Here is a 144,179-nt window from a genome sequence, read left to right on the forward strand (position 1 = left end):
AGTATTTTGGAAAATGTTGATTAAATACAAAAGTGAGCAATATTAGAAAGTAAAGATTTTAAATGTGTACTTATTTCATGTGAAAATACTTGAGCACCACAGATTTTTCTAGATGGGGATATACAGGACAAAAATTGTCCTTGCATTCTGCCTTTCTCATTGGCAGTGATAACCCTGAAACTACCTAAACAGGGTAAAACTAACATACCCACATAGGCTGATCAATTTGGGCAATTAACAGGTACCCTAAATTTTTTAGAAAAGCATACTGTGACAGCAAGTGCTGCCTGCCAACCTTCATTCTTCACAGAGAATTCTCAACCCCAGCCATTTTCCTTATGATGGATATGTGCAGTAAAATGTTCTATTAGTAACACAGAACATCATTTCAAGTGTTTCCTGCCTATACCTGTCCTAAAAATTAGAACCTGGCTGGACATCAAGGCATCATCTTAACCAAAAATACGAGAATATCAGTCCCATTGAAGCCAGGACATAGTCCCCAACCCCTGTGACTCACACGGTCGTGCTCTTCAGTTCCTGCTGGTCCATCTCCCCAAGCTGATCACATTAGAAGAAGCATCTTGCTTCTCATTGGCTTATTTACTCCTAAAATGTGCTCACAGGAAACTCTTTAATTACTGGTTCAGTTGATTAATCTTGCCATAATGCTAACAAAACATTTGCAGTTAGGTTTTGGTAACCAATAGTAAATCGCAACAATTTCTTACAAGGAACGAAAAAGCTAGTTGTTTTTCCTATCTCCTAAGGTGAAGAACAAAATCAGTATTTGAAGAAAAATTTTTCTGTAACCTTTGTAAATTTTCTTCAATCTGTCTTTAGCTCTTCAGGATTCGTAATTCATTCAATAAGTATTTATGGAATACTCTGTATCACACTGTTCTTTTGAGGAAACCAGTGAACAATAGAGATGGCAGAGAAAGGCCTCTGAGCTGAACTTTAAGACTTTGACTGAATGGGCAGCAAAAGTGTACAAGTCTTGAAAAACAAACTCCCCAGGGCAGGGAAAATGCAAACCCTAGAGATGGTAATGCAGTGAGCAAGGGAGAAACCAGTTGATGAGACTGAGGTGACATTTAGGGGTTTAAACATGTAAATAACAGGAGCTTAGGCTTTCGTTCACACATGCGATTGGACCATGAACAGAACGTGTGGTTTCTATCCCACTCTGGTGGCTGCATGGAGAATAGACTGTGTGACAGCAGTGTTAAGATAGGCGCGAAGAGAAGGGTAAGGAGACTGTGGTAGCGTTCTGGTTCAAAGATGACTGTGGACTGGAGTGGTAAACATGGTGAGAAGCCACAGATCTAAGTACACCGTGAAGGCAGAGCCTGTGGATCTTGATGGCTTGAATAGAGGATGAGGGTGTTGAAAATGGGCACCCTAGAGAAGAGTCAGAAGCACAAGAGCTTTCTTAGAGAATCTGCAATATTAAATCAAACATCTGAGTTATGGTTGAGTGCAAAGAGATCAGGTTAACTTGGGTGAAACTGACCTTGAAGTGGTTCTTAAAGACAGGGGCTTAGATGAGATTTAACCAGGACGACCGTACTTCAAGGCATTCCCAAAATTCAGACATAAGAAAAAATGGGGTGGGGGGCTGTGGTTTACAATAAATTAGAACAGGATCTAAAGAATCTCAACTTTTAAGCCAAAATTTTTTATTGAAATACTGCAACTAGGAAATTATATTACAACTGACATGACACCTGCTATTAAAATTAAAGCAGTAATCTAATATTTGGTTTTTTAAAATGCAAATTATGCATTCTAAGACTTTCAAAACAGACTGTTCTGAAATAACTGCACAGTATAGTCAAAACATATTTATTACTTTTTAGTGTCATTTTGTACACTTCAGTACAAATACAAGAATATAGTCATAATTACATGTATTGAAACGAATTTCCGTATATTCAAACCCCACATCTAAGTACAGTAGCATTAAGTCCTGATTTAAGCCCAAATCAGAACCATAATAGTTTCGATTTGCAGAGTAACTTATTTCACTTCACGCCTACCTTCCTCCCCTGGGCAATAACTCCTTAAAGCTAAGGCTATTTAAACATAACAATAGATTATTTTTGAAATGGGTAACAATTCATTCTTTGCAAAGTTTTAAGCACCTCCTTTCCAAGATTTTACAAGTGTGAAACATATATAAAATTAGAAGATAAAACGGTTTGTTTGGGCTATTAAAAGCATGATGTCTTTCAAAAGACTGAAGCATGAAATTTTCAGTGTTAAAAATCTGGAGATATATAGTCCAAGTTTTAAAATTAAAAATTAGTTCAACTAGTTACACAGAAAAAAGAAATAGGGATGCTGGTTCTTCAGGGTAAAGAATTTCTAACAGACCCACCTTCACAAAATATTTTATTACAATATAGTATGAATATGTCCCTTTTAAAACAAACACCCTGAGGTTTCCTAGGGGCTATTTTTATATCCCTTTTCAAATTATTTGAACTAAGTTCTCCATCTAAACCAAAATGAGATACATATTCAAAACCATGGCAATAAGCCACCTAGATAAAGAATGTTCTCTGGTAGTATTCCTATTTTAATAAACAGTCCCTGGTTACCTCAAGAAGGTTAGTAGCTGGACACCGTATCTGTATTAAAGTGCAATATTTAAAATAATTTACTGTAGAATAATTCAAGTATTGTAAAAATAGTTACAAAAACTTTTAATTTTGTGTTTAAAAATTCACCAGGAAATTTCAAATCAGGCATCTTCTCTCTATATATATATCTTTGTGAGCAATTCATTTAGGGATGCAAACTTTTTTAAGCAAAGAAATAAGGTGATGTAAATCTATGATAAACTATTAGCAAGTCAAATTTACCATCTGATCAGGAAAACTTTGCCACCCAGGACTGTGCCCATAAGGGTTCTAGCTTAACACAGCTCTTTGGAGTTTCATTTACATGTACTAATCAAGTCCAGCAACTGTTAACAATCTCAAAATATAAACATTTCATGACAATATGATGTACATTTGTTTCTTCCTACATTTTAGAAGTATGCTCATTACAATAAAAAAAATCAGTTTCCAGTATAAGATTCTAATTCCTCTTAATTATACTGGAACATTTTTGTACTTTAGAAAATATCTACACTATTGTTACAGTTTATTTTTTAAAATTTATTTAAAAATCTGAACATTTTCCTCTATACTTTATGCTTAAAGCACAAGAGCAATTTCAAAATTTCATTATCCCAGACTGCAGTGAACATTAATGTCTGACATCACAGAATAAGCCCTTGGTGCTGGCAGTTCTCTAAAAGCACATGAACACATCTGCCTTGACAGGAAGAAAAAGACTCTAAATTTAAGTTGAGATTCTAAAATTAAGATTTTTCTGCATAAAGAAACCCTTGTGATTTGATAGATTACTGGCAATGTCATGCTAAGGCCACGTGATCAATATTTTAGCAAAGAAAAAAAAAGCCAAGGTAATTTTATAGTAGCAATAGTTTCTTTTTTTATTTTAATATACTTTAGGAAAACAATATACAAAGCTGAGCTTCTCCACCATTTCCAGCTAACAGTAGGAAGCTCCAATTACACAAATTTAGCGTTTTGTGATGGCTAAGAACAGCAGTCAGCACCAGACTTGAACAGTTAGCTACAACACAAACATCCTTCAAAATGAAATGTCATAATAGCAAGACAGGTAAACCAGGGTTTAACAAATGACAACCACTTGGGAAGTGACTTAGTCATTCTTGTTGAATTTCATAGTTCATTAAATTATCTTATACACATTTCCTGTTAATATGCTTTAAATGAAACCTCCCTTCAGGACTTATTTCAGTTAAGTATAAATATTCAACAAGAATAGTTCTAATAAAGAATCCCCAGGTAGTTCTTCTAATATGCATTTGACCAAAGGAAAAGAAAAATAACAATTCATTTATTTTAACATGTTTATTACAACAGATACAATTCACATGTGACTAGCTTTGTTTCCTCTTTCCCCTCACCCAACCATGTTCATTGGGCCATTTCTTCACATTTGAGCAATCAATGTACTTTCAGCACATGCGCCCAGCAGTACTTTTAGGTCCATTCCATTCTTACAGGGTGCAAATGGATTTCAATAATTTATACAAACAAGTGAATTATGCTCAATCACTGCAACTTTAAGCTACTGTACACAGGAATGAAAAGGTTAGAAAAAAGTGCCATAGCAACAGTGCCTTAAGAAAGGAGAAAAAAGAGGAGCCTTAAAAAATGGATAAAATCAGATCAAGTATTTCAGAGGGAAATGAAACACACGGGAAATGAAAAAACATTTCTCTGCAAAACAAATGGAGAAGCACTGCTCTTGATCAGGTGCAAGTGTAGACACGGTTGTCCCATGATATTGTACACTGCCCGTATGGTTCAGAATTGTATTCTCCTCAGACACAGATCGCTGGCGCTTGCACTGAATTTTTGAAAATGCAAGATTTCTGAATGATAAATTAAACCCTCCCCCATCCGGTTTTTTTTTTTTTTTCTTAAAAAAGCTAATTTTGCAGACAGGTTTACATGTAAAAGGCTAGGTATTTAGCCACCTCAGCATTGATTAGTTTTGGATGTCTAAGCTCATTACACATGGCTTCCCATGGCTTCACTCTACAAAACATATTTACAACGTGAAGAATACATCTACATTAAATCTACATTTCAAGGGTTTTACAAATCAATCTGTCTCTTTCCCTTGAATTAACTCTCACAGACCCCCTTCCCCTTGTCATTTCCTTTGCCCAGCTTAACGGTCCAAAGTCTACGTAACTGCAGCTCAAAAATGTTAAGATTGGGCAAGAGATTTATAGTTCCTGTACTCAAAACCATGTGTGGTTATTCACATCTTCACACCATGAAGGAATTCTGATTTTTTAGCTTTTCGAGTTCCTTAATTTGTTGTCTCAAAAATAGTATCCTGAAAAAAATAAGAAGGCATTAGAACTGTGTGGTCATATAAATATTACAGAAGAATCAAACTTTTAACAACAAAAATCTCTTAAAGAAAATGAGTACTAGTAAGACAAAATAATAAACTGACTAGTGTACAGTTAAGACAAAATAACTACTAAATATATGATATACAGTACCTCAGGAAGTTAGAATGTTTTCTAACAACTTCTCAATAATTAATTTGAATTAAAGATTTATTTAAAATGTAGTGTTCACTGTATCATCACACACAATGGCAGTAGATATTAAACATAAGATAAACTTCTATTGCTCATTTTCTGCACTACCAGATAGTAAGTCTGGAATTAACCAGGTGCAAGAGGCTCATCATTTTGACTAATTGTTCTTAATACAAATGCAGGTTCATAAAAATGGAGCCAAGTCAAAGTCCCACAGACATGTCTTTTTAAAACAAAAAATAAAACACAAACTCCACAGCTAAGTATATTCCCATGAACTTCATACAAATCTTTCCCACTGATTCCTCTTTCTGGTGAACCATAACTTTTATGGCCTATACCAGGGAATTAGGCAAAATAATGTATTGGCTCGAGATTTGACTATGTACACTGTTTTAACAAAATACAATAAAAAACAGTATACTTTTTAAGAAATTAAATCATCTATCCAGCAGGCCAAAATGTAGTTAAGTTTTACGTATGTTCAGAGCAATCCTAGAGTAAAGAAATCCCAGGTGATATTCAAAACATACCTCCAAATATTTTAGTAATTGAAACATTAGATAAAAATTCAATTTTTCTGAGTTTACTATAAATCCCAAGTTGGTACTCTGCCAAAAAGTAGTGTTTTCATGACAAGATTAACACCACTTTATATAGACAGGATATAAAGCAATTTTTACACTAATGCTCACAAGAATTAGGGAATCAGGGAACGTGCAGATACTCCAGTACTTTCAGCCTTCTGTATAGTGCATTTTCTCCAATAAAAGTTGCTTTTGCATTTCATTTGCATAATCGAGCAACTTTCTTTGTTGTTTGCTTTTCTGATGTTCTAATTAATCAAATGCTTATTTTTTTATCACTTCATATTCATTTTGAAATATCCTCTAATTTTTGTGAGCAGTAGATGTAGCTATCCTACTTGAAGATACCAGATTAAGAAGAGACAATAAGTTTATTTAGGTGGAAACAATTATAAAAACAGGTATGTATCACTGAACTTGCTGAACAACTAAATTCTTATTGTAATTTCTAAAGATCTATTGGTTATACAAGCGTGATGCAGTGATTTAAAATTTCAACTCAGGAAGTCTCTTCAATTCAATATACCTCTCAATTCAAGAGTGACCCTTTATAATTAGTTGCTAATTTCACTTTTTAAATAATACACTACTATACCGTTTAGTTATAGCACAAGAAAAAACATCTAATGAAGCATTTCCATAGGTTAAGAAAAATGAAATAGTTATTACATTATACAAATGAGTTACATTTTTATGAAACATGATACAATACCAAAGAAACATTAAATTTCCTTGCTGATACTTAGTTATGTTCTTCAGTCCTATTTGAAAAAAATTATTTCAGTGAAAAACTTACCTTTGCTCTCTCAATGTCGCTTGAATTTCACATACTCTGACTAAAGATCTTAAATTTTTTAATTCAGTACAGATTTCTGACATATGAACGCTCCCCATGTTATGAGCTTCTTCCCTCAATCTTGATGCCTATATTAAAGAGAAACACATAAAATATAAGTCACATTCACATATAAAAAATAAAACATTGAATCTTTAAGAAGTTTATACCAAGATTACAAAATACTCCTTCTCCTTTAAATACACAAAAATGCTGGTCAATCTAAGGGGGAAAATAATTTCCTTTTAAAAAAATTGTCTCATGGTGAAAGACACTTATTTTAAAATTTGCACATCAGGCTTTGAGAAGACAATATTGCCCATCTCAGAATAGTATAGGATAGGATGACTCATGACTTATTATTAATAAAAGATGCTGGGTTGGACTAGGCAAAGTTCAGGTGTAACACCGATAAAAGGGCCTCACTGTATTACTATATCATGAGATACACAATGACTCCGTGAGCTTACGGAACAATTCAGATGGTAAGTTATATGGTATAAGGGAGAAACCAATGGCAATAATTGCAATGTCCTAAGGTCCCTTGTCCCAAAACAAAAATGTTTAACTTCTCGTAGCTTAGTCTAGTGGGGGAGAGGTAAGATTAACAGTACTAAGTTTCTAAAACTATCAAAATGGCTGCATGAAAAAGCACACTGGCTTTGAGACACATTACTGTATTAACAGGGTGACCTTGTTATAATCCATTTAGTCTTCAGGGCTTCTTTGATAAAAAGAAAACTCATCATCTGCACTGGTTAGAAGTTTTAAGTGCAGAAAATGAAGCACTTGGTACAGAATTGAATGCCAAGTACTTGATAATAACATAATATATAATGATAATTATATTAAAACATTTTATGTGAAACCACAGATATTTATAAATATCCTACAGGTAAGTATATATCAAATATTTTATAAAATAGCTAGATAACCTACTTAGAAATTAGTTGTTTTAAATATAGCTTGAATTTAGCAGTCCAGGTTAGAGTTTCTAAAAGTAGAAGTTATATGTTTTAGTCATCCAAAGGTAATCATCTGCTCTGAATCATGTAACGTACCTGCTTCTCTGCATGGTCTGCAGGCCATCCTTGAACATGTTTTATGAGATTTTCATTGAAGTGTGCTGCTAGTGAAGGTGTTAATGAACATGGAGTTCGGGTAGATGAATTCTGTGGTACAACTGCTGCATTTGATGCATTACTACCAGAAGTATGATTTGGACCAGGTGATGGACTTCTCTGGCTACTGGAAAAGAAAACACAATTGATATGTCAAGTAGTTTCTAGGTATCCCAGATATTGTCTGCTGCAAATACTTTTTCTACTAAAGATACCCAAATACCTAAGAAAAATGTTATTCTAACATTAGGTAAACAGAATTTAAAATTCAAAGTACATTTATATCATGTACTCTTCAATACACTTTCTGGGGGAAAAAGCTCTTTAAACACTAATGTCAGAGTCCTTTAAAATAACAGTACTCTCCAAGTGTTACAACAGAATCTGACGACCGTACACTACAAACATTAATAAGAATGTCAGTAAGAAATGATCACATTGTAACAGCGGTAAGATAAAAGGTTCACCTGAATATATCTCTGGTACAAGTGAATAAGGAAGGGACAATGAACACTGTTGTCGTTTAACCTCAGAACAGAGTGTTGGATCAGAGGGTGAAATAATGAGGAGCAGATTACAGGCAATTTATTGGACAGCAATGAATGAGTTTAGTGGCAAAATAAGACCAAATAACACTATGAGATTAGTTATCTTTTTTTATTTTATTTTATTTTTTGTATTTTTCCAAAGCTAAAAACGGGGAGAGACAGTCAGACAGACTCCCACATGCGCCCGACCGGGATCCACCCAGCACGCCCACCAGGGGCCACGCTATGCCCACCAGGGGGCGATGCTCTGCCCCTCTGGGGCGTCACTCTTCCGCGACCAGAGCCACTCTAGTGCCTGGGGCAGAGGCCAAGGAGCCATCCCCAGCGCCCGGGCCATCTTTGCTCCAATGGAGCCTCAGCTGTGGGAGGGGAAGAGAGAGAGAGTGAAGAAGGAGAGGGGGAGGGGTGGAGAAGCAGATGGGTGCTTCTCCTGGGTGCCCTGGCCGGGAATCGTACCCGGGACTTCTACATGCCAGGCCGACGCTCTACCACTGAGCCAACTGGCCAGGGCCATTAGTTATCTTTTTTAAAAGCTGTATGGTTTAGGCGAGGGTTTGGGGAAATGGTTGTGAGAACCAAAAACTTAATCACTCAAATTAATTTCCTACTTGTTTCACCAAACTCAGCTCTGAATGAATTTCAATTATTTCCAAAAACTAAATCTCCCAAAGGATGAAGAGTTTTAATCACTTGAGAATACCTAAAATAAAACTGTAGCCCTAAAGAGAATTTAAAAGAATTTTCCAATACTGTTCTGAGCAATGGGAACACTGCTGGAGTAAGCAGACAGCTTCCCAAGGTGATTATTGTCAAGCGAACAACTCTCATTTGGATGTGTAATTTCTGAAATGCTTGTTTAGAAAACAACAATAAGAAACAACACAAATTATTTTGCCACCTCATAGAAAGAAATATAGGAAAATCAATTAAATGAAAATCATTTAAGTTGTATTTGTTCATTAACAAAGCAAAGTGACAACACACACTGGAGCGCTTTCTGAGAAGCAGTCCTGTGGGGCAGCTGAAGGGAACAGGAATGTTAACACACCGGCTGGCAACACTGACCCAGCTTCTGATGTGAGAGTTCTGGGTACATCAATACACTCAAATTAAACACTGCTACACGGAGGTTAAAAATGACGTTTCATTTCTAACAAATAAAAGTATTATAAAACTATATACCCTTTTTGTACAAGTTATCACATATTGTTACTCTCTCATCATAGTCTATTAAGTGAAATTCTAAAGAAAGAGCCACTTTCCTCAGAATAACCCAGGCTTCACTACTAGAGACAAAAATCAACTTGTTGCTTCCTGCAGATTTGCCTTTGTGGATTCTGTAATATATAAAACTATGGCTATTCATGGATTCTTCCAAGATGAAGTTCTAGTATACACATATTTATAATATGTGAACAATGCAGAATGGCATATTAAGGAAAAATTAATGATGTGTCAACATATAACATCAACTTACTTTGAGCGCTGAAGGCTTCTAGGAGAGACAGGTTCATGACCTTGTGGTTTGTCAGCAGTTATAGGCTGCTGCTGTGTGGCCGATTGTGAAACTGGTCCTTGCTTAACCACTGGAGTTGTAACCTGAAATGTCAAAATCTGGTAAGACAGGCTTCTATTACATTGGCAAACGGCATAGAAACTAGAAAAAAAGCAAAAGTTCTATCAATAAAACTTCCCAATTATCTTTATTCAGTGATTTTTAAGATAAAAAAATTGTCCTAAATTGTTTCATAAGATTAATATTAGTGATACAGACAGACAATAGTTCCCCCACCTATTCTGAGGGGATACATTTCAAAACTTCAAGAGGCCTGAAATTAGTACCGAATCATATATATATATAACATAATTTTGTTCAATGCAGTTTCATTATAAAATTGATAGAAATCTACCCTCTGTTTATAACAATTAGCCTTCAGTAAAGGTGGTTTCATTATACATTGCTTTGCTTAAAGTTACGGAACTTATTGATGGTATTAAAGAGTCAGTTACTGTATATATTGTTTTCCTCCTATACATACATATCTGTGATAATGTTTATGAATTAGTCACAGGAACAAATTAACAAGTAATAACAGAATAATTATAACAATATACTGTAATAAAAGCTGTATGAATGTACTCTCTCTGATAACTGAAGTGGCTACTCAGTGACTTATATAGTGTGGATACATTGGACAAAGGGATCTCAAGTGGGGGGGGGGATGAAACAGGGTACTGTGAGATCTCCTCACGGCACTCAGAACAGTATGCAATTTAACTTAGGAATTCTTCATCCTTGGAATTTTCAATTGAATATTTTTAAAAGCAGTTGACCACAGATAACTGAAATTGTGGATAAGGGAGGGGAGACTAACTACTTAACTATGTATTGTCATTCAGACCCCAAATTCACATATCTCTCCAAATCTAGTTAATAATCTTAAATACCATAAAATCTAGAGGTTCAAAAAAGTAGAATGAGTTTCCAAAGGTCATAGAAGCGAGTCACGGTTTGAGACTTGGATCTAATTTCTTTTTAAAATGGCACAAAGCCATAAAATGACTTTCTTTGCACACTAACATAAGAAATAAGTTCTCCTGATTCCGAGCCCAGTTTTCTTTCCAAGACACTAACAGTGCTGACGGTCACATGCTACACAGCCTTTTGGTGAAGGAAGGTGCATAAACAACAGAGGTCCCGATGTAAGATTAACAGCTGGATATTCCTAATGCCTAGTGACATCTTAGCCCCTCAGTGATATCCTGGCTATTTTCAAGGCACAGCATAACAAATCATATAAATATTTATATTGTGATACCACTGCCTACAGCATTCTGTACATTAACATGCTGTCCGGGTTTTGTAGCTTAGGAGCTGGAAAGGAACAATACTTATCACCACAAAATATATCTATATGGCATAAGGCTTGCTTTAGGCTAATTAATTTTAAGAAACAGAAGACATGGGAGAAGCTCTGAAGACCAAGTTCTCCCCCTTTGTAAAAGACATTTATATTTGCAAGGAAAACTTCCATTTGTAAGGCTGTCTCCCTCAGTGTTCAGGTGCAGGGGAACGACCACATCTACAGAAATGCTAATCAATGCTCAAGACAAGAACTTCGATATGCATACCAACCTTACCCTCTTCTTGGCTTTTAACCTCCCCTGATTCCCCTTACCCCCAACATCTTCTTTAATCTTCAGCTGAAGATGGTATTTAAGGTAGTGGCTTCAGCCATTGTGGTGAGCTACTTAGTTTTTCTGAATCTTTCCCATGTGACCAGGAGGGTGTATATTACCATTAAACTTTTGTTTGTTTACCTCTTGTTAATCTGTTGGGGACCGAATAAATAAACAGGGTATTTCTGCAATCTGGACAGAGGTGCTGGGCCCAAACCCCACCTCATTTGCCTGGTTGACAGGGAGCTACACCTGATTCTCATTTGTCTCACCCATGTTCTCCAGAGGAGGCTGGAAGCTAGTTTCTTATTAGTGTAAAGTAGATTTGGATGGTATGGTGGGGGTTGTCTTTGAGTTGCCTTGGAAACTTAATTGAATTGGTGATGGACCACAATTTTTCTATGAATAAAAGTGGATGTGCTTCTGGGAGCACTAACATTATGGCTAAGGAACAGCAGAGACTGTGTGCCGTGGCGTCCTCCTGAACCCGTGTGTGTGTGTGTGTGTGTGTGTGTGTGTGTGTGTGTGTGTATCTTTAAGTCCCTGTCTATCATTCATTTCAATTCCATACCTTTTCCCGTTCAAGACCCCATAATAGACTCGTCATGGCTGGACCGCAACATTAATTTGTTTTATTACAGGATGTCTCAGTCAAGCCAGACAGGTGCAGGGATAATTACCTTTTCTCCCCTACAGAGCAAAAGACACCACCACATAGCCTAGGTGAGCAGCAGGCTGTACCACTGAGGTTTTGTGCACCTGCACTCCATGATGTTCGCACAACGAAAAAGCTGCCTAATGAAGCATCTCTGAGAACGTATCCCCATCGTTAATGTTACTCCATCATATAAATACAGCTGCTTAAATTTCAACCACATATAGAGACAAAGTACAGACTGGTTATCAGAGAATAAGCAATGGCCCACATAAAATTCAACTGGAGTGATCATCAAAGAGATGTCACCCTACACAGATAGACCAAGAGGTCCATGGCTGCCAGTGGGGATACATTTACTATTCATATACAGGTGTCAGAGAGGACAAATACAGGCAGTTTTAAATATAATCCCCAAATAAAGGTACAAAGGTAGATGCAGCCTTTGCGATTAAGTCACATCCCCTAGGCAGCAGAGTTTTTCATTTGAGGTTGTTTTTTTTTTAATGATTATTCTCCCAAATAAATCTATATGGCTCAGTTACTTCTGAATATAAAAGAACTTGTTCTTTTATTACAAACATTTTATAAGATCACATGTCCACTTATTTTTAAAAACTTGAAAAAGTTTTTGAATGCAAAAATTTATAGCCATCTGCTTAAGAGATTGGAAGTACTAATTTTGATAATTGACTAAAATAAATACTACCATTTGTTTCACTTTTAGTCATCATTTGCTGTACTCTTAAGATACTGTCTTGGGATAAGTTTTAAGCATTAAGATCTATTTTACTGAATCTCATATTTTAACTCATCTCCCATCAAAATATAAACAATAAGGAATCATGTAAACTAACAATTATAACTCAGGATTTTAAAAATCAAACTACACTGACCCTAAACACATGCAGGTAAATGGCTGAAACAGGTGGAGATGAACCAACAGAAGACCTGAGGGCTGGCCCACCACCCATGTCAAACTACGTCTCAATGCATTTTTTATGTTTAGACTTCTGCTTATGATTTTGTTTGAAGAATTCTTTGGGTTTGAAACAGCTCATTGCTTTTACAACAACTAAAAAGAATCTTCTCCTACATTTACCATTAAGAGTAAACAAGTCCAATATATATATACCAACTTCCAGATCTCGGTGTTTTACTGGTGGCATGCTTCAAAGCAAAGCTTGAATGTGACTGGGATTGGGGGTTATGAATTTGGGGGCAAGCTCCAAATGATGTAGTATAAAATTTGACTAAAGCACTTTAGAGTACTATTCATAGTCCAATAAGAAAAGAACAACAATTTTCTAAAAGCTCTGAAGAGAGCCATCCATGTAAGATTTTGCTTGGACCAACACAGGCACACAGCTTAGTATCAAAGACTTAAGTCTCAAATTGACACTACCAGAAAAACTAGATTTAACTAAAGGTTTAATTTTCTCATCTACTAATTGAGTCAAATATTTGAGTCTCATGATGTGAATGTTAAACATAATACATTTAAAGCTCTTAGCACAGAAACTGACTTATGTCTAAAATAAAAGTATGGGGGAAAAGACATGGAAAACATGTTTTCTCATCTCTTTTAGATTTTGATAATTCTACAAATATTAAGATTCAATTAGTATACTCTGCTTTATCCTGCTTTCCATGTCACAAATCCCAAACTGGCAAAGAGAAGAATCAGTGCATAAACACAGCACAGGTCCAATTCCCTCCTTCATCCTTCAATTAACTGAGAGGTTCTAACCTGCATCTATTCACACTCACCTGTTATTCACGCCACCCCTTCCTTCTTCCTGGCTTTTTTTATAATACAGATTCTAAAACATCATTAAACTTAACTAAATCATTTCTTTTCTCAAGTTTCCCTGAAGGCAACATACCTTTGGTTGTGATGAAACAGGAGGAGTACTAATCAAAGGTTTGATAGGGACTGTATTAGTTTGAGGTGTGCTTATTCTTGGAGACACATAGGATCTTGGGGACGATGCATCAGATGTTAAAGACATTGGAGACTGATTAGATGGCTGGGCTGCAGAAGAATGAAGGAGTTAATTTCTAGTGAACAATCTCTGTAATACATTTGAGAATCTTTGCATCTCTGCACATGCATCCCCCGCCCCCAAGAAAATACTACCTAAAAGTCGGGATGTGAGATACTCATCAGGGCCACCCTGGCTATATGAGCTGTGTGCTACAGATAAGTAACACCCAGTGTGGCGTACTCACTTCTAAGGCTAGGCAAGAAGGTAAGTCTGAACCCATTCTAACATGGAAGGCCTCTTCACCATCCATTATTTCTTCGTCTACATTGAGGCTCAGGTTCCACCTTAGTCTATTGCCTCATGAGGCTATCTAGAGAATTGATAAAGTCTTTTCACTATTATGCAGTGGTACCTTGAGATATAAGTTTAATTCGTTCAGTAACCGAACTTGTAAGTCAGTCAACTCATACATCAAACAAATTTCTCCCATTTAAAATAACTGAAATAGATTTAATCCGTTCCAGCCCTGTGAAACATCCTCTAACCACCCTAAATTATGAAAAAAGACAAGTTTTTAATTAAGAAACACACATGTATACTTTAACAATGCATAACAAAATATATGAAGTAAAAGAAAAAAGTGTTAGTACTGTATTCCTACCTTGGAGACAGACGAGTGGGGCTAACAAAGGTGAATGGCGGAGGGGGGATGGAGGGAGGAGGGATGCAGGCACTGTAGACACGTAAACTAAAACTGCACTTTCTTAACACTAAATGTAAACTAAAACTTCATTTTCTTTAAACAAAACTAAAACTGCACTTTCTTTACTTAAAATGAAACCACAAAAACTTAATTGTAAAAAAAAAATGCATTTTCTTAACTTTAAACTTCACCTAAGCTTAACATTATGTATTTTTCATTTAATCATCACCTGTTTTTGCCTTTTTGGCTGCACTTTTGGCACTTTCACTTGCAGGGCTTTTGAATAAAAATCTATCCAAAGAGGTTTGCTGTTGCCTGCTTTTAAAATGTTACGGAAATGTGACAAACAAGTGTCATTAAAAAGTGCTGAAGCATGAACAGTTGAAACTTTTTCTGGGTGTTTCTTTTCAATGAAACTTGAAAGCTTCTCCCACATTGCCAGCATGTCTTTAATTTCACTTGTAGAAATCACTTCCTCCGACGCTACCTCCTCCTCACTACTAATCTCTTGCAGAAGCTCCGTATGTTGCATCACTTGTAGCTCCTTCGACTCCTCAGTTGAGAGTTCCTCCTCATGTTCCTCAACGAGTTCCTTTATGTCACCCTCATCTACCTCCAGACCCAAGGACTTTCTGAGGGACACAATCTCCTCCAATGCTTCTACCTCGGTCTTGGTCTCTGGTCTGAATCCTTTAAAGTCCCTGTCTGCAACAACATCAGGCCATAACTTTTTCCATGCTGAGTTCAAGGTTCTTGTAACCTCTTGCCATGCCAAGTCAATAATCTGTAAACATATCATGATGTTGTAGTGATCTTTCCAAAACTCTTGAAGGGTTAGATTTGTATTCTCAGTCACCTCAAAGCAGCGGCAGAACAAGTGCTTTGTGTAAAGCTCTTTAAAGTTGGAAATGACCTGCTGATCCATAGGTTGCAAGATTGAAGTCGTGTTGGGTGGGAGGTAGAGGACTTTCACAAATTTGAACTCATCGAGAATGTCATCTTCAAGACCAGGTGGGTGGGCTGGAGTATTTTCAAGGATTAGTAATGCTTTCATCGGGAGTTTATTTTCTTGAAGATATTTCTTCACTGCAGGACCAAAGACGAGATTTACCCATTCAGTAAAAAAATGCCGCATAACCCATGCCCTAGCATTGGTGTGCCACATAACCTGCAGTTTTTCTTTAAGAATCTTGTGAGTCTTACAGGCTCAAGGATTTTTGGAATGATACACTAGCAGTGGCTTTACTTTACAGTCACCACTAGCATTTGCACACAATGCAAGTATCAGACTGTCCTTCATGGGTTTATGGCCTGGCAGCTTCTTCTCCTCTGCGGTGATGAAAGTCCTCTGGGGCATTTTTTCCCAAAACTATCCTGTTTTGTCACAGTTGAACACTTGCTGGGGGATGTAGCCTTCCTTTGCGATAAGCACAGCAAAAAGTGTGATGTAATCCTCAGCTGCCATAACGTCAGCACTTGCAGCTTCACCATGCCTCACCACCGAGTGGATACCAGATCTCTTCTTGAAATTTTCAAACCAGCTGTGACGTGCCTTAAACGTATCTTCTGCCTCTTTTGAGGTTGATGGTTCTTCTTTCTTCTTCAAGTCGCTGTAAATAATATGTGCCTTTTCGCATATTACAGTCTCCGTCACTGTATCTCCTGCCAGCTCTTTCTCTTTCACCCACACCAGCAGAAGCTTCTCCATTTCTTCATGGATATTTGTCCTTAATTGGGACAGAATTGTAGTTCCTTTAGCTGAATTTGCACTTTTGATGGCATCCTTTTGTTTAAGGATGGTAGAAATTGTAGATGTATTGTGGTCGTACAGCTTTGCCAGTTCAATCACTCAAACCATGCTCATGTTTTTCTATTATTTCTTGCTTTACTCCTGTCGGTATCATTCTGTTCTTCTTCTCACCACTGTCCTTTATACTCACTTTCTTCGGCCCCATGTTAGCACACACAAAAGTTAGTAAAAAATTCAAAAATGATGCAAGAACGAGTAGAGTGCACGAGATTCAACTTGATTCTGTGGGTAACAGTGAGAAAGAATGAGATGCTGGTACTGTGCTGCCGATACTGGACTCATGCGCCAATGCATCAACTAGCAGCAGTTTCCTGAATCATGACTCGTATCTCGGAATTTTGCTCAGATCTTAAGAATTCATATGTTAGTCTGCTTGTATCTCAAGGTATCACTGTACTTCAGTTTTAGATCAGTTATTCCTGTTCAATTTACCAGCTTTCTGAATTGGGGCTTGGGTAAGAGTCAAAGCGACCCTTTCATTTCTCCTTTATCCCTGTGTCTCTCTCCACTGAATAACATCACAGAAGAGGAAGATGGCTATTTCAAGGCAAGACTTGTGCTTTTCTGTATCCATATCTTCTAGTCAAAAACCATCTAACATCAACCTGATCCAAACTTCAACTCTTAAAATGTACTCAACTCTTCACAACGATTGAGGGCGTATCATCATTTATTTTCAGCTCTAAAGTAAACTATCTCAACAATAACTTAATTTCAGCATAAAATATATATTGCATTGCAGATTTGATGGCAATTATTTTAAGATGGTAAAGCCTCTTTCACCCAAAAAGTATATAAAGGGAGACCTGACTTGGGGCAGTGGACACATAATGCAATAGATAGCTACTGTATTGCAGAATCATGCACCTAAAACCTGTACACTTCTATTAACCAAGGTCACCCTCAATAAATCCAATAAAAAAAATAAACAAGATGAGGTATATAAAAACACTACTCTATAGTGACGGTAAAAAAAAAATCAAACATAAAATAAAACCATTACTATAGCAAAAAAGCTCAAAGATGAAATGATTTGCTAGAAATCCCCCCAAATCAAGATACAATGCTGAAGATATCTAAGAATATGAATACCTTGTGTAGAGAGTTGAGCAGCCTGAGAAATCAGAGAGGTTATGTTGAAAGCTGATGGTCCAGCAGTAAGAAACTTATGAATTATAGACTGCAACGAGGCTTGTGTCACAGCTGCTGTAAGAACTAAAAATATATCTTAAATTAAAATAAAACAGAGGCATATGTGGCATTAATAACAACTTAAAAATTCAGAAAGAACATAGAAAAAACTAGAGTTGTATCGAACTAGAACTGTCAAAATAAAGATCTTGATGACAGGAGTCATAGAATGGGTCTAGAGACGTGAAATAACCAGAGGCAGAGGACAAGAAATTTAATGGGATTATGATCAAGAAAAAGAGTAGTTTCCTTTACAGTAAAATTCTCCTCTCTGAGACTTAAAAAACAGTAACATGAGCATTCACTGGAACTCCTGATTATACCATGAATCTATTCCCATATAGATAAAATGCTCAGTTTCTTAACTATATAAATGGTAGCTATTTAAACAGATTGCTTTTTTAGACAAGCCGACCACTCAAACCCCTACATCAAGACCCACTCCAACAATCTTTTAAGAATGAGTATTAAGAGGAAAAAAGCTGGGCACTTAGGAAAGCCATAAGAGCTTTTGTTACTAGCATTTTCTTATGCTATCATTTCTTGAAACTGTATACCAGTTCCATTTCGCCTAATAAAGAGCTAACCTATCAAACAAGACAATGGCATGGTTACCTTAGACCAGAGGTCGCAAACCACGGCCTGTGAGCCATATGCGGCTCAATCATATAGAGGACGTTTTTAGCAAAGGCTAGCTTAGGAGTACCCTAATTAAGTTAATAACAATGTACCTACCTATATAGTTTAAGCTTAAAAAATCTGGCTCTTAAAAGAAATTTCAATCGTTGTACTGTTGATATTTGGCTCTGTTGACTAATGAGTTTGCCGACCACTGCCTTAAACAATAAAATCAAAATACAGAAAAGCTGAGGACAGTAAGAACAAAAGATTAATGACCAACTAGCCTGCAATAGCTCCATTTTTTTTGTGTGTGTATTTTTCTGAAGTGAGAAGCAGGAGGCAGAGAAACAGACTCCTGCATGTGCCTGACTGGGATTCATCAGGCATGCCCACTAGGGGGTGATGCTCTGTCCATCTGGGGCGTTGCTCTGTTGCAACTGGAGCCATTCTAGCACCTAAGGCAGAGGCCATGGAGCCATCCTCAGTGCCCGGGCCAACTTTGCTCCAGTGGAGCCTTGGCTGCAGGAGGGGAAGAAAGAAATAGAAAGGAGAGAGGGAAGGGTGGAGAAGCAAATGGGTGCTTCTCTGTGTGCCTTGGCTGGGAATCGAACCTAGAATTTCCACAAGCCAGACCGATGCTCTACCACTGAACCATCTGGCCAGGGCATAGCTCCATTTTTTTTTTTAAATTTTTCTGAAGTGAGAAGCAGGGCGGGGGCAGGGGGGAGGCAGACAGACTCCCATATGTGCCCCACCAGGATCCACCCAGCATGCCCACCAGGGTGTGATGCTCGGCCCCTTTGGGGCGTTGCTCCACTGCAATTAGAGCCATTCTAGTCTTCAGCGCCCGGGCCAACTTTGCTCTTCCCCTCCTTGGCTGTGGGAGGGGAAGAGAGAGACTGAGAGAGAGAGAGAAGAGGGGAAGGAGTGGAGAAGCAAATGGGCACTTCTCCTGTGTGCCCTGGCTGGGAATCAAACCTGGGACTTCCACACACTGGGCTGATGCTCTAACGCTGAGCCAACTGGCCAGGGCCGGGCATAGCTTCATTTTTAAGATAAAGAATTCAACCATATAAAAATGTAAGAAAATAAAAATTTTTGCAATGCTCTTAGGACTTAATGTTTGAATCTAAATGGTTTACAAATTAAGAGTACAGTATATACTTTTATTCAGACTTCCTTGCAATCACTGCCTGAAAGTTTTCACGTACTGAAAAGTGAAGCTGGAATTAACACAATAAACTATGAAAAAGAGCCAAATGCTATGTTATCCATTACCTCCCTTCACAAAATATTTTCAAGTATTAATTACCTGAGTTCCTACCATTCTAGTAATCAGCATATTAAACATTCCAAATAATTGCCCATAGACAGGATTTTTTTAAAAAAGCTAAAAAATCAAGTGTTTTTATATCAAGTTTAGCAAATGCTTTTTACTTGCAAAACAGCTTATTTCCAGTTAACTACCAGTATATACCAGTAGTTATGGTATATATGATATATATGATGAGTTCTGAAAAATACACAGAAAACCCAATATTAACTCAACTATAATAATACGACATTATGGGAGATATAAATTCCAAATAATAAAGTACAAATATAAATTTCAAAATGAAACAAAGACCACTCCTAAAAATGGAGATTTTACTAATTACATAATTTTATACACAAGTTAGTTTTTAAAAATTATTAGCATGAAAATTTACCTTCGTTTATTTTGGATATGTCCACATTAGAATTATTGAGTTGCAGTGTAGCTTGCAAAGCAGGAAGCAATTGTCTAAGAAGATTTGGATCCTGAAGTAATGGAGGTATTGGTGACTGCGGAACAGGAGAAACAGGGATAGCTGAAGCAGATGTTGGAGGTGCAGATGTAGGGTTCAGTCCGGAGGAAGAGGACGTGGAAGGAGTTGTGCAAGAATGTGATACAGATTTGTCTCCTGGTGTCGATTCTAAATAAACAGGAGATAATAAGGCTGAAAAAAAAATTACTCAAATAGAGGAAACTGGAACCAATATCTAACAAGTTACTTCCACATGCCAGGCACCCAACCTAAGTAATGTCATTTAAACTTTGCAAGTTAGCACACAGAAGAGACTCTGTAAACATGACTGACTAGAATGATGAGGTAGGCATTATTATGCCCTGATTTTACTGGTGAGACACCTGGAAGACTGCATACTTGCTTTATGTCACAAAACCTGGTAAATACCTGGGTATTCAAACCACACTCATATCTGATTCTGAAAATACTGCAATATTTATTAGTAATGCTGTTTTAACCATATTTGCATGTTAACTACACATTCAAGTAGTTCCACTAGGATAAAGGAACAATATTATTCTCCAGGACTAAATGCTATATCTTATAAAATAACTTAAGGTGAAAATATCTATGAGTAAAATAACAAGCTGCCTAAACATAACACATCATGCACATCAGGACAGGCAGCGGCGTGGGCAGTCCTGGCCTAGGCTAAAGGTATGATAGACAACTAGTGTGTACCTTGCCAAATATAAAAACTTACATTTAAAACAAGACAAAATTAAGGTAACTGTAACTTCTGTATATATATTTAAATCTTTAAAACTAGGAGACGGAAATATAAAAAGATACCTCTGACAGAAAGATACAGAAATTCACAAAAAGCAAACCAATTACATCAAAAGTACTGGTAACCAAAATATTTTAAGGAACTCCTATAAATCAAAAAGGACAAATTACACAATAGAAAAATAAAAGATATGAAAAGATTTCACAAAATAAACCTGAACGGCTTAAAAAACTGCAAAAGATGGTCAACTTCATTGATAAGAAAACACAACAGGGTATCTTTTTATGGTCACCAGTTTAACAAAAACTTAAAAGCCTAACAGTATCAATGTTGGCAAGGAATAATTGGAATACTTCACATTTCCGGTGGAGGCTAGACTGATATAACCACAGTGGAAAATAATAATTAGGCATTATCTAGAAAAACTGGAGCTGCACACACTTCATGGCCCAGTAACTTCCCTTTGGTATGTACCCTTACAGAAACTCTGATGTACATCAGGAGAAACAGTCAACAATTTTTATCACATTATTATGTTTGCTTTATTTTAGCACAAAACTAGAAACAAATCAAATACCCACCAACAGAAAAATGAACACAGACTGGTATTTTCATACCATGAAATTTTACTAATACAGTGACTTTCATGGAGGACAAGAGAGCATTAGAAACAGAGACCTTACTATGGGTAACAACATTAAGAATGGGGACTATTCAAGATATTCATACATATTATCTTACAATATTGGTCTAAAGCAGGGGTCCCCAAACTTTTTACACAGGGGGCCAGTTCACACTGTACATATCTTATTTTAAAGTAAAAAAACAAAATGGGAACAAATACAATATTTAAAATAAAGAACAAGTAAATTTAAATCAACAAACTGACCAGTATTTCAATGGGAACTATGCTCCTCTCACTGACCACCAATGAAAGAGGTGCCCCTTCTGGAAGTGCGGTAGGGTCCGGATAAATGGCCTCAGGGGGCCGCATGCAGCCCGCGGGCCGTAGTTTGAGGACCCCTGGTCTAAAGACTAAGAAAGTTTGCTGCCTTCTGCTACTTGCATGTAAGTTCCTGGGAAAGGCCTGTCCCAGTTGGCTCTGCCCCAAGGCCATAGCATCCCAACCTGGCTGAAGTTGATGGTTGACGGCTTACAAACTGGCCAAGAAGGGCATGACTCCTTTGCAAATTGGTATGATCCTGAGAGACTCACATGGCATTGCCCAAGTAAGTTTTGTGACAGCCAATAAAACCCTGAGAATTCTTTTAAGTCCAAAGAACTTGCTCCTGATCTTCCTGTGGTTCCCTACCAATTAATTAAGAAAACTGCTGCCATCTAAAAGCATCTTAAGAGGAACAGAAAGAATAAGAATGCTATATTTCATCTGATTCTGATCAAGAGCCGTATTCACTGGTTGGCTCAATATTGTAAGACCAAGAGTCCTCCCTCCCAATTAGATATATGAAATCATCCACATCCTCTGGGCTGATTGCATAAAATGTCTATGTATTCAAGCAATAAAATCATTATTTAACTAGAAAAAAAGTTATGCTAAAGCATCTTTAATACTGCATTTCTCGAAAATTTTAAGCTCATGTGCATATACAATAACTGATTTACGACTGCTATTATGATGTATGTTTCAAGCACACTGTATTTGAATATTACCCTGCTACCTAGTAACTGTAAACCTTCATTTCCAATTCTAGGAACTAAACATTCATTAACAGTCATGGCCCCAGAGAAGCTGGGTATTACTAGCAAGCTTACTGAAAATGAACTCCTATCAGTCATTATACCACTAAGGTAATGGTCAAAAGAACTAGGGGCAATAGCTCTCTAAAAATACGAACCTCAGGATGTCCTGATCCATTACGATCAAGTCAGAAAGCCTAAGACACTTTAATTTTTTACTGCAAATATTTTAAAGGAGGATTTATAAGCATGCAAAATACAGTTTATCATTGCATTATTTTGTATATGAACTGTAAGCCCACTTTTACCCTCGTCTGAAGATAAGTACACAGAAACTTGAATTAAACAAAATTTTCCTTTTGAAAGCCAGATGAAAGTTACATTTAATGGGGCAATTATAGACCATAGTAGCAGTCTCCTACAAATCATCTCCGAAGGTTCAATTTAGGAAATACACAGCTTATAGGCAGTTTAATTAATGATAAGACTGAAACAAGTTCTGTATTTTAATACTCTGCATAAACTAATAATCACATCTCTCTGGAATGACCCTTCACTCTTTTGGTTACTTTTACTGTGGTTTTCTTCTGCTTTTAATGGCAGGAGTTGGAAAAGAAGGTGTGAGTTGTTTTCAAATTTGTTTTGGTGCTTCTAAATCTACCCAGGGATCTGAAATATTAACAGTAGCTTGAAGATTCTTCAGTGTTGTGCTTCAATCCAAGAAAATACATAGGATACCATAAAAAAATTAATACCCCCAAACAGAAAAATAATCACACCATAAAAAAACAAAACAAAAACATCCTTAACTTCTAATTTTTAATGTTTATTTATCCTGAGGACAGATACCTTTTACAGTTTCGTAAGAAAGAATTATTGATAAATAATATGGAAACCAGTTGATACTGCTCCATGCTTATGGAACCATCAAGCAAGTGAGAACTCTAAAGTCAAGAATTTCACTACAGAAAAGTTGTACTTCGAATACCAATTTTCAATAGAATTGTAATTAAAATCACCTATAAAGTTAAAAAAAGAAACCCAAAACAAAAAACACCCACAGAGAGCAGGGCTCCACCCCTGTCCTCATGAACCTGGTGAATCAATCACAAGCATATGCTGAACTTGTAAAAGTTCTATGGGTGATTCTGGCATCCTTTGCAGGTTAGGTTATGGGGGGGGGGGGGGGAAGATTAGAGAACTTCCAAGGTTCTTAACTTTAAAAACAAAAGGAATCAAAACCAAAACAGAAAAACACAGCACAGACACAGAGGACAGAGTGTACAAATGGGTTACAATAAAAAACAGGAAAGCTGAACCCCATTTCTGGGCAGGCCTTCAGCACGCTATTTTCACACTCTTTAAAAAATAGCAGCACTCACCCCCATATAAAGGCCCTTCCAAATCATGTTACATTTAAACATTTTAAATATTACATATTTGCCTCAGTCTGTAAGTATAATTGTGAATAATGTATTGAGTTTAATAATAAATATGGATTAAAAAGCTATACTGAAAGGTAGTCTTAGTTTTACCATTAAAATGTGAAAGAAACGTGTTGGCTGTGTGCCCCTCCTGTGTGCAGAATGCCTTGACACAGATCTTTTATCTTACCCAGTATCTTCTAATACACAGTTTATCATTCCTCCCTTCTATTAGAACGTGAACTTCTTCAGGAGAGAAATTCTGTTGAATTTATCTCTGTGGCCGTCTTACACACAGAAGTCTGGCACCAAGATAGCATCAGCATGTATTTGTTGACTGGATGCCTGAAATCGGCAATAAAGAGCGACCTAGGTGCATGCGGATGTGGTCTCCATAGGTTTAAAATTTGTGAGAATGGGGAGGAAAGCCTAAGGTCTCCATAAACAACTGAGACAACAGCTCACTTTATGCTATTTTCATAAAGCTGAGTTAACACTATATAGTTCTGACACAAATTTAACTTAGATGTATTTTTAAAAATATTATAAAATGTACAACCACTTCTTTTAATAACACAAAGGCAAAAGAACTACAGTTCAGAACAAGTAAACTCTGTATTTTTTCTATATATAGTAGTAAAAGGTACGAATTACTTTTCTAATCATTAATTTCCTACAATGTTCTGACAGTTGCTATACAAGTACTGAATAGGGCCCTGGTTGGTTGCTCAATGGATAGAGTCAATCTGGCATATAGACATCCCAGGTTCAATTCCTGGTCAAGGCACACAGGATAAGTGACCATCTGCTTCTCCTCCCTCCTCCTCCCCCTCCCCCAGCCAGAGGCTCCATTGGAGCACATCAGCCTCAGGCATTAGAAATAGCTTGGTACTCGACCATTGGCCCAAGATGGGATTGCTGGGTGGATCCTGGTCAGGGTGCATGTAGGAATCTGCCTATCTCCCCACCTTTCACCTTAAAAAAAAAAAAAATACTGAACAGGACATGTGAACAAAGCTCAAACTAGTAGTGCACTAAGGTGTGGAACTGCCTGTTCTATTTTCTAGTAATGGTGTTACACAGCGGAGTACAACACGGGAAATTTTAAAGGGAAAAAATGTATACCAGTAGAAAAAAAAATGTAAGATAGCTAGGTAACAACACCTGGTATATAATTTGTGACTTTTATTTTTAATTTTATAACTCATGAATACACACACACACTCGTTCTTTGCCATATCACCATTCACTTTTCAGGGTCTCACTGTATTGTGGATTTTTAAATTATATATATCTAATTTTGTATCATGTATTTTTGCTATATCACGGAATTTTGCGGTATTTTTAAGTAAAATAAGCATTTTCTAGCCTAAAAAATTGAAAACAATTTAAAATATTAATTAAAATATATTAAAAGAATATTACTGTATATTCACTGGTGAGTACTCAGAGAATTTTATATGTTGTTAAAATTACGTAGGTTTAAGAGTATAGAAAGTGTTTAAGAGCACAGAAAGTTTATAAGAGTGTGGGGCAAGATTTATAAGAGTGTGGGAGGGTTTATAAAGCCTTAAAATATATATAAATAATAAAATAAATATAAGGTTGTGACTTAGCAAATTTTCGCCTACTGTGGAGGGTTCTGGAACCTAATCCCTGTGATAGGCGAAGGACCACTGTGTATACTTATACTTTTTTTTTTTTTTTCATTTTTCTGAAGCTGGAAACAGGGAGAGACAGTCAGACAGACTCCTGCATGCGCCCGACCGGGATCCACCCGGCCCGCCCACCAGGGGCGGTGCTCTGCCCCCCGGGGGCGATGCTCTGCCCATCCTGGGCGTCGCCATATTGCGACCAGAGCCACTCTAGCGCCTGAGGCAGAGGCCACAGAGCCATGCCCAGCGCCCGGGCCATCTCTGCTCCAATGGAGCCTTGGCTGCGGGAGGGGAAGAGAGAGACAGAGAGGAAAGCACGGCGGAGGGGTGGAGAAGCAAATGGGCGCTTCTCCTGTGTGCCCTGGCCGGGAATCGAACCCGGGTCCTCCGCACGCTAGGCCGACGCTCTACCGCTGAGCCAACCGGCCAGGGCCTATACTTATACTTTTTAAGTGAGAGGAGGAGAGATAAAGAGACTCCTGCATGCTCCCCAACTGGGATCTACCTGGCCACCCCTGTCTGTGGCTGATGCTTGAATCAACTGAGTTATCCTCAGCACCTGGGGCCGATGCACAGACTAATCAAGCCACTGGCTACGAGAGGGGAAAAGAGAGAAGGGGGAGAGGGAGGGGAAAAGAAGCAGATGGTTACTTCTCATGGGTGCCCTGACTTGGGATTGAACCCAGGACATCTGCACACAGGGCCGATGCTCTATCCACTGAGCAAACCAGCCAGGGCCTAATATTTTAAATAATGTATCCATTCAGAATATTTCCTATGCATTCAAAAATGTACATAAATACAGTGCTGATGTTTTATAATATAAAGATACATTTTTGCAACTTGATTTTTTTATTCAACTGAGAAAATCTATGCTAATAAAAAGGATGAGCATATTTCAAAACATTTGATTTTGTTATACTAAGGTGATCTCAGCAATAACCAACCTAATACACCAACTGTGTTTCCTCACATTTTGTTGTCACTAATCTTTTTTTTTCTTTAATTCAGTGAGAGCAGGAGGGCAAGAAAGAGAGAAAGAGAAAGAGAAAGAGAGAGAGAGAGAGAGAGAGAGAGAAATAAGAGGGGGAGGGTGGAGAAGCAGATGGGAGCTTCTCCTGTGTGCCCTGAGTGGGAATTGAACCCAAGACATCCACATGCCAGGCTGACGCTCTACCACTGAGCAAACTGGCCAGGGCCAGTTGTCACTAATCTTAAGGATGAAAAATCTCGTTTAAATTATTTTAATTTTAATTTCTAATATGTATTGGTAATAGTTCTCTTGAAACTTTTTATACTAAAAAAATATATATGCCATACAATTTTCCCCTTTAACAATGTCTAGGTTTGTAACTCAGGGGTATTAAGGACATACACACTGTTGTGCAACCATCACCACTATAATCATCTCCAGAACCTCTTCATCGTTCCAAATAGACACTTCCTACCCAATTAATTAAACAGTAGCTCCCCAACTCCTAGTAACCACTATTTTACTTTCTGCCTCTCTGAATTTGTCCATTCTAGGTACATCACATAAATAAAAAATATTTGACCTTTTGTGTCAGGCTTATTTCACTCAGTATAAGGTTTTCAGGGTTCATCCATGTTCCAACACGTCAGAATTTCACTCCTTTTAAGATTGAGTAATATAATATGTGTGTCACAATCTGGTACCCCTTTATCCACTGATTGGACACCTGAATTGTTTCCACTTTTTGGCTATAGTGAATGCTGCTGCTGTGAACATGGTATAGAAATCCTGTGTAATTTCCTGGCTTTCAATTTTTTTGGTTCTATATGTAGGTGGGGAATTGCTGGATCCTATGATAAAATTTCACTTTATGATGAACTGCCAAACTGTTTTCCACAGCAGCTATTGTCATTTTACATTCCTACTTGCAACACAGAAAAGTCCGCCATCTCTCTATCCTCAAAAACACTTATTTTCCTTTGCTGTTTCTGTAACAGCCATCCTAATGGATGTGAAGTGGTGTTTCCTTATGGCTTTCATTTGCTTTCTCTGATGACTAATGGTGCTGAGCACCTTTTCATGTGCTTATTGGCCATTAAAGTCTCTTCTTTAGAAAAATGTCTATTCAAGTCCTTAGCCCATTTTAAACTGGGTTGTTTCATTTTGTTAGAGTTATAGGATTTTATACACTGTATTTTGGATTTTAATCTCATCCCATTTTGTGGGTGTTTTCACTGGGGAGCGTTCTCTGATGGACAAAATTTTACATTTTAATGAAATCCAATTCAACTATTTTCTTTTGCTGCTTGTACTTTTGGTGCCACATCTAAGAAATCAGGTCCATTGATCCAGTTTGAGTTAATTTTAGTAACTGTAAGGTCAGTCTGGCATTTTAAAATTCCTTTTCTGTAACTGCCTATTCATAGCCTTTGCTCACTTTTCTACTGGATTACCTTTTTCATACTGCTTTTATTTTTAATGTATTGTCAATGTACTATTACATATATTGCAAATATTTTATCCCAATTTTATATTCACCATTTAACCTTTGTTTATTGTATGTCACAGATAAGCTTTAATTAATTAATTTGTTTATTTAAGTGACAGGAAGGGCCAGTGATGAGAAGCATCAACTCATAGTTGTGGCACTTTAGTTGTTCATTGATTGGTTTCTTGTATGTGCCTTGATTGGCAGGTTCCAGCCAAGCCACTGACCCCTTGGTTCAAGCTGATGAGCCTGCACTCAAGCTGGTGACCTCAGGGTTTCAAACCTGGGTGCTCTGCATCCAGGACACTGAGCTACCACCTGGTCAAGCAAGTTTTAAATGTCTTATGTGGTCAAATATATACGTCAACTTTCTCTTTTAAGGCAATGTCGTGGCCCTGGCCGGTTGGCTAAGTGGTAGAGCGTTGGCCTGGTGTACAGGAGTCCCGGGTTCGATTCCCGGTCAGGGCACACAGGAGAAGCGCCCATCTGCTTCTCTACCCACCCCTCCCCTTCTCCTTCCTCTCTGTCTCTCTCTTCCCCTCCCGCAGCCAGGGCTCCATTGGAGCGAAGTTGGCCCGGGCACTGAGGATGGCTCTGTGGTCTCTGCCTCAGGCACTAGAATGGCTCTAGTTGCAACAGAGCAACACCCCAGATGGGCAGAGCACCGCCCCCTGGAGGGCATGCCAGGTGGATCCGGGTCAGGCACATGCGGGAGTCTGTCTGACTGCCTCCCGTTTCCAACTTCAGAAAAATACAAAAAGAGGAGAAAAAAGAAGGGCAAATGCCTTTTTGGGTCTTGAGTAGAGAGATCCTTCCTAACCCTCAAGTTATAAAACATAATTTTAAAGTTATTGACTAAAAGAGACTAAATTCCTCCATTTACACAATCAGTTATTTAACAATATTTAAGTAACTTTATGGCCAATCTAATTTTTCATGAGTACATAGTGAAACAAAAAATTATTTTAAAGCAAAGATGTAGAGTGCTAAATGTAACCCATTACAGGCAGTTAATGGCCTTCTATAGGTCAGCTATAAAGGACTTACTGCTGATACACAGTGAAAAGTTTTAGGTTAATTAGAATTTTACCCTGTCTACAAATATCATCAAAATACAAAAGGAAAGCTTATTTCAGTGACTAACCCTAACCTCACAATATATGAATAATCATCCCTCCCATTAGATGACAACTAGAATAGCACGTAACTATTGACTATCAGACATATTAATCTTCTGAAGCTAGCTTGAGATCATTGCATAGGTCTATTTCTGTGGCCATTCTGCTTACTTTTCAAATTTATCTGTGCTAATAAATCACCAGAAACTTGTTAATTAAGACTGTTAAACTCTTCTAACGTGGCACTTATTTGGCCAAAGCAAAGGAAAATGGACTCATGTCTCCTATTTTGTAATTTCACAAATCTGGAAGAGAGAGTGGAGTTAGGGCCAATTTATAGAATAGACTAAGGGGGAGCCAACTGATGAAATATCAGATTTAGATATTTTAGCACATCAGAGTTTGTTACTTTATTAGATGTTTGGCCAATAAATTAACCTTGCCAATAGATGTTCTAATGTTACCCTAATAGATAAAATCTACAAGGAGGTAGCCGACTTTCCCCTTGTTTTACACTACCCAACATAAGAACTGTGCTCTGCAAAATCTAAGAGTTTCAAAGCTGCTTCACATTTGCATCCCTTCCCTTCAAGCAAGGATAGATTTTGATTTATCTTAGGTTTTCCTCCTCAAAAGGCATACCAGTGGTCCCTCATCTATCACGGGGGTACATTCCAGAACTCCCCCCCATACAAAATAGATGAAAATTCACAAAGCAGCGTCCTTATATTTCTTTTATTTTATATATATATATATATTTTAAATTATTTATTTATTCATTTTAGAGAGGAGAGGGAGAGACAGAGAGAGACAGAGAGAGAGAGGAGAGACAGAGAGAGAGAAGGGGGAAGGAGCTAGAAGCATAAACTCCCATATGTGCCTTGACCAGGCAAGCCCAGGGTTTCGAACCTCAGCATTTCCAGGTCGACGCTTTATCCACTGCGCCACCACAGGTCAGGCTATATATTTTTTTTTTAAGGCTTCATTTCGATTTAATATTCTTTTAATGTTTTAATTCATATTTTTATATTGTTTTAAATTTTTAGGCTAGAATATGCTTATTTTACCGCAAAAATAATTAATATATAAAAATACCTATATACTACAAATCCTGCTACATAGCAAAAAATCCACGATACAAACTTAGATATATACAATTTAAAAATCCGTGATGCAGTGAGACCACAAAAAGTGAACCGCGATATGGCGAGGGACCACTGTACAGATCTAATCTATTGCTGGTATCCTTTAATTAGATGCATATAACCTCTTTCTTTTTCTCCAAATACATTTTCGTAAACCATGACCAATGCCGGTGTTTCCCCAACCCTTAACACACCCATTACAATTCTTTCAGTTACACTGCTAACAAAAATTAGGGATCAGGGAACATGCAGATACTCTAGTACTTTGAGCCTTTGTATAGTGCATTTTCACCAATGAAATAAAAGTTGATTTTGCATCTCATTTGCATAATCATACTTTCTTTGACTTGTTCACTTTTCTGATGTTCTTGTTTAATAAATGAAATCAAACACTTTTTTTATTGCTTCATATTCATTTTGAAATATCCCCTAATTTTTGTGAGTATATTTATCCATCTACATCAAATATTTGTCAAAGCACTATGGCTAGATCAGTGGTTAAGAAAGATCCTGCTCTTATATTATTTAATGCAGTACCCTACTGATAACATCCTTAGAACTACTTACCCTACTAGCACTGAAGACCAAGAGACCAATTTTATTTGAACTATCAAATGCTTCAAATAAATTGTTAAGGAAAATCCAAACAAGGAAATCACTACACTGGTAAGAAGAATCCATAGGAAGCACAATTTAAATAATAACATTAATATCTCCGAGGAAAATATACATATTTCAAATTAATGGGTGCTTTACAAATTTAGACTAACTAGAAAGTAATCTGAAAAAATCCAAATTCTTATTTAAGGAAACAATATTATTTTCAGTTCACATTCGAGAAGTACTTGGAAACTGTAGAATTTTTAAATAGGCAATTTCAAGGTAACTGAATTTCTTCCTAAAGGTTTTATGTAAAGTTTGATTAACAAGCATTTTGTAGAATTTCAAGTTAAATCACCTAAGATTTGTCAGAAATTTCTGGAGTCTAAATTAATATAGATTTGCTGGGTCTTTCATTATGGTTTTATAAAAAGAATATGGATTTTGGGAAAGCTGCCTCTTAACACCATGTTTTTAGACTGCAGCAATGTGCAGGGTCTTTTTCATATCTAAGAGATAATACATTCTCCCTCAGGATGTTGCTTTACAGAATAAATTAAAATGTACATTAAACCCTTTGCACCAAACATGGTACACTGTTAATTTTTAATTACTAGGTTTGTCAGGAATGGTACCTGAAGAAGCATGGAGAGGGCAGAAGGTAAAAAAAGTACAAACGCAAAAGTGTAACATCTAATTCTAAACAGGACACAGTCTAATTGAAGGAATTAAAATTATAATGTGATAAATGCTGTAATAAACAAAAGCACAAAGTGTATGGGAAAAAATGGAAGAGGTTAACTAATGCTGAGAACCAAAGGACATTAGAGCTGGCTCTTAAACAAAGGGTAGTGAAGAGTTTAACAGACGGAATGGAAGAAATGTCTTTCTTTTAAGCAAAGGCTTAAAACATTAAAGAACATAACATGTCCTAAGAAATGTATAAATTTGCAACAGATGAATTATAGGAAATGTCTTATATTGGACTGCTGGAGCTCAATCCAGGAAGACAGGTTGCAACCAGACTGTCAAATCCTTGCTTTTTAACCTTACTACAAAGTATGAACTTTATCCTTTGGATAATGAAATCCATTAGAAAATTTAGAACAAGGAAGTAATAAATCCAAAAAAATTTTTATAACGAAGCCACCACAAGTGAATGGACTGGGTGAAAAGAAAGCAGAGCAGTAGTCAGTTTAGTTCAGGAGAGATAACCTGAGTTTCAATAATGGCAGTTACATAAACAAGAGAAAGAACACACACAGAGAAGAAGCCAAGATTTGTAGTCGGCTGGGTAGGGCAGGTGGGCAAGAATGTTGAAGAACAAAGAATAGTTGGGGGAAATAGTGTTGTCACTTACTGAGAAGCTCAGAATAAACTGTGAAAAAAAGAGGAATTTGGGACATATTGCATTCTGCAGAGATGAAACAAATATCAAGTGCTTATGGAAGGAAAGTATGTATGTGAGCCAGAAATAAAAGACCCGGGAGCCACTCATAAGAATGCCCAGCAACAGAGAACATGACGAGCAAGAAAACAAAACAACACAGTCAAACACAGAACTCTGCTGGTCTTGAAGGGGCAAGAAGATAAGTGAACTAGAAAATTTAAGAGTAGCAGTATCCCAGAAGACAGAAAAGAAAGAATTTCAAAAAGGAGGTAAAAGCTAAAAAGTGTTAAAATAAACAAGGTAAAATAAGAACTGGAAAACCTAACATCCTTTAGAAAGTACCATCACATTAAAGATTCAATTGTCATCTCTCAAGAATTCTCTTTGTAAATTTAATTCTGCATCAGGGTGAACATGACTTACATACCTATCCTTGGCCCTCAAGTTGGACTTTAGGAGGCGAAAGGGAGACACCAGCTCAGACATGGCCTGAGGTCCATGTGTGGATGAACCTCATGTCCACACAGCATTCTCAAAACCCATTAAGACATCTGAAGGTTCCTTGACATTTACTAACGCCAACCTGCTAATTACCCTGCTTATGGGCCTACTCACAGTAATTTATTTATTGCATTTTCATTTCCTTAGTTCCTTAAAACACTCTAAAGCAGCGGTTCTCAACCTGTGGGTCGTGACCCCGGTGGGGGTTGAACGACCAAAACACAGGGGTTGCCTAGCCATCGGAAAATGCATATTTTATTTAAAAATGTATAATAAATATGTATTTTCTGATGGCTTTAGAACCGCTGCTCTAAAGCATACGTTTAGGATTGTGAGTGGTCTAGGCAAATACACTTATGCCATCACTGTGCTTCTGTTTATGTGCCACCTCCCAAGCAGTGGCTGCCACAATTTTTCTCTAACCTTTTTGAACTTGGTATGGTTATTAGCACTAAGTTGGATAAATATAGTTTTGGTTGCAAAGTATAACTTCTACTTTTCAGACATTAAGACTCTATATCCTTAAAAAAAAAAAAAAAGACTTATCTTGTGGCCCACGACTCAGTTTTCTAATTCACAAACTAAAACCAATAGTTGAATAATTATATAAAAATGACAAGTTTTAAAAATGTCTCTTCATACTGAATTTTAATTAATAGAAAATTGAGACAATTTCTAAATTAAACCAACAAGACAATCATCACAAAAATTACACAAACTTCTAGGGACAGTCATTTGGCTTTGCTAAGTTATTCAAGCCATTATTAAGTGTTATAAATACTGGACTTCAAAATGTCAGGCAAAACAGTTATGAGGCTTCATAATTTCAAGTTAAAAGAAAAAGCCAAATATGGCTAACGGTAGACCTATATCTACACAGTAACATTCTAAAAAACTTAAAAAAGGAATTTATAATTAAGTTAATTTAAGCTAATGGAAATAATGTAATATAATTAGAAACTCAGAAACTATATAGTTCAACGTGCAGCATATCTAGTAATAATGCATACCTTTTCTTTCTGTTTTCTGTGCAGGGACAGAAGATGTGGGTGTAGGCAGTTTTGATAAAGTAGATGCTCCATTAGCATCAAATGATTTCTTTGGCTGGTGATCAGACTGTAGCATAAATTGACTAGAAGGAACAGTGCTGGGGGTAGCAGTTGGATGCACCACAGGTTTGATGGGGTGCTGTACTGGCGCAGAACTACTGTGAGTCTCTGCTCTTGGCAGTCTGTAGTCTCTGTCATTGTGTCTGCTTGTCTGAGACAAAATATTCTGTGGGAGCAAACTACTGGCATCACTGGAATGCTTGTCTTCCACTTTAGTTCACAGTTCGAAAAAAGATGTTGGAATGACGGAAAGGGGAAGAAAAAAGATTACGTTAGAATCCTATCTTGAACATCAGCTAATTGAGCAACAAAACTGTACTTTTAATGAAACTGCAAGCTCAGTTAGTGTCTGCAGTTTTACTACTACCATATAAATATCTAATACTGGAAGAATTTTACCTCAACTTTATTAATTGATCTATAGTACTCAGATTTCAAGTAGGCTACCACTTCCTGGAGATTTTTTAAAACCACACCGTTGTTCAAACAGAACATTAAAAATCAGTGTATGGAGTTACATTTTACTCAGATAAAATTATTTTTAAAAAAGCAGCCCTGGCCGGTTGGCTCAGTGGTAGAGCGTCGGCCCAGCATTTGGAAGTCCCGGGTTCGATTCCCAGCCAGGGCACACAGGAGAAGCACCCATCTTCTGTTTCTCCACCCTTCCCACTCTCCTTCCTCTCTCTCTCTCTCTCTTCCCCTCCCGCAGGCAAGGCTCCATTGGAGCAAAGGTGACCCCGGCGCTGAGGATGGCTCCGTGGCCTCTGCCTCAGACACTAGAATGGCTCCAGTTGCAATGGAGCAATGGCCCAGATGGGCAAAGCATTGCCCGATGGGCTTGCCGGGTGGATATCGGTTGGGCACATGTGAAAGTCTCTTTGCCTCCCCTCTTCTCATTTTAGGTAAAAAAAAAGAATTAAAAAAGTAAACCATTCTTCTAAAATATAGATCTTAGATTCTAATAATTAACTGAATTATCCACAATGATTCTACTGTGAAAGAGTATTAGCTTTGTTAGCTTAATCTTTTTGAATACTGAAATAGTTCATTTGTGGGCTCTGAAAGTGTTTGTGCTAGGGCTTAACTGACCTCATTTTGGAATGACTGAATTAATCAGTTAATATTTTAATAATGCTGACAAAAACCAGAATTAGTTACAAAATAAAGGTATAGATAATGCTATGTAAAAAAGATCCTCTTCCAATTTAAAGCACAAAAACTATTTTAAATTCAGGAGTTAAGTACTTTTGCCTCCACAAAGAATACAAAAGTATGGAAAACTCAACAATCATTGTAACAAAACTTGTGTTTATCAAAAAACTCTAGTTTAAACAACAAGTCTAATCAGTAACTAAAGAATTAAAACAGTAGGTTTCATGTGTTTCCAAGTAGAAAAATATTTTAAGATTAAAGCACATTCTATGTAATAATATACTGCTCATTTGAAGTGATCAAATATCCCCTAATTTTTGTGAGCAGTATAGTACCAAAGGATGCCCTTCCTGTTGAACACTGTATTGTTTCTTCCTAGTTCCTCCAAATCTAGAAACCAGGACAGCACAAAGAAGGAAGCATGCTCAAACTACTTGTCAGTTTTTAACTCATCAGTGCACAACGCCTACATATGTTACATCAAAGCAAAAGGTACAGTCAAAAAACTTCAATCAGATCAAAAGATAGTCTTCTGACTTAATGACTTAGCATATTTCCCCATATATAAGACGTACCATTTTTCGAAAAATCTGGGGTCTAAAACTGGTTGTGTTTTATACAGTGGTTTTTGTAGATTTTTTAACTTGCATATCCTGGGGGTTTTTTGCACTTGTTTTTGCACTCATTGTTGATGACACTGATTCAGACACAGATGAAAGACACGCTAATGGATGGGAGTTTTGACAGTGATGAGGAGTGTATGAATTTTATGATGAATAAAACTTGAGTTCAATAACTTTATGTGTTTTTGTTTTTGTTTTCAAATTTCCAGCCCCCAAATTAAGGTGCATCTTATACATGGGAGCATCTTATACATGGGAAATACAGTGATAAATGACATTCAGTGTTATATATTACCTATCAGGAAAATGAACAACGCATTTATCTGTTGTTGTATATTAATTCATTGGTCAACTATCAACCTGCATGCACAGAAAACTTATTAAAAGTTTTATACTATACTACACTAGTTTCTTCCTGAAAATATATATTGCCACTATGATAGAAACTTTTAGGGACAGACATAACAGAAATAACACCATACCCAATTCCCACCAATCCTGTCACTTGATTACCTAGAAGTTTTCTTTCTTTCACCAAGAAAACTCCCATTTAGTTCTTTATGATTATAACCGTCTAAATGCATAAAGTAAAAGTACTCCAATGAAAAATTAGATAGTATTTCTTTTAACACTTATAAACTTTAGGGAAAAAAACAGCAGCAGCAATACAGGAACTAAGAAAGATATACCTGCCAGTTTCCTATTTCAACTCTACAGAACGATTAAAGCACTGACTCTATTTGTACATCACCCACAACAAAGACATTTAGCAAACGTCTGGAGACATTTTCTGTTGTCACAACTGGGAGGTGTAATACATCGTACAACACACACAGGACAGCATTCCACAGCAAAGAATTACCTGACTCCAAATGTCATTTGTGTTATTACTGAGAACCCCAAGTTAGGGTTTCTCTAACCATCAAGCAATCACTCTAAAACGCATATATTAAAGATGACAAAAATAATCTAGTAGCAGTAATATCAAATTAAAAATTTTATCCATATAATTTTCAATGACAGATTGTGGAGAACATTATTTGGTACACTGCAAAAGACCCCAAAATCTCTCTAAAATCTATTTCTCCACACAACACATACACACACACTTCTTTATTGGCAGACAGAATTACAGAGCGTTAAGCCTTACCCTACATGAATACCAATGGACTGGTCATATGGGATAACTCGCAATTAATTTTTGGCTAAAGTCAAACACTTAAATGGCTTAGGGATTTTATTACTACACCACACCACATAAACCTCAGTTGACAAATTAAGAACAAACAAAAAACCCCCAATATAACCAAGGTCCTTTCTCAAGCATTACTTAAAACTCAAAAAGTGTAACACTCAACTACATTTCAACACAGACACACTGACTCACTCTTTGCACTTCTAGAAATTTAGCTAAGGAAGCAGACAGGTAAGTGGGCAAAAATATGAATTAAAGTACTGTTTACAATAGGAAAAGGCTAAAAGCCACCTAAAATATCCACAGATTATTCCATAAATGAGGACACATCCAAAACACATGGTGTTCTGCACAGAACACCATGCAGTCAATATATATACCAAACAGAAATATAAACTGACATTGAAATATATCTTTGAAACATTATTGAAAAAAGAATTAAAAACTGTAATATATAATTACATTTTTGTTGGAAAAGATGTATGAACACATTTATATGCAGATAAAAAAGTACGTATCTCCAAACGTCTCTGAGTCACAGAATTAATGAAACTGATTAGATTTCTTTAAAAAATGGTTTATTAAAAAGAGAAAACTATATCTTCACTTACATCAATATATCTTTTAGATCTCAAATTATCCCCTTCACTTACTCTACCCCAGCAGAGGAGGAATGACTCAAATGACAGGTTATTTTGGAAAGAATAAGTAGATGTATAAGGCTTTGATCTTTTTCCTCTGGAAACCCATCAGTCACTAAGTGGAGAAGCCTAGCCAGGTAACTAAAAAAATAAAATAAAATAAATTTCTTTTTTTTTTTTTTTTTGCATATTTCTGAAGCTGGAAACAGGGAAAGTCAGACAGACTCCCGCATGCGCCCGACCGGGATCCACCCGGCACGCCCACCAGGGGGCGACGCTCTGCCCACCAGGGGGCGATGCTCTGCCCATCCTGAACGTCGCCATGTTGCGACCCTCCTGGGTGTCGCCATGTTGCAACCAGAGCCACTCTAGCGCCTGGGGCAGAGGCCACAGAGCCATCCCTAGCGCCCGGGCCATCTTTGCTCCAATGGAGCCTTGGCTGCGGGAGGGGAAGAGAGAGACAGAGAGGAAGGCGCGGCGGAGGGGTGGAGAAGCAAATGGGCGCTTCTCCTATGTGCCCTGGCCGGGAATCGAACCCGGGTCCTCCGCACGCTAGGCCGACGCTCTACCGCTGAGCCAACCGGCCAGGGCATAAATTTCTTTTTATACCCATTTACTGTTCTTCCTCCATACCCACCCACACCTTCCCACAACACTGGTCAGAAAGTCCAGAAGGTGGGTGCTATTTTTACTTTAACCTAAGGAGGAAAGCCTTTAGCTCTCATTTTTAATGATTTATCAAAAGTCAGTTACTTAAAATATTAAGTGAAATGGGACTAAAACCTAAGTCCTCCATCTCAAAATGCAAAATTCTCAATTTCCTAACTTTAGTACTTTAAATCATTTTTGCTTTCTAAAAATTAAGTACAATTTTACTTATAAAATTAAGTTCCAAGAAATATAGCTTAAATATCCAGTCCCACAGAACTACGATGTTTCACCTAAAATAATTATTTCCATCAAAATATTGATATCCTCTGCTGAGACTACCTAGGTCTCCTATTTTTTTATTTTAAAATACAGGAGGAAGATTCAAATGCTTCAGTCTAAGAATTCCTAGAAAACAATTTAATTTCAAAATTTGATAAAGAGCCCTGTGTCATTTAAAGATTTTATTTATTGATTTTACAAGGGTGTGGGGGAGAGTGAGAAAGAAGTATCAACTCATAGTTGCTTCGCTTCAGTTGTTTATTGCTTGCTTGTCCTATGTGCCTTGACCAGGCAAGCCCAGAGGGTTTGGAACTGGTGACCTCAGCGTTCCAAGTCGACATTCTATCCACTGCACCACCACAGGCCAGGCATCTCTGTGGTATTTAAATTTTACTCTAGATGAGGGAAGCCACTGGGAACATATGTTTTGTATAGGCTTCAAACTTAAAACAAATGTACATTACTAATTATATTGTCCCATTTGGACAAAATCTTACCTCCAAAGAACATTAAGGTATGCCCATGATATGGAAATGTTATATGTACCTATGATCGTGTTGAAATCAATTTCCAAATATACAGTAAGGATATAAATAAGGTTTTCACTGAAAACATAAAACACCAATAGTTACCTTTATGAAACTATCTGTGTGTGGCTCTGATTCAGTTATTAGACTGAAACCCAGGGAGTTTTGGAAGAGATTTCAGTGTCCAGTTTAATAGTACATAATTCAGGGTGTAGGGGGGGTATACAGGAGAAACTCCTGATTTAAAAAGAAGTCAATCTACAAAATAAAGTTTTATTTTCTTACCAGTAAGGATGGTAATGAATACATGTGTGTATTGCATTTCACTGTGCATACCTTCCTTTTTCAGCCAACACAATGGTGAAAGTCAGAGGAACAAGATCCAACATAATGAAAACCTTATACAATGTCTCTGTATTTTAGTTTACATACATAAGTGGTTATGCATTTAGATTTGTAGCATACATGAACTACAGGAATAAATCAAACATCATTACTGTTTGAAAGAAAAAAATACTTACTTCCACTGGCAAATGCACTAGTGGCTGTCGCTTGCATCACCTCTCTTCTGTAATCCCTATCTTTTGGGAAGCTATTAACTGCCATCTTGTTTGCTTCTTTCTGTCTCTGTTCTCTAAAAATAAACAAACCCATAATAATTATATCAGGTACAATGCGTCTACAGAACACTTCTGGCCAGATGCTCAACAAAATGGTATATGCAAAATAAAAGAACCAAACATAGCTAGATTATTATGTATTTAATAATATTTAACTGGTTTGGCAGATGGGATGCAGCAAATGAAACATTAATGTTTTTAACTGGTGGCAATATTATATCCATTATTTATATGCCATTAACCCTACAACCAAAACTGCAATTTTAATTCTATATATATGATGGAAATACAGTCCTAAAAGAAAAATAAACATTCTATTACAAATTATAAGGAAGATGCATAAATGTAGATTAATGTAAATTTTTAAATTAATTACACTGTTTCCCAAGGCCCTTGTGGACAGTTAATATGTCCTGGTTTTCTTTAGGGTAAAGAGAAATCACGAAAAACACAGATGATGGGGGTCAATCATTGCAATTAAAAAGGAGAATAAATGCCACTATAAGAAACCTAAACTTATAATGTTTAATGTTCTACAATGTTAACTTGTAGAATTAAGAATAAGAAATACTGTTCAATGAGATTTAGAGCAGATACCTTTCAAGCCATTCTTTTGGTTTTTCCCATTGTGAAACTTCTGTTCGACAATTGTAGTAGTACTTCTTCCCAGAAGAGCTAATATGCTCAGACCAGTCATCTGCAGAATCATAAGGCTTAAAAATATTTTTAAATTAGAAAGTGTTAACACTATTTAATCACTTGATATGAAATATCAAGAATGTCAATGGTTTTCAAAGTATACATTTGGGGAAAAACTTGTAAGAGAAAGGTGTCCTGATCTAGAATGTAATTATCTACATATATATCTTAAGAGATCTTAGCCTATGAAAACTTTCAAAGATAATGTAAAACCCTATAAACACCAAATTAAGTTGATTAATATAGTTTATTGGACACAGGAAGAGAAATGCTAATTTCACATCTTGACTTTAGAAAAAAGCATTACAAAAATTCTGCATTACCATAATTTTAATTGCTGAAATTCAGTCACACTGGGAAAGTGGGGTGGGTGAAGGTTAAAGTACTCACTCTCAACTGACTTGATGACATGAGAGCATGTCAGTTACAAGCTCACAAGGCATAGCAGTAATCACATATAGTGTAATATATCTACTACTACCTAGTGGGAAAAAAACCAAGATTTAAAAATGTAAACATAGCACTGTTTAAGGGGCTGTGAACTTGTTTCACCTTCAAAATCCATGAGATGGGTCAAGTATGTACTAAACCTTGTGTCACATAATATAATGGGCAGCATCAGTCATTTTCTTGTAACTAAAACTGGTCTGTCTTTAGGAAAGTTCTTAGATACAGTCTCTTCCAAGTATTTTATTAGGCACTATAAAACTAGAACGACATTAGAAAATATCTGAAAGGCCCACCTTTTATGGAACTGATCTCAAAAAGTGAATGTTGGAAGTGCCTGCACTGGCCTCAGGAAATCTGGTAGAATCTCAAGTATACTTCAGATGAATTTAACTATTTTTTCAAAAGAGTGTTTTTTAAAAATTTTGTGACAGAGACCAAGAGAGGGACAGACAAGAAGAGAGAGAGATGAGAAGCATAAATTCATTGTTGCGGCACCTTAGTTATTCAGTGATTGCTTTCTCTTATGTGCCTGGGGGAACCGAGTGACTTCTTGCTCAAGCCAGCGACCTTGCGCTCAAGCTAGTGACACTCAAGCTGGTGACCTCAGGGTTTTGAACCTGAGTCCTCCGTGTTCCACTCCAATGCTCTATCCATTGCTCCACCACCTGGTCAGGCTCAAAAGAACTTTGAGAGTAAAATGAAATAATATTATACTTTGGTAGCCTGTCCTTCTGGATACACGGTATAGAGTGGCACAACTAGAAAGCTTGAGAAAAGCAATTTTTATGGTCTGCCTACTCAGCTTAATTTTACCAAATAAGGAACAAGCTGAGATGACTTATGAATTGAATTGTCCATGGGTCCCAAAACTAAATGATAAAAAAAAAAAAAGGGATCAAAAATCAGGTTTGCCGATTCCATTATTTCCACAAAATCAACACTAATTCTAAAAATGTCATAACAATTTTCATGGCAGTTGAAGAAATACTACAGATTCTACAATATGTTTACACTCTCAAGTTTACATCTCAAAATAATGAAACTACTGGGAACAAGTCCCGTACCTCCAAATCTATCCCATTAATGGAGAGTTAATGCTTAATCCCCCAAGCTTCTAGAATTAGGCTTCACCAACCTGCAGCAATCACAGAAGGCAAAATTCAAAAAAGTTCTTCACCACCCACTGCTCCCTATATCTAAATTATTATGCAAACTGAGCCCTTCTCTGGCTATATCTGGAAGATTTTGGTTTGCTGGGCAAATGGTTACATCAGACTACTGGTCTGGTCTGAAGAAGCACAGTAAGATTTGAAGCAGGTGGACAGGAGTGCTCTTCAAAGTGATGGTCTGTGAATGGTTGTCTTTCCTAGAGTAGATAAGGAGTTTGCATCACAGTTATGTATCGACATATGGCTTCCCTCACCAAGTCTTGCTTTCAGGGGGGGAAAAAAATCAACTGAACAGTTTATTTAAAGATAATTAATTTAGATCTTGGCACAACTTTAGAACAGTGAAAAGTTCAAAGACCAGAAATCTTGAGGAGCATGGGTATATGACACTGCACTGATTTTACCTATAAATCTTAATTAGTACAGATATGTGTTCCAAGGTACAGGATTATAATCACATATCAGTAACTTTAGCTTTCTTTACCCCACTTCCACCCTCAAAAAAAGATTAAAGTGGTGGGAGGAAAACTTTAAATAATGGTGTAATTTTAAAATGCTCAATGTGCGGCAAACAGCAGATGTTGTTTCTTTTTTGTTGCATTGTATTTCTTTTCCACTTTATTGGGGTATAACTGACAAATACAATTGTAATTTATTTAAAGTGTACACAGGGATGTTCTGACACATATATAGAATGTGACAGGGTTCTTTGCCCATCTGGTTAACACATCCATCACCTAACATACTTACCTTTCCAATGATAATAACATTTAAATACTATTACTCTCTTAGCAAATTTCAAGTACATGATACATTTATCAATACTGTCACCATGTTACACATTAGCATTTCAATTATTAAATTTCTTATTTAAAAAAATATCTAACATTAAGAACAAAAAAAAAAAGCCTGAAAACATTACAAATTTTCTAAATCAGGATTGTTGAAGTAGCCAACTTATAACTCAAAGCAGCAGCAGTTCTGCAAGTGCTGCCCAGGAACCTCTGAGGGGCTGCCAGATCATTTCACAGGATCAAAACTATTTTCTTAAGAAAACTAAAATGACTGCTTTCTTCCCTCTATCATAAGAACACAGTGTTTTCACAGAGGCTGAACAGATTTGAGACTGCAAAAAGTTGACTGCACAGGCCCTGGCCGATTGGCTCAGTGGTAGAGCGTAGGCCTGGCGTGCAGAAGTCCCGGGTTCGATTCCTGGCCAGGGCACATAGGAGAAGCGCCCATCTGCTTCTCCACCCCTCCCCCTCTCCTTCCTCTGTTTCTCTCTTCCCCTCCCGCAGCTGAGGCTCCACTGGAGCAAAGATGGCCCGGGCGCTGGGGATGGCTCCTTGGCCTCTGCCCCAGGCGCTAGAGTGGCTCTGGTCACAACAGAGAGACGCCCCGGAGGGGCAGAGCATCGCCCCCTGGTGGGCGTGCCGGGTGGATCCCGGTGGGGCGCATGCGGGAGTCTGTCTGACTGCCTCTCCGTTTCCAGCTTCAGAAAAATACAAAAAAACAAAAAAAAATACAAAAAAAAAAAAAAAAGAAAAGAAAAAAAAAGGGGGGGGGGAGAAAAAAGTTGACTGCAGGGCATATATGATATTCTAGGCATCTTCTATTAAGTTAGGCATTAAAGAAATGGGTTTTTTTTAAGCGAGAAAGAGAGACAGGGACAAACAGGAAAAGTAAGAGAAGCATCAATTCATAGCTGGAGCACTTCAGTTGTATATTGATTGCTTTCTCGTATGTGCCTTAATTGGGACATTGTAGCTGAGCCAGTGACCCCTTGCTGAAGCCACCAACCTTGGGTTTCAAGTCAGTGACCTTTGGGCTCAAGTCAGCAACCATGGGGTTATGTCTATGATCCCATGCTCAAGCCAGAAACCTTGGGGTTTTGAACTGGGTCCTCAGCATCCCAAGCCAGTATTTTAATTACTGTGCCATTGCCTGGTTAGGCTGATGTGTTTTCTTAGTTTTAGAACTATTTTTCATAAAAATATATTATAAGCTAACATGTAGTGAGTTTATAATTAATTTTAAATTAGTAAAGTATGTTTCAAATTTATTGGTTTTAATTTTTAATATGGTAAATACTGATAATAAAATCCACATAACAAAAGTTCTCAATATTCATAAATGTCGTGAGGTCTTAAAACTAAAAGTTCAAAAATGGCTGCTCTAAAAAACTAGCAGTGAACAGTGACTTAGCCATCTGTCTACTCTCCTTCAACTCAAAATGTCTTCTGGGGGGGCCACGGCGGCATAGCTTAGTTGGTTATAGCATCGAACTGACACACCAAGGTCAAGGGATCAATACCCAGTCAGGGAATATATTAGTATCAACCAACTAATACATAAATAAGTGGAATAACAAATCAATGGTTCTCTAAAATAAAGGAGAAATTAAAAAACAAACATAAAAATGTCTTTTAGTACACTTATATGGATGTTGCTGTTCTCAAGGAAAAAAAAAGCATCTCCCCTCTGAAACACGTCCCTACCACTAATTACAAGTTAAATGATGGAAATCAATCCTGAAATTATTTTATGAATTGATAATAAAATAGTTCATAAAATAACATCACAGATGGCATTCACTGTAACAAAGAATTTCATTGAGTCCTAAGAATTCTCTATGACAAATTTCTATTTTTTGAAATAAAGTAAAAGAGTATCTTTAAGCAAGATTGATTTCAGAGAATAGATCTTGAGAGTCGAGTTTCAAACTGAAAAGCTCCAAAATATGAAGATATTTAGTTGATAACAAGAAGTTGAAGATAATGCAAAGTACTCTAAGACAGAACTTGAAACTTTTCCCAACAAATCAAAGTCGAAGGACACCTAGAGATTTCATTTATGTCTCCATATATATATATATAATATATAATATATAATATATAATATATATTATATATATATATAATATATATATATGGACGGAGGGAGAGGGGAGGGGGGGCAGAGGGAAGAGGAGGAGGATAGGAAGCATCAACTCCCATTTGTGCCTTGACCAGGCAAATCGAGGGTTTCGAACCAGTGACCTCAGCGTTTTAGGTCGACGCTTTATCCACTGCGCCAACATGGGTCAGGCTCATTTATGTCTTTATAAATGAGAATTAAAAAAATTCTATATGAAAATGTCCAAGGTCTCTTTATAAAGAAAACCCCACAAATACACATAAAACAATCTATATCAGGGGTAGTCAACCCTTTTATACCTACCACCCACTTTTGTATCTCTGTTAGTAGTAAAATTTTCTGACCGCCCACCAGTTCCACAGTAATGGTGATTTATAAAGTAGGGATTAACTTTACTTTATGAAATTAATAAAGCAGAGAGTTACAGCAAGTTACAGCATATAACAATAATCACACCAAGTACTTTATGTTGGATTTTTGCTAAGTTTGGCAGAATAAATCTATAAAACAACTTACTATAGTTAAATCTTTTTATTTATACTTTGGTTGCTCCACTACTGCCCACCATGAAAGCTAGAACGCCCACTAGTGGGTGGTAGGGACCAGGTTGACTACCACTGGTCTATATGATACCTGTAAGTCCTATCATGATTTAGATTAGAAAGGAGAAGGTATTCAACAAACTTTTCCTAATTTACCACGGGCTAGGTAGGCTCTGTGTTAAACACACCACAATAAATGTTCATCATAGGACCCAGCAGAGAACTACATGTAAATATGTTAATTTAATACTAATAAGGTAATTTCAACTTGACTTTCAACAGTTTAACTCAGTAAATATACGGCAAATCACCATATAACTGTCTATGTAGTAATCTAGATAATATTGTTACTGATTTTCAAAGACAGATTTAAAATCTGAAAACCTCAGTGGCATAAAAAAGGGCTACTTCTTACTTAACCTAGGTTAGAATAATATTCATTCACTTACTCTTTCATTATGAAAATATTAGATGAGAGGTAATTTTGTGTTTTACTCACTACTCAAAAACTTCCAACAGAAGTGATTTTAAGAGAAAGTCAGTGTTTAATAAACCTTCAGAAATGTTCAAAGCCTACTTCTCGGACAAGATGAAACTGATGGTTTGTAAATGCTATGTGTCATAACCACTGGGCACAATATACACTATAATTAAAATCTATGGTAAGGGGGACCCTTGTTCTGAAAACATGTTAACATTAAATCCATTCTGGTAAAAGTCTTCAGTTTCCACTCATATAATGAAATTCCCTGACACCCTTTATGATTTGGGTCTTTCAAGCCCGTTATTTGTTCTGATTTCACTGTTAATCCATTTCTTAAAAATCAAAATAATCAGAATGTTTTCACTGAATAAGGATTAAAAAAAACCAATGTCAACATGTTCTGCCTCTGTCCTAACAGCACACAACTACCAAATCTGAGTTGTCAACAATACATAGATAGAGGCTAGTGTCACTTTGTAAATTAATGGGGCCATTTTACACACACACACACACACACACACACACACACACACAGCTATTCATTCTGAAATCCTGAGTATGCACGTCTTATTGAAAATGAGTCATCCCTGTGGTGGCGCAGTGGATAAAGCGTCAACCTGGAAACACTGAGGTTGCCGGTTCAAAACCCTGGGCTTGCCTGGTCAAGGCACATATGGGAGTTGATGCTTCCTGCTCCTCCCCCTTCTCTCAATCTCTCTCTCTCTCTCTCTCTATCTCCCCCCTCCTCTCTAAAATGAATAAATAAATAAAAATTAAAAAAAAAAAAAAAAAAAAAAAAGAAAATGAGTCATCACAAGCAGTTTGGTAACACTTACGAAAGTTTATCAAGCTGTGCCCTGCCCTCTACCCACCCTTTTATGTTCTATTCTGTAATGCTAGGCCTGGAATAATGCAAATATCACTCTACTTAGCCAGCTAGCTTCCTGTTAGAGTCTGCCAATAGTGGGCATTACAAGACTGAAAGGCACGAGAAAGGAGAAGCCTGGCACGCAGTTCCCGTTTCGAGCTCTCTCCTGTCTGCCCCAAACCAGAGCTAGCTTCATCAAACCACTGAGAGAAATGTAGCATCACCAGTTCTGCAGGGCTCCTCTAAGCTCCTCAGTTCTGATAACCCCAATCTCTTCCTGTTGTTCCTCAGCCCTAAGGGATGGTCACTACATACATGGTCCCTTACTGTCCCTTCTTCTTTTTTCAATTCCTCAATAACTTGCATATCTGGTTAATCAATCCTGTATATGAAATTGTGTTGTTTATGCTAAAACTAGCTAGTATGATTTCTCATTTCCCAAGCAGACCCTGATTAACACAATATTTAAAACTATTCTACATTTACTTTTATGAAATTATCATTGAAGTCTCAATTTTCTATGAAAATGTACCACCCACATTGCTTCAAGAGGCAAATAATAAACCCTGAGGGTCTTTCAATTCAGATTAACGTCTAATGATCACCAGACAAAAACCTGCTGGATTCAACCTACACTTCTATTGCCTTCTTGTTGTTCTTTCCCTTCTATAATGTATTTTCCACAGTTATTTGGTATATTTTAAAATGCAAATATGTTTTCTGATTATATCCTTCACTAGAGTTCTCCACTGCCTTTATAGAAAATTAATATTCCTTGGCAAGATATATAACTCTTTGTGCTCTGACCCTCACTTATCTCTGTAACATGAACTGCTCCCATTTTACCATATCAAAATCCTGTACTTTTCCAAACATGTTATACTATTTTATATTTTACACCTCTATATCTTTGTATTGTTTTTGCATGTTACTCAAATTCCAGACCTGGCTATGTTATATTCAGTCTGTTGGGTAGCACTACATGTACTCCAATACCTCCCTCATCCAAGCTAGGAGTCCCCATCTTGAGTGCTCCCAAAGCAACTTTAACATGCACTTTTTTGTTTGTTTGTTTGTTTTTTAGTGTTTTTATCTTTGTGATAGAGACAGAGAGACAGAGAGAGGGACAGAAAGACAAGAAGGGAGAGGGATAAGAAGCATCAATTCTTTTGTTATGGCACCTTAGTTGTTCATTGATTGCTTTCTTGTATGTGCCTTGCCAGAGGGGCTACAGCAGAGTGAGTGACCCCTTGCTCAAGCTGGTGAGCCTGTGCTCAAGCTGGATGAGCCTGCACTCAAGCCACCGACCTTGGGGTTTTGAACCTGAATCCTCTGTGTCCCAGTCCAATGCTCTATCCACTGCACAACCACCTGGTCAGGCTAACATGCACAGTTTTGTTTATTTTTGGTCTCCACTGCAGACCTGAAAGAGTTACTCTAAGATAAGCCACATTTTCTTAGTCCTACATATCTACAACACATACTTCGCAAAGTGAAACCTTATTAAATTTTTGCTATTAAATTTTTGCTGAATCAATGTATTAGAACTCTTAGGACAGTGACCTTTAGTCACTAGTGTCTACAAGAGTATATAATACACAGTAGAGTCATAATAAATATATATAAGTTTATGTATTGTGGGAGAGGTGCTCAAATTAAACCACTTTAACTTCACAAGTTTCAGAATATGAGGTTCTTTGTATCTCAGATATCTCAATAGTAAAAGTTGGCTCTGTACAGGAATACTGATGAAATAGTATCAAGATGATATCTTCAGACTCTCCTCAAGTTTAATAAGGTTAGTTCAGTAGTTAAAACACATAAAGAAAATGTTAAAACAGCTGTAACAACACTTGGTGTGAGGGTTTGTTTTTTTGCAATAAATACTAAAAAAAGAAAATTGGGCATGTTTATATACTTACTGCATCTGAAGTTTTACTTGGATTATTGCTTGGATTAGAAGAATGTGAATTTGAACTATGAAGACCACTGTGGTTGTGCGAATTTTCTTGTGGAGAGTAACTGGTCCCTTAAAAAATAAAAAGTAAAAGTAAAATAATAAGTTTTATTTCATGTTTAACTTAAATTGGTTTCTATCATATCATATATCTGATATACATCATTGTATATCCCTAAATCATCATTTTACATAAGCCTCAAGAATACATATATACTCATACTTACTTTATCTATACTATTTCTAGCAAGTTTCAGGTTTATTTTAAATAATAGTTTTTTAGGGAAAAACATCAACAACATATGTAGAAAAAACACAGAAATTCAACTGATATAGACTTGAAGTTCATAATTATACCATATTTTTGCAATTATTTTTCAGTTTTTTTCGTTTCATCAAATATTCCAATTAAAACAGCATCAAATTTTCAAAATGTCTCATGGAAAGTTCCTGCTTTGAAATTAAAAAACATCATCAAGATTTCTAATAACAGAATGAACTCTACCGCCCAAAAAATGCTGAAATGTAACTCCTAAGTTTTATAAATAATCAACATACTACAGAGATCAAAGACAGAATTTTTTTAAAAAATTTACTTTATTGATTTGAGAGAGAGAGAGAGAGAGAGGGAGAGGGAGACAGGAACACCGATCTATTCCTGTATGTGCCCTGACCTGGGAATAGAACCAGCAACCTCTGTGCTTTGGAAAAATGCTCTAACCAAATGAGCTATCCAACCAGGGTGGTAGCTTTTATTGTCTTAACAATAGAAAAGTATAAAAATCCAGACTAGAAAAAACACTAATGATACACAAAAAGGTTCCCCATAAGTCTAATTGTTAGTACTTCAATTCATCCCACATATTTATTATTCAGAATCAAGGTAAGATAAATTTAACTGTTTTTTTTAAACTTAGAAGGTAATGATATAAAAGCTAAACTATAATAAATAGTGGGACAATTTTAATGGTCCAGAAATTAGTAGTCATAACCAGCTATTATGAGTAAGAATGCATTCAATCAACAGGAATAACTAAAAGAATAAAAAAGGTGACTGGGACAGACAAAAGATGACTGTAAGGTTTTAGATATCCAAGTAGAAATGGCCAGCAGATTCATGGACTAGGAATTCCAAAGTGGATCTGAATTCTCTTCCATTAGAAGTGAAAAGTAGGGGACTCTAACTTTGCCTTGCATACAGTAAGCAAGCACTGAGTTCAAAATGAGATAAACAGTATGGCAAGAGAAGGGAGTGGCCAAGATTTAACCTTGGATAGGGGACAGCTAAAAGCAGAGTTAGAGACCCAATAAAGCTAGTGATATAAAAAATACAAAAGAGGGTTAGCTAAAAGTACTGAACACAATTTAGGTGGTACAAAAGAGGAAATTTTGCAACAACCCTGCAGCCTGAGAAGGCTGATGGTTTCTTCACCTACTTGTTTTTAATTTTATCTTGCTGTACAGTATGTATTTATGTAAAACACTAAACTACTTTAACAGAGTGGACTATAAATACTTCAATAAACATTGTGAGAATGAATAACAATCAAGAAGAAATTGGTCGGCCGGGCTCCGCAAGAGCCCCCCTCTTCTTATTCCCAACCCCCAAACCCCTATCCGGAACCTGTGAACACGGCATTTAAAGTTTTTAACGGTCCCAACTAGTAGAAACAGGCCTGTTCGCCAGGCCCCCATGCAGCAGAAGGTAACGCTCCAAACCCCGACTCTTGTGGCAATTCTGAGACCAGCAGAGCCACCAGCAGCTTGCTTTAAGTGTGGCAAACAGGACCACTGGTCCTGGCAGGGCCCCTGCCTGCGGCTGCCCACTGAGCCCTGCCCTGACTGCAAGCAGCCCAGTCACCAGCAGAGAGAGTGCCCCTTTGGGCAACAGGTTTTGTCCTCAGCGCCTCTACATGGAGGACAAGCCGCCCAAATGGAAGGGCAATCCAGCCAGGTGGGTGCATCGCTCAAACTCCTAGGACATGGCCTGGACTCGGAGAACCCAAGGTTCTGCAACAAGTGGCTCTTGAATGTGTTGGACATTTTCCCTGGCTTTCATCACCATTGCCCAAGGATAAGAACAAGGAGACAAAGGACCAGATCCAGACGGTAGCACGGGCTCATGCAGATAAGGTCCACCTCTCAAACCCTCAAATGCCAATGGGCCCAGAGGCAGTCCCTGACATGGACCCCAACTGGGATACCAGATGGGACAAACAGATTCTTACAAGGCTGCATCCACGAGGTTTCTCCAGTCACGGTCACCCAGATACTCCTATACCCGTATATGCGATTTCCCTCAGAGCCACCACCTTCTGACCTCCCTTCTCCATGACACCCCTAACCAGCAGGAAGTAGCCAGATGACTAGCGGTGCCACTATCTAACATAAAAGGAAAAGGCTGATCTGCAGAAGAAGAGAGGCAAAGCCGGAGCCTGGAGACACTGCAGCTGGCGAAGGAGAAGTGGGGGGAGGGGAGAGAAGAGCTACAACCGTCGAGAGGCAAGGAACCTTGTGACAGCCACACACCCAGGATTCAGGTTCCCAGACCTTCTCCAAGTCTGCAGTCTAATTAGAATACATTAATGAACCCACCCCCATCTGCCCCATTCCATAGCCATGCTAACTTGCTTCCTGTTAAAAAGTAGGGGAAACAACCGGGAGAGCTGCAAAAGGAATCTCTCTCGAGGGAGAAAAACAAACTGAAGACACAACACCAAATAGGAGATAAAACCAAGCTATCACTAGAGGAATGGAAAATTTGTGGTCCCCATAACAACAAGTTTTAATTCCAGTAACTAGAGCAACACAAACTTTACAACCAACCCAAATCCTGGCCAGATGAAAATAAACCCCATACTAAAAGGCATGGCAGAAGGAAAATACTAAATACTCCCTTCAGTATCTACCGTCATATACAGTATATCCAGCTTTTAATACAAAATCACAAGGCATACCAAAAGGCAAAGAAAATAGCCTAAAGAATTAATCATTACAACCAAACCAGTTATGAAATAGATGTTGAAGCCATCAGATGGGGAATATAAAAATAATTCCAATTAATATGTTAAAACCTATAATTAAGAAAGTAATTTCAGTCCCTGACTGGATAACTTGGTTGCCCATTCGATCCCAGGTCAGGACACATACAGGAACAGATGGATGTTTCTGTCTCTCATTCTGTCCTTTTCTCTCTATAAAATAAATATTAAAAAAAAAAAAAGTAATTTCAGCAGAGATAGATACAATCTCTAACAGTCGAATAAAAATAATAGAAATTAAAAGGTAAAAAATAAAATGTTAGAAATTAAAAAAAAATTAATCACAGCTTGACCAGGCAGTGGCGCAGTGGATAGAGTGTCGAACTGGCATGTAGAAGATCCAGTTTAGAAACCTCACAGTTACCGGCTTTTAAGCACAGGCTTACCAGCTTGAGCACAGGATTGCTGGTTTGAGCATGGGATCACAGAGATAACCCCATGGTTGCTGGCTTGAGTCCAAGGTCACTGGCTTGAGCAAGGGGTCACTCATTCTACTGTAGCCCCTCGGTCAAGACATATGAGAAAGCAATCAATGAACAACTAAAAAAAAATAAAAGAGCTGCAGCAAAGAATTGATGCTTCTCATCTCTCTCCTTTCCTGCCTGTCTGTCTCTATCTATCCCTCTCTCTGTCTCTCTCTCAGTCTCTGTCACAAAAACAAAACAAAACAATCACAGAAACTGTACAGGTCAGCACAGTTGTATCAGACTTAATACAAAAAGGACATAATGAAAAATAAGAAACTTGGGTCTAAACAAAAAAATGAAGAGTGTTGGAAATGAAACAAGTAATGTTTTATCATTTTTTGAAATGATAAAAAATAAATTATTGTTAAAAAAAAAAAAAGAAAAGAAGAAATTGGTCAAAAATAAGCTTAGTGGGCGGGAAAGTTAACATACCAGGTTTAAGACTGTTATCCTTAGAAAGGCTTGCTTGTGCAGCTTACATAGCCAAAAGGCAAGTGGAAACCAGGATTCAGAATTCCCACAATAACTGTTAAGAGCTGCTCGCACTGTGCCAATATGATTTATGCTGAACACCTGCTTTCCCACTGAGAATCCAGACTTTTGATACATGCTAGGCAGAGGTGCCTACTAATAAGCCTTGGATACTAAATTTCTAATAAGCCTCCTGTATACATTTTGCAATTGTTACAATTCGTGCTGGAGGAACTAAGTGTGTCCTATGTAGCCCTACAAGAAGATTCTTGTAAACTATCCAGATTTTGCCCCACATGCATCCTCTCACAATATCTTCCAGCTGTGATAATGGCTACAGGATGAGTCCTCTTAGACAATCACAAAACCCGGGGGTGGTCGGGGGTACCAAAACACCCAGTTACAAAGAAAGAGTAATACTCCAAGTTTTAAAGGAAACATCACGAATCATGTGAAAATTTGTACTTTCCAGATGTAACATAAAATTTTTAAAAACAGGGTTTATAGTTGAATGCAAATTAGAGAACTACAGTGGTACCGTGAGATACGAGCAGACCAACACGCGAATTTCTTAAGATATGAGCTGCAACTCGGTCTGTACTTTTGTTCGATATCTGAACAAAATTCCGAGATACAAGTCATGATTCCGGAAGCTGCTGCTAGTTGGCGCGTTGGCGCACGGGTCCAGTATCGGCAGCACAACACCAGCATCTCGTTCTTTCTTATGAGTTACCCACAGAATCAAGTTGAATCTCGTGCACTCTACTCGTTCTTGCATCATTTTTGAATTTTTTACTAACTTTTGTGTGTGCTAACATGGGGCCGAAGAAAGTGAGTATAAAGGACAGTGGTGAGAAGAAGAACAGAATGATACCGACAGGAGTAAAGCAAGAAATAATAGAAAAACATGAGCATGGTTTGAGTGATTGAACTGGCAAAGCTGTACGACCACAATACATCTACAATTTCTACCATCCTTAAACAAAAGGATGCCATCAAAAGTGCAAATTCAGCTAAAGGAACTACAATTCTGTCCCAATTAAGGACAAATATCCATGAAGAAATGGAGAAGCTTCTGCTGGTGTGGGTGAAAGAGAAAGAGCTGGCAGGAGATACAGTGACGGAGACTGTAATATGCGAAAAGGCACATATTATTTACAGCGACTTGAAGAAGAAAAGAAGAACCATCAACCTCAAAAGAGGCAGAAGATACGTTTAAGGCACGTCACAGCTGGTTTGAAAATTTCAAGAAGAGATCTGGTATCCACTCGGTGGTGAGGCATGGTGAAGCTGCAAGTGCTGACGTTATGGCAGCTGAGGATTACATCGCACTTTTTGCTGTGCTTATCGCAAAGGAAGGCTACATCCCCCAACAAGTGTTCAACTGTGACAAAACAGGATAGTTTTGGGAAAAAATGCCCCAGAGGACTTTCATCACCGCAGAGGAGAAGAAGCTGCCAGGCCATAAACCCATGAAGGACAGTCTGATACTTGCATTGTGTGCAAATGCTAGTGGTGACTGTAAAGTAAAGCCACTGCTAGTGTATCATTCCAAAAATCCTTGAGCCTGTAAGACTCACAAGATTCTTAAAGAAAAACTGCAGGTTATGTGGCACACCAATGCTAGGGCATGGGTTATGCGGCATTTTTTTACTGAATGGGTAAATCTCGTCTTTGGTCCTGCAGTGAAGAAATATCTTCAAGAAAATAAACTCCCGATGAAAGCATTACTAATCCTTGAAAATACTCCAGCCCACCCACCTGGTCTTGAAGATGACATTCTCGATGAGTTCAAATTTGTGAAAGTCCTCTACCTCCCACCCAACACGACTTCAATCTTGCAACCTATGGATCAGCAGGTCATTTCCAACTTTAAAGAGCTTTACACAAAGCACTTGTTCTGCCGCTGCTTTGAGGTGACTGAGAATACAAATCTAACCCTTCAAGAGTTTTGGAAAGATCACTACAACATCATGATATGTTTACAGATTATTGACTTGGCATGGCAAGAGGTTACAAGAACCTTGAACTCAGCATGGAAAAAGTTATGGCCTGATGTTGTTGCAGACAGGGACTTTAAAGGATTCAGACCAGAGACCAAGACCGAGGTAGAAGCATTGGAGGAGATTGTGTCCCTCAGAAAGTCCTTGGGTCTGGAGGTAGATGAGGGTGACATAAAGGAACTCGTTGAGGAACATGAGGAGGAACTCTCAACTGAGGAGTCGAAGGAGCTACAAGTGATGCAACATACGGAGCTTCTGCAAGAGATTAGTAGTGAGGAGGAGGTAGCGTCGGAGGAAGTGATTTCTACAAGTGAAATTAAAGACATGCTGGCAATGTGGGAGAAGCTTTCAAGTTTCATTGAAAAGAAACACCCAGAAAAAGTTTCAACTGTTCATGCTTCAGCACTTTTTAATGACACTTGTTTGTCACATTTCCGTAACATTTTAAAAGCAGGCAACAGCAAACCTCTTTGGATAGATTTTTATTCAAAAGCCCTGCAAGTGAAAGTGCCAAAAGTGCAGCCAAAAAGGCAAAAACAGGTGATGATTAAATGAAAAATACATAATGTTAAGCTTAGGTGAAGTTTAAAGTTAAGAAAATGCATTTTTTTTTTTACAATTAAGTTTTTGTGGTTTCATTTTAAGTAAAGAAAGTGCAGTTTTAGTTTTGTTTAAAGAAAATGAAGTTTTAGTTTACATTTAGTGTTAAGAAAGTGCAGTTTTAGTTTACGTGTCTACAGTGCCTGCATCCCTCCTCCCTCCATCCCCCCTCCGCCATTCACCTTTGTTAGCCCCACTCGTCTGTCTCCAAGGTAGGAATACAGTACTAACACTTTTTTCTTTTACTTCATATATTTTGTTATGCATTGTTAAAGTATACATGTGTGTTTCTTAATTAAAAACTTGTCTTTTTTCATAATTTAGGGTGGTTTGAGGATGTTTCACAGGGCTGGAACGGATTAAATCTATTTCAGTTATTTTAAATGGGAGAAATTTGTTTGATATACAAGTTGACTTACAAGCTCAGTTACAGAACGAATTAAACTCGTATCTCAAGGCACCACTGTAGTAATATGAACTACTAGAATACCATATTTATACAGTACTAGGAGAGTTGAGATTGCCAGAAAAATTTCCATAAATAAGACAGCAATAATGAAGGAAAAAAGGCCAATTTTACTGACTAAAATGAATCCCAGAGTGATCCATTAAGAAGTCTAGGTTAGATGCCCTGACATTTATTTGTACACATTTTTGAGTAAAATGTTCTACAAAATAATTAAATCTATGAAATAAAAGTACCACATTGCAGATTTGTTTAAAAGACATGATTGGTAGAGTACCCTATAAATGTAAGGTTATGTTAGGAATGAGGTCTGTTGATCTCTTGTGAGGTTAAGATCCAGGAATTCACTCAATTTTTGTGTCATGAATATTCAAAATTTGACAAGCACTCAATCAAGTTCTTACCTCTGAAGAAATGGCATGTCTTCCACCAGCCTAATAAACATTCATTAGATAGCTTTTAGCTCTAGTTTCTAGAGTAGACAATATAATAATCAAATACCATAAGCATCAGGGCATACTAGCCTAACACTGCAGAGTCAAGAGAAAATTGAATCTGCTGTTTAGAAGAAATTCATTTTCAGATATAGGAGCTTTCTGAATAGAGACTAGATTCCACATTCTATGAAATAGATTTTATATAAACCACTTAGCAAAACAAATAACCAAACCTTTAAAAAGGAGCAAGATTAATAAACAAATATTTTAGTAAGAGTAAGAATAAAGTAACATTTTTAAACAGAACCCAAAACTAAGTAAAAGAAGTTTTAAAGAAAGCATAATATAATAACAGAGGCAACAGACCTTTGACTCCAGCCAGAAGGATGTGCTTAAGAGCTAAAGGCAGGCAGATTTCCCCCTGAATAACATGACTACACTTAGCTAAACAAAGCTAACTCTCTATAATAAAAGCTACAATTTATAATATTTTCCAGAGCACTTTTGGTGTGTATCATTAGAGCCTTTTAATTTCTCCATTCAGTTCTTTCCAAACTGAAGTGACATACAAGTGAAGTAATTATGCACAGCCTTCCCGGGGTCAGAACAATGATGATGGTATTTATGATCTTTCAGACCATACCTATAAATTGCTACAACAGTAATTCTTTGAAATGACCTGTTTTAAAACTCATATTTTTTCTTGCATCCTACCCCACAATGTACAGTATTTCTTTATTCCAGGATAAGAACACAAGCTTTAAAAAAAAAATTAGTAGTATAATGTAGAATCTAAAGCTGAAAGAAAAAAATAAGTAATTTGTAGTATAGAGTCACGGATAAAACCTTAACTCAGAATTTTAATACTAAATCCAGTGATTACTCAAGTACACAAATGAAGATTAATACATATGCCACTGAGAGAGTCTCATGGATGCCGTTCAGCCCAACAAAGTAATGGAAGCAAAAGCTAGTCGTTCATATAGCCAAGTACCCTTTTATGCTCTCTGTATGTTAAAAGAAAAAAAAAAAGCTCACTACTTAAACACAACAAAAATCTTGAGGAGCCTCATGAGGTATTGGCACAGTGGATAGAGTGTTGGCCTGGGACACTAAGGACCCAGGTTCTAAATCCCATGGTTGGTGTCTTGAGCGTGGGCTTGAGAGTAGGATCAACATGACTTCATGGCTTGAGCCCAAAGGTGGCTGACTCAGCTAGAGCCCCCAGTCAAGGCACATATGAGGAAGAAATCAATGAACTAAGGTGCCACTACTATGACAGTTGATACTTCAGACCTCTCTCCCTTCTGTCATGTCGTCTTTACCCCAACTGCTAAAAAAATAAAATCTTGAGAAAAGTATTATTTGCAGATAAGTGGAATAAAGTTGGCTTTAAATGATACACATTTAAACTAAATTTAAGAAATTAGTAGAACTGAAGAAGCAAGTCTTAAAGGCTTCCAAGAAAGAAATACTATGATCTTTTCCCTAACAGTATCTTCAATATAAATAGACAGAGTCATTTCTACTTGGCATCCTCTAAAACGGGTCCCCAAACTACAGCCCGCGGGCCACATGCGGCCCCCTGAGACCATTTATCTGGCTCCCACCGCACTTCCGGAAGGGGTACCTCTTTCATTGGTGGTCAGTGAGACGCAAAGCATGGCATCGCTCACATGCAGTACTACTTCCAGTGACGTGGGACGCATGCCTCACGGCTCAGGAAGCACGTCACATCACTTGTTACATCTAGCAGTGACAAATATGGAACCGGACATTGACCATCTCATTAGCCAAAAGCAGGCCCGTAGTTCCCATTGAAATACTGGTCAGTTTATTGATTTAAATGTACTTGTATTTGTTCCTGTTTTGTTTTTTTACTTTAAGATATGTGCAGTGTGCACAGGGATTTGTTCATAGTTTTTTTTATAGTCTGGCCCTCCAATGGTCTGAGGGACAGTGAACTGGCCCCCTGTGTAAAAAGTTTGGGGACCCCTGCTCTAAAACTTCAAAAGCTCAATCTTAAGAGTGAGGATATAACCCATAGTCTGAGTAAAATGGAGCCCTAGAGTACTCTGGGAAACTAGCCAAAAAATGTAGCAACACACCTGACTCAGCAAGAAAGGGGAATGAATCAATTAGAAGACCCTCCCATTTAGAAAAGGAAACTTGAAAAAGAGAGGGAAAATGACAAGTGTACACAATTCTAAGTGATCAAACAAGGCCTAGGAAATACTTTTCAAAAGGTGAAGCAATAGTTTTCACTCAACTAGGGCCAAAATATTAAGGCATTTGTGTCCTTATTTAAAACATGACAATCGATAGAATTTATTACCAGATCCTCAGACTTAAAAATTAAATCTTACTGCCTTCTACTAATAACTGTAATATATACTGAATAATTCTAAATAAAAGATTTTAAGGACCACTCCCAGAAAACAGAAGTCCTGGACTGGATGGAGGGGAATTTTACAAAACATTCAAAGAATTAACACCTATCCTCAAACTATTCCCAAAAATTCAAGAGGAGGGAATACTCATGAGGTCAATTTTACAAGGCCAACATTATCCCAGGTCCAAAACCAAATAAAGACTACAAAGAAAGAAAACTATAGGTCAATATCCCTACAGAATAAAGATGCTAAAATCCTCACAAAGTATCAGCAAATCAAATCCAGCAATTTAATAAAAAGATCATACACAAAGACCAAGTGGGAATTATTCTGGGGATGCAAGATTGGTACAGTATCTGTAACCCAAAATTGTGGATTCAATGCTAAGTAAGGGAATATACAGAAATAAACCAATGAATGCATAAATAAGTGGGACAACATAGCGATGTTTCTCTCTCTGTCAAAACAAAAAATAAATCAATAAAAATTATTTTAAGAAACTCCATGATTACCCTGGTCTGGCCAGTGGCTCAGTGGACAGAGTGTTGGCCTGATGTATGGACATGCCAGGTTTGATTCCTGGTCAGGACACACATGAGAAGTGACCATCTGCTTCTCTGCCCATCCATCTATCCCATCTTTCCCTCCTGCATCCCATGGCTCTATTGGTTTGAGTGTGGTGCTGGGTGCCGAGTGCTGAGGATAGTTCTGTTGGAGCGCATCAGCCTTAGACACTAAAAATATCTCAGTACTTGAGCACAGGCCCTGAGCACAGGCCCTTGACGGGGTTGCTGGGTGGATTCCAGTTGGGGGTACATGTGGGACTCTGCATCACTATCTCCCTTCCTCTCACCTAAAACAAACACACACAAACAAACAACCCACATGATCATATTAATAAATATGGAAAAAGCATTTGCTAAAAATCCAGCACCCATTTATGATAAAACTATCAGCAAAGTGCAAATAGAAAGAATATTTTATTCATTATTATAAAGGCCATATATGACAAACCCACAGCCAACATCATACTCAATGGGCAAAAACTACAAGCATTTCCCTTAAGATGTGGAGTAAGACAGGGATGTCTGCTTTCACCACTCTAATTTTAAATACACTGCTCACAAATATTAGGGGATCAGGGAATATGTAGATACTCCACTACTTTCAGCCTTATATATAGTGCATTTTCACCAATGAAATAAGCTGGTTTTGCATCTCATTTGCATAACCAAACTTTCTTTGATTTGTTTGCTTTTCTGATGTTCTTGTTTAATAATAAAAAAAATCAAATGCCTTTTTTTCTTTTCTTTTTTTTTTTTTTTGTATTTTTCTGAAGCTGGAAACGGAGAGGCAGTCAGACTCCTGCATGCGCCCGACCAGGATCCACCTGGCACGCCCACCAGGGGGCGATGCTCTGCCCATCCGGGGCGTCGCTCTGTCGCGACCAGAGCCACTCTAGCGCCTGGGGCAGAGGCCAAGGAGCCATCCCCAGCGCGCCAGGGCCATCTTTTGCTCCAATGGAGCCTCGGCTGCGGGAGGGGAAGAGAGAGACAGAGAGGAAAGAGAGGGGGAGGGTAGAGAAGCAGATGAGCGCCTCTCCTGTGTGCCCTGGCCGGGAATCGAACCTGGGACTTCCACACGCCAGGCCGTTGCTCTACCACTGAACCAACCGGCCAGGGCCCAAATGCCTTTTTTATCGCTTCATATTCATTTGGAAATATCCCCTAATTTTTGTGAGCGGTATAGTACTAGAACTCCTAGACACAGCAGTGAGAGAAGAGAAATAAAAGGCATTTAAATTGGAAAGGAAGAAGTAAAACTGTCATTATTTGCAGATGACAAAGTACTGTATATAGAGAACCCTAAAGATTCCACCAAAATAAACTACTAGAATTGATAAATGAATTCAGAAAAGCAAGATACAAAATATCCAGAAATCAGCGGCATTTTTATACACTGATAATGAACTATCATTAGAAAAAAAAAAATCCCATTCACAATTGGATTGTGAATACTTAGGAATGAAATTTAATCAAGGATGTAATAGACCTGTACTCAGAGAATGATAAAACAGCGAAGGGAAAAAAAACCCCACTAAAGATAGAACTTGAAGAAGATACAAGTAAGAGGAAGCATATACCATGTTTACGGATAAGAAAAGTTAATATCATTAAAATGTCCACATTATACCCAAAACATACAGATTCAATTCAATTCCTATCAAGATACCAATGGCGTATTTCACAGAAATAGAAGAAATAATCCAAAAATTTACATGGAAACAAAAAAGGTCCCGAACAGCCACAGCAATCTTGCGAAAAAAGAACCAAGTTGTAGGTACCACATTACTGATATGAAATATTATGCTACAAGGCTATAGTAATTAAAACAGCATGGTACTGGCACAAAAGCAGAAATACAGAACAATGGAACAGAAGAGAGATCCGAGAAATAAACCCATGCCTTTATGGCCAATTAATATTTGACGAAGGAGGCAAAAACATACAATGAAGGTAGGGGGGTTAAAAATAGTCTATTCAATAAATGGTGTTAGAAAAATTGGAAAGATGTGCAAAAAATAAAAAATAATAAGGAAACCAGACCACCTGTTTACACCATAGACAAGAATAAACTCAAATGAATTAAAAACTTAAATTAAGATTCATAACCATAAAAATCCTAGAATAAAACACAGGCAGTAAAATCTTGGACATTTCTCATAGCAATATTTGTTTTTCTACTCTCTCTCTTGTGGCAAGGAAAACAAAAGAAAAAAATAAATGAGACTACCTCAAACTAAAGTTTTCACACAGCAAAGGATATCATCAGTAAAGTAAAAAGACAACTGAATGAATGGGAGAACATATTCAGCAATGATAGACCTGATAAGGGTCAATATACAAAATTTACAAAGAACTTATACAACTCAAACCCCCCCCCCAAATGAACAACCCAATTAAAAAATGGGTAAAAAACCTGAATAGACAGACACTTCTCCAAAGAGAACATGCAGATAGTCAATAGTCATATGAAAAACCGCTCTATGTCACTAGTTATCAGAGAAATGCAAATTAAAACCACAATGAGGTATCAATCACCTCATACCTGTCAGAATGGCTAGCATCAACTAATTAGCAAACAAGTGTTGGAGAGGATGTGAAGAAAAGGGAACCCTTATACACGGTGGGAATGCAGATTGGTGCATCCTTTGTGGACAGCAATATGGAATTACTTCAAAAAATTAAAATTACAACTGTCAGGGATTTCATTTCTGAGACTATACCGTTATTTCCCCATATATAAGATGTACCCTCCTTTCCTGAAAAATTTGGGGTCTAGAACCTAGGTGCATCTTATACAGTGGTTGCAAACTTTTTACTTGCATTTGACAGTGATAAGAAGCTGTATGAATTTTATGATGAATAAAACTTGAGTTCAGTAACTCTGTGTAACACATTTTCCCCACCAAATTTCGGGCCCCCAAATCAAGGTGTGTCTGATACATGGGGGAAATACAGTATGGGGGGGCACAAATTCAAAAGATTATAATACACCCCTATGTGTACTGCAGCATTCATTACAATAGCTAATATTTGAAAGCAGCCCTGTGTCCATCAGTAAATGAGTGGATAAAAAAGCTGTGGTACATTTTACACAATGGAGTACTACCCAGCTGTAAAAATAGAAGGGAATCTTATCCTTTGCCCTGGAGAGCATTATTCTAAGTGAAATAAGCTAGCCAGAGAAAGACAAGTGCCCTATGATTTCACCCATATGAGCAATCTAATAAACACAATATACTGGGGACAAAAAAGAAATGGGACTCATAGATACATCACAGAACAGGCTTAAAGCTGTCAGAATGGAGGGCGATTTGCAGGGCTCAGTGATAAAAGATGAAGGGACCAAGGGGGGGAAACTCACAGAAAACAGCATGGTAACTACAGAGTAAAAGAGGGGTGGGGGAGATACAAGGTATAGGGGGAGATACATGGTGATTGATGAAAGGAGATTTGCCTTGGGGTAGTAAACCACAATACAATATATGGAAGATATATATACTATAGAATTGTATACCTGAAACCTAAATAATTTTATTAACCAATGTTACCCTAATAAATTCAATTAAAAAATATCTCATGGCCCTGGATGGCTGGCTGGCTCAGCGAATAGAGCATCAGCCCAGAGTATGGATGTCCCAGGTTGGATCCCCACTTTGATCTCAACAGGGCACACAGTAGAAGCAATCATCTGCTTCTCTTACCCTCCCCTCTCTCCTTTTCTCCTTTTGCAGTCAGTGGTTGCGTTGGTCCAAGCATCAGCCTAAGGTGGTCTAACTCGATGGATTCAAGCACTGGCCCCAAACAGGGGTTGCAGGGTGGATCCCAGTCAGGCATATGTAGGAGTATGTCCCTCTATATCAGGGGTCGAGAACCTTTTTGGCTGAGAGAGCCATGAATGCCACATATTTTAAAATGTAATTCCATGAGAGCCATACAACGACCTGTGTACGTTACTCATTATCCAATAAAAATTTGGTGTTGTCCCAGAGGAGAGCTGCGATTGGCTCCAGCCACCCGTAACCATGAACATGAGCGGTAGGAAATGAATGTATTGTAATACATGAGAATGTTTTATATTTTTAACGTTATTGTTTTTTTTTTTTATTTAAGATTTGTCTGTGAGCCAGATGCAGCCATCAAGAGCCACATCTGGCTCGTGAGCCATAGGTTCCCGATCCCTGCTCTATATCCTCTTCCCTCACTTAAAAATAATATATATTCCAAGGACCTCTACCACCCCAAACAGCTTTTCAAATTAATAAAAGCAGGTAAAAGGTAAGGCAGAATGAGTAAGGTTCAGCAATTAATTTCAAACTCCAGGCTATTAACAAAATATATATCAAGGTTAAATCTCAGAGATTCTAATTCACAGTACATGGGATTTGACCCCAAGACCTGAGTCATACTTCATTCTAAGTAATATACTGCCTTCCACTGTCTTTGGTCCTCCTCTCCAAAGCCAGAGACCACAAACATTTAAAAATAAGAAGATTTCACAAAGAAAGCCATATGTCTGTGATGGGTATTTCTGCCATAACATGATAAATGTTTTCTTGAAAACCTTGAATTCTGCAAAACTGTAAACTAAAAACAAAGCCTTATGGGCAAAACAGAGAAAAAAATAGAGGAAAAAAAATCAATCAAAATCACAAAAAATCAACCAAAACACTAGAGCATGAACAGCAGAGGCAGGCAGCTCAGCCTGGCTGTACATTGGCTCAGGAAATATTAAAAATGCAAAAAGCATTAAGACAGAAATGCAGTTTGCTGGGGCTGAGAACATAGAAGTGAAGTTCTGAGCCAGATGTGGCTCTTTTGATGGTTGCATCTGGCTCGCAGACAAATCTTTAATAAAAAAAAAAATGTTAAAAATATAAAATATTCTCATGTATTACAATACATTCATTTCCAACTGCTCATGTTCATGGTTGCGGGTAGCTGGAGCCAATCACAGCTGTCCTCCGGGACAACACCAAATTTTTACTGGATAATACGTAACATGCATGGGTCCTTATATGACTCTTATGAAATTATATTTTAAAATATGTGGTGTTCATGGCTCTCTCAGCCAAAAAGGTTCCTGACCCCTGTTCTGAGCACTGATGGAGCCAAAGTTAGAATGAACAGAGAAAGTGCAGCTTGCCAGACAGCCAAGCTAGGCTAGGGAGCAGGTTTTAAATTTTTTTAGGCACCCTGCCTATGCAGGTAGTTGGTTGAGGCTATTTTCTATCTAAAGGTTTAACACTACTCTCCTGTTATTCTGATTCACCTTCCCTAGAAAAAAATTTCACGTAATGAACCAAAACAACTTCAGTTTATACTGATGTCACTCTCCAATTTACCAGTTGTATGAGCTACTGGTGGTGAAAAGCAAAGCTGCGGTAACCAGAATATGTCTCTTAGGGAGAGAGGGAAATGGATTAGATGACGTGTCAATAACCAGCTTTCATTTACTGTATTTCCCCATGTATAAGACTCATCGTAATATTGGGGCCTGTTATTTATTAAAAAATATATATATATAGGGGCCTGAAATTTGAAAAAAAAAAGTATTACATAAAGTTATTGAACTCCAGTTTTATTCATCATAAAATTCATACAACTCCTCATCACTACCAAAACTCTCATCCATTAGCTTGTCCTCATCTGTGTCTGATGATGAATCACTGTCTTCATTATATTGCCTCGTCCTCAGTTCCACCTATGGCATTTGAAATGGAACACTTGCTTGACAATGATCTCAATATTGATACTATTCCAGGACCTTTTCACCCAGGTACAAACTTCTCCTATAGTTGGTTTCTTCACTCTTCCTGCTGGTGTCAAATTGTCCCCAAGAGACTTTATCCATTGGTTCCATTCATCTCTCATGGCAGCTTTGAAGGGTTTGTTAATGCTGGCATTAAATGGTTGGAGCTGGGATGTCAAGCCTCCAGGTATGATGGTAAGTTTTGTTTCTTGCTCTGCAGCAATCTTTGTGTTTGTTGTTATGTGTGCCCGGAACTGATCAAGCACCAATAGGGCAGGTTTGTGTAACAGCCCACCCAGTCTCCTTCTCCAAACTTTCTCAAACCAGATCTTCATCCCATCCTGACCCATCCAACCCTTATCATGAACGTGGACAATCACTCCTTGAGGAATGTCTTCTTTTGGCATTGTTTTGCGTTTGAAAATCAGCATACGAGGCAGCTTGGTTCTGTCGGCACAACAAGCTAGAACAACTGTATAATGGCTCTTTTCATGTCCACTTGTCTTCATCGTTACAGTTTTCACCTTCTTCTTATCAACAGTTGTTACTTGGGACATCAGGGGACTTCATCCATATTTGCAATCTGTCCCAACTCAAACTGATGTGTCATTCAACACTGAATGACAAAATGACGAAATTCAAAGACCTTCTGCTCACAGCTCTCAGGCATCTTTTGGGCAAGTCTGATGTGTGTATGCATGCTTAGTCCATTCTGTTTCATGAAACTGAAGTACCAATTGTGTCCTCTGTTGAAATCAGTAACTTCTTTTTCATCAGCAATTCTTCTTACCTCATGCTGAACCATCTTTGTGGACAAAAGAATTCTAACTGCCCTTTGCTCTTCCAATTCCCTCTCTAAATCAGGCCATTTTGCTTTGCTGACTTGCCTCTCATGGCCTTCTTCTGCCATGGCATTTTCAGTGGGGTTTCCTCTTCCCGTAGCCAGTCTTAGATTGATCTCTCAGTTGGAGGAGGACCAAACTTACGTTCAGCAGCATGATTTCCATTCACTTTTGCAAACTGGATCACTTTTAAAATGAATTCAGCACGGTACAAAAATCTTATCTGAGACATTTCTGGGCAGAATGCGGCAAAACGTAACCTACTGTAATATACCGGTAACAAGTGTGTGAAACAATGAACGCAAAGACAACAAGCGCTAAAAAGCGAGAAATGCAAGTAAAAAAAAAAAAAAAAAAGAATCTACAAACCACTGTATAAGACGCACCCAGTTTTTAGACACCAAACTTTTTTTTGGGGGGGGGATATGCATCTTATATATGGGGAAATATGGTAACAGTCTCCTATAGTTGAGTTACTCCTTCTTGGTCTGTGCTCTTCAAATGAACACCATGCACACGTAGCTTACACAATTGAAATGTGGCTACTATAAATTAAGATTTGCTTTATGGCCCAATCCCAGCCAGATAGCTCCATTCGTTGGTTAGAACATCATCCTAGATATACAAAGGTTGTGGGTTCAATTCCTGGTTAAGGCACATACAGGAACAAATCAATGTTCCTGTCTCTGTCTCTCTCCCTTCCTATCTCTAAAGTCAACAACAAAAATTTGGTAGGTATGCAAAATACACACTGGATTCAAACCTTAGCATGAAAAGAATGTAATACAGCACATTAATTATAAAATATTACATAATGAACTATTTTTGATACAATGGGTTAAACAGCATATATTATTAAATTTATTCCAGGTATTAGCTACTAGAAAATTTAAAATTGTATACACAGCTCACTGGACAAGTATTCAGAGAACTCAGAGAGAATACTTCCATGCAGTGAGCAAGGTGATGAGTGCTACAAATGAGGCTGGAAAGGTAAGAGTTTCCAGAGGACATTGAGTGGCTTCCCTCTGCACTCACTGAAATTCAAATCACATGCCATGATCTGACACAGGTTTCAGGTACACAATTCTATAATACATCATCTGTATATTGCATTGTGTGTTCACCACCCCAAGTCAAGTCTCCTTCTATCACCATCTTTGCCACAGACTTCTTTCCTTTATATGGCCGGCTACTAATCTTTCAGGTCTCAATTCACAAGTTACACCCTAAAGAGCCTTCCCCCTGACCACCTTCCACACCTACCTACCTCCCTGCCATCACTACTTTATTTATAGCACAAATTATAGTATGAAGTCATCCTGTTTATTTACTTTATATTGTCTGTCTTCTCCTTGAGGAGAAAAACTCAACTGATCAAAGGGACTTTACCTGTTATGCTGACTATAATCCTGGTAATTACAACAGTGCCTGAATCTGTTAGAAGACACTAAAATAAAATACGTGAATAAAAGGAGATCCAATATTGAAAACAGGAGCTCTTATTGCAGTGTGGGTAGTGTGGAATTAAGGACCCAGTAGCCCAGTCACAGTCCTGGAACGTACTGGCCCCATATAGCTTCATGTAGATCACCTCTAGAGCAGTGTTTTTATCTGCCAGTCCATGGACTGGTCCGCCAGAAATTCTGTGCTGGTCCATGAAAGAGTTAACCACCCTAATGTTGTATGATTATAGACCCAGTGATCTTAGTCAAATTCATTTATGCTCGGGGATTTCTGCCTTAGCGGTACCTGAAATAACTCTATTTTCATCAGTCCCCAAGTGTGAAACGGTTGAAAACGATTGCTCTATGTTAGTTGTCAAAAGGCCAGCAGCAGTAAGAAATCCTGTGTGTCATATGCAGTTCACCTGTTTAAATAACTAATATAACAGCAAAAAAAAGTTTTAAGGCACTCATTACCTCCCACTCCCACTGAAAATATTTACTAATAAGAAAAATTGCTATATCCTATTAGCTGTACAACATAATATAAACTAAAAAAGTGCTTTGTCCCAAAATTATGAAGTTAGAAACAAAAAAAGGCAGCATATTACAATAGTCATCACAGGGAGAACACTTAGTAAGTTTTCTCTTACAAAGATATTTTTCATATTGCTCTATGTCTCTTAATATACACACAACATTAACTCAAAGCTCCATCTGTTTCTGCGGTTTAGTCATCCTGTTTTTGTGTTGAGACAGGGCTGCAGTTTTAGATACAGCTAGTGGTCATCTAACATTGGACATTCCCTCCACGTGTTTAACTGTGAAATGGTGGTCTATTAAAGGAAAAGTAAACATTGCAACATTGCCTAAGCCAATTTCATAAAAATTAAGTGGCAGATGCAAATGTTACTTACTACCAGGTATTTGAAAAATAAAAACAGTGGCTCAGAATGATTAAGGGAGAAGTGCCAACAGATCGTATTAGCAAAAATGTTTAACCTACATACCAATTTCAGGGCAACATGCCTTAGACAAATATTACACATTTCACTCTCCCTTCAGTTCCAATCTTCTAATGACTTCACAACCCTTCTTATCCAACCACAGCTCTAGCCAGATTTAGATTATGTCTCTTGAGGAACTGCTTCAAACTCTCAAGGAAAAAGTAATTCCTGTAGTGTGTAATCTTTTTCAGAAATAGACTCAATCATGAAAGTAACCAACTGCAAAATCCTGACACAGATGACAAGAATCACAAAGCAGTAAAAAAATTAAGGGAATTCACAACTATATAAATACCTCACTCTAGAAATGCACAATGGCTGAGTACTGAAAGACCTGTATGAATATAACTTTTTTAAAATACGCTATCAACAGATATTAAGGGGGCATCTGATAAAACTTAGACTTCTAACAGCATTAAAAAGTGAATGTAGAAAGTCATGGATGGCTGGAAGGTAGTAAAGAGACAAATATATGGTGACAGAAAATGATTTAACTTTGGGTGATGGGCATACAACAACAATTCAAATGCTATAGAAATGTTTACCTAAAACCTATGTACTCCTATTGATCAATGCCACCTCTTTAATTTTCTAAATAAAAATTAAAGAAAAACAAAACTATAGTGTAATATTTAAAAAAAAAGGAAAGTCACAGATGTTTCCTGATTATGAAAAAAGATAAACTTCAAACAGGGATGATCTATATAAACACATAATGATCATTTATCATCAAGCAATACCTTTTAATACCAAGATTCCCAATTAAGAGCCTTCACCAATTTTTAACAATTGCAATAATTGTTACGATTTTCTAAAATAAAGAACAAGTATTATTACTATAATCAGAAGCTTCAGAAAAATATTAAGAAAGTTAACTCTGTCTTCAGTGGCTTTTTCCCACATGTACATATAATATCCAAAGATAGAATTATACTACTTTATACATGGATTTTTCTACCTTAATATCTTCAGTCACCAACAAATATGATTCCAATTATCATTTCTAATGGCAACATTATATTCCCTGTTGCACACATACATCATAATATGTAATCAGAGAACATTTATGTTCTCTATTTACCACTTATCCAGATGTTGGAAGTCCCAACCCACATAAAAATGGAATTAGCAATATCTAACTCTGAAAAGAACCATGCAAAAGTCATCTTAAGAGACTACTTCTGAATTGATTTTAAAAGCCATTCAATAGGCCCTGGCTCTACCACTGGCTCAGTGGTAGAGCATTGGCCCAGCATGTAGATATCCCAGGTTCGATTCCCAGTCAGGGCACACAACAGAAGCAATCACCTGCTTCTCCACCCCTCCCTTCCCACCTCCCACAGCCATGGATTGACTGGCAGGAGTGAGATGATCCTGGGAACTGAGGATGGCTCCTTGGCCTCTGCCTCAGGTGCTAAAAATAGCTCGAATGCTGAGCAAAAAACCAATGCCTCAGATGGGCAGAGCATCCCCCACAGGGGGTTTGGTGGGTGGAGCCCAGTCAGGGCACATGCAGGAGACTGTCTCTTTGTCTCCTCTACTCTCATTAAGAATAAAGGGGGGAGCCATTCAATGATTGGAATGATAACTATGTATTAAATAAATCTGAGCAAAACATTTGATAATGAAAATCACATTAAAAGCAGCTTTTCCCAAAATATGACAGCATAACAATAGGATTTATAAAGGGCAAAAATAGAAACATCAAAAGTAACTAAAACAATTTAACCAAATCCAGTAAGGGAATAGTCATCACAACCAAACTTGCTCGAACAAATGGTTTCGAGAGACAACTAAATCCATACTCAAGGACAGAATAATACTGAAGGCCAACATTTAATTTCTCCACAGTCTGTTAGGATGCATATTTTGTAAACTATGGCAGGCAGAAAAGGTGGAAGGAAAGGGTCAACTGGCCTAATAAGTTGACTTTTTTGAACCCAAGTAAGTAGAAAACTACCTGAATCAGGAGAACCCTGATAGTTTAAAACCTCTTGTGTGAACTCCTAGATGAGAAAATTAGTCAAATATAGAGGAAGTTCACAGAAAGCAAAATGACCTGCTACTTTTCAGTATTATCATTCCTCTATACCTCCCAACTTCTTTCCTTGATCTAGACTCAGGTTATGAATCACCAACTTCTAAGGATACTATCAAAATAATGTACAGGAGAATAAAGAAAATCTAAGAGAATCTAATCAGACTATACAGGATTAACCAAGAGTAGGTTTATGGTTGTACAATAAATAATAATATAAGAATAAACTGTTTCATGTACTCAAAACTGTAAACCTATTTTTTGCCCACTCCTGTTATATATCTCAAGAGTAACTTTACTCAAGACAGTTACACAAAAACCATCACACTGAGTCTGTGCAGAGACCAAAGTGGGAGTATATAACAAGTGGGTGTAGAAAACACTTTGAAAGAAGTCTCAGAAAACCAGTAACTTTTTTATTACTGACTTTACAGATAAGGAGGGGAAAAGCAAGAAGTTTCAACTCAATGGTTGCTTCACTTTACTTGTTCATTGCTTGCTTGTTGTATGTGCCTTGACCAGGCAAGCCCAGACATTCGAACCAGTGACCTTAGCGTTCCAGGTTGATGTTCTATCTACTGAGCCACCACAGGTCAGGTAGAAAATGAGTAACTTTTTTAAACAAATGCTGTTCTATGTCAAAGAATAGAGAGAACATGGATTCTATGAAAGAGTACACAACAAGAGGATACAAAAAGGAGGAAACTAGGATAAATAGGAAGAGAAATCTAGAGAAGATATTAAACCATTAAAGACAAAAACCACATCTGAAATAATAAAAGAATCAACATTGCTGAAAGCAACGTAAACCATCAAGAACACAGATATGAGAAATATCACAAAGTATACAGGACAAAAGCACAAAGATAATATAACACTTAGAGAAAGATGGCAGATATAAAAGATGGAGCCAACATATGTAAAATTGGAGGTCCTGAAGAGAAAACAGGGAGGGCACTCGTGAGTATAATAAAAGCAAGCTTTCTTGAAATAAAGGAAGATCTCAATCGGGAGACTGAAGGGAGCTTACCATGAGACAGGAAAAAGTCATGAAAAATCAACAAAAACCACCATGTCCTCATATCCCAGTGAAGTTGCTAAATTTTAAGCATAAAGAAGAATTCTAAAATCCAGGTAGATGACTTGCAAAATTAAAAAATGGCTGCCCTCAGTCTTCTCCACAGAATGCCAAAAGACAAAGTAATGTTTTGTGCTAGAAAAAAAAAATGGATGACCCAAAGAATTATTTTTCCAGTCAAGATATCATTCATGAGCAACAAAAGGACTAACACAATCACAAGAAAAATAAAAACAGACAAACGAAAAAGGCTGGTAGTCTTTTCAGATAGAATGCAGCTAAACACATCTGCTTAATATCTGAAATCAACAGCCACTAACATTTGCCAAGTGTTTATTTTGATAACTGTTTTGTGCCAAATGACTGACATTATACAGTAAATGTTAATTTACTCAAACTAAACTCAAAACTTTTCCTTCATTGCAATTTTATTTTATAAAATGTCAGTAGTACTCCCCTACCATCATGCACACAGTACTCACACAGCAAATACTTAATTTACTAAACATTTACTGTATGCCAAAGATGGTGCAAGACACTAACAGAATTAGAAATTATTCTTCCCTGGAACTTAAGTTTCCCAAACTTAACCATGTGGCAAAGAAACTGAGGTGCTTTATTTATTTTTTAATTCAGCTGAGAGAGAGAGAGAGAGAGAGAGAGAGAGAGAGAGAGAGAGAGAAAAGGTGGGGAGGAGCAGGAAACATCAACTCCCATACTTGCCTTGACTGGGCAAGCCCAGGGTTTCAAACCGCAGACCTCAATGTTCCAGGTCAATGCTTTATCACTGCGCCACCACAGGTCAGGCCTAAACTGAGGTGCTTTTTAAACAGTTAAGAGCCCTAGTCCTGGGAGTTAAGGGGTGGGGGAAGGTGGAGGTGGGCTCAGGAGGAATAAATGGTGATGGAAGGAGACCTGACTTGGAGTAATAAACACACAACTGTGTACAGATGATGCGTTGTGGAACTGTGTACCTGAAAGCTGTATAATTTTAGTAACTGATGTCACCCCAATAAATTCAATAAAAAGAAAAAGATTCTGAGTCCCATACCACCACTATTAATAATCTGAGAATTTTCAAGTTTGTTTGAATTTCCCAGGTAATTCTGCTAGCCAGGTTTAGAAATAGAGCCTCTTCCAGTCCTCTATATTTTCAAAGGTAGATCAAATAATATCCAGTAATTTACTGCTGTGTTTTATTCTATTGTAAAATTTTTGACAATGGCAATATAGTACATATGCTGCTTTGCTATAAATATCAGATCCTAGATTGCACTCCTTTTGAAAACATTACTTTTTAAATGTAAAAAAATAAAAAAATAGAATAGCAAAATGTACCTCTGAAAACGTAACAGCTCGAGTTTGATAGGTTAAAAATAAATTGCCGTAATATACTGAACAAACCATACATTTGTTCCACTGAATATAATGACCATTTATGAAAATACAGATTATCTAGAAGAGTTGTTTATATACTGCTCACAAAAATTAGGGGATATTTCAAAATTGATATGAAGCGATAAAATATTCCCTAATTTTTGTGAGCAGTGTATTACTTTCTGAGCAAAATGAAAAGCAAATCTGATACATCTATTATGTCACATTAGATACAAGTATTGAAACATTAAATTAGTATCCAGTAAAACTCCTTTCCTTAAAAAATTCAGGTATTTGTGTAATGACTTACAGAAAAAAGTGATCAGAGAGAGAACCACTGATGAAGATTAAATTCTGGCAATAATATAGTTTGATGATTGATGGCATTAAGTGGAGATTTTCCTGTTTGCAACTGTCACTAGAAAGTTAAGCAGCTCACCTACTATATAATCCAGCAATCATACTCTTAGATATTTGTAACAGAGATATGAAAAGTTCTTTCATACAAACATCTGCACATGAATGCACAGCTATACTGGTTGGTAATAGCCAACAAATGGAAACAGCCCACCTGTTGTTCCTCATGGCGAATGGTTCAACAAACTTACATACATCATACCACAGAACACCAGTCAGCAATAAAGCAGAAATGCATGCATTAAATATACACATTTCCTTGGTTTCTCAGGGGAAATATACTGAAGTTACTTACTGTGATTCCATTTATATAACATTCTTGAAATGACAAAATTATAGACTAAGAACAGATTAGAGGCTGCTAAGGGTTGGGGAAGAATGGAAGGAGGAAGGGGCCTGTAGCTGTAAGAGATAAGCACAAGAAACTGAGGAGCTGTTCTGTTATCTTGACTGTGGCGGCATTTACTTGTTATCTACTCCTGTGATAAAGTTACACTGAACTAAATACACACACACACACATGATATTGGTGAAATCAGAATAGGGCCAGTAGATCTGATCAATATTGATTTCCTGGTTGTAATAATATAATTTTGCAAAATGGTACCAATGCAGCAAACTGAAGAAAGAATACACTGGAAAGCTATACATTACACTACCGTTCTTTTAACTCTGACATCTATCATTTCACATTTGCAGAGTATAAGTTAAAATATTTTTAAAAGTAGTTTTCAACAAAAACTTTAAAAAAGAAATTCAAATGAAATCTTACCCAGATATACATAAACTAGATAAAAATGGTACTGATTTTGCTGCTCTGTCCAGCTCCTAACAGTGCACGGCACTTTGCAGAACCTGCATGGCACTGAAACTGCATTTTGAAAGCATTAGGGAGACAAATTTATCAACTAGAGAAGCCCCCACTCAGTGTTGTAGATAGGCTCAGAGACTTTAAGTAAAACAAATAGTTAAACCAATTTTATGTCAGGCTATAAATATCAGAAGTTTATGTCAATTAAGTTCCTATGGCATCTCATCAACTTAATAACAAAGCAAAGTGTAATAAAACATGTCATTTGAAAAGTGCTGTGCTGTATTATTTCAATAAACCGTCCCATGTTTAATTTAAAAATTGGTGCTACAGGGATTTCCACAGGTATAATTTAGTAAACAGCAAATAATCAGTATAAACACTATAACAGTAAAAAGCTGCCTTCTTATCAATGAACTGTTATGTTAATAATGCTCCAATCTAAGGCCAATCCTTTAGCTTGCACACTAAAATCTCAACAACGCTCCACAACTGCCCCTCTAGTTTTTTCATCCACTGAACTGGATCCATCAGCATACAATAAGGTTCAGTGGACCCTATCCTCTAAAAAGAAAGAAAAAGAACCCTTTCCTTTAAGCCACATCCTACACCAACCAGTTTTGTTCTCTCCCTTTTATAGAAAAATTCCTTTAATAAAGTTTGTTAGGTCTTCACTTTCCCAAATCCACTAAAACTGCTCACAACACTGGCAAATAATCCTTTTCAATCTCCTTTGCTAGTCCCTCCCCAAATTCCTGATTTCTAAACACAGAATACCTCAGGATCAATCCAAAGCCATCCCTTTCAGTCTTATAGCAGGGCAAACTTCCTGGTGGTACACTATGACCAAACCCATTCCTTTACATAATGCACGTGGCTGCAAAAATTAAAATATGTATTTGTGTATGCCTTATCAATCTCCCATGCTTCCCTTAATGTGTTCTTACTTTACACATTCCATTTTTTTATATAGAAAAATTCATCTTGGTTGATGCACTACTACAGATTCTTCATTCTATGATTTTCTGATATTTTTCTAATCTTTCCCTACTAATCAACCTTTGACTTTTAGGTGTCTGCCAATTACAACAACTAAAAAGTCCAGTGTGTAAAATTATGTTCTACTCTTTGCAAAGTGTCTTTATTCCCCAGGACAGTCCCACCTTGGAATTCCTTCAGATCTTGAGTATAGCACATTTTATTAATTCTGAAGCAAACTCAGTATTATTTTACTGGATCTCATTAATATCAGTAATTGTAATCTTTGACACAGTGAACAATAAGGACCAAAGAGAAAATGAAGAACTGTGAACTGAACATAGGTTGGTTTGCTTACATAAAACTGAAGAAAGCCTGACCAGGCGGTGGTGCAGTGGATAGAGCGTCGGACTGGGATGCGGAAGACCCAGGTTCGAGACTCAGAGGTCGCCAGCTTGAATGTGGGCTCATCTGGTTTGAACAAGGCTCACCAGCTTGAGCCCAGAGTTGCTGGCTTGAGCAAGGAGTCACTCAGTCTGCTGTGGGCCCTCGGTCAAGTCACATATAAGAAAGCAATTAATGAACAACTAGGGTGCCGCAATGAAGAACTGGTACTTCTCATCTCTCTCCCTTCCTGTCTGTCCCTATCTGTCCCTTTCTCAAAAAACAAACAAACAAACAAAAAACTGAAGAAAAATAATTTCACAGAAGTAAACTTTTATCTCTAAGGACAAAATGTTCAAAATCTCACATGCTTTATATAGATAGTAATACTGTATGACATTAATACTGTTGTTACACTGCTTTGATAGGCAATTTTTACTGGCATTGAAAATTCATTAAATATACAGGAGTGAGGTCAAGAAGAACAATGGTGTGGGTGATCCCCTTGGTCTCTCCCCTTGCTATAATTCAACAAAGGATTACACGTCTGAGATCTCTATGCATGCAAACATCTAAAGCTGGGCAAGTGGAAGTGAACCAGTGAGGCGAGAAGGAAGAAGAGCTCCAAGAGCTGCGAATGCAACCCTGTAGCCCAGAGCTCACCATTTGGCTAAGAGGGGGAGGAATCAGGTTGTGGATGGCAATCCCTTCAGCTGTCAGGAAAAAGAAGTTCAGTGAGCATTCTTGTAGGAGTGGGCAATACAAGCTGCAGCTAAGGCCAGTAAATGAAGCACAGAGGTGTGGCCACCACTGTCTGGCAACCAGACAGAGAAGCAAAGCCACAGTCAGCCTTCCAGAGCTTCCCTCCCTCACCCTTCATGTCAAGTTGCAGAGCAGATAGTGTGCAAACCCAAAAGGTGGTACTACAGAAACACTTTTTACCTGAGCACTCACACTCTGCAACTAATCCTAGGTTTGGGTGGAAGTGCAGTGGTGGTGGTGGAGGTGGGAGATGCTGCAGAGGTTTGCTGGCTACAAATGCTGGGAGGACTGAGCAACAATGGACGCAGCCCGATCCCCTCAGCTATCCTACCACCACCACCAAGGCTGCACTGCCCGTGCTATCTGGCTGCAGAGGACAGCCCTGGGATTTGGAGCCCCAACACCCACCGCATTCCCCTACAGAGTGGGTGCACTGGAACCAGAATAACCAGATCACAAGAGGAGGCACCTACCTTCCCAGGGAACACAGAACATTTCCAACCAGCCTGCAGATATTAGAAAAGCCAGAGAAGTGAAAAAATTTAAAAAAACTTGTGATTCAGTGCCACTTACTAGAAACAACAGAAAGACATCAATCTGCTAGAGAAGTGCCACTCATACACAGATACCTAAACAGAGAAGGAATCCAACAGAGACCATGAATAATCAAAGTAGTGAGACAGCTCAGAAAGAAAATAAAAAATTTCCAGAAAATTTAACTTAAAGACACGGAAATATGTAATTTAAGTGACAGAAAATTCAAGATAGCAGTTCTGAAAAAACAAAACGATTACATCTGTAAAACAGAACCAAATAAAAATTCTAGAGATGAAGAACTCAAAAAGATCAAGATTGAACTATTGAGCCTGACAGGTAGGAGTACAGTGGATAGATACAACATTGACCTGGAACAGTAACGTTGCTGGCTCAAAAATTTGAGGTCATAGGCTTGAGCATGGGAACGCTGACAATTCCAAGGTTATTGGCTCTGCTTTAGCCCTTTGGTCAAGGCATACAAGAATCAGTCAATGAACAACTAAAGTAAAGCAATTATGAATTGATCTGTTTCACCATCTCCTCCCTTTTTCTCCCTTCCTTTCACTCTCAAATCAGTAAAAAAAAATTTCCAAAAAAGAAAGATAAACTAGTGAGCATAGGAAATACAGCTGATCACATGAAAAGAAAAAGAATTAGTGTTACTGAAGATGCAGAAGGAAGAGGAAAGTCTTAAGCATAAAAATAAAAAATAAATCTACGAGAAGTATCTGACTCCATCAAAAAAAGAAATATAAGAAAAATAAGCATACCAGAGAAGTGAAGGAATGACAAGCCAGTTCAAATAAATAGTTGATGAGATCTTCCCAAACCTAAGTAAAGAGCTAGATCCTCATATCCAAGAAGCAAACAGAACGTCAATCTACCTCAACCTAAAAGGCCTTCTCAAAGGCACACTGTATCAAAACCATCAAAAATTATTGACAAAGGAAGAATTCTCAAGGCTGCTGGGGAAAACAAGAAAATAACCTACTAAGGAAAGCCTGTTAGGCCCATCATAGATTTCTGAGCAGAAAATCTACAAGCTAGGAGAGTGGAATCAATATTTAAACTATTGAAAGAAAGAAATTACCTGCCAAAAATAATATATCCAGCAAAGTTATCCATTAGATATGGAGAAATAAACTTCCAAACATACAGAAACTGAGAGAATTTATCACCAGAAGACCTCCATTGCAATAAATATTCAAGATTATTCTATCTGAAACAAAGAACAAAGGATCACAAAACTATGAGTAAGATCTCCAACAAACTTACAGTATAAACAGGGATAACTTATCACAATAAAAATACAAAAGGAGAGGAGGGGAAAGGCCTGAATATGCAAAGGAGGATGGAATTCAAAAGAAAAAGGACTACTGTATATATGAAACGTTCACAACCCTATGGTAACCACACACACAAATATCCCAAACTGAGACAGATAACTTAAGAATAAACAGAAAAAAAGTATGGAATACCACCAAACAAAAATAACAGAAACAAAAAAGAAAACCAATGGAGACACAGAGCTACCAGACAACAAATGATAAAATGGCTATAGGTTGGGGTAGTTAGCCTTTTTATACCTATTGCCCACTTTTGTATCTCTGTTAGTAGTAAAATTTTCTAACCGCCCACCGGTTCCACAGTAATGGTGATTTATAAAGTAGGGAAGTAACTTTACTTTATAAAATTTATAAAGCAGAGTTACAGCAAGATAAAGCATACAATAATAATTACTTATCAAGTACTTTATGTCCGATTTTTGCTACGTTTGGCAGGATAAATCTTTATAAAACAACTTACTATAGTTAAATCTATCTTTTTATTTATACTTTGGTTGCTCCACTACTGCCCACCATGAAAGCTGGAACGCCCACTAGTGGGCAGTAGGGACCAGGTTGACTACCACTGCATTAGACCAAATGGACACAACTGACAGTCACAGAGCCTTTCATCCCAGAACATCAGATTATACTTTCTTCTCCAGTGCACACAGAATGCTCAAGGACAGATCATATGTTGGGTATTAAAACTAGCCTCAAAAAATTTAAGAAGTTACCATGTAACCCAGTATTGGAAAAACAAGTGATTTTTTTTTAGGTTTGCTCGCTTATATTGGGGCAGTGCCAGGTGTCTATAGTCTATGAAAGGCTGCTGGTGCTTGCCTTCAGGGCAGCAGATTACAAACTGCAAACTGCCTTCCTGCTTGGGAGGGGACATTGTTTGCTACTGTTTGCTGGAAAAGGAGCCCCCCCCCCCCGTTTTGCTGGAGTGAGGGGGGAGAGAGAGAGAGAGAGAGAGAGAGAGAGAGCGCGCGCGCGCGCGCGCGCACACACACTGAGGGGCTTGGGAGCTCTGAGATTTTGGCCCGGTCTGTTTGGCTGAGCATTGCTGAGGCAGGTGGGGGGCCTGTGAGTCCAGGTGAATCCGGAAAGCTGAGGAGCTTGGGGGCCCTGCCTGTTCAGCTTATCCACTATTACGAGACTTTAATTAATGGAATGCCCCACCATGTTCTGGCTCCACAGTTCCTTTACCATCTGCCTGAGTTCAATGAGAATCTGCACAATGATGGCAGCGGCCACTGGCATTACACCCAGTAATCATTCTTCTGATTATCAACCCAAAATATTTGAGAGCATTTATTTGCAAAGATATATAAGGTCTACTGGAAAGTTCTGTCCGTTTCTATCACAAGTTTCAACACGTAAGCACATGTTTATTTGGCGCATGTGTGCCTATTTTTGTCACTTAATGTATACATACTGACATAGCAAATTAATTAAAACAAAGTTGATTCACGTTAGTCTTATGTGTGAAGCGATAGTGTACCCATGGCTACTGATAAAGTTCATTTACGCCACTGTAATTTTTACGAATTTCAACAAGAAAGAAATGCTACAGAAGCATGTCTGTCGCATCCACCACATTCCCTGGACTTAGCACCCTCCGACTATCGCTTGTTTTTGTCCTTACAAAATTTTTTGAAGGGCAAAAAAATTCAAAAATGAAGAAGGTATCAAACAAGCACTGGTTCAATTTTTCGCATCAAAAGATAAAACATTTTTCAAAAATGGGATATACAAATTGCCCTCACACTGGCAAGAAATCATTAATAATAATGGCAATTATATTATTTAATAAAGTTTATTGACGGTAAGAGAAATTTGTATTTTGTTTTATTCCAAAAACGGACAGAACTTTCCGGTAGACCTTATATTTACCCTATGTTCATTCTTCACAGTGGCCAAGATATGGAAACAACCAAAGTGTTCTTCAACAGAGAACTGAATAAAAAAGATGTGGTATACAGACACAATGGAAGACCATTCAGCCATCAGAAAAAATGTACTACCATTTGCAACAACATTGATGAACCTTGAGAATATCATGCTAAGCAAAATAAGTCGGTCAGAAAAAGCTAAGATCTATATATTTCATTGATATGTGGGATATAAAACTGAAACTCAGACACAGAGAACAGTATGGTGGTTACCAGAGAGAAGAGGGATGGGGGAGTAGTACGGGTAAAGGGGGACAAAAACATGGTGATAGAAGATGATATGATCTTAATAATAGGTGGGCACACAAAGCAATACAGATCAAGTATAACAGAAATGTACACTTGAAACTATATAATCTTGTTAACCAATGTCACCCAAATATATTTAATTAAAAAAATAAAACACATTAAATTATGCCTGATGTTTTATTAATCAATTACACAAGTACTGAAGTTAATTTCTTAACACCTCAGGGTATAACACATATTTTTCTAAGAAAAAGACTGCTTCACATTAAACAATCTTAACTTACACAACCTTTTCAGAAGATGCAAAGTATGCAACAATTTCTAGTGCCAAGTACTGTATTTAGAATACTCTTATCTTAACACTTACACAATAAACAGCCTGACCTGTGGTGGTGCAGTGGATAAAGCGTCGACCTGGAAATGCTGAGATCGCCGGTTCGAAACCCTGGGCTTGCCTGGTCAAGGCACATATGGGAGTTGATGCTTCCAGCTCCTCCCCCCGTGTGTCTCTCTCTCTCTCTCTCTCTCTCTCTCTCTCTCTCCCCCTCTCCCTCTCCCCTCTCTAAAATGAATAAAAAATAAAAACTTATACAATAAACAGATTAAGCTGGCAAAGTTCTCACTAGTAGGAAGGAAAAGCAGTCTTCTTCAACCCAAAGTAACCCATTCATATCTGGTCTAAAAAGTGAGTGGTAATGTAGAACAGTTCACAATTATTTAACAAATACCTAGAATTTTTTGATGGAACCAAAGCACTAAGATAAGAGAGACATTTCCTTAGAAAGCAAGGCTTTGTAAAAAACCTTTACAGTATTTTGGTTTTTGGTTTGAACCAAAGGATATTCCTAACATTCCTAGTGTACTCCCCAAGTGACAAACCATCACTAAGAGACCGCTTGAGTACCAAGAACTCCAAATATATATCCTATTTAAACCTCAAATATGTCATATTTGCTTCCACAAAAAAATGAAGGATACTTCTGCAGATATAAAGTTATCTTAGCATCTAGGTGTTAAGTTTTAGGTTTTGTTTTAAAATTTTAAATTTAAGTTTAACCCAGATTTTCTGCTACTCAACATGCCACAGGCTTCTTTGTTCCCCTACTCCATTATAGGTATCATTCATATAGCACAAAGCAGTGGCTGTCAAACTTTTATGTCCATCAACAAGACTTGCGATCATGTTAAATGTGACTTTCTGATTTAGTTGATCTTAATTGGACTGAGTGGTATTTGTTAACACCAAAATGATTCTGGGACAGGAGGTCCATGAATCACAGTTTGAGAAACAATGGTACGTTTCTGACCATAAAAAAAATAGCCAGAATATTCCTCTAAAATATAACAAAAATATAGAGCACGTTCTGAAGAACACTGAAAAATTTACAAGACTTAAGATTACTGGCAGTACAAAACATGGAAGCAACTCAGAGCCCATAAGTAGACAAATGGGTAAAACGCTGTTGTACATTTGCACAATGGAATACTACACTCAGCTGTACCCTCAGCGACTGCATGGATGATCCTGGAGATTATTATGCTACATAAATAAGACAGAGAAAGATAAGTATCATATGATTTCAGTTATATATGGAATTTAATGAACTAACAAAACAGAAACAGACTCATAGATGCAGAGAACAGACTGACAGCTATCAGAGGGGAATAGGGGTTGCGTGAAAAAGGTGAAGGGGGCCCTGGCTGGTTGGCTCAGTGGTAGAGCGTTGGCCTGGCGTGTGGAAGTCCCGGGTTCGATTTCCAGCCAGGGCACACAGGAGAAGTGCCCATCTGCTTCTCCACCCTTCCCACTCTCCTTCCTCCCTCCCTCTCTCTCTCTCTCTCCCGCAGCCAAGGCTCCATTGAAGCAAAGTTGGCCCAGCACAGAGGATGGCTCCATGGCCTCCGCCGCTAGAATGGCTCCTATTACAGTGAGGCAACATATAGGCCGAACATCACCCCCTGGTGGGCATGCTGGGTGGAACCCAGTCGGATGCATGCAGGAGTCTGACTGCCTGCTCTCTGCTTCTAACTTTGGAAAAATACAAAAAAATAAAAATAAAAAGGTAAAGGGATTTAGCAGTATAAATTGGTTTTTCAAAACAGACACGAAAATGTAAATTATAGCATAGGGAATATAGTCAATAATATCTTGATAAACATGATAAACATATATGGGCCCAGGTGAGTACTTGAAGCAGAGGGGAGACCATTCTATAAAGTACATGATTTTTTCACCACTTTGCTGTACACCTAAAATGAAATCAGAATAATACTGGATGTAAACTCTATTATAAATCTTTTTAAATTAATAAGAAAAAGATTACTGGCAGTACATTTTATAGTATATTTTCACTTTTTGTTAAAATAAAACAAAACAAAAAAACCCACCCTTCTATAAACCCTAAAAATAACTATAAGATTTAGTCTTTATGATTAGACATTTAGTCCTCTGGCAGGAGACAAGATTTATCAGAATCTATGCAATTAATCTGTTGCTACCCCAAGTAAGAACCATAGTGCCACAGATGTCACTGTAATCTTATTGTTTATACCGTTTCAATTCAATGTTATTACTCTCTAATTATTATTCTTAATCGCCACCATTTTATAAGTCATTTTCAAACTACCTAAATAACAAATATCTGAGATATTCACTAAGAAGGAAGAACAAAGAGACTTGAGGAAAGAATGTGCCTGAAATGCTCAAGGAAGTATAAGGAGGTCACAGTGGTTAAAGTTCAAGAGAAGAATCTAGATCAGTGGTTGTCAAACTTCTGAAGTCAGGGCGCTTGAAGCCCAAGATTGCTGGCTTGAGCCCAAGGTTTCTGGCTTGAGCAAGGGGTCACTTGACCCCTGGTCAAGGCACATATGAGAAAGCAATCAATGAACAACTAAACTAAGGTGATGCAACAAAGAATTGATGCTTCTCATCTCTCTCCTTTCCTGACTCTCTCTCTCTCTCTCTCTGTTCCTCTTTTTGTCTCTCTAGCAAAAAAAGAAAAAAAAAGTGTTTACCCCAAAAACCCACAAGGCAGCCAAAGTGGACAGAGATCATACATTATACAATTTTTAATTTTAACAGAATGTGCTTCCCTTTATCTAACATCAGGGTTATGAAATTCTTTCTTACCATAATGCTTCTGTGTGCCTGCATTTTGAACCTAGGGTATATGAGAATGTATTTACTTCTGATTTCCTTTCTTTTAAATTAAGGCTTCAGAGGAAGTTATGTTCTAGTTGCTACAAGCATGCAAAGTCTACTTATTAGAATAAGAAGTATAATATGTTGGCATTCTCCACTCTCCTCGGTACATTTTCCAAAACTCTAGGACAGTGGTTCTCAAAGTTTTTGATGTCTAGGTGCATTTAAAATCCTATGAATAATTGTAGGTGCAGTATATTCAAATTTCTGAGATATATGTTATAATAATTAAGTCAAATATTAAAGAAAAAAAAGTCCAAGAGTACTTTTATGGTAATTAAATGAAATAAATATGATAAAGTTAAATTTATTCTGATATTAAAAATATTTTTATGTTACATATTTTGTTATGCTTTTTAGAATTAGTAAAAAAGGGGTTAAGAAATTAAAAAAACAAAAAGTTATCTTTTTATATACATAGATACATGCTTAGTAAGATTTAGTAAATTCGGCAGGACCCGGAGCAAATGTGTTAAGTTTTTTCATTCTTGTGTTTGTGAGAAACATGAACCTGATGTGTCCTAGTGATTTCTTCAATGTTTGGGCACATATTTGAAAGGCAAACTCTCATTTCCTCGTCAATACATTAAAGAATTCCTCTCTTTTTACTCTAAATTGTGTTGAGGGTAGAAAATCCTAATTCACATAAATAGGATGTTGGAAATTGTAGTAAAATGTTCAAAGCTTTTTTAGATATTGCCACATATTCTTCTTTTATAGAAATCCAAAAGGCTTCAAGAGATAATTCCTTATGTTTAATCATCAATCCACGATCAGTAGATATAGCTGCCACTATATCTTGTTAATGTTAAACCAAAATCACTTGAAGCTTCCATGAATGGGTTTCTAATCCAGTCGTATTGTTCAGTGTTAAGTAAGGAAAAATAAGAAACCAATGTTTCTTCTAAGCTTATTAAGTGTTCATTATTGGAAGTGTTTCATTTATGTAACTGTTATTTACCAATGGAAACATTTCCAAATTACCTTCCACAGCCTCTCTTTTCCAAATCTGTAGTTTTCTTTGAAACACTTTCATTTTGTCAGTGGATGTGAGAATATTTTCTTTCCCTTGCATGCCAGTATTCAAAATATTGAGCTGCTGAAATATATAAGACAAATACTGTAACCTGGCGATCCAATACACCCACTGAAGGAGGTTACAAAAACGTAACTGTTTCATCTCTTCAAGAAATGCAAGTTCTTGTCGTAGCTCCCGTACATGGGTAAGTACTTTTCCCCTTGACAACCACCTCATCTCAGGGTGTAAAAGCAGCCATCTGTGTTGTGAATCCATATCGATACAAAGCTTTTCAAATAAACATGATTTGATAGGTCTTGTTTTAATAGTTTACCATCTGAACAACTTGATCTAAAACTTCTCTTAATTTTTCTCCCAATGTTTTTGCCATCAAGGCCTCCTATGAAGAAAGCAGTGAGTTATGATGACATTCTCATTTTGTTTTTTTACAAAAGATGTAAGACCCTTAACACAGCCTACCATGGAAGGGGCGCCATCTGTACAAATGCCTACACATGACTTCTATGTTAACTGATATTTATCAAGATAGTTATTCAAAATGTTAAAAACATCTTCATCTTTTGTACATACACCTAATTCTTTGCAAAACAGAAACTGATTTACTATTTGATCTTTAATAAAACAGACAAATGCTAAGAGTTGCATCATGTTGGTAATGTCTGTTAACTTGCAATGCAAAATTTGAATACGGAAGCTTATTACTGTATACATTTTTCTCGATATCAGCAGATATTTCTATAATATGCCTGTGAACTGTATTGTTGGACAGAGGAATCTTGCTTATTTTCAGTTTTTTTTTGTTTTTTTTTTTTTTTTAATTCATTTTAGAGAGGAGAGAGAGAGAGGCAGAGAGAGAGAGAGAGGGAGGAGAGAGAGGAGAGAGAGACAGGGGGGAGGAGCTGGAAGCATCAACTCCCATATGTGCCTTGACCAGGCAAGCCCAGGGTTTCGAACCGGCGACCTCAGCATTTCCAGGTCGACGCTTTATCCACTGCGCCACCACAGGTCAAATCTTGCTTATTTTCATTGCTGCTTCATTTCCTAGCACTGTCATGACCATTTTTTTTGCATGCAGGCAAAATAAGTGACTCACCTACAGTATGAGCTTTCCTATATTTTGCTATCAGTTCTGAGACTTGATAACAAGCGATTTGAGCTTACTCAGCAAGTCATTATACTTTTAAAAGAATGTGCTGCTTTTGTTTGTTCAGACAATCTCTTGAAAAAATGTACATATTTATCTTGTAAATTAGAGTGTATAGTTTTAAAATGTTTACTCAATTTACTAGGAAGCAATGATTCATTTGCCATTTTACATCCACATACTGAACAGCAGTAAAGGATGATCTTCACTTCCAGTCCAAGTGAAACCAAAGCTTAAATAACTTTCACTATGTTTGCGAGGAGGCCACGATTTTGCTTTCTTACTTGAACTCAACTTTTGCTCACTTCCAGAATCGAATTCTTCAATATCACACTCTTTTTGACAAATCTACCCATTTTATTTGGGTATATTTATCTAAAAATAATATAATGATGTGTTAATAATAAATATAATAATGATGTGTTAACAAAAAGAGCAGTATTTCCATAATGAAATGATATAATAGAGTAAACTATATTTATTTTTATATCTGGGCACATACTGTGAACCTGAACAGTTAGTAATTCCAGGTCCCTAATGAGAACGGTGCGGAATTAAGAAAATATGCAGAATTAAGAAAATACGGGTGGGGAGGGCCCTGTAATTGCTTCTGGCAAGAACAAAGCAGGCCCCAAAACTGCATCTTGCTTTATAGGGCAAAGTGAGGCCATTAGCAAATCTTAACTTTACACCAAACAAAGGATAGATGAAACTTGCCTCCAGTCTTTCCCGGGAACATGGAGAGTAGTGTAAACAATTCAGCACCACAGCCTAACAGCCTTTTGCAACCTAATCAGGCAAGTGAGGTGGGGGGTTGGGCAGACTGTCAACTTACAACCAATTCTGCACACCTCTGTTCTCAAAAAATCTAAACTCCAAAACCCTGTTGATTTTTTGGTCCCCAACAGGCACATATTTCTCTGGAATACCCTAGGGCACACCTAGAAATCTTCTAGGGCACACCATTGTGCTCTGGCACACACTTTGAGAACCACTAGTCTAGATGCATAAAGTCAGAGTGAAAACAGCAGAATGAGGAAGAAACCACATAGGGTCTGTGGGTCATTAATAACTTTCTAGAAGGTTTTAAGCAAATAAGTGACTGATATGATTGCTGGACTGAGAATAAACTGCAGCACTGGCAAGCAAGAAAGCAGGAAAACCTGTTAGGAGACTCAACATTATTGGCCTGAGCAAATGGGAGGCTGTAGTTTCTACATAACAAAATGGGAAGTTTGAGAGAAAAACAAGAAGCTCAGTTTTGGACACTACCCGATAATCACCACAAAGGGTTATATGTGGTAACAGATGTGCTAACTAAACTAGACTGGGATTTGGGAAGTTAGTGGTGGTTGGAAAGCTATTATCACCTTTGTTCCTGTTCTTTAACTGGAATCTTTCCAGAAAATCAAAGTCCAGTGAATTGCAGAAAAAGCTGAGTGGAAAGCAATGTCTTCATTACTCAGTAGAATTGTGCCAAGCCAACTCGAACAAGCCATACAAAAAAATAAGCAAAGGCCTCGCTGGAGCTGCACTCTGGTAACCGTGCATGATACAATACGGGAGGACTTGGTTTTCCCAAGTGAAACTGTGAGCAAGACAACCTGCATAGAACGGCATGGCATGGCAGCCAGCTCATAAAGGTTCATCTGGATAAAGCCCAGAACAGCAAAGCCATGGAACATGAGGTTGAAACATTTCCTGCTGTTTGTGAGAAGCTCACAGGCAAGGATATTCATTTTGAATTCCCAGAGTTTCAGTTGTGAACAAAAATAACTAAATAAAATATCATTCAAAATATAAAACACCTAAAACGTTTATACTCTATTTTACATATTTTAATCTTAAATCAGTTTAAATGGCACTATATAATTACATAATGCCTTGTTCTACAATACCCTACACATAGCTCATCTGTGAAGTAAAATCCAGAAAAGGCTGTACATTTAAAATATAAATATATAATTTCTGAAATATAAGGCATCTCTCAAATTTTTGAAGTAAATCCACCAGAAACTGGTGTATGGCCAGTAGCCACAGACACCATTACGGCCAATGCAGATTCGCATTTCATTTGTACAGACACCGTAATGAAAGAACGGAGCCAAGAACTGGTGAGCCATTAGCTTTAATCCTAGCTTGCACTTGGCGGGCAAGAAATACACACAGTGGGAAAACACTTTCCTTTCCATTCAGGGCTCCCAAAGCCATTGATTTATCCAAGTTTCCTAGAATTAAAGGTTTGTACCTAACCAGCCTTATTTACCTCTGTTTCTCATCTCCTTCTCTCTGCACAAACTGACTTCTCCTTCAGCATTCCGCCATTTAGGCTGCTTCTCCTCCCCTCCATGTGGCCTTTCTCTGCTCTCCTGCAGCATGGGCTCCTCTGCCCCATTTTATTTTAGAAATCAAAACCTTTAATCCAATATACAAACAAGGAAGTCTCTGATACAAAGTCACTTATCTGAGGCATAATGGGATTCCTCATGAGAGTGCAACATGCAACAGTCAAGGGTGTGGGGAAAGGCTTAGTTTTGAAACTAAGCCTTAGGCTGTAAGGATCCTGGCCTGCTTACAGTCTGTCCCCCACACTCAATGCAAACTATAAGTGAGCAAATATATACATCATATTTGCAAACTTATTTGACCCACAATTGGTATTTCAGCAATAGACTAAATTTAAAATGTTTAATACATAGTATTTTGAGAGTCAACATGAGTATTTCGCACCCTGAAGCAAAAAAATGAATATTGTATTTGGTGGACAACTTAAGACTTAATAAACATAAATAAAGCTATACTGACAAGGTTACAAACTAAACCACTTTTTATATAAACAAAGCTGATTTATACAGGATATACAGCAAAAGCTTTAGGACTTCTACTTATAAGTCTTGAAAATTTTCAATCTTATTTCTCAATTTAAATTAGTAAATAAGAAAACTATTGTGTTTTTCTACTCTATGTATACACAAAAAATGCTAAATGCACACTGTTGGGAACTAGTTCAAGTGTTCCCACAAAAACACATGCCAAATACGTATACTATATTTTACTGTTGTTAGGGGACAGATAAAAAATATATGAAAGCATAGATTAAAGCACAAAAAACAGAAGATTTGCCTGCATACCTCTTAAGCCACTTATTTTGAAAGGACCTTGGAAATGATCAATTCAACCTTGTTAAAAAAAAAAATAAAGAAAAAAATAAATGCAACAGCCAAGGAAGTTATATGACTTGCACATAATAAAAAAGCTAATAACCAGCAAAGTAAGAGTACAATATCTACATCTTAAGCGCATGCTCTTTCCACTCATTTTTTACCTTAATTCTTATTATGAAGTTAACAAAAGTTTATCTCTAGGAGAATACCATGTTAAAAGACACATATCCAAATCCAAACAGAAACTTACTTACAATTAGAATATAGTCAATATTCAAAGAGTTCTGGCTTTATGATTCAAATTTTACTTGGTAGTATTTCCTTAATATAATGCTTTGACATGTACAGGGTGGGGATAATGTAGGCTTACAGTGGTGGGGCAGTGGATAAAGCATAGACCTGAAATGCTGAGGTTGTCAGTTCGAAACCCTGAAGCCACTCCACCCCTGTCAAGGCACATACGACAAGCAATCAGTGAACTAAAGTGAAGCAACTCGTATCAGTGAACTCAAGTGAAGCAACTATGAGTTGCTTCAACACCCCCTCCTCTCTCTGTAAAATAAAATGTTTTTTAAAAAATGTAGGTTTATAGTTCTATGTGAAACAGTTTGTCCTTGTCTTATAATTTAATAATTGCTATATTATTTTCCATAGGAACAACTATACATCTACTTTTGCCCCTCCCTGTATCTATCTATCTGTCGATATACCAGTCTGGAAAGTATACCTTTGATTTAAATTAAGTTTATATTTTCTTTTCACTCAGGATATTCTTGGCTTTCTTACGCTTTTTTCCATTTTGCTTTTGACTCACACGTACCCTTTTATTTTTTTTTTAATTTTTTTTTATTTACTTTTTTAGATTTTATTTATTCATTTTTATTAGAGAGAGAGGGGAGAGAGATAGAGAGAGAGAGAACAGGGGGAGGAGCAGGAAGCATCAACTCCCATATGTGCCTTGACCAGGCAAGCCCAGGGTTTTGAACCGGCGACCTCAGCATTCCAGGTCGACACTTTATCCACTGCACCACCACAGGTCAGGCTCACACGTACCCTTTTAAATTTCTACTCGAACTCAGAGTACTCATGTTCGTAGAGAAAAAAAATGCACAGGATGGGGAAATAATAGGCAGTATGGAGTTTTTATCAGCTGTCACTTATATTAGTCAGCGACAAGCCAACAAATAATCTGTAATAAAGGTGGTCGGTCATGGCCCTGGCTGGTTGGTTCAGTAGATAAAGCATCGGTCCAGCATATGGACGTCCTGGATTCAATTCCCAGTCAGAGCACACAAGAGAAGCAACCATCTGCTTCTCTCCCCCTCTCTAAGCCAGTGGCTAGACTGGTTGGAGCACATGCTTGGTTGGAGCACAGGCCCAGTCACAGACTGAGGATAGCTTGGCTGGTTCGAGTGCATCAGCCTCAGGCACTAAAAATAGCCCAGTCAGGCGCAGGCAGGAGTCTGTCTCTCTTATCTCCCCTCTTCTCACTTAAAATAAATTAATTAAAAAAAAAAGGTTAGTCACACAGTTAATAAAGCTACTGTAATAATCATAATCTACATGTCTTTTTCTATATTAACTATAAACTTACTTTTGACCACCCCTGCATATTAAAAACCCAGAGGTCAACCAATATGAGTGGAGTCTTCTAAAACAACACTGCACAAAACAAACAAGAGAAGCTTTGTGCTTCTCTGCCTCTCTTCTTTGGTACCAATCTAAATGATATTGAAAAGATTACAAAGAGATGCTGGAGTGCTTCAAAGAATGTCAGAAGGTTAGTCCATGTTTTATAGACCACAGTAAAGCCTCTGAGTGGATCATGAAAAACTATGAATTGCTCTGAAGGAAAAAAGTATGATTCAGCACTGGACTGTCCTGATGTGTAAGCTGTGCTATAGACAGGAAGTCACTGTCAGAGAATATGAATAGACAGAATAGTTTCCTATAGGAAAAGATATCAGACAAAGGTGCATTTGTTGGCCCTGGTCGCTTGGCTCAGTGGTAGAGCATTGGCCCAGCGTGTGGAAGTCCCGGGTTCAATTCCCAGCCAGGGTACACAAGAGAAGCACCCATCTGCTTCTCCACCCTTACCCCTCTCCTTTCTTTCTCTCTCTTCCTCTCCCACAGCCAAGGCTCCATTGGAGTAAAGTTGGCCCAGGCGCTGAGGATGGCTCCATGGCCTCTGCCTCCGGAACTGGAATGGCTCTGGTTGTAACGGAGCAAAGTCTCAGATGGGCAGAGCATCACCCCCTACTGGGCATGAGAGGTGGATCCTTATCGGGCACACACAGGACTGTCTCTCTGCCTCCCCACTTTTCACTTCCGAAAAATAGCAAAAAAAAAAAAAAAAGAAGTGCATTTGTTTAATCCGTCCATAGAACACATCATAGGAAACACTAAACAATCAGAAAAAGGAGAAGTAAAAATTGGTGGAACAGCAATAGCTTAAGATATGCAATGACACCATCTGACTGGTGGAAAGTAGCAATGAATTGAAACTTCTTAAGAAATTGAAACAAGAAAGTTCCAAAGCAGCACTGCATTTGAACACAAGATAACCATCAAGACCACAGGGGAAATGCACAACTTTAACATAGACAATGAAGACACTAAAACTGTTACAGATTTTGCTTACCTTGCTTCAGTCATCAATTCAAATGGAGACTGTAAACGAGAAATGAAGAGGAGGCTGAGACTTGGAAGGGCAGTCATGGAAGGATTGATAAAGAGCATGAAGAGCAAAGATAATGTCATTAGAGACCAAGGCTAATATCATCCACACCCTTGTATCCCAATTTCTGTATACCGATGGGAAAGTGGGACAGTGAGGAAGGTGGAAAGAAAAAAATGGAATTTCAAAAACGATGTTAGAGGAGATCTCTGTGGATAACCTGGACTGCCAGAAAAAATGAGCAAGTGGGACCTATAGTGAATTAAGCCTGAAATACCACTGGAAGAAAATATGACAAAACTGAAGTCCTAACTATTTCAGGCACATCATAAGAAGGCGGGGTTCTTTGGAAAAGGCAGTAATGCTGGGAAAAACAGAAAGCAGTAGGAAAAGAACACCAAATATGGAATGATTAACTCCATAAAAGAAGTCATCTGCATGAGTCTACTGGGGTTGAGTGAGGAAAGGGCACTCTGGACATCACTCATAGGTTGCCAAGAGTCAGGAGCTGCCTCAAGGCACATAACACACTTATATAGAACAGACAAGACTAACAAACCAAAATTTAAGTATCATTCTGACCAATAAACCTGATATTCTCCACCTGGTTTCATCAATTCTAAACCCAGATAGAGGAAAATCCATAATATGAATTATTATTCCAACTTTTACAAACATAAATTTGTGTTTTAAAGCTAGAAGATAGCTTTTTTAAAACCACACAGAAAAAAATTGGAAAGGTGACAATGCAATGATTTAAAAAAAAATAAACAGAATATTCATACAAAAAAGTCAAAAGGAACCTTCAAAGTATTCACCTTAAGGAGTCCCCAATGATGCCAATTCTCAAAACATTTATTCTCTTTGAGAAACCATTTCAGAGCCTATTATATATTTACTCAAATTATCTTAAGCTAATTTTTTAACTAAAGATGGATTCAACTATTAAAATAATGACTAATTCAATGAAAACACTGTTCATATAGAAGGAAATTTAGCTAATATTGTTTCATATCAAAAAGAAAACAAAATGGGATTAAAGAAAAATTAAGGATGAGCTATTACTATGGCTTTGAATTTTCAACAAAATATGAATTCAATCCCAAAAAGCTTCAACTGAGCCACTGATAGAAACAGTTTATATGTATTCTTTCAATGAGTTTACTTTTATTTTTAATTTAACATTTTTTTTGAGAGAGAGACAAACAGGAAGGGAGAGAGATGAGAAGCATCAATTGACTGCTTCTCATACATGCCTTTGGGGGGGGGGGGGTGACGACACTCAAGCCAGCACCTGTGTGCTCAAGCACAGGACTATGTGCTCATAAACTTGGGGTTTCAACCTGGGACTTCAGCATCCCAGGTTGACATTTTATCCAATGCGCCACCACTTGTCAGGCTCAGAAAGTTTACTTTTAATAAAGTCACAGTTTTACTATCGAAATACACAAGTTCAAGAGCTGTAGAGCATGCCACACTACTGATAAAAAATGATCTTCAGTTAACATTTCAGTCATATTTTAGCAATAAAATCAACACAATCACTAATTAAAATGATTAGATCAATAATTCTCAAGGGTAAAAATGAAATGGAGCACCACATAGAAGAATTTCTAGGGATATTCTTCGAAATTCTTCATTTCAATAAGCTTGAAAAATTAATTGTCTATTCAAGTAATTTTTGGAAAATAGAACCCCAAAAAATCGGAACCCTAAAACCTGATTATTCTCCCTAACATACTACAGAAAGTAAAAATATAAAATCTAACTAGTTGCACATGGATTTAAGAATATCTGAGAATATAGAAAAGGAGTCAAAATTAGTAAAACAGGTTGTAGAATTTTAAATGTTATTTTATTTAAATTACACAGTATTTTGCAGGATTATATAAAGCAACTAATACTAGTCCAATACTGAAGGTCATTTAAGGGATTGGTAATAATGTGTAGGAATCAACATACCAATTTTGTACACTTTTCTTTAAGTTTATATCTAAAAGTTTATATAGTTTTCTGAAAATATAAATAAACTATTTACTTCCTTCATAAATAGTACTTAAAAGCAACTTCAATGCCACCATTTTAGGAATTCTAGAATAGTAAAAAATTAACTTCCGATTGAAACCAATTAATTCTCTAAAGGAGACCACTCATCTGTTTTTTGACATTTACTAGATATGTCACGTAGCACATAACATTAATTTAACATTATGGAACACCTACATTACATTACAGTTGATCTGGCAAACCATTTATGCAAATAATCACAATCCACGGCAAGAGTTGGATCAGAAACAGATTCAAGGAAGGCTTCACACAATACAAAACTGGGATCTTAAAAGATTAAAAAAGAGGTTTGCCCCCCTCCCCCACAAAAGGGTAGGAATAGAGAGAGGACAGTGTTGGCTGTGAAAAGAGAACAAAGGGACAACAGCACCTGATGTTTTCGAACGCGGTAAGTGGTTCTGCATGATTATACTATAGAGAGGAAAAAGTGATTGAGAAAAGATAGCTGTTTAGACTCTTTCTTGGCCATGGTGACTCAAGAGGTATTAATTTGTTCAAAATTTCAAGCTGTATTTATAAGAAATCTATGCTGAGATGCTTGCTTTCTGACATGAACATAGCAGTGCTTTCTTTTCATTTCAGTGTCTCCCATGGACACAAAACAAGGAGATCTGCCAGATAAGTGTACAAGAGGGAGGGAGGAAAATTCATTTATCTGAAGAATTATTTTGTCACTAGAACATAATGAAGACCATAAAATTCAGGCTTTAAGGGTTAATGAAGGAAATAACATGTTTAAATGTAGAGCCTAAAACTCAGCAATGCATAAAAAAATGAGACAATGGATCTATTCAAAGAATGTTGCAACAGTTAAGAGAAATGAGATCTAAAATTCCTCCTAAACACAAGAGAAATGAAAAATCAAGCAAGGATGACTTCCTAAGTATTAAAAGGGAAAGTGAATACTCAAGCTATGAATAGATGTTAGGAAGCCATCTATGGACCATCATATGAAACATGTCTAATAACCAAAAAGATACATAGGACTGAAAATCAAATGATAGGGTCTGAAGAATGAGATGTCACAGGGACAGAACACAATTAACAAAACTATAAAAATTAAGGTTGGTCTGCAGTTTTAGAAAATATAGCCTTGTCATTTACCCTTAATATTCTTTGTTAACTTATCCCTTTCAGTAGTACGAACATTCATGTATGTCCTCATGCCTCCTAACCATCTCTGGATTGATTTATTTTAAAAATGTATAAGGGAGCATTAAAGAAACACAAATGTATGTTCTTCTTGTTTCCATAAATTGGTTATCAAACATGATTTTAAGTTAATAACCCTGTAACTGGAACTAATTTTATTTTTTGAAAAAGAAAAAGAAAAAAAGCTCACTCCCGAGGTCAGCGAGCATGCAAAAAACTCACTACTCAAAAGGTTAAAAGTCCCAAGACAGATATACCTACGAATACAGTATTAAACATGAATGCTTTAAAATTCTGATAAAGAGCCAAAAGGGTAGCAGGAATAGAAACATGACCAGATAATCACAGCAAAGGATACATACAGTCACGAAACTGCTTTTCTAACAGCCCATCACATAGTGTTTCAACTTCCTTAGCTGTTTCTGTTACAATGAATGTTTTCATGATCAACCAGCATACTTTTATGAAGTTGGAAGAATCTGCAGAATTTTTCTTCACAAATCAAGTATTAAATGCAAAATACTTTATTGTGATCTCATCCATGCCCAAATATTACAAAATAAAATTTTACTAGTATAGCTTTTGGCTACCAGTATGATACAGGTCAGAACACTTCAAAAGATGTCAATTTAACTTATGTCACGGTCTTCTGACATACTGTTACACAATTCAGAAGTAACCAAAGATTCAACCAAAATATTAGCACTACCTAAATATATCAACCTCACTAATTTTAAATTTCTTTTAAAATGCAATTGCTCTTAAGGGTCACCTCAAGAAAATTATTTGCTAACACCTTAGTAAGTCTGAGTATAACAATTCAGGTAAAGGACATTTTTCAAACAGACAAAAAGCTAAATGAAACTTACCACTCAACTGTCTCAGGACAGCTTGATGGCAGAGGGACTGTGGTGGGGAAGGGTGGGAAGGGAGGAGAATATGGGATGTCAAAAACTTTTATCTAGAGCAGTGGTAGTCAACCTGGTCCCTACCGCCCACTAGTGGGCGTTCCAGCTTTCATGGTGGGCAGTAGCAGAGCAACCAAAGTATAAATAAATAGATTTAACTATAGTAAGTTGTTTTATAAAAATTTATTCTGCCAAATTTAGTGAAAATCCAACATAAAGTACTTGGTAAGTAATTATTACTATATGCTTTAACTTGCTGTAACTCTGCTTTATAAATTTTATAAAGCAAAGTTACTTCCCTACTTTATAAATCACCATTACTGTGGAACCAGAGGGCAGTTAGAAAATTTTACTACTAACAGAGATACAAAAGTGGGCGGTAGTATAAAAAGGTTGACTACCCCTAAAAAGCAATAATGGTGAGTCCAGACACTACACAAATATGAATTACAAGCCTGTCCAGTTGACAATATGCTTACAAACTTCTCATTTGTACCACAAGATACTAAGTTAGCTATTTAATGTTCAATTTTTTTAACTTACTGATTTTAGAGATAAAGAGACAGAGGATGGGAGAGGAGGAGTGGGGAGAGGGAGAAGGGGGTTGAGGGAGAGGGAGGGAGAGGAGGAGAGGAGAGAAATACAGATTTGTTGTTCCACTTATTTATGCACTGATTGGTTGATTCTTGTATGTGCCCTGACTGAGGATGGACCCTATAACCTTGTTATATGGTGACAATGCCCTAACCAACTGAGCTACCCAGCCAGGGCTTAACATTTTATTTTAATATTTAATGCACACAAATCTAAGTCAAGAGAAAAGGTGACAAGAAAATTCTTTAAAACTCAAGACAACACAAATATATGATTTAGCAAAATTTATACACATATACCACTCTAACTTCTAGATTCCAAATGATATAATTCACATTCCTTAATGTGAGGTCCCTCTTCTGTTGGGTGTAATACTCCCTAAAAGTTCTGTTTTCTAGGCTCCATCCCTCACTGCTCTAGATGGAGTTGGGGTCCTTATAGCTTTAACAGCTCATTAAATGATTCTAATATGCTACCAAATGTGAGGAAATCACCCTAAATGTGTTTTGGTTTTTGAACCTCTGCATCGTTCCTAAAAATCCCTCAACTACTAAGTCCTGGGTAACAGCAGATAGCAAGTTAGAATTGCTCTGCACCCTCCATCACGAAGCTCTCACTTGCCAAGACTTCCAGTATTTTCCTTCCTTCTGCCAAAGGAAGAAGGAAGCAGGGGACTTAAGATCCAGAACTGCTATCTGACACTAACTTTTCATTAGTCATAGGAGTAAGAGTAAACCTCTTAATTTACTGTGTCATATTCCAGGCACTTAGTTACATATCAGGTGTTTTAGGTACATAATTTCATCTAACCCCACAACAACCTTGGGGGAATGGACACACAAACTCAGATAAAGAACTGTGTCTGAGGTCAGCTAAACACAAGTATCAGAGCCTGGCTTAAACACAAATCTAACTGTAAGAAGACTTCAGCCATTAAACATAAGAGGTTAAGATAATAATACTCTCTAAGCACTAACTAGAAAGTACACCTAGTAACGATCTCTCAGATTGTGATTGTTAACACCAAGTGTCTGTTGAGTGCAGTATGCAGATATTAAATTCAAGTAAAAACAAAAAAAAGGCACAGCATAATGATTTTTTTTTTTTAATGAGAGGAGGGGAGATAGACATATTTCCGCATGTGCCCTGACTGGGATCCACACAGCAACCTGTCTGGGCCGATGCTTGAATCAACAGAGCTGTCCTCAGCACCTGGGCTGACACATGAACCAGCAGAGCCACTGGCTATTGGGGGAGAAAGAGAGAAAGGGGAGAGAGAGGGGAAGAGAAGCAGATAGTCGCTTCACATGTGTGCCCTGACGGGGATCAAACACGGGACATCTGCATGTCATGCCGATGTTTGATCCAGTGAACCAACTGGCAAGGGCCATGAAAGCTTTTTAATAAAAATCCTGGAAAGACTATAGACTACTTCTGATATTGTACGGCATAAGAATGTGTCTTATGAGAACTACTGATTTAACTCTAAAATGATAGGTTCTGAGGAAATTTTATTTCCCTCCTTCACTGGCCTTTTCTAATTTTCCTGTAATAAAAGTGTACTAACAGAAAAATTTTAGTATGAGAAGCATTACATATAGGAACACTTTGTTTTATTGTACTTTCAAGATGTTACCTTTTTAACAGACTGAAGGAAAGGCCCTTCCCTCTACCAGCAAAATGTCTGAAGTGTATGCCTGTAATTCAAGAACCTATTAACTCCAACCTTGTCTTGCACAATTATGGTATTTCATAATTAAGGCATGATCAATTTTTTCTTTAGAGAAACAGGATTATTTGTAAAGCTAGACAGAACAGGGTGATCATATTCTCCAGAACTTTGCTGTCCAAATTCAGAAGCCACTGACCACCCATGTAGCAAGTAGGCACATGAAATGTGGCTAGTACAACTAAAATACGCTGAGTATAAAATACTGGATTTCAAAGCCCTTGATCAATAAAGAGATTATAGAAATCTTATTTTTAAATACCAAATACATATTAAAATAATGTTTGATATGCTAGTTTACATAAAACATACTCAATTTCACTTTCCTTTCACTTCAATATGGCAACTAGAGCACTCCAAGACTTGAAATTTGTGACCCACATTATTCTTCCACTGGACAATGCTGCTCTAGAACTGTTACTCACATGCAGCCAGCAATGTGGGCACCATCTGGTACCCTGTTTAAAAAAAGGCAGACCTTTGGGCCCCACCTCAGAACTGCTGAAATAGAATACACATTGTAGCAAGATCCTCAGGTGATAGCATAAACATTCAAATCTGAGAATCACTGTTCCCGAAAGCTGCAATCACTCCCCATAAATCATGACAATCCCAATATTCTTTTGATTACCCATATACTGAAATATTACAAGCTGCCAGACACTGTTCTAGAAAACAGTAATATGTGAGGATAAAACCGTTAACAAAATAAATGCATTTCCTGTTCTCATGGAGCTCATAGTCCACAGAAGACAAGCAAACTAAAACAGTCAGTTTTGCTAGAGCTACTGATGTACCAGAAAATTATTTGAGTGCAACACAATTTCCGCATTACTTAAGAGCAATTCACCTGTGAGAAATCACTAGCTGCACCCAGCTGAACCACACTACACAGGAATTCAGACAGACACACACCTCAAACATACGCCAGGTTCCTGAGATCACTGAGTTGTCATATCCATTCTCAACTGTTACAACTTTCAGAGGGATGTTTTGGATAACCCTCCTTCCTGATATCACTTCACAAGAACATAAGCTGCAACTCTTCCACCAGATGCCCACTTCCATGAGCCTACCGCAGGTCTTTGCCAAAGTGTCATGTATATTATATTGTTAATATTTAATAAGCATGATTTTTGTTAGTTATGTTTTCTTAACATGTCATTGATGTTTCTGAATATTGTTCCCCCGTTAAACCCATTTTCCCCATAAATCCTGTGGTGTCATCTTGCATAGTATGGTAACTTTCAGAAACACGTCATGTTATATCAGAATGACTGTAAGTAAGTAACATTGGGGCACGACAGCACAAGGAAGGAACAAAGCAGTGGAAAGGAAAGACAATAATGAGGATGGCTGTTTGAGTGTGACCAGTAAGGGTAAAGTCCTCTGTGAGAGGGTGACATTTAAGCAGACACATTAATGAAGTGAGCGAGTGCCAGGGAAAACAAGCAGAAAGATGAACATCCCAGAAAGCAGCAGCAGAACACACAGAATGCCCGAGACAACAGACTTCTTTCTGGAGGGTAGGTATGGACAGAGCAAGACAAACAACGGGAAGAAAGGCAGTGAAGAAACTTAAGAAACTTCGGCGCACCAGGCTGCACAGGGTCTTTTATAGGTCTTGATAAGTAATAGTCACTGGAGGGTTCCGAGTCTAAGAGTGATGTGACCTGGCTAGTACTTTAACTGGACCACTCTGGCTACTGCATGGGGAAATAATTTGTCAAACAAAGAGGATGCAGGAACATCCTTCAGAAGGCTCTTGCAGTGTCTTGGAGAGAAAAGGCTTGGTAGCCAAGACAACAATGCTTGAATTTTAAGTATTTTAAGTACTGACAAGTGGTTATACTCGCTTTCCATTTTCCACAATCAGCTGCATACTTTTATTGATTATATTTCCATCAGTGAAACAGGGATAATCTGATCAACCTATTTCAAAGGCTTGTATAAAATCAGATGAAAAACAATGTAAAAGGGCTTTGAAAATTACAAAATACATAAATCATAAAAAGAAACTAGACTTTTTTTGTGGTGACAGAGAGTCAGAGAGAGGGACAGATAGACAGGAAGGGAGAGAAATGAGAAACATCAACTCTTCATTGCGGCTCCTTAGTTCATTGATTGCTTTCTCATATGTGCCTTGACCAAGGGGCTAAAGCAGAGCGAGTGACCCCTTGCTCAAGTCAGCGACCTTGGGCTTAAGCTGGTGACCTCAGGGTCTCGAACCTGGGTCCTCCACATTCCAGTCCAATGCTCTATTCACTGCCCTATCACACGGTCAGGCAAGAAACTAGACTCATAAAATTTTCTAAAATTTTCAAGCTGTCAATAATTGCATTTAAAATAACTGGCAAATAGTGTCTATAGTTCTTAGAATAAAGTTCCAAAGCAAAATGCAGTTACATATGTGGTCCCAGTTACAGAATCCCTGTAAAGATGCCCCTACTCATGGCTATCTTCACTCTTTCCAGCATCCTAACAAAATGATACACTACATACACCAAAGCCATCTGTACGATAGAGTAAAACAACCGGTGTTTAACAGAGAGATAATCTAAAATGTATACATTTTCTGTAAATTATGGACCAAAATCTTAAGTACAGGGGCGGGTAAAAGTAGGTTTACAACTGTGAGTTCATGTAACAGTTTATTTTTCTTTGTGACAGAGAGAGAGAGAGAGAGAGAGAGAGAGAGAGAGAGAGGTAGGTAGGTACAGACAGGAAGGGAGAAAGATGAGAAGCATCAATTCTTCATTGCAGCACCATTAGTTGTTCATTGATTGCGTTCTCATATGTGCCTTGACTGAGGGTGGGGGGGGGGACTACAACAGAGCGAGTGAGCCCTTGCTCAAGCCAATGACCCTGCGCTCAGGCTGGCAACCTCAAGGTTTCGAACCCGAGTCCTCTGTGTCCCAGTCCAAAGCTCTACCCACTGCCCCACCGTCTGGTCAAGCACAAAATTTATTCTTATATTATTGTACTCCTATTGATATCACAACTGTAAACCTTTTTTTGCCCACCCCTGTATATTACACCAAGAACTTTAAATACATCTTGCACAACTAAGAAATATTTCAATTAAGATTGCCTTAAAAGATCAAAGTAAGCCATACCAAAATATACTTCTCACAAAAATTAGGGGATATTTCAAAATGAAAATGAAGTGATAAAAAAAGCCTTTGAATTTTCTTATTAAACAAGAATATCAAAAAAGCAAAGGACAAGGTCAAAGAAAATTGTTTCAGTTATGCTAATGAGCTGCAAAACTAACTTTTATTTCATTGGTGAAAATGCACTGTACAAAAGTACTAGAGTATCTGCATGTTCCCTGATCCCCTAATTTTTGTGGGCAGTGTAGTTTTTTTTAAAGATTTTTAAAAATTCTTTGCTTTAATTTTTAATTAATTTTTTTTTTAAGAGAGGAGAGAGAATGAGAGAGAGAGAATGAGAGAGAGAGAGAGAGAGAAGGGGGAGGGAGGAGCAGGAAGCATCAACTCCCATATGTGCCTTGGCCAGGCAAGCCCAGGGTTTTGAACCAGCGACCTCAGCGTTCCAGGTCGACACTTTATCCACTGCGCCACCACAGGTCAGGCAGCAGTGTAGTTTTTGATTGTGCAATAGAAATACCATTTCATCATAAAAAATACATAATAACCATATCTTTAAAAATAACCAAAATGTGCCTGACTAGGCAGTGGCACACTGGATAGAGCATCAGACTGAGACGTGGAAGACCTGGATTTGAAACCCTGAGGTTGCTGGCCTAAGCGCAAGCTCATCCAGCTTGAGTACAGTGTCCCTGGCCTGAGCCCAAAGGTTGCTGTCTTGAAGCCCAAGGTCACTGGTTTAACCAAGAGGTCACTCGCTCTACTGTAGCCCCTTGATCAAGGCACATACTATATGACAAAGCAATCAATGAAGAACAAAGGTGTCTCAACGTTGATACTTCTCATCTCTCTCCCTTCCTGTCTGTCATCTGTCCCTGTCTGTCAAAAAACAAACAAAAATAAAAATGTTGAAATATATGGTAGCTAGCTCTGGCCAGTAGCTCAGTGGTAGAGCCTTGGCCCAGCATGTGGATATCCTGGGTTTAACTCCCAGTCAGGGCACATAGGAGAAGTGCCCACCTGCTTCTCCACCCCCATCCATGCTTCCCTCTCTCTCTGTTCTCCTTGCCTCCTGCAGCCATGGCTCGATTAGAGTGAGTTGGCCCTGGGTGCTGACGATGGTTTCATGGCCTCCACCTCAGATGCTAAAAAATGGCTCTGGTTGCAACGGAGCAAGGGACCCAGATGGACAGAGCATCACCCCCTAGTGGACTTGACAGGTGGATCCGGGTTGGGGTGCATGCAGGAATCTATCTCTGCCTCCCCTCCTTTCATTTAATAAAAATATATGACGACTAAGACAAATAATGTGTGCATCAAATACATACACAAATATTTAGAGCATATTTTTTTAATTAAAGAAAAAATACTGAAGAGCAAAATATATTGTTTCTCTTGGAATGGAATACCTGCTTCCTATATCTTTTTAACTAATCTATTTTTAATTAATCTATGGAAATCCAATGCAAACATAGCTGTCTAGTTTACTATCTTCCTACAAAGCATCAATCAATAAAAATAGGTAATACTTATTACTGATCTTCATTACATTAGGCAATGGTGTTAAAATACAAATTATAGTAAATTCTAGATTCCGCATAAAATTTCTAAATTGCTTTGAAACCAAGTCTCAGAATGTGAGACCCTGAGAAAAATGGCTTCTTCCTGGTAAAAATGTTGGCAAGCTTTCACCTTAAAACTTATTTTTAAAACTGGGACATGTGATAACATGCAATGCATCAATGTCGATCCCCTGGCTTTGTTACCTACTATAATCAGATAGTATGTAACCACTAGAAGTTGGGTAAAAGCATTAAAATACAAGCAAATCACCTTTGAACTAATTTGTGCTATAGTAAACATCCACGTGAGCTTTCAGTATGACCAATGTTTCATCTCTGACATCATATACAATATACAGAAAGGGCTAATTTCTAGACTTGGCTGACAGTATTTGCTCAATTTTATATAAGTGAATTTTCCCTCACCTGTAAAACAGACATATTATCTGAACTATCTACCTTCCAAGATGAAAATGAGGACCAAATGAGACTTTATTTCCATAGTACATGAGACTTCATTTTCATAGCACTCACTAACATTACAAACATAAAGCATATTTTATTAAAAACCTAATTATTAGAATAACCAGAGCCATGTTGTACAAGTACCACAGTCTATATAATCCAACGTGAAAAGATTTAAACAATTCTAAATTATATTTAAAAAGCTATAAAAATACCAATTATCCCCATTTGGTCCCACTGAACAATTCCTTCACAGGTTGATTATAGTAATCTTTGTTTGAAAATTAGAAAAAAGATTTTTTCCAAATTTCTCCAGATACGGCTAAATGACAAACAAGACAAAAAACCTTCACTGTGCACTTAAAAAATTTTAAAATCTTGAGAAATAAGTTAACAAAACACAAGGGCAATTTTCCTTCATCCTCAAAAGATACCTGAATGCTAATAACTAAAGAGCTATGAAAACTCCCTGGAATCCCACAAATCAAAGAACCAATGAAGAATATTTTTGAATTAACTGATTGACCTAAGCTACCTCTCCTACAAAGATGTTTCTAACAAGTATTCCAAATGTTTTATAAGTTTATTATAGTTAATTCTGAGAAGATGAAAAAAATGGAATAAGCCTCAAGAGGCTGATGTTTTGTGGAACAGCTTTACAAAATCCTTGTAAAGATACCCTTTCGCCCTGGCCAGTGGCTCAGTTGATAGAGTATAGGCCCCATATATAGATGTCCTAGGTTCAATTCCCAGTTAGGGCACACAGAAGAAGCAACCATCTGCTTGTCTCCCCCTTCTCTCTCTTTCTCGCTTCCCCTCCTGCAGCTGGTGGCTCAACTGGTTCGAATCTCAGCCCCGGTTGCTGAGGATAGCTCAGCTGGTCTGAGTAAGTAAGCCTCTGGCACTAAAAATAGCTTGGTACTCAAGCATCAGCCCCTGATAGAGTTGCCAGGCACATCCCGGTCAGGGCACATGCTAGTATTTATCTCCCTTCCTCTCACTTAAAAGAAAAAGAAATTACTCTTCATTCCTTATTTGTACTATCATCATTAGAGCTGGTCCTCAAACAACCCACACATTTAAACCAAATGAAAGAGTTTTATAATCCAATAAAAGTACAAATTTAAACAGTATTATATTGTATGTTCATTCTTCTGAGGTCTGGATGTCATCTGCATGAATCAGAACATGAATCAGCTATATAAGAAAAATTCCGTAATTATACCTTAAGATTCTTGCTTTTGGTTAAAATATTTTGCAGACAGAGAGAGAAAGAGAAAGAAGGAGAGAGAGGGAGAAAAAGGGAGACAGAGGGAGAGACAAGGAGAGATAGGGAGGGAGGGAGGGATGGGAAAGAGAGGAAAGAAAAGAGAGAAAGAGAAGCACCAACACCTATTTAGTTGTTCCATTTAGTTGTGTACTCATTGATTGCTTCTCTTGGTGCTCTGACAGGGGACTGAACTCATAACCTCAGTGTGATGGGACAACACTATCCAGTAAGCAATCTGTCCAGGGCCAGCTTTTGGTTATTTTTTAAACAAAAGATTATGACTTAGATTACGGAATAAATAAAAACAACTTATTTCCCCTTACTGTACAACAGATCATCTATATTCCCTTTAATAAATCCCAAGGGATAAAATCTCTCAATATTTTATCTGTGCATACATTGTCTTAAATCATTTCTAGGAGTGACAATCCCTAATTCCTGCTTTCTAACTTTTTATTATATACCTTAAAATCCTTTCTGTATATTACTTCTAAACTGTCCCTTTTCAAGGCAATCCAAAGTGCCAAGAAAGAAATCTAGTAATTACTGGAAAACAACAAACTTATGAGCTCTAAATTTATTTAACTTGCTTTGTAAAATGCAACTTACAAACCATAGCACATAGACTATTAAATTATATTTACTAAAGTCATTAGATTTTTTTAATTCCTAAAATAACAAATTTGAAATCAGTTCAATAAAGAAACGAGTTACCTACTCTTTTTTTGTACTTTTCCAAAGAAGCTGGGGGAGGCAGACAGACTCCTGCATGCACCCCATGGGATACACCCAGCAAGCCCACCAAGGGACAATGCTCTGCTCATCTGCAGCATTCAACCTAAGCCATTCTAGCACCTAAGGCAGAAGCCCTGCAGCCATCCTCAGCGCCTGGGCCAACTTTCCTCCAATGGAGCCTTGGCTGTGGTAGGGGAAGACAGATAAAGAGAAAGGAGAGGGAAGGATGGAGAAGCAGATGGGCTTTTCTCCTGTGTACCCTGGCCAGGACTTGAACCCAGGACTTCCATACACCGGGCCAATGCTCTGCTGCTGAGCCAACTGGCCAGGGCCAGTAATCTATTCTTATACTGTTATTTATTCATGCAGAGAACAGATCATGCAACTCACTTGCATTTGACTTGAATAATGGCTCTGACTTTATATATATATGAATATGTGTATATATTTGAATTCACAAAGACAAAAACCTAAGGAAACACCAATGCCTATAATAAAATTATACATATGCACTTTTATTTTTTTATTTTTTAAAGAAATTTCTTTTTATTTATTCATTTTAGAGAGAAGAGGGAGAGAGAGAGAGAGGAGAGACAGAGAAGGGGGGGAGGAGCTGGAAGCATCAACTCCCATATGTGCCTTAACCAGGCAAGCCCAGGGCTTCGAACCGGCGACCTCAGCATTTCCAGATCAACGCTTTATCCACTGCGCCACCACAGGTCAGGCCATATGCACTTTTAAAAGTTTAGTCTCAATCACATTTAGCAATAAAAGAAAACACCTGGAATCAAAGTATAACGACTAAATATCTAAGTATTAAATGAGGGAAGAAACCCAAATTGACATCTTTAAAAGTCAGAATTAACATTAAAGATGCACTGTGAACTCCAGAATGGAGACGCCCTATTTTATAGTATTCATCATTCCTACACAGTATAAAGGAATATAGCAGCCAGGTATATTAGACTGCACAAATAAGGACAGAGTTACACTATTAGTTAATAGGCTTCACAGGAAGACAGACAAGCAGCTAAAATACAAGTTAGAAGGTTAGGCCTAACTCAGCAAATGACTATATCAGAAAAATAAGAAAGAAGTTTCTTACAAATGGAGCTAAGGAAACATCAACAAGCAGATGCAAATAAGGAAACTTAGAGCCAAGAAGAAGTATCTGGAATTAAAATGAAAATGAAAATAAAGAAAACAGGAGCAAAGCAAAAGCAAGCTGCTATTCTACTCTCAAAAGTCAAAGCCTTTAAGAATTGTTTCCAGGGCTGGATCACATCTTTACTTCCAGGAATACCACACCATTGGGGCACACAGTAGATGCCCAATGGTCGTTGAATAAATAACCAACAAAACGTTTTTGGAATTATTTCACCTGTAAAAGAATTTATCAGGCATGATTCATTTTAAATGTACAAGTTCCCTAGAGCACCTAAACTGACTTCATCCTAAATTTGAGAATTGATGATAGATTAACCAGATCATAATTGTTAAGAGAACCAAAGATACTCATCTACACAGAGATGAGGTGTCACATCCTATTCTGTCAGTCACCAAACTTTATTTAAATTTGATTTGATTCAAAAAAATATTGATTTTAAAGAGGAAGGGAGAGGGAAACATCAATTTTTCATTTATACGTTCATTGGTTGATTCTTGTAGGTCCCCTGATCCCAAAAAAACCTGCACTTTGGCGTATTGAGATGACAATCTAATCCACTGAGCAACCCAACCAGGGCACAATTACCAAATTTTAAACATGAAGCACAGTACAATACAAATAGTACATGTCCTCTAAGACCTAAAATTGGAAATGAAAACCACTATAGAAGAGTGACTGATACTAGTATCATCTCTGACTATAGAAAACACAAAGGAAAATTTACCTGCAAAACTGAAAATATTAATCAATTTAGTAATTTTGCCATCAAAGAACTTCTAATATTTTAATAACCAAACCCATCTTCTGTTACTCGCAAACAAAAATATGGTTTATCTGCATTAGTAGCACAAAGCTATAGCTAGAGTCAACAGAGAACTATACTTCCTTTTTCATATCAATGAAATCTATTAATGTCCTCAACCCAGTAACTATGTACAGAGAAGACCAATGTTTCTTAATATTTGACCACACTGAGTAAAACTGATTTCTATCCTAGAAGGCAAAAAAAAGAAAACCAGAAGATGCAGAATATTTTTTTAAAAGCAAGCAAAGTATTAGAAGCTAGTTGACAATCAGAGGCAGAAAGCCACATGGCACTCTAATGAGTGTCCTTAAAAACATCAATATTGGGCCCTGGCCGGTTGGCTCAGTGGTAGAGCATTGGCCTGCTGTGCGGAAGTCCCGGGTTCAATTCCCAGCCAGGGCACACAGGAGAAGCGCCCATCTGCTTCTCCATCCCTCCCCATCTCCTTCCTCTCTCTCTCTTCCCCTCCCGCAGCCAAGGCTCCATTGGAGCAAAGATGGCCCGGGCGCTGGGGATGGCTCCATGGCCTCTGCCTCAGGCACTAGAATGGCTCTGGTCGCAACAGAGCAACACCATGGATGGGCAGAGCATCGCCCCCTGGTGGGTGTGCCAGGTAAATCCCGGTCGGGCACATGCGGGAGTGAGTCTGCCTGCCTCCCCTTTTCCAGCTTCAGAAAAATACAAAAAAAAAAAACCCACATCAATATTGTACAATTGCCTGACCTGTGGTGGCACAGTGGATAAAGCGTCGACCTGGAAATGCTGAGGTCGCCTGTTCGAAACCCTGGGCTTGCCTGGTCAAGGCACATATGGGAGTTGATGCTTCCAGCTCCTCCCCCTGTCTCTCTCTCCTCTCTCTCCTCTCTCTCTCTCTCTCTCCCCCCCTCTCTAAAATGAATAAATAAAAAAAATATATTAAAAAAATATATTGTACAATTATCTCAAACATATCTATTAAGATATAAGATCTTATAGTGGGGGAAAATACATGTATCTTCACTTAGTAGAACTGGTTTGTTCCTCAATGCATGCTTTAGACATGAAATCTGGTATCTTGTAAATTTAGGGAAATTAAATATGAAAATAGTTATTGGGTTTATTTTACTTTTTCTCAACCTCCTACAACAGAGAGCTGGAGACAAGCTAATAACTGAAGGGTAGCAACATAATACAAAAGAAATGAGGCTAACTTTTAAAAAGTTGAATATTTGAATGAACACAGTATAAGTATAGAAGACATTAATAACATCCAGAAAAATACTCAAAATACTTTAAATGTTTACAACAAAACCCCAAATTTTCAGAATCACAAATGGTTTTTTAACTTGTGAACTGTCTTCAAATATCTACTGTTTTAAAATCAAAATTTATCATTAGGAAACACATTTGAGGCCCTTAAAAAATAAGACTCAGGCATCAACAAGAATCTCAAAATTAACTAAGCCAAATAAAATAAAACCTTTACTTTAAAGTTTCTTTCTAGGGAATACATCTTGCATTTCTCTCACCATTCATAAAGCATTTGGTAGACTATGTTCATAAGTGCATTCTCTTATCATCAGCTGCTGGAGTCCATTTTTAGATATTTTGGGTTAGCACCTTGTTTCTACAGTAACTTGTCAGGAATCCAATAAAAATAAAACTTTTTTATAACATAACCATATGGCAATGTTTGCAGGCTAGAAATGTTATTGCCACCTATTATTTTCATGAAGTCTGTGAAATATATGTGAAAGTTTCAACAAAAAAGCTACTCACCACCATCCCTCTCTCTAACTCGGTGAATATGCACATTTTTGGCCTTACTGTGACCTGTGCTGTCACTGTATTTGTTCTCAGGACTGTCAGATCTCCGCAACATCTTATTTGGTGGTGAAGGATCTGCGGCGTCTCGCATTTTCTCATGTCTGTGATCACCACTACTGGGGTGACTCTTCGATGAATACTTAAGTGCCTGTAAAAAAACATCACCCCCCCAAAAAATTGAAACTTTAAACATAGTATGCTAAGTTCATTTCATCATAAAATTTGATGTTTTAACTCTATTAAGTTTTACAAATTTATGCCAACGAAATTAAAAGTTCCATTTTTTAACTACTTTTAAGTTATTCAGACAAGGCCTAAATAAATGCCTAAGGGTCCTCATATAAATCACAATATCCTATGTTCAAAAAAAAGAAAAAACTCCAGTCCACAAAGTATCTTGTAAATACATGAAATCAAACACCTTAGCACATGAGTTCAATACATTTTTCTGAGAATTAAAAGGTTTGCTCTAATTATCAGCAGAAATCGAGCACTATTGTAATCTATTTCTGCTCTACACCTGACGCAAAGACAAGTATAATATGTTTCTGCAAACCTACAGAAAAGGAAGGCATCCTTTCCTCCAATTCGAATTCACAAAAAAGGATTTCAAACCTGCCTTACCTACTCTGCCAGGTGGGGGAAACAAATTAAAAGTACAAAAAAATGTTGGCTGGCACTTCTTGCATAACTAAACTCAATGGAGCTCCCTGGTAGAAACGCTGAATGAACCCTACAGCAGACTCCTGGGCAGCGGCGGAGGCGGGTTCAGCAGTAGCTTCATCTCTAACACCCAAAAGCCACGGACCAGGATTTCTAACCGGACTGCCGGCTTAGGAACCTGCGCCCGTCCCCGAGGTGGTTAGACGTGAGTGTTTACAACCATTCAGGAGCTCTTTCCTGAAAAGAGGGCCACTAGCACTGCACATGCAGTCCCTGCAAGAACAGACGGGCCATACAGACCCAGAGCGGTGACACGGGAACCAGTCGTGCAGCAGGCGAGAAAATCTGTGCTCCTGCAGGACCTAAGCACCACCTCCCACTACTAAGGCCACTTTTCTGCACCAGAAACTATTAAGTGAAGGAGGAACAGGGGTTTACAACACACTTCAGAGTTGCAAAACCCTTCGTTGTTTCCTCCCAGGCCTTTCATCTAATTTAACACCTTAACGTGAACTTTTGTGCTCCCAACACAGCAAGACTAACACACGCGGCGCAGGAAACACCGAACGCCTCGCCCCATCGACTCCTTCAATACCCTACTATCGAGTCAGGTCCTTCCTGGCCGGGGAGGATTTTTTCCTTAAAACCCAAACTTCCTGCACTCAGCTGGCCATACAAGTACCTAAGGTGTCTGGGGGGGGGGGGGGGAGAGAGCTTCCAGGAGACCAGGACCCCACTGCTCGCCGGGTCCCGCGGCGCCGTGTCCGTTCCGCCGCCCCGCGGGGCCTGCAGCGGCACCCGAAGCCTGCGCTCGAGTACGAGGGCCGCCCTCCCTCCGTCCCCGCGGCCGCCCCTCCTCCCGCCGCGGCAGGTACCTGGTAAGGCTGCGCGTCCCCCCTCCGGTCGTGACAGCTGAAAAACAGGAAGAGAGACGGCGACATGAAACATCCAGGCAAAAAAAGAGGCCCAGCGCCCTCCCCGCACAGCCCTCCAGAGCGGCCCGACCGGCGGGGAGCTGCACACACACGCCCGCCGCTCGCGGGCGGCGACAAGGCGCACGCCCGGCCCCGGCTCCTCCGCGCGCCCGGGCCTCGCCGCGCGGCCGCCCCTCCTCCCGACCGAGTCGGATCGGAGGAACAACAAAAATGGCGGCCCCGCCAGCAGCAGATAAGGAGGAGCACCCCCCCCCGCCGCCCCCGCCCCCGCCGCGGCCCGACCCGAAACGAAAGCCAATTTACCCATCACTGAGTCTCTGCTGTTTCCTCGCATACATTACCATCAATGCGCGACCTGGGAGTGTGTGTCGGGGGAGGGAAGGGCGGCCGCGAGGGGCGGGGGGGCGGGCGGCAGCACCGGCACCGGGGTCCGGCGCGCCCTCGGCGACTCAGCTCCTCCCCGTTACTGGCGCCGGCGCTCCCGGGCCATCTCCCTCCGTCCACACCACGCTCACTCTCAACCCCGGAGAGGCGCCACCTACACGGCGGAAGCGGCCAACCGGAGGGAGGCGGACAACAAGACGCGTCCTGCTCGGCCCCGCGGAGACTGACGGCCTCCTCAGCCTTCTCCTCCTCCTGCTGCTCTGCCGCCTCCTGCCCTCCTCTCCCCCAGCCGCCGCCAGACCCTTCTCATCCGCCTGCAGCCGTCTCCGGTGCCGCCGCTGCCGCTCCACCAACTACATCCGGGCAACTCTGAAGCTGAGGCCTTCGGCAAACCTCGGCAGTTTCCGACTCGGCACCCCTCGGCCCTCCGCCCCGCCCCGCCCCGCGCAGCTCCGGAACGCCGCCTTCGGCAAACCTCGGCTCCCATCGGCCCTGCGCCCCGCCCCGCGCAGCTCCGGAACGCCGCCTTCGGCAAACCTCGGCTCCCTCCGACTTTCCTCTTCCTCGGAGGCCTGGCTCGACCCCCTCGAGCTCCGTTAGCGCTTTCCGGTTGCCGCTGCCTTTCTTCACACTCACGTCCGGACACTGCCGTTCCACTTTATGGAGAGTCCTGCCTGGGGACCCGTTCCAGGATGGTCCTCGCGGCCCCGGGGCGCGTGGGGAGGGAGCCGCCTTCGGGAGGAGGACGGTGGGGCGCGAGAGAAGCCATCTCGGACTAAATAAAGGCGACCGGGCGGCTGCGCCTGCGCCGAGGCGGGCGGGGGAGGGGAGGCGGCCGGGGAGCGTCGGCCCCGGCCCCCGCCCTCGCGGCGGCCGGGATGGTCGCCAGGCGCTCGGCGGGCGTCGGGACGGTCCCCGTTGCGCCTCGGGGGGCCGCGGCCGCAGCCGCTCCTGGGGAGCGAGGAGAGCGCGACGGTCCGCTCGGCCCGGATCCGGGGCCGAACCGGGTCCGGGCACCAGTGCCGAACCGGCCGCTCCACACGGTCAGCAATCACGTTCCACTCGCGAGCGCTGCGCGCGGTGACGGCGGGGAAGCCGCGAGGGACGCGGTGCGGGGGGCGCGGGCACGGTCCGAGGTCGCCGCGGGCGGCTGCAACCGGACAAGCCGGGGATGCCCGGGCCGCAGCGCCGCGTGCGCCCTCCTCCCGGTGTCCCGGTTCGTGGGGGTGGCGCGGGACTCAGCCGGGTCGGGGGACGGAGAGGTCTGTGTCCCGAAAGGTCAGGGGTGCTGGGGCGGGGGCTCAGGGACGTTCTCCGCTCTCAGACCTCCCGCACAGGAGTGAGAGCATCGCCACACACACGGAGTGAGCCCACAGCTGATTTTATAGAAGGAAAGGCGAAATAGGAAACTACAAGGAAAGAGACCTCTCCAGAAAACACTATGGAAAAGTTACTGATTTGTTTGGACCCACCAGTTGCACGATTGCGGGACCTAATGAAGAGGTGAATGATGTGAGGAGAGGACTGTGAAATCACGACTGATTGGAAAAAGTGAGCACCTGTTACTTGATGGGTCACATCCACTAGCCGAATGTGGAGGTAGTGGCTGTTAGAGGAGTAGGAAAAGCCTGCCTAGTGCCCACTTAGTAACGAAGGAACACTGCCAGTGACCATAGGAGAAAAGACACTAGATGTCGGCGTGTCATATCTCACACTTGGAATGAACACATAGAAGGCTGCAGACGTCGGTTAGAAGAGCACACGAAGTGCTGTATAAACCTTATGCAGAAACTGAAAACTGGCAGTTCTCGTTTGGTAATGAAATGTCTGCTAAAATGGACCTCCACCCTTGGATCAAAAGCAGCAGCGCTGGCCAAGCTGTTCAGGAAACTGCCAGGCAGTGTGCAGCCATCCTCCTTATTCCCAGAGTCGCGGCTCCACTGCTCCCCAGAGTCAGTAGGTGCAGCGTGTGTGGACATGTGCAGAGTGGTGACAACAACCTGCCTGACATGCATTTTCAGAGGAGGTTAAACAAAGCTACACTCAGCCTTATTGTTTCACTTCTCACATGAAAACAAATGTGCTTTTCATGGTATATATAGTGCCATGTTTTCACATTTGTGATTTATTGGTGATTTTGTTGTTTTAAGTGCTTCCTCCCTGCATAGTGCTGAAGTGGTGTCTGGTATTGACACCCACAGGAGAGTTTTGTCTGATGTGCCTCCTGCAGAAAACACATGCCCAGATAAGCTTCCTTCAGGCTTATCGTTAGTGCTCTTGGCCATGAATTTAGTGTTAATCAACAGTATATATTAAATAAGGCATCTAAACAGAAACACATAAGACAAGAGTATTAATTGGTTCATAAAAATGTGACCAGAGTCACATATATAACCCTGTAATTTCTCCAGTAGTCGTTCAGTGTTTATTGTGACTTTATAGAACATTATCTCAACTAATGAGAATTGACCATTTACTAAAGGACATATTTAAATGTTATACCATTTTTAAAAACTCTGTCTACCTTAAATTCCATTATCCATTGTTTTAAATCCTTTGAAAATAACCAATTCATTCTCTCTTTTTCCATTTTGCCTGTCTAAACCACAACCTCAATTAATTCACTGTATGCTTGCTTCAGAGCAGTTGAACTTGGCTGGAGAAAAACATGCAGTCATACTAACTGAAATGAGTTCACCCTCTTAGATTAATTTCCCTAGTCTGTTTACCCTGCCCTCTTAGGCAGCTGTTTAACATCATTTTTTTTTTCAAGATGTTTATTTATTGATTTTTAGAAAGAAGTTGGGGAAGGAGTGGGAAGCATCAACTCGGTAACTGCTTCTTGCACGTGCCTTTACCAGGCAAGCCCTGGGTTTCCAACCAACAACCTCAGCATTCCAGGTCAACACTTTATCCACCAAGCCACCACAAGTCAGGGTATTAAAATCTTTCTTCCTGCCCTCTCCTTATTCATAGGTCCTTATCCTGCTTCTTATCTCTAGAAAATAGAAGAAATCAGAAACCAGTAATAGCTCCTGCCTCCTCCCACTGTTGCAGCTACCAACCTTCCTACAGCTAAGTACATTGCTACGCTCCAGTAATTGGGTAAATGGACAAATTTCCTAAGACCAAACTTGCCACTTTGCACTGAGTTCTGTTTTACTCTTGGAATTGTCTGCTTTCCTTATGAATTTTTTCCCTCAACGGGATCACTTCCATTAACTTTAAGCATGTTTTAATGGTTACCATCTTCAAAATAAACCAAAACCTGTGTCCCTCTCCAGATATTACCCATTGCTGTGATCTGCCGTCCTCTACAGAAAAACTTCATCTCCACTTCTACTACTCTTGAATCCACACTCCATTGAAACTGCACAAGATCAGCAGTAGCTCCATGTTCTGAAGCCCAAATTTCTTTAGTCTTCATCTCACTTCATCCATCAGCAGCATTTCAAACAGCTGATGACTTACTCTCTTTTTGAAGTGCCTTATCTTGCCTGTGAGGATCATTTTTCTTCCTATTTCTTAGTCTCCTTGCTGGTTCCTCATTTTCCAGCCTCTAAATGCTAGTGTACCCTGGGATTCAAATATCACAACTTGGACTGCTTCTCTGTCCTCTCTCCCTCGGCAATCCCATCCAGACCTTTGGCTAAATGAAGTTCACATTTGAATCTGCAGCCCACCCTTTTATTCTAAACACTGGCCTCACACTTAACTGCCTGCGATATAGCACTGCTTGAATGCCTAAGGGGCATCACACACTTAATATATCCAAAACCAAACTTGATTTCCCCCCTCAACCAATCCTGACCAGGTCTTCCCTGTTTGATAAAATAGCAATTCCATTTTTCCAGTTAAAGCTAAAAAGGTTGGAGTCATCATTTTTTCATGCTTCACATTCACTTCATCAGCAAAGCCTATCAGTTTTATTTTTAAAATATACTCAAAAATCTGATCTCTGTTTACCACCTTTATCACATTTGTTCTGGTCCAAGCTACTGTCTATCCTCTTCTACATGAACTATAGTAAAGCTCTCCTAACTAATCTCCCACTTGTACATTTGCTTCCACATGGTCTACTCACAACAGTCACAGTGATCTCTTTAAATGGCAGTATCATTGTTGTCTTAAAACCCACCAATGGCTTCCCATCCCACTCAGTTAAAGCCAAAGCTGTCACATGTAGACTCTACAAGGCTCTGTGTAAACTGCCTTCATCCATGTAACCTCTGGCTTCATGTCCAATGATTTTTTACTTACTCATCCTTTTCCCACCACTCTATCCTCCCCTTTTCTCCAATATACCAAGCATGTTTCTTTCTCTGTCTCAGGATGTTTGCATTGCTATCCTGATTGGAATGTTATTTGTCTTGGTACTTGGCTCACACTATCACTTCTTTAGGTCTGCTCAAATCTCACTTTATCACAAAACTTTTTTCTCTGAAAGCTCTTTATAAATGTTGCCTGACCACCCTCACTCCTTTATATTTTTCTCCTTTATATTTCCACCCTGCTATATTTTTCTTACAGTTGGTGTGTTTGCTACATAATGTTATTTGTTGTTTATTGGTTATCTCCTACTAGAATGAAAGCTGTATGTGACATATCAGTTAAATATTTTTGAATGAAAAGATATATATGCCTAAAAAAATATGTACAAAGAAAATAAAGTAATTAAAAATTTTTTTTATTGTTTTTAGAGAGAGAAGGAGAGAGCAAGAAAGAGAAACATCAATTTGTTGATCCACTTATTTATGCGCTCATTGGTTGATCTTGTATGCGCCCTAACTGGGAATCAACCCTGCATCCTTGGTGTATCAGGACAACACTTCAACCAACTGAGCTACCTGGCCAGGAGTAGTATATTCATATGAGAAAAAGATGTATCGTTCTATTTCTGCTTGCTTTCTAAAAGAATAGATCTATAAATCCAGTCCTACTGTCACAAATACAATGAGGGAAAGAAAGCTGGATTATTTCTAATACAGATAAAATATAACATACCAACATTTGAAAAGGTACATAAATTTGTATGTACCTTTACATCTAATGGAGAGGACATTTTTTTTTCTAATGAGTGAACTCAAGTTTGTACATGAGCAAAATATCCATATGTCAACCAACAGGTTAAAATATGCCAACCAATAGAGGGGGAGAACTTTTAGAGGATAGTCTAGGTGACCCCAATTTTAACATGATCCTGTTGTTGGAGGAAGAATAAAAAAGTGAAGCCCTTGCCCTTGCTGGGTGGCTCAGTAGATAAAGCATCACCCGACATGCCAGAGGTCATGGGTTTAACTCCCCATTTCCCCCATCACATTTGAAAAGCAATCAATGAGTATACAACTAAGTGGAACAAAAAAGTAAATCAAGTTAATGCTTCTCTCTCTGTCCCTTTCTCTTTCATAAATGGAAAAATTTTTTAAAAAGTGAAGATCTCAAGCCTCTAGTTGTAAAAGGGACAAGATTTTGCTGGACCATGATCCGTGATGGTGCAGTAGGTCCCAGGTGTGAAACCCCGAGGCCACCCACTCAAGCGCAGGCTCACTGGATTGAATGCGGTGTTGCTGGCTTAGCATGGGATCATCAACATGACCCCATGGTTGCTGGCTTCAGCAAAGGATCACTGGCTCAGCTGGAGAGCCCCCTTGCCCAGGACAAGGCACGTATGAGAAGCAATTAATTAACAACTAAAGTGACCTGCCTACGAGTTGATGCTTCTCATCTACTCCCTTCCTGTCCCTAAAAAAATGAAATAAAAAAAAAATATTTTGCTGACATTTCAAAAGGGTTACAAAATAAGGATGTATTTCCTGAAAATTTTACCTACCATTTTTTATTTCTTTTTATTTTTCGTCCTTGCCTTCCTCTCAAACTTGACATAATAGTTATTAAAATCATAAGTTTTGGAATCAGAATGACATAATGTAGAGCTTTGACTACATCATTGACTAGAAATGTGATCTTGGGCAAATTATTAAAGTTTCAGAAATTATGCTTGCTTGTATCAAAAATTGGCTTGATAGGATTTAGGGCCATTTGTAAATAGTAAATTATATAAATAATTTAGCACCTGGCAGCTGTTTCACTACCAGTGGTTATTCATTTAAAAAAAAAACATTGAGCATCCCTGGCCAGGTAGCCCAGTTGGTTAGAGTGTCATCCTGACATACCAAGGTTGTGGGTTTAGTCAGGGCACATACAAGAATCAACCAATGAGGCCCTGGGTAGTTGGCTCAGTAGATAGTCAGCCTGGTGTGCAAATGTCCCGGGTTTGGTCCCCAGTTAGGGCACACAAGAGAAGCAACCATCTGCTTCTCTTCCCTTGTAGCCAGTGGCCCGATTGGTTTAAGCATCAGCCCTGGTTGCTGAGAATAGCTTAGTTGGTCTGAATGTCAGCCTCAGCCGCTGAGGATAGCAGTTGACTCGAGCATTGTCTGGAGACCGAGTTGGGGGGAGGGGTTGCTGGGTGGATCCTGGTTGGGGTGCATGCAGGAGTCTGTCTGACTTCTCAAATTATAATCAATGAATGAATGCATAAGTGGAACAGCAAGTCAATTTTTCCATTTCTCTAAAATCATTTGAAAAGTTTTTTTTTTTTTTAAGCACTGAGCTTTTCTTTATTATGTCTTAGGACCGTAACATTAAGCAAATTTACTTGGTCTATGCCAGTGGTTGGCAAACCGCGGCTTGCAAGCCACATGTGGCTCTTTGGCCCTTTGAGTGTGGCTCTTCCATAAAATACCACATGCAGGTGCTACCTCGATAAGAAATGTAACTACCTATATAGTTTAAGTTTAAAAAATTTGACTCTCAAAAAAAATTTCAATCGTTATACTGTTGATATTTGGCTCTATTGACTGATGAGTTTGCTGACCACTGGTCTATGCTCTTAGAGAGTTTATCAGTGTTTCCCAACCTTTTTTGTGCCATGCCCCACCTTAACCTTTCTAAAATTTTTATGACCCCCCCTATGTAACATACATAATTTTTAACATTAAAAAATTGATTTGTTCACCTAATAAACAAATGATAGGTTCTAGGAAGAAATCACTATGAAATTGTTAACAAAACACAGTAAGTAAAATTTCAAAACATATAATGAAAAACAAATTTAAATTCCAAATAATTTTAATACAGATTTTTCTATATTAATTTATTATTTTAATTTAGTGTGATCCTTGCGCTTGATGCTTGCTGCACAGAGATTTTATATTAGGTTCCAATTTGGTTAGCTTTAGTCTCAAGTCTCCACGTTGTGTTATATCCAGCCGATTTCTTTTTTTTTACCAGTAAATCATTTACAGCACTAAATCCACATTCAGCTAAAAATGAAGATGGAAACGGTAGCAATAGTTTTCTTGCACATTTGGTTGAATTTGGGTATTTGATTTCTGTTTCCTCACAGAGCCATGCCATTGCTCCTTTGATATTAAATAAAGCTTTAACTGACTCATCATTTTGCAATTCTGCGAGTTCTTCTTGATACTGCATATTTGATATATCAGACAAATCCACTAACATTGGCTGCATCATCCATGTTGGGAAATCAATTTGTTTTAAATCAGAAAATCTTTCTTTTAAATCAGCTGATAGAATATTCAAATGATTGACAATAACAAGTAAAGCGGTATCAGTTACTTCACATTTTTGAAGCCAATGAAACTGTTTAAAGTTTTTGTTGTTAATATGTTTCTGACATAACTCAATATTGGTAATGAAACCAAATATCTTTGCTTTTGCATCGACAAAAGTTTTATTTGTTCCTTGAAGTTGCTTATTTAATATATTTAGTTTTTCAAAGATATCGGCTAAATAACTCACAAATGCTTTACCATCTATTGTTAACAGATACTTCATTTCAGGTTTGTCGCTTAAAAAATCACTAAGAGTATCAAACAGTTCCATAAATCTTTTCAAACAGTTTCCTTTACATAGCCATCTTACTTCAGTATGAAGGAAAAGTCTCACATGGTCTTCATTTTGTTCTTCACAAAATAGCTTGAAAAGACACTCACATTTGGCACTAGCTTTAATAGCATTAACACACTTTATTACTGTATGTAATACTTCATTCAGAACAGGCGAGATGTTTTTAGCTACCAAGTTTTCCCTATGAATAACACAATGCACAAGAATCATTTCTGGATTCGCATCTTTCATCAATTTTAAGCAGCCATTTTTCTTGCCCATCATATTGGGAGCACCATCTGCAGCACAAGATGTTATATTTTTCATTGGTATATCATTGACATCTAAGTAGTTTTTTAGCTTATTATATATATCTTTGGAGGTAGTGGTGCTTTCTAATCTTTTACAGAACAACATTTCTTCAGCAAAATGTCCTTTATCAATATATCTTACGTAAGTTATCAATACTGCCTCACTGTCTCTCAAAGTTGATTCATCCATTTGCAAGGAGAATTTTCTTGTTTTCAGCTTTTCAATAAGTTGTTTTTCAATATCCTCACTCATTTCGTCTATTCTTCTGCTAACAGAATTGTCACTGAGTGGCATAGCTTTTACATCTTTGTCATCTTTTTCAAGAACCTAAAATGCTGATATTGACGGTTTTATTAAATTCTCTCCTATAGTGTGATTTTCTCCAGCTTTAGCAATGAATAAAGAAATTTGATAACTAGCCTCAAGAACACGATTATTAGTTGAAGTATGAGCAGTAAATAGAGACTTTAATGTTATTTTTTCAAAATTTTTCTTTAAAGTTTTAAAGTAACTCAAATCTGAATTAATATGAGCACTATGTTTCTTTCGCCTTCAAATGCACCTCAAGACAACCTCGTTTCATTGATTCGTTGGTCAAGCATTGCTGGCATAAAGGACAAAAAGGAATCCGCTCATCGTGAACAGCGGGTATGAACCCAAATTTTAAATATTCCTCTGAATATTGACGAGTTTTTTTCTTGCTTGCACCACTCATTTTACTATGGGCTATAATAAAAATAAGATCAATTAAAAACTAATATTAAAATATGTGTTAAAATATATTCAATGTGACATAGAGTAAACGTATACTAAAAATTCATATTTATTTAAATGTATATAACACATTTACTACACTACCACCGCAAATCAAAAGGTATCTATATTTTTTCCACTTGCAAAATTTTCTGGAAAGTTATGCTTCTAAAATTAAAATTGTCGTGCATGCACTATTATAGCCCCAATAATATTTATAAAATATTAGTGCTTTCTAGCCCCGATGCAAGAAGTACTTAATAAAGAGTTTAATATTGATAAAAATAAAATCAAATACTTACCAATTATATCTATACAATATATTGATATATATGTATATATATTAAATCAACGAGCTTTTACAACAGTTTTGACTGACACTTATTTCAAATTAACACCAACTGAATGATGTGAAACACTACAGAAGTTGCGATGGGCCAATTAGGTGAGAATAACTGCGTTGTTTAGCAAGTTTTTTAAACATCTGGGATTCCCTGCGGCAGATGGCACTCTCCGTGGTGAACCCAGGATGAAGTTTACTTGACGACGCCAATCACCCAGTTGATATTTTGGTCTCGTCAAAGGAAATTGTACTTAATAATTATTTACCGCAATTATTTAAGAATTGCATTTTTTGTTAAATTTGGCACCGATATCTAGCATTGCATTTAAATGGCCTGGGGCGAAAGAGTTAAAGTTGTGTCGAGTCCATTTTCAAATTGCCCCCCTTAACTATCGAATTGCCCCCCTGTGGGACGTGGGCCCACGTTGGGAAACACCACATTAAACAATGGCAATCACAACAAGCAGCAACAACAAACTCTAGGGAAGAAGGAAAATCTTATTTCCAGACTTGCCACAGTATAATAATTAAAATGCCTAGTTTTCAACAACAAAAATATGAGGCAGGCATAAAAATAAAGTATGACCGATGTACAGGAAAAAAGTTAATAAAAACTTCTCAAGAACACAGTTAGTGGAATTAATAGACAAAGCTTTCCCATGTACCCTTTTAAAGATGTTTTAAGAGCCATGGACAGAGAAGGGTATCAGGAAAACAATGTCTCACCAAATAAGCATACCAATAAAGATTGAAATTATAAAAAAGAACCAAATAGAAATTCTGGAGTTGAAAAGTACAACAACGAACTAAGAGTTCACTGGAGGGGTTCAGCAGCTAATACGAGCAGTGAAAAGAAAGAATCAACAGACTTTAAGGTAGCTCAATTAAGATTACCCAGTCTGAGGAGCAGAAAAGACTTGAACAGAGCTTAAGAGACTTGTGGGACAACATCAGGTATACCAATTTTTGCATTATGGGTGTACAAGAAGAAAGGGAAATATAGGAAAGGGAGTAAAGACTGTTTGAAGGATAAATGGTCAAAAACTCCCCAAATTTGATAAAAGACATAAATTATATGTTTAAGGTCAACAAACTTCAAGTATGGTAAATACAGAGACCTACATGAGGATACATTATAATCAGAACTGTCAAAAATCATTGACAATACTGAACACAGCAAAAGAGAAGCAAGTCATTGGAAGCTAGGAGGCAGTCAGATGACATATTCGAAGTACTGAAAGAAAATAAATGTCAGCCAAGAATTCTATATCCTGAAAAACTATCCTTGAAAGATAGAGAAATAAGACATTCTCAGAAAAACAAAAACTAAATTTGTCACTATAAGACCTGCCTTACAAGAAATACCAGAGTTCTTCCACCTGAAATGAAGGGACACAGTAACAAATCATGTGAAGAAACAAAGCACTCTTAAAGGTAACTGTGTAGGTAGATACAAAAGTCAGGGTTAATGTGTTTTTGGTTAGTAACTCTTCTTTTTTCTTGTGCTTTGAAAAACAACTCCAAAAACAATAATTATAAATCTATGTCATTGTGCATACAGTGCATAAAGATGTAATTTGTGATGAAAACAGGAGAGACAGGATGAAGTGTAGGAGAAAAAAAAATTAATTTTGAAACTGAGTCAGTTTTTATCCAAACTATTCCATTTCTTTGTTCCCTTTGGCAATACAGTTCTTGAAATAATAGTCTATACTTGTCTCAGATTCCTCCCTCTAATTCTCACTTGAACTTAATCCTATCAGGCTTTCACATATCACTAAGACTGCTTTTTCAAGCTACCAATATCCTTCATATGTTAAATTCCAAAGGTTAGTCATCAATTCTAATATCTGATCCACAGCAATATTTGACACAGTAAATTACTCCTTCCTTCATGTTACATTTTTTCCCCCCTTAATTTCCAGAACATCACACTTCCTTCCTACCTTAGAGATGTTTCCTATACTGGTCTGATGCTTCTTCCTGGTCTCACATTAGAGTGCCCCAGGCTTCAGTTCTTTCTCCACATCTTAGTGATCTCACCTAGTTTCATAACATTTATTTTTTTTAATATTTTATTTTTAACTTCATTCAGTTTTTTTTTAGAGAGAGAGAGAAGGGAGAGGAGCAGAAAACATCAACTCTCATATGTGCCTTGGCCAGGCAAGCCCAGGGTTTTGAACCGGCGACCTCAGCATTCCCAGGTCGACACTTTATCCACTGCGCCACCACAGGTCAGGCTAGTTTTATAACATTTAAAAGTGTTTGCTGACAACTTTCTGATTTATAACTAGCACACAGGAGAAGCAACCATCTTCTGCTCCCTCCTTCCGCTCCGCCTTCCCCCTTCTTCCCCTCTTGCAACCAGTGGCTCAATTGATTTGAGCGTGGTTGGAGCACATCAGCTTGGTACTCAAGCATTGGTCACAGATGGGGTTGCCGGGTGGATCCTGGTCAGGGTGCATGCAGCAGTCTGTCTCACTATCCCCCCTCCTCTCACCTAAAATAATAAAAATAAAATAAACTTCATGGTGAAAAATGTACAACAAAGTTAAAAGTAAATTATGAATTTGCAACAACAGAAAAAAAATATAAAATGTTAATAGATGAGTCAGAAGAAGAAATACAAATACCAAAAATGTTCAACTTCACATATAAACTAAGAAGTAAAAATCAAATGACCTTCCAGTTCAAAATCTGTAGTACTTCATTTAAGATCCATTTTCTGCCCTCGTCAGTTTGCTCAGTGGATAGAATGTCAACCCAGCATGCGGACATCCCGGTCAGGTCACACAGAAGAAGCAACCATCTGCTTCTCTTCCCCTTCTTCTCCCCCTTCTCTCTTCCCTTATCACAGCCAGTGACTTGATTGGTTCAAGCATTGGTCCTGGGTGCTGAGGATAGCTTGGTTGATTCAAACATTGGCCCCAGTAGGTGATCCTGGTTAGGGTGCATGTAGGAGTCTGTCTATCTCCCCTCCCCTAACTTAAAAAAATTTTTCATTTATTTTCCTAATTTTTATTATTTTCTTAATTTCATAGTTATATTACACTTTTATTAACCACCTCATTATTATTTTCATTTTGCAGATAAGAAAACTAGGGCATAAAGTAGTTAAATTAGTTGGTCAAAGTCACAGATAATAAAAGTAGCAGAGCTGGGACGGTTTGACTCTAGGAACTCCCCCCAAACCAGTATACCATGCTACCTCTCAGTGAATTAAAGCAAAGTTTTCAAGAATGATCTGGGAATAGTCAAGACCCTTTCCGAAGATCTATGAAGTCAACACTTTTCATGATAATAAAGCATTTGACTTTTTCACTCGGTAATGTACCTCGCAGTTTTCATGAAGCCACGTGATGTGTGATGTCACAAAAGACTGAGTGCGCAGCAGACAGATTAGCAGCTAATTTTCATTTTGCCAGTTACTTTAAAAGCTCACAAAAATAGTCATTCCTGTTTTGAAAAAATTATTTTTCATAAAATATTTTTGTTAACATAGCTTAATTTAAATAAATTCATAAGTATTTAAAAATTTCTCAGTTTTAATTTCTAAGATAGCAAATGTCAACAGATAAGACCCACACCAGGTCTTTGGAGTCCTCAATAATTTTTAAGGTTTGTAAAGGGGTTCTGAAACCACAAAGCTTATGAACTACTAAATTAAAGAATTACCCTCAGACAATTGAAAGCTGGGTCAACTGGGCCTTCATATTCTTTTTCTATAGCTTTTTCTGCCACGAACAAAATCTTGAGAACTGCTCTTTAGGCTAGCAGTGTTTCCCAGTGTAGTATGGGAAACCAGCTGAGCTGGTACTGTGACACCATCAGCCTGGGCACGAACCTGTGCACAAGTATAAACTATCCACTGAGCAACATATTCTGTCTAATAAATAGCCCCACCCAGCAGCACGCTGGCAGGTGTAATTGGCCTCCCTGTAAGAGACAGGGCATGTTTCACTAGGGCCACCTGCAAGGGTAGTCCTAGATGACAATGGAGTAATTGATGTTTGTAATCAGCTGTAGCTGGAAAGGCACCTGATTTTGGTTTTCCATTTACTAGGTTGATTTTAAAGTTTCAAGTTCTTTTAAGATTGATTTTTTAAATTTATCAATATTTATTTATTTATTTATTTATTTATTTATTTATTTATTTATTGTATTTTACCCAAAGTGAGAAGCGGAAGGAGGCAGACAGAGTCTCTCACGTACCCGACCAGGATCCACCCGACATGCCCAGCAGGGGGCAATGGTCGGCCCCTCTGGGGCGTTGCTCTGGAGCTATTCTAGCGCCTGAGGTGGAGACCATGAAGCCATCCTCAGCACCTGGCCAACTTTGCTCTAATGGATGGAGCCTTGGCTGCAGGAGGGGAAGAGAGAAACAGAGAGGAAGGAGAGGGGGAGGGGTGGAGAAGCAGATGGGCACTTCTGTGTGCCTTGGCTGGGAACTGAACCTGGGACTTCCACATGCCAGGCCAACACTCTACCACTGAGTCAACTGATTAGGGCAAGATTTTATTTTTTTATTGATTTTTACAAAGAGGAGTAGGGAGTGAGAAATATCAACTCATAATTACTTCACTATTGTTATTCATTGCTTGCTTGTTACTTATCATATGTACCTTGAAGGGGCAATCCTAGGGTTTCAAACCAGCAACCTCTGCATTCTAGGTCAATGCTCTATCCACTATGCCACCACAGACCAGGCAGTTTTAAAGTTTCATTTAAAGATTAATTTTAAAATTGAGTTGACTTAAAGAAAAGTATTTTTAAATTTTACATATTATGTGAATATGGCAACATTAAGTGAACAAAGTTTAAGAAAGAATGTTCTAAAGGAAATCATTGATCTGTCTGGTGTGGGTCTGATGTGGTTGTTGAGGTTTTGATAAAAATAGGGCAAAACTTGAGTTAATGCCATACCCCTACATTAAGGGGATTTAAAAAATCTGTGCTTAGGAGTAATAGATCAAACTCCTTTATTCTGGTATTTGTGGGGGATTTTTAACCTCTACTTATTCCTTTACCTAGTGAAACCTGCTTATTTGTACATTTTATTCACTTATATAAATCTTGTGTCCATCCCCAGACCCTTGCTACTCAGCCATCACTGAAGATTTAATTACCCCTCAAAACATGTGAGCTCATATATCTGATAAGGTACTGATATTCAGAATATATAGAACTTCCTACAACTCAGCAAGAACAACAACAGCAGCAAATGATTATAAAAAAAATTTTGAATAGACATTTCTCCAAAGATATATATAAATGGCCAATAAGCACATGAAAAGGTTTTCAACATCACTAATCAAAACAAAAATGCAAATCAAAACCACATGAGGTATTTATTACTTTACACTCACTAGGATGACAAAAAAAGAAGGTAAAGAACAAGTGTATCTGATGAGGACACAGAGAAACTGGAGCCTCTATACACTGCTGCTGTGATATGGTATTGCTATTATGGAGAGAACAGTATGGAGATGCCTCAAAAAATTTAAAATAGAATTACCATATGATTCAGCAACTCCACTGCTGGATCTATACCCCAAAGAAAGTAAGGACTCAGATATTTATACACCAATATTAATAGAAGTATTCACAGTAGTCAAAAAGTAGAAGCAACCCAAGTGTCCACTGACAGATAAATGGGTGAACAAAATTATAGTATACATGTAAAATGAAAATATTCCGCCTTAAAAAAGGGAGGAAATACTGATATATGCTACAACATACAACATGAACCTTGAAAACATTATGCTAAGTGAAATGAGCCAATTATAAGAGGACAAATGCCTTATACTTCCACTTATATGAGTTACCTATTATATACTGTTCGCAAAAATTAGGGGATATTTCAAAATGAATATGAAGTGACAAAAGCATTTGATTTTTTAAAAATTAAATAAGAACATCAGAAAAGCAAATGACAAGTCAAAGAAACTTATTCAATTATGCAGGTGAGATGCAAAACCAACTTTCATTCCATTGGTGAAAATGCACTATACAGAAGGCTGAAAGTACTGGATGGAGTATTTGCACATTCCCTGATCCCCTAACTTTTGTGAGCAGTGGTAGTCAAATTCATAGAGACAGAAAGTAGAATATAGGTTACCAGGATCTAAGGAGAAGCGGTAACAGTTGTTTATTTTTAGTTGGTCCAAAGTTTAGTATGGGATGGTGACACACAAGGTGGATGGTGGTTATGGTTGTACAACAATGTGAATGTACTTAGTGCCATAAAATTGTACACTTAAAAATAGTTTAAATGGTAAAATTTGTTACATATATTTTAGCATAATTTGTAAAACCACTGTGTGAGAAGGTATTATCCAGATAACTTAACGTAGAATCTAAACCATAATAACAATATGTCTCACGTGAAATGGAAAATCAGACGACCCCCAAATACTAAGTAATCCCTCCTCACAAAACCACAATAATCAATGTTATTTGCATGGCAGTGTCTACTTGTACATATGCTCATCTGCGCACAGATTAAAATTTTACACTGATGGAATATTGTTTCTGGGTCCCCATTTTAGGCTTCCTTTTGCAACCCTGGCAATAATACAATAGAGCAGGCTGGATCTAAAAGTTCTGCCAGGAAGTTACTCTAAAACAGAAGGACCAGTTCGTCAACATAACAAGAGGCAATGCCACTTGGGCAGGATGTTAGAGTGCTACGGTAACAGTTACTCAGGCCTCACCTACTCAGATCTCTGGTTTGTCCAGATCACTTTGCAATGCAAGCTTTCCTCAGCAAACTTCATTTTTGCAAAATAGCACAAAAACCTTAAGAAAACGGTAAGCAAATTTTTTAAAATAGAAAAGCCAATTTTCTTTTAAAAAAATGTTTATTATAATTTTATCTACTTTTTGCCAACCTACTGAAATCGGTCTTTCCTTGTGAATAAATGTTTTATTCCTTTTCTAATGTTAGAAACTGGCAGCATTTCCCCGAAAACGAGAGCTATCACCGCCTCAACGTGTTCTGTGTCATCCTTGAATTATTATTATCTGTCTTTGAATCACAGCAGAGGAGAAGCCTACAAATGGCTTTTTGGGGAACTTCTATCCTCCTAAATTTTAGAGAGATACCCATTTGGGGTTTTTTGCTCAAGTTAAATTTGCTATATGTAGAGGGATTTCCAATACTTTCAGCAATCATTTCTTGTTAAGGTAGGGTTTCCCTGGATCCTGAGGCCAGCAGATTACCACAGTCAACACTCTTCTGACAGACTCGAATGCTCCACCAGTACATCCTAGGATCTAATTCTGTAAAACCTTCCAAACATGCATGTTCACATTCGCGTGTTGTGTTCATAAATTCATGGGAGATAGATCAAGGAAGGGCTATCGTCCAATCCAATTTAGGATAGAATGGCCAGCTACCCAGTTTTTCATGCCATTTGAAGAAAATTTATGAGAATTCCACTCATGTAAATGCCCAATATAACTAATTAAGCTTCATTATCACTTTGGGATAACAGACTTCTGTAACAACTATCTTGTAGCTCCCCATTGGCCTATGTGATATTCTTTTAGGCCACTGCATTGAACATGCTGCAGCAGGGGACATCTTTGGCACATACAGGTGGGTGCTTGTTTTCACAACCCAGCCCAAACGGGACATATGACTACCAGCAGGGCTCCAAATTTATATTAGAGTTGTCTGCTTGCCAAGTGGTATGCAACTGTGTGGCAGTTCTAAATTCTTTCCTTTGAATATGTTTTCTATTTTGCTTTCATTCTCACATCACAAAGTGTACTCCTAGAAAAATGAATATTTCTCAGCTATGTCAAAAAAGACAGGTCATCTTTAATCAGCATTTAGAAAAACTAAATTTAGTTTGAAAAAATCTAGAATAGATTTTGATGTTTTTCTATATGAAACTTTTCTGTTCAATGTATTGACCTATTTATATAGTGAATAAATTCACCTATGGAGCACTACAAATATAAAAGCCCTCTGTGGTCAAAGGGCTTTCTCTCAATATTTTTTCTCCTTTTCTTTCTTAGTAGAATCCTTGGTTTTTAGGGGGATCCATCCCTGTCCAGAAGAAGGCTGTATTTCCCCACTTCTCCATAGCTTGATGTGGCCATGTGACAAAATTCTGTCTCATAGGATATAACAAGAATTAATCCATGAAATTTCCAGGAAACATCCTTAAAGGGAAAGGGCTATTCTGCTTTTCTCCTTTCTCTGGCTACAATATCAGTGTGATAGCTGGAACCTGAATAGCCATTTGGAGTATGAAGTGGAAGACAGAGAGAAGACCCCGGTTTTCTAGCGCTGTGGGATGGCATATCAGCCCTAGAGTGACTACCTCCAGATTTTTTTCTTTCCCTTTTTTTTTTTTTTTTTTGGTATTTTTCCAAAGTGAGAAGGGGGGCGGGGATGCAGACAGACAGACTCCAACATACGCCCAACCAGAATCCACCCAGCATGCCCACCAGTGGAGCGATGGCCCATCCGGGGCATTACTCAGCTGCAACTGGAGCCATTCTAGCACCTGAGGCAGAGGCCATGGAGCCATCCTCAGCGCCTGGGCCAACTTTGCTCCAATGGAGCCTCGGCTGCTGGAGGGGAAGAGAGAGATAGAGAGGAAGGAGAGGGGGAGGGGTGGAGAAGCAGATGGGCGCATCTCCTATGTGCCCTGGCTGGGAATTGAACCTGGGACTTCCGCACACCGGGCCGATGCTCTAACACTGAGCCAACCGGCCAGGGCTGATTTTTTTTTTCTTTTTAATGAGAGAAAATCACTATTTTGTTAACCACTGTAATTTTGGATGTTTTCTTACTTATAGCTAAGCCTAATTCAGCTCAAATATGGAAGGAAATTATCTTCTTTTGAGAATGCACCATATTATGCTCTAAGTGGTTTAGGTTTGGTGAATCATGGCATCTTCGTTTATTGAAGTTATTCAAACCTGAATGATGTCCTCATTGTAACACAGCTTATTCCAGCTTCTCTTTCTCAGGATATCGGTAACTTCAACATGATGGTCACTTCCTTTGAAGAAACAGCAGGGCTTAATAAACAGAATCTAAAGCAAATAACTCGCTACTTTAAATTCACTAAAGAAATTTTAGTATGTGTTTTCACCTCTTGTGTCTAATGCAATTGCAGAAAAAGTCAGTGTTGTGGGTAATCTCTGTTCTGTTGAGTTCAAAAGATTGAGGATTAGGTTAATACTAAGTGCATTTTGCATTGGAGAGGATTCTTCTAGAGTGCTGGCCAGTTTATTTCCTAGCCTACATGATGGTACATATATATTTTTTTCATATTTATCCATTAATCTCTGCACATGTTTATTACCTGTATTTATATTTCATAACAAAGGATTTAAAAATAAATTTTGTGGTTTCTCTTAAAAATACACCTTTTGTTACAAGCTAAGTGGGTTCTTTTGCCTACATGCACCAAAGCCCAATCAATCAGGAATAGGAGTTTCTAGCCAAGAAGGTCAAGGGTTTTAAGTGGAGGAAATGATGCCAAGCCCAGAATCACAGGTGAACCAGGACTAGGACTAGAAGACCTGGTTCCCTGACAGCTTATAGGTGATGGAATATAGAAGGGACTAAGCAAGTTAGGGTCACAGTCAGGTCTACTATTGTAGGGAGTAGTTGATCATTGTATCTGGTCCTGATGTCAGCCACAGTATCACTTTGTCTGGTTTCACCAGGGATGTATTTGGTGGGGTTCATTCCACTTTTCTGGGTCTGGACCTGAAATACAACTCAGGCCTAGATGTTACCTTTTGTTTGATTGAAACTCTTTCTTTGTGGCCCCATAGACTTAAGCCTTTGTTCCTAAGATTGTTTAATGCTGACCAGGGCCACATTGTCCTGAGGGCTTAATGATTAAGGTGGTAGCCCTGCAAGGGAGAGGGATGTGGGTGAGTCAGGGTGCTGGATGGGGTCAGTTTGAATCAAAAGGAAAGAAAGGAGAAAAAATTTTATTAAATGAAGTTTCTGTGTGGTTACACTTTCACTTGTTTTGAAGCAAATATTTTGTATTTAAAAAAAGTACAATACAGAATTTATATTATTGTTATGAAATTTCACAATAAAATATGAATTACTTTGATTAACAAATTTTTATCAAATATATGTAGTATTTTAGTTGAAACCAGCCAGTAGTTTCAACTAAGGATAATTCTAGAAATTTATCAGACTTTTATATATAGTATAGCATATACTTTAGCTAAGCCCTGCAAGATCTAGTTGAAATATAACCACCTCAAATCCTTTGTAGAACAAAGCTAGAATAAATGGATAGACAGGTTTGATTTTTTAACTTGTAGTACGGTACTAAGACACATTTTCATTAAAAAAATATAGTGTAGGAAAAGCTCTGGTTTCCATTACTGTGCTTGGATAAAGCACACAGTTTTTGAGTTTTAGTTTATTCTATAAAAGAGGCATAAAATATTTGCCTTCCTATCTTCCAAAGTTGTACAAATTCTGTGAGATATGTGAAAGGCCTTCTGCAATATTATGATCTATCAGGACTCTATGGTCATTCAGATGACTGAAATATATTTCTCAGGTATATTGGCCTTTATCCAGGGTTCCTGGCTCACACATCTTAAACCTTTTAGAATCTTCTAAGTGAGGAGAGCTACAAGGGGTGTCTCTTATTGTGTTAATGAAGTAACTTTTGGACCCGACCCAAGGGTGGGGGCTGGTTATTATTAGAAGTCAACCATACGGTGTTGAAACTTTCAGTCCCCACCTTCTGATTCCCAGGGAGGGGAGAGGGACTTGAGGTTGAATAAGTGCCAATGGCCACCAATGGCCAACGACTTAGTCAATCATGACTACATAAAGAAGGCTCCATAAAACCCGAAAAAGGACAGTGTGTCCTTTTTCAAGGAGCTTCGACATTGGGGAACTGGTATGCTGCCAAGTGCCACCTTGCTAGGCCCCAAGCGCCATGAGGAAAGAAACTCCTTCATTTGGGACCTTAGCCTATGCATTTCTTCACCTGACTGTTGATTCACATCCTTAATACCTTTCATAATAAATACCTTTTGTGATCTAGTGAGTAAACAAGTTATCTTGGGTTCTGTGAGCCATTCTTGCACATTAATTAAACCTGAGGAGGGGGTTATGGGGATTGTTGGTCAAATAAGTTTGTAAAATATGATTTTTCTGTTTGCTTGCTTATAGTTTGCACTGGGGGCTGGGCAGTGCCAGGTATATGTGGTCTGTGAAATTGCAAATTACCTTCTGCTTGGGAAGGGCCATTGTTTTGCTAATGTTTGCTGGAGCAGAGGTTATCATGCCAGAAAGTTTTGAAAAGAGAGAGAAAAAGGTGAAGAGGCAGAGAGAAGCCACATTTGCAGAGTGAGAGTGGAGAGAATGCAGAGTGCTGAAGAAGAAGCCATGTTAGCAGGGAACAAGAAGGCGTGCAGATGGGAAATCAGAGCTGAGGGGCTTTTGTGAGCTCCGCTGGGACTGGTGGGGCCCTAATTCTAGGAGAAACCAGAGAAGATTCTCCTGGTTGTGGAACCAAAGGGAAGTGTTTTCCTTGTGCGTTTGCTTGTAGGCCGGTGCAAGACTTTAATAAAGGAATGGCCCATCATTTTCTGGCTCCACTGTTTCTTTACTGTCTGCCCTAATCCAGTGAGAATCTGCATGTGAATGGCCATGATGGCGGTGGCTTCTGGCCATACAGGGACCTCTGACTTGTAGTCCATAGGTTAGAAGCACAGGTGACAACCTGGGTTTGCAGCTGGCCTCTGAGGTGGAGGGTGATCTTGAGGAATGTGCCCTTCACCTGTGGAATCCGACTCTATCTGGATAAGTAGTGTCAGCACTGAGTGAAATTCTCAGGTACTCTGCATGTTGGTGTGGGAAAGCTTCCACACACACATTGAAATTGGGTCCTGAAACTGTTTTCACTTTTGAACAAGCACTTCATAAGCCTTTTATTATTAATGTATAGATTTGATTTAATATGGATATGGTCTAGATTAATCCAAATTAAATGAGCTTACGTATATGTCAGTAGAGGGGATGCATAGTTAGTTTAAGCAGTGGGTCTCAGCAGGCAAGCTGCTCCCTCAGTGAGTTAACATAACAGATTTATTCCTCCATCACATTATAATCCACTGTGAATCAGGCATATGGCTTCGATGGCATTCCTACAATTCTGGGACCTAGGGTGCTTATGTTTTGCAACTCATCTTAGAGTCCTTTGCTTCCAGCCCCACTGATAGAAAAGAGAAAACAGAGAACTCACGCCTGTCCATTACAGTCATGGGCTGAAAGCGCCATATGTCCTTCCCCTCCTAGTCCTTTGGCCAGAACTATTTCTATAATCCTGTCCCTACTATAGGGGAACACATGGGTATGTGTGAATATTCTCTCACACAAGCAACTTCAAAGAAAGCCATTTGATTTAAAGCAGTGTTGTTGGTCAAATAAGTTTGTAAAATATGACTTTTATGTTTGCTTGCTTATAGTTTGCATTGGGGGCTGGGCAGAGCCAGGTATATGTGGTCTGTGAAATTGCAAATTACCTTCCTGCTTGGGAAGGACCATTGTTTTGCTAATGTTTGCTGGAGGAGAGGATTTTGTACCAGAATCGTCTGAAAAAAGAGAGAAGAAGAAAAAGAGGCAGGAAAAAGCCATGTTTGTAGAGTGAGAGAGAGAATGCAGAGTGCTGACAGAAGAGCCATGTTGGCAGGAAAGGGAAGGTGTGCAGATGGGGAGCCGGAGGGGAGGGGCTTTGTGAGCTCTGAATGAAGAGGAAATTGTTTTCTCTGTGTGTTTGCTAGTCGGCTGGTGTGAGACTTTAATAAAGGAAGGGCTCACCATTTTTGGCTCCAGTGTATACTGTCTGCCCAAGTCCAATGTGAACCTGTATGTGCATGACCACAACGGCTGTGACTACTGGCCATACACATGTATATGAAACTTTATATGAAGTCACTATAATGGCTTTAAGATGTCTGAGAATCTCTTAGCCCTGGCCAGTGGCTCTGTGGATAGAATGTTGGCTCAGTATATAAACATCCCGGGTTCAGTTCTCAGTCAGGGCACACAGGAAAAGTGACCATCTGTTTCTCCCTCCTCCCCTTCTCTCTCTTTTCCCTTCCTGCAGCCAATGGCTCAATTGGTTCGATCATGGCCTCAGATACCAAGAAGAGCTATCGGCTTCAGGTGCTAAAAATAGCTCAGTTGGTCTGAGCATTAGCATCAGGCACTAAAAGTAACTTGGTACTTGATCACTGGCCCAAGATAGGATTGGCAGGTGGATCCCAGTCAGGGCACATGTGGGCATCTGTCTCACTATCCTCCCTTCTCACAAAAAAAAAAAAAAAAAAAAAAAAAAAAGATGTCTAAGAATCCCATGAAATTTTACACAAAAATTTGGGCCCATGATGCTTATTTTTTCTAGAAAAAGTGTGCTTGAGAAAAGTTAAGAATCACTGACTTAAGGCAATAGTTATAGGGAGAAAAACTATGGTGTTGGCTGCTATTCTTCCTTTTATATTTAATATGCCTACAGTTTACTGTCTACTTAATATGGATGACATGTGGGCGATATAGATTTTGCACACAATGGATGACTTACTTGGTCATTATCTAAGCATGTTTCATATCTTTAGTCTTTACACTGTCCTTGAAGGCAGCTATTCTAATCACCTTTGTGCAAAATAGGAGATCTAAGAGGCATAAATATTATGTAATATGCCTCAGATCACATAGCTAATAAAAGTGAGGAACTAGAATTTGAATCCATAACTGGTTAACTTCAAATTCTTCATAAATTCTTCTTATCACATTGGGCAATTGAAGTGTTTATTATTCTCTATGAATGAGATGTAAAAGACAATATGACCTGAACATAGTCATGATTTTATTTACCGCAAACTGAACAACAAAATATCAGGCTTGAGCAGGTGATATAGAAATATTTATGGTTGAATTGATGACAATCCATTTTATACAAAAGGAGACCAAGTAGCAAAAATTGAAAATGAAAATAATTCTACCTGATTCATGTTTAAATAGAGAGATGAATAGATAAATAGAAATATTTGCTTAATGTTTTGGTGATGTTGAGATCACTTTGCATACAATTTTCTTTTTCTTTTATTTGTTATTTTTGTTTAGTGAGAGGAGGGGAGACAGAAACAGACTCCAGCGTGCACCTCGACCGGGATCTACCCGGCATGCCCACCAGGGGGCGATGCTCTGCCCATCTGGGGCCCTTGCCCTGTTGCAACCAGAGCCATCTTTTAGCACCTGAGGTGAGGGTCATGGAGCCATTCTTAGCACCCATGGCCAACTTGCTTCAATCGAACCATGGCTACAGGAAAGAAGGAGAAAGAGAGAGAGAGAGAGAGAGCGAGAGAGAGAGAGGTGAGGAGGGGAAGGGTAGAGAAGCAGATGGGTGCTTATCCTGTGTGCCCTGACTAGAAATCAAACCTGGGACATCCACAGCAGGCAAATGCTCTACCAATGAGTCAACCAGCCAGGGCCTGCATACAGTTTTCACAGTAGTTGCCTTTACCTGGTAAGAACATTTTGTTTTTAGTCTTCCTATTTTGTTTTTGAATTTTCTAAAATTTTCCTTCATATATAAAAATGTATTCAGAATATTAGCGTTTCCCTAAAGAATCAAGAGTAAGTAATGATCTACTCAGCTACATCAGAGACAGCATTGTAAGGTTGGTATCTTAGAGCATTTTTGAAAATATGACCTGGTTACTTTTTAAAAAAATTTTTGTCATGAAATCATATTTAAGAGTTTGTATTTCAGCTGAAACTTTTTGGTTGCAAACAATAAAAGCCTATGCTGTCTCTGTTAAGCAGAACAGAATTTGTGGGAAGGGCTTAGAGACTTCCTAGAAAGCTGGGCTCCAGCTTCCACAAAGAACAGGAGCCACATTGCTCTTTAGGGTCAGGAAGCAAGTAACATGCAGCAGTAACAACCTTTTGTCACGTTGTAGCTCTTTTAATAACAGTACTTCACCAAAATCTGCCTTTATACATCTCACTGACAATCAACACATGGCTCTTTGTGCTGCAAACTTTTAGAAAAGAAAACTAAAAAGTCAAATGTCTTAGTTAAGTGTATTAGTTTAGTTACATATTCTAAATTAAAATCTAATGAAATATATAAAATAATATTAATTTAGAAATATCACTTATTTCTTAACTACTGCTGCTTCCATCCCAACATTTATCAAAGAAACAAAAGCAGAGTAGAGCTGTGCCCTGTAGCTCAGTTGGTTAGAACATTGTCCTGATATGCCAAGGTTTCAGGTTCAATCCTAGGTCAAGCACGTAGAAGAATCACCAATGAATGCAAAAATAAGTGGAACAACAAATCAACTTCTTTCTCTCCATGCCTCTTTTTCTGTCTCCCTTCCTCTCTCCCTCTAAAATCAATCAATAAATTTAAAAATAATTAGTAGAGATAGGTCTTTAAAAAGAATATGATTAATTATACTAAAGGAAATACTATAAGGAAAAGAAACAAGAAATTGTGAATGATAACAAAAGTAAGAGGTAGATAGAAAAAAGACTGGAAAGAGGAAGAAAAAAGGAGACCATAGTAAGAAACGTGGGTGCAAGCCTTTGGAGCGTCCTCCTGCCGCCTCACTCTTTGTGCTAACAGAGCTCCCATCCCCCTTCTCCCTTCTCTTCCTCTTCCCCATTTCTTGTATCAGTCCCAGTTAGTCCTCAGTACTAGGGAAAAACACTAAGCCAAGCCCCTACAGGGATTCAGGGTTCATTCAGATCCCAGAAAGCCAGGTAAATCAATTCCTACCAAGCACAGTTTTCTTGCATTGTCAAACCCAAGCTCCAGAAAGCTGTGGTGTGGGCTAGCCGCAGCAGCCCTGGTGGGCTTGGGCTGAAGTCTGGAATGGAAATGACAACTGCAGCCAGGAACCTGTTCCACCCTTTTCTTCTTCAATAACCAAAGCTATTCGAAAAGGAAAGGAGGCCAGCTTCCCAGTGAGCTCAGTAAAGCATACCTACCCCGACTGCCTACCTGCAGATCACCAGGACATTTGCCAAAGCACAACTGCTGTGGCCATCCATCACGTTCACTCTCAGCTAAAACAGAATCTTATGGCTAGTTGTTTTGTTTTTATTTTTTACTTTGATGAACTGAAGTCAGCAATTTTCAAACAGTGTGCCACAGGGATTTTTAAAACATTCAGTACCAATATGTGTGTGTAGTCAGGAGCACTGACCTCTTCTTCTCCATTAGATTGTCAAGTGAAAAAATGGCAACAGCCAATACAACAATAGCTGTCTGGTGTGAATGAATCAAAATTATACTTATTGTTTTTTTTATTGTCAGATCAGGAAAAATGATTTTTTGGTGTGCACAGAATTTTGGTAATTAGTTTATGTGTGCCAATCACTGGCTTAAGCAAAAGGGATGTTCAGCAACATAATCAGTGGTTACTGAAGTCCAGAAAAGCCCACAGGGTCCCTACACTGTAGTCTACTGTGAAAATGAGTAGCTGTATTAGATAAGTATGCAAAGTCTAAGAGTAGCATGCTCCTAGGTGTTGTTTTTTTTTTACATATAAGAGAAAGTTTATATAGAAAGTCACAGATGTAGAGTCACAGATAAATGGCTCAGGAAACAGTTTACAGGAAAAAGAAAGCCTTGGAGCTTAGAAGACAGAGAGGGACAGAAAGAGAAAGAGAGAGAGAGAGAGAGAAAGAAAGAGAGAGAGAGATGGAGGGGGTCTCCTAGATTTTTGTCTACAATTCGCAAGATTGTGATAGAGTCAAAAGTAGGAAGAAGCACATTTAAAAAATGTATTGTGACACAATCTTCCTGCTCTGTGTTTGCTCAAAAGAGTATATTTCTTGTCCCTTTCTGATGGAGTCATCCTTTTCCATTTTAACACTGCGTCTCAACTACAGCCAAGTTTTGCTTTATTTTGTAAATAACCTTTTTCTATCAGAAATAGCAAGCATAGAAATGTTTAATTTGAGTTCAGGGAAGAATGTGGATGTAGTCCCCCGTACCACAAACTATGCCGTTGAGTTCACATTCGGGGAAATCACAGGGTCAGCACCTGCCCTGGGAAAACCATCTTCATGGTCATGGTGCCTCCTCTACCAGGTGTTCACATTCAGGGAAATCGCAGGGTCAGCACCTGCCCTGGGAAAACCATCTTCATGGTCATGGTGCCTCCTCTACCAGGTGAAGATAGCATGGAAACCTTTTAAAAAGGAATGATGATCAGGAGTAAGACTTGAAAAAGAATAAAATAGGTCAATATAGGCTTCATTTTATAGTTTGTATTTTTTGAAAATACATAGTATGCACTTTTGTTATACAATAGCAAAAAATGTAAAGAAGAATTTGCAGAATTTTTTGATAAAAATGTTGGTATTTACCAAGAATAACCAAAAAAATTTTAAATTATTTATTTATTCATTTTAGAGAGGAGAGGGAGAGACAGAGAGAGAGAGAGAGAGAGAGAGAGAGGGAGAGAGAGAGAGAGAGAAGAGACAGAGGGGGGGGGAGCTGGAAGCATCAACTCCCATATGTGCCTTGACCAGGCAAGCCCAGGGTTTTGAACCAGCGACCTCAGCATTTCCAGGTCGACGCTTTATCCACTGCGCCACCATAGGTCAGGCTAATAACCAAATTTTTAAAAGGAGAGTTATAGACTTTGAAAATTCTATTTGAAAATTAATCTAGATTTGGGAATATATCCTGGTAATTGGCTAGAAGGCATATGATACTGTTTAATGCGGAAGACAATGGTTTCTAAGAAAATTAGAACGTGAGCCTTGTGTCACTGAGATGGGCTTGTTAGAGCTGAGAAGAATGAAGATACCCTAAGCCTTGAGGAAAACCGTGCTTTCTGTGTGAATGGGAGAGCTGTAAAGCAGGAACATCTTAGGGAGATGAAGTTGGCTCTGCATTCCAGAAAAGGGGAACTGGAGTTGGGAACATTGTGCAAGATTCAGTGTTAAACCGGGTAGAGGTTTATTTGGCCATCAAGAGTGCATTTTTTACTTAGATTGATAGGCCAGACTTAGGGCTCAGATGGAAAAGAATGTGCTTCCCTAGTTCCCAAGGGAACTGAGAAAAAGAAATTTAGCAGCTGCTTTAAATCATAGTAGTGAGGGTATATCTCTAAACTAACTAACTGGCCCCAGTTTTGGCCTGGCAGTGGTAATAAGTGGACTAGAAAAGAAACTGAAAACAATTTAAAAGATGCCTCTGTGTGGGAACACGAGTTAAATGGCTTTAAGCAACACATCTGTTTACTCATCTGTTTGGACCATACTTTGCACCTAAGAGTTGGCATGAACTACAGAAAAACAGTTATACATCCTAAATGAATGACAACAAAATGGATCTGGAGTAAGAGAGCACACATGACACAATCCCAAGGACACCCCAGGGGCAAGGTGAGAGTTCTTCAGGCTGACCACGGCAGTCCTCGGTGAAGGTTTAGTAATGAACGAACCCCACTCAGCTCTGGAACCTGCTCTCTTAGCTGTCCCTCCTCACTTTCCTCTCTCTTAGTTTGGTAGCTGATAGCAACACTGGCTATCAATTCTTTCTATTGTAAGCATGCCCCTTTGCAAAGTGAGTTTGCAGCTCCTCCTATCAGGAGGCAGAGCCAGTTTTCTCACTCCTTAAATATGGACTTGGCCATGTGACTTGCTTCCATCAATGGAACATTAGCAATTACAACACAAGCAAAGGCTTGAAAAGCATCTGTGCACCAGAGCTTGCATGTTCTTGCTGCTGGTGTCTCTCTGCTGTTCAGAAAACGGGTAGGCTGGTCTCCAAGAGGAGGAAGGAGCACCCAGAGAGCAAACCCCACAGTCGTGCCTCTTCAGGTGAGACTCAAAGTGAATTGAGTCACCTAATGCCACATGGAGCAAAGACAGATTCAAATTGCTGACCCATAAAGTTGTGAGCAAAGAATAGAACTGTTCTTTAAATCATTACATTTTGATTTGTAATACAGCAAAACTTTTAACATATTACTGAAGATTAGATACCAATTATTATTGTTCAAACAGAAAATGTCATTACAAAGCTTTCGCAAACACTCATGATATGGAGAATAAATGCTTTTATTTTTCAGAGACAGAGAGAGTCAGAGGAGGGATAGATAGGGACAGACAGACAGGAACAGAGAGAGATGAGAAGCATCAATCATCATTTTGTTGTGACACCTTAGTTGTTCATTGATTGCTTTCTCATATGTGCCTTGACCATGGGAGTACAGCAGACCGAGTAACCCCTTGCTCAAGCCAGCGACCTTGAGTCCAAGCTGGTGAGCTTTGCTCAAACCAAATGAGCCTGTGCTCAAGCTGATGACCTCGGGGTCTTGAACCTGGGTCCTCCGCATCCCAGTCTGATGCTCTATCCACTGCGCCACTACCTGGTCAGGCAAAAGAATGAATGCTTTTTCTTTTTTTTTTTAATGGTAAGATTTCTTCTTTTTAAAAAAATTTATTTTTTAATTTTTATTTATTAATTTTAGAGAAGAGAGGGGGAGGGAGGAGCAGGAAGCATCAACTCTCATATGTGCCTTGACTGGGCAGGCCCAGGGTTTTGAACTAGCAACCTCAGCGTCCAGGTAGACGCTTTATCCACTGCGCCACCACAGGTCAGGCTGAGAATGAATGCTTTTTGAAGATTAAAATACATCTAGGCTCTGGCTGGTTGGCTTAGCAGTAGAGTGTCGGCTCGGTGTGTGGAAGTTCCAGGTTCAATTCCTGGTCAGGGCACACAGGAGAAGCGACCATCTGCTTCTTTGTCCCTCCTCTCTCTCTCTCTCTCTCTCTCTCTCTCTCTCTCTCTCTCTCTCTCTCCTTCTCTCCCACAGCCATGGCTCAAATGGTTCAAGTAGTTTGTCCCTGAGCACTGAGAATGGCTTCATAGCCTTGCCTCAGGTGCTGAAGTAGCTCAGTTGCTGAGCAATGGAGCAGCAGCCCCAGATGGACAGAGCATCACCCTGTAGGGGGCTCATTGGGTGGATCCCAGTCAGGGCACATGCGGAGTCTATTTGCCTCCCTGCATCCCTGCCTCTCAATAAAAAGGAAGAATACATCTAATATATCTTTATATTTATACTCATTCATTATTCATTTTGAAAAATACAATTTAAAGCAAAAGTTAAGAAGTACATCTAGCTACAATTAAGTCATTCACTGGAATTCAAATATCCTCAATATAGGCATACCTTGCTCTGGCCAGATGGCTCAATTGGTTAGAGCATCATCCTCATGTGCAAAAGTTATGGGTTTGATCCCTGGTAAGGGCTGCTCCCTGCCAATGACTGAGCATGGCAGAGATGCCAATAAGATCTATTCCCGGGAAACAGGCTCTTCTGATGGTTGACTTTGGCTGAAGGACTTCCCTTTTTGACCTTTCTGAAATGTTCTTAGAACTATATTGCCTTCAATGGCTTCTTTGATCTCTTTCTTTCTCCTTTGCACCTTCCAACTCTCCTTCCCCCTCTCCATTCTTCCTTTCTTCCCCCCTTCCTTCTCTTCTTCAGTTATCACACTTGCTTCATGAGCTGATGGTTTCCTCACCTCCTACTCTCTCCTTATCATCCCTCACAGATGATTTACCCAGTAAATCTCTTATAGATATGATTCTTTCTTAGCACCTGCTTCTCAGAGACCCTAGACTAAATCATTCTGTAACTATTTTGTTTTACATGTGTAATTTAGGACCAAAGGTACTTTCTGAATTTAGGGCCAAATATCATGCATGAAATGAGAGAAGACTTAATAATGAAATGTGTGTGTGTGTGTTTTATCACTCAGTTAACTCAACTGGCCTAAACATACGGAAAAGTATTCCAGTTCTACATAACTTAAAGTCTTAAGACCCTGTGGATTGGAATAGCTACTGGGAGATTGAAAGGGAAATAGTGGGCGAGCAGGTGCTCCTCATTCCAGGTGTCCCGGAGCAAATGCCAAGAAGAGGCTGTGCAACCTGGACACCATGGCACTGTCTCAGAGCTCAGCCAGAGGTGGACAGAGCCCCGAGGGGTGATCATGTTATCCCCTCATCCTCTATCCACTCATCCATCCGATATGGTCCACAGAGTACTCACTCTACACAAGCACTGTGGTGGGCCCTGAAATCACAGAGGGCACAGAAGCCTTGCCCTCTAGGAGCTCAGGTCTGTGGGGGAGATGAGCTTGGGAACAGAGACTAGTGATACAATGTCAGCCCTAAAATTGAGATAGGAATGAGTGTGGGAAGCCAGGACAGAACACATGCAATCCCGCTAGGCAGGAAGGCTGGCAGACAGACACTGACAGCAGGAATGGGGAAGGAAGAAGGAGTTGGTCGGGCAGTGAAGAGAAGTGAAGTGAGGGAATCCCATGCAGAGGGAGCAAAGTGTGGATATGTCCAGAATCTCTTCCGGGATCTTCAGGCCTGGCAGCACCGGCCTCTGCCCCTTCCTGCTACCCAGGGAACCCAGCAGTATGACCCCTCATGCTGCTGCTGGGTTCCCTGGGTAGCAGGTTCTCGACCTTTTGTTACCCTGTGGGGATGCCAGGTTCCTTCCCACGTGGGCTGCTCATCCAGGGGCCATGATCTAGCTCCTCCTGTGGACAAGGAGGTGGGAGTAAAGTGAACAAGATGGGAAAGGCCTCTGCTCCTCTGGTTCTATTATTATGGTGGGAGAGACCAGATAGACAAGCAAAAGACAAGTAAATGATAAAAGCAATTTCAGAAAATGTTTGTGGTAAAGAAAAGTAAAAGAGATCCTGACCTGTGGTGGTGCAATGGATTCAGCATTGATCTGGAATGCTGAAGTCACTGGTTTGCAATACTGGGCTTGCCCGGTCAAGGCACATATGGGAAGCTACTATGAGTTGATGCTTCCTGCTCCTCTTTCTGTCCCCCCTTTCTCTCTCTCTCTCTAAAATAAATAAATACAATTTAAAAAAATAAAATAAGGCCCTGGCCAGCTGGCTCAGTGGATAGAGTGTCAGTCTGGCGTGCAGACGTCCCGGGTTCGATTCTCGGTCAGAGCACACAAGAGAAGCGACCACCTGTTTCTCTCCCTCCTCTTTCTCCTTTCCCCTCCCACACTCAGTGGCTGAATTGGTTTGAGCATTAGCCTCGGGTGCTAAAAATAGCTCAGTTGATTCAAGCATTCCTAGATGGTGTTTGCCAGGTGGATCCTGGTAAGGGCACATGTGGGAGTCTGTGTCACTATCTGCCCTTCTCTCACTAAAAAATAAAAATAAATTAAAAATAAAATAAAAGAGAAATATGGAAAGTATGAGGGCAGCTACCTGAGAGTGCGTGCTCACAGTCTTTCCAGTAAACAAGCAGTGAATTACCTTACAGTCCAGCAAGTCCACTCACAGGTGTGTACCCCAAAGAGCTTGACAGTCGGGACTCACATACCCATGTTCAGAGCAGCATTACTCACAGTAGCTCAGTAGCCCAAAAGAGAAAGCAGCCCAGGTGTTCATCAGGTAATGAATGGATAAGCAAGATTTTTATACATAACAATGAAATGTTATTCAGCCTTAAAAATAAAAAAAATTCTGATACATGCTACAACATAGATGAACCTTGAAGATATTATGCTAAGTGAAATAAGCCAGTTACAAAAATGAAAAATACTGTATGATTGGGCCCTTGTATGAGGTACCTGAATAATCCAACTCATAGAGAAAGAAAGTAGGATGGTGGTTCCTAGAGGCTGGGGCAGGGTACAATTTTGGTTTGGAATAATTATAAAGTTTGGAAGGTAGATGATGGTGATGGTTGCACAACAATGTGAGTGTCATCGAAATGAACTATTTTCTAAAAAAATGATATGTTTCTGGGAGTCAGGATTCTGGAAACAGCTTAGCTGGGGGATTCTGGGTCTCTCATAAGGCAAAACTGTACACTGAACTGTGCCATGAAAAATGCTTAAAATGGTCAGTGGTATGGACATTTCACCTTAATTTAAAAAAAATAAGTGACATGGCATCATTTCTGCTAAATTCCATTGGCTGGAAGTGAGTGACTAGATTTAGCCTACACTCAAAGAGAGAAGGAAAAGCCCAACATCTTGATAAGAAATAAAGAATATCTGGATATATTTTAAAAACCACCACGTCCTTGAAAGGCTTCCATTCCAAAACAGACATAATTGGCATAAAGATAGAAAAATACAAAAACTACTTTTACAAAGTACTTGTCACAAACTACTGCAGCGGGTGTACTTCATGCCAAGAGCGACCTACCTAAAGGCAAGGACAAGCATTTACCCTGTGTTGTCACTTAGTGCTTAGCTTTTCATTTTTTTTTACACATGTGGGACTTGAAGTACAGTGTTAATTGTTCTACCACAGAGAATAAAATACTGATGAAGAGATTAGCATACATATAAAATATTTCATCCAAACTCAATGAGTTATGATTCTTTTTTTTTTATTTTTTATTTTTCTGAAGCTGGAAATGGGGAGGCAGTCAGACAGACTCCTGCATGCGCCTGACCGGGATCCACCCCACATGCCCACCAGGGGGCGATGCTCTGTCCATCCGGGGCGTCGCTCTGTCACAACCAGAGCCACTCTAGCGCCTGGGGCAGAGGTCAAGGAGCCATCCCCAGCACCCGTGCCATCATTGCTCCAATGGAGCCTTGGCTGCGGAAGGGGAAGAGAGAGACAGAGAGGAAGGAGGGGGGGTGGTGGAGAAGCAAATGGGCGTTTCTCCTGTGTGCCCTGGCCAGGAATTGAACCCAGGACTTCTGCACGCCAGGCCAAAGCTCTACCACTGAGCCAACCAGCCAGGACCTATGATTCTTTTAGAAAGAACACTTGAGCCTGACCTGTGGTGGCATGGTAGATAAAGCATCGACCTGGAACACTGAGGTTGCTGGTTCGAAACCTCAGGCTTCTCTGGTCAGGGCACATATGGGAAGCAACTACTATGAGTAGTTGCTTCCTACTCCTCCTGCCCTCCTTTTCTCTCTCTCCTCTCTCTAAAATCAATAAATAAAATCTTAAAAATATAGTTTTTTTTTTTTTTAT

The 144,179-nt window shown here is 38.5% G+C and overlaps 1 protein-coding gene and 1 non-coding gene across 10 annotated transcripts; one reads left to right on the forward strand and one right to left on the reverse strand.

Annotated features, from left to right (window-relative positions):
• Nucleotides 1-1,660: 1,660 nt before the first annotated feature.
• Nucleotides 1,661-111,583, reverse strand: WAC (WW domain containing adaptor with coiled-coil). Of its 9 annotated transcripts, none has more exons than XM_066233355.1 (14): nucleotides 111,460-111,583; nucleotides 110,380-110,416; nucleotides 108,794-108,989; nucleotides 48,809-48,915; nucleotides 40,356-40,471; nucleotides 39,660-39,772; nucleotides 33,972-34,280; nucleotides 20,119-20,388; nucleotides 17,690-17,812; nucleotides 13,983-14,131; nucleotides 9,739-9,860; nucleotides 7,654-7,840; nucleotides 6,554-6,681; nucleotides 1,661-4,956 (listed from the first exon to the last, which is right to left on the reverse strand). In XM_066233355.1, exons 3-14 carry the CDS (start codon nucleotides 108,930-108,932, stop codon nucleotides 4,887-4,889), a joined length of 1,833 nt encoding a protein of 610 aa, XP_066089452.1. In that variant the 5' UTR covers nucleotides 108,933-108,989; nucleotides 110,380-110,416; nucleotides 111,460-111,583; the 3' UTR covers nucleotides 1,661-4,886. The 9 variants fall into 9 exon arrangements, with proteins under 9 accessions (XP_066089452.1, XP_066089453.1, XP_066089455.1 ...); XM_066233356.1 differs by having other exon boundaries at nucleotides 111,361-111,500; XM_066233358.1 differs by lacking the exon at nucleotides 111,460-111,583 and adding an exon at nucleotides 111,299-111,377.
• On the forward strand, nucleotides 107,362-107,437 carry TRNAS-GCU (transfer RNA serine (anticodon GCU)). The gene has a single exon. It is a non-coding gene; the product is annotated as a tRNA-Ser (tRNA).
• Nucleotides 111,584-144,179: the final 32,596 nt, after the last annotated feature.

The sequence above is a fragment of the Saccopteryx bilineata genome, chromosome 5 (assembly GCF_036850765.1).
Source record: "Saccopteryx bilineata isolate mSacBil1 chromosome 5, mSacBil1_pri_phased_curated, whole genome shotgun sequence".
In the NCBI taxonomy this organism is placed as follows: Eukaryota; Metazoa; Chordata; class Mammalia; order Chiroptera; family Emballonuridae; genus Saccopteryx; species Saccopteryx bilineata.

What these genes read in the sequence shown, in the direction of transcription:
- WAC (XM_066233353.1), bottom strand. Translation starts at nt 110,783, where the DNA reads ATGGTAATGTATGCGAGGAAACAGCAGAGACTCAGTGATGG. An exon ending in GGGACGCGCAGCCTTACCAG is followed by an intron (nt 108,990 to 110,379) that starts GTACCTGCCGCG and finishes GTTTTTTTACAG; the next exon opens with GCACTTAAGTATTCATCGAA. An exon ending in CAGACCATGCAGAGAAGCAG is followed by an intron (nt 6,682 to 7,653) that starts GTACGTTACATG and finishes TCTTTAATATAG; the next exon opens with GCATCAAGATTGAGGGAAGA.